This window comes from Cupressus sempervirens, chromosome 4 (genome assembly GCF_028749045.1).
Source record: "Cupressus sempervirens isolate cs-2001-9-10 chromosome 4, ASM2874904v1, whole genome shotgun sequence".
Lineage (NCBI taxonomy): Eukaryota > Viridiplantae > Streptophyta > Pinopsida > Cupressales > Cupressaceae > Cupressus > Cupressus sempervirens.
This window is the reverse complement of record NC_143121.1, coordinates 663540761-663684939: the sequence shown is the minus strand read 5'-3', so window position 1 is coordinate 663684939 and position 144179 is coordinate 663540761. Positions and strand designations below refer to the sequence as shown.

The 144179-nt window shown below is 35.1% G+C and overlaps 1 protein-coding gene across 4 annotated transcripts; it reads right to left on the bottom strand.

Moving 5' to 3' along the window:
* Window positions 1-43553: 43553 nt before the first annotated feature.
* Window positions 43554-122098, bottom strand: LOC149563007 (AT-rich interactive domain-containing protein 3-like). 4 transcript variants are annotated; one of them, XM_089826446.1, is made up of 14 exons: window positions 121817-122098; window positions 121538-121631; window positions 113427-114481; window positions 113261-113300; window positions 113013-113065; window positions 78586-78631; window positions 74494-74634; window positions 73759-73881; window positions 73572-73623; window positions 73421-73496; window positions 73225-73291; window positions 71408-71458; window positions 44283-44375; window positions 43554-44166 (listed from the first exon to the last, which is right to left on the bottom strand). In XM_089826446.1, exons 3-14 carry the CDS (start codon window positions 114383-114385, stop codon window positions 44065-44067), a joined length of 1803 nt encoding a protein of 600 aa, XP_089682572.1. In that variant the 5' UTR covers window positions 114386-114481; window positions 121538-121631; window positions 121817-122098; the 3' UTR covers window positions 43554-44064. The 4 variants fall into 4 exon arrangements, with proteins under 4 accessions (XP_089682572.1, XP_089682574.1, XP_089682571.1 ...); XM_089826448.1 differs by having other exon boundaries at window positions 73596-73623; window positions 121817-122056; XM_089826445.1 differs by having other exon boundaries at window positions 121538-122075.
* Between the last annotated feature and the right edge of the window lie 22081 nt (window positions 122099-144179).

Here is a 144179-nt window from a genome sequence, read left to right as displayed (position 1 = left end):
AGTAACCAAGAAATATACCTTCATCACTTTTTGCATCAAATTTTCCATTTCTAATATCTTTCAGGATAAAACATTTGCAAGAAAACACTTTGAAATGTTTTACATTGGGTGAGTAACCATACCATAATTCAAAAGGTGTTGTATTTGTACCTTTGTTGACTTGTACTCGGTTCAGTGTATGAATAGCTAGACTTACAGCTTCTCTCTAATATTTTAGAGAAGCATTCTTTTCCATCATTAATGTTCTGGCACAGTCAATCACAGATCTATTTCTTCTCTCGGCAATTCCATTCTGTGGAGGAGTTCTAGGAGCTGACGTTTGTCTTTTGATTCCATTGTCATTACAAAATATCTCGAATTCATTTGATGTAAATTCACCACCTCTATCTGATCTTAGGCATTTTAGGCTTTTTATAGTTTCCTTTTCAACTCTGGCCACATACCACTTAAACATTTGAAAAGCATCAGATTTTTCTTTTAAGAACATAACAGTCATCATCCTGGAATAGTCATCAACAAATAGCATTATGTATTTATCTCCTCTATAGCTTTGTATTTCCATTGGGCCACATAAGTCAGTGTGAACTAACTCAAGTATCTCTTTAGATGTATAGTTCTTGCTTTTGAAACTTGACTTTGTCATCTTTCCTAGCTGACATTGTTTGCACATGATATTATCAGGCTTTTTCAGTTTTGGTAGACCTCTAACTTTCTTCATTTTACTTATGTTGACTAGATTATCAAAATTGACATGACATAATCTTCTATGCCATAACCATTCATCATCAAATTTTGCAAATAGGCAAGAAACATCATCCATATCAAGGTAAAACAAATTACTCTTTGTTTGATCTCCTTTTCCTATTAGTTTACCATCAGTATCATAGATTTTTGCAGTTTTGTTTCCAAACTCCACTTTGCAACATATTGCCTAACTGTGAGACACTCAGTAAATTATAGTTTAATCCTTCAACATAGTATGCATTATCACATGAAATCTGTTCTATGAGCTTAATGGAACCTTTTCCTTTGATTTGACATGGAGCATCATTACCAAATCTAACACTATTTTCATCATACTGAGTAAAGTTAGCAAACTTACTTTTGTCTCCTATCATGTGATGTGAGCATCCACTGTCTATGATCCATCTGTCATTCTTTTTTATACATGTCACTAGTGTTGTGGCTTCTTCTTCATCAGATTGGTCCTTCATGGCTACATAAACAACTTCATCATCATTGTCATCAGAATTTTCTTCAACAATATAACACTTCTTACCTTTTTCTCTGTAATCTCGCTTGTCATCATCTCTTCTATTTTTGTATTTGTTGCCTTCCTTGGAATCTTTTTTTTGTGGAAACCTTGCAGCAATATGACCTACTTCATTGCAATTAAAACAAATGATAGGCATCTTACCTTTGAATTTTCCTTTGCCCCTGTGAAATCTTCGAGCGAGCAGTGCTTCCAATTGTTCCACATCTTCCTCATCAGTGCTACTGTCACTAGATACATACTTCATTTTTCTTCCTTTCTTTGATTTCACCTATTCGGCATCTTTCAGTGATAACTTTGCCTTAAAAGTAGATTCAAAATTTTCAGGTTTGCAGTTGTCAAAGTTAGACAACTCAAATGCAGTGAGTCTACCTATTATACCTTCAAAGCTTAGGTTATTTCCTGGTATACATCTTAGTTCTTGTATTGCTGATACTCTAATAGCATAGATTGGGAGCAAGGTTCTTAAGAACTTACTATTAACATTATCCTCATCCAGTTGACCATTCAAGCATCTTATTGCACTTACCACTTCCTTTATTCTTGCACCATACTGAGCAGCATTCTCATTTTCCTCCATTTTCATGTCATCAAACTTGCCTCTGAGACTTTCTCTTTTTTCTTTTTGTACATTCTGATCTCTGCCATAGATGTCTGATAGGGCTTTCCACATTTTGAATGCAGTGTCACATCCTTTGATATCATCAAAATCAGCATAGCTGAGTGCAGAGGCAATTTCCAGCATTGTCTGATTGTGTTCTTGTTTGTTTTTCATGTCTTCTGCAGTAGGAGCACCTGTTGGATCTACATGTTCAGTGACAATTGAGTTTTGGGCATAATCTCCTATGGATCCAAGATGTAGCTTCATCAAACTTTGCCATGCAACAAAGTTGTCTTTGTTGAGCTTGGGAACTTCTCTTTTTGGCATTTTGATCTTTTCTGCTAGTAGTCCCTTTAAACTGAATCAGCAGTCAGGCTCTGATACCAATTGTTAGAATTCTTTAGAATAACTGAGAGGGGGGGTGAATCATTTATTCAAGGTCCAAATGCCCTATTAATACCTTTTTTACTACTTTTAATGAATCCATACCCTTTTCACCTGTTCAAACTTAAATCAATCATATAAGCAAATTACTATAAATCAACATGCAAAGATAAAACATTCAAGATCAACACATGACACAATGATTTATGTGGAAACCCAATTTAGGAAAAACCACCAGTAACATGCTACTTGATTCTCACTCTTCTGAAGTGATGCCCTGTTAAAAGCCTACCCTGTTAAAGGCTTACAACACACTGTTAAATGTGACCCTGTTAAAGGATTTCACCAAACTGTTAGGAATGGGCCTGGTTAAAGGTCTTTAGAACATTCACTTGGAATGTCACCCTATTAAAGGATTTATCTAATGGTTGTTAAACCAACCTAAGTCCATAGGATTTAGACTTACAGTTACAATTACTAGAAAGTAACAATAATGGTCTTTTAATCTGATATAACTTACAACATACTTTGCAGATTTTAGATCACACTTTCAGTTCAATCCTTATGCTTGGCTTCAATCACTTTAGCTCTGACTGCTTGACTACCTCTCAAGCTTTTTCTCCTTGAGTCTTCCTACTCATCTTTCCAATGCAATCATCCTTGTGGTCGTCTTGTCTAAACAGAGTTCCTGTGTTATCTTCTCCTTAGCAAAATCTTCAGCACTTCATGCTTTATGCTTAACCACCGTCTCTCTTTTCTTCTATCCCCTCTTGCTCTATCTTTTCTCATTAACTTATATCTTCTTATATAGAAGTAAGATTTGCCTTTGCTGCTCAATTCTCCCTCTCCAATTTTAGGATTTTAAAATGGATTAGGTAGGATACAATGTATCTATCCCATATCTTGTTCTCTTCTAGAAACTTTGCCAATTGTATCTTAAAATCATTCTTCATGGTGTTCTGTGCCACCAACTCATCATTCTTATTCACAGATTTCTAGATAACAACCTTGTCAGCTTAGATCTGGCAAATCTTTGATTTCCAAAATAATGTAGCAACTCGGCATTATTGAGTTATTCGTGCTCGGCACCTCTGTGTTACTCGGCACCTATACCAACTCGGCACTTGAACTTATTCGGCACTTGAACTTACTCGGCACTTGAACTTGCTCGGCACTTGAACTTGCTTGGCATTTGAACTTTCTCGGCACTTGAACTTGCTCGGCACTTGATTCTACTCGACACCACTCGGCATCTGAAGTTTACTCGGCATTTGCTTGGCTCTTACTAGCTTGCTCGGCTCCTTCTCTCTAATGAACTTAGTTTGAGCTTTACAAAAGACTTAGCTAAAACCTTAAATCTTTGATGTATTTTAGTGTGCCCATTCTTTGTATTATGTCATTAAATACACTCTTTTCATCAATGGCTTAACTGATCCTTGTACTTCATTATAATATCATAACTTCAACCTTTCTCTAGGTCTTCTAGTTACATCTTATTGATTGCCTCCACCTTGACAATCAACTAATTGATAGTATTTGGATCACTAAAGCAATTGTCATTCTTGCAAGTAGCAAGTTTGACATCAATGACAAAACAATGATTGAGGATATTCTTTACTAGTTCCATATTTTATTCCAACAATCTCCCTCAACTTTCCTTATATTTATTTCAATCATTTCCAACATTAGAGAGGGAGAAGTCTTCCAAAGAAGAATTATGTTGAAAGAGAGAGGGTGTTCTGAATGAACTTGGTAATATTCATTGAAGATAGAATTCAGTGAAAGGAACAGCTCATACTAACAAAGGGAGTTCTTAAATCTAAAATCCAAAATTTCATTGTGCTATGACATGTTGCGTTGCTATCAATGCCAAAGAGGGAGATTGTTGGATAAAACTAATTAATTGTGTGTTTTCTTTGATGTTACACAAATTTCATAATCATTATCATTTAGTATATGCAGAGCTCACTTGGGCAGTGAAGACAGTTCTCAATGTCTATCGAGCATTCTTGTGTTTTCCTAGTTCAAAAGTCCACTGAGTTCACTCAAGTGTCAAAGGAAAAGTTGCAGAAAGCAAGTGTTAACTAAGCTCATTCAGGTAATGAAGGAAATTTGGATGGAACCAGTGCTAACCGAGCTCACTCAATTGCCAAAGGATTTTTGTAAGTTTGCAATATTAATCGGAATTCCATTGGTTATCAAAAAAAATTGTTTCAAAGTTCATTTCTATCGAGTAGGGTCAGCTAATGAAGGATTTTTTTTATTTTTTTGTATTAAGCTTAATTGATTTATCTATTGATTCTAGTTGACTAAGGTGATGAATATTGATTATTGTAAGTTGCATTTGAGCTGACTTGACAAAGTAGAAGATATAATTATAAGGTCAAGTTGTGATTTCAACGTGTGTGAAAAATTTTAAGAGAATGGGTGAATTGTGATGATGTGATTGAAGATCTATTGATGAGCAGAGGAAGCAAATTTGAAGGATAAGAAAAATATCCTTGTGGTGCAACAAAGCCATATTTGATCAGGAAGGATCAAGTACAAACCAAAACAAAGATCTAAAATTAGCAAATTAGTTGTAGTCAAATCAGGTCATCTCATTGTTACTCTCTAACCATTGTAGCAGTGATCTAAATCTCCTAACAGAGTTGGCTTAACAACTATTTGCAAATCCTCTAACAAGGTGGCAATTTCATTGAATTGTTCTCAAGACCTCTAACCAGGCCACTCCTAATAGAGTGATTAAATCCTTTAACAAGGTCACACCTAAGAGTGTGTTTTGTAACCTTTAATAGGTTTGGCTCCTAATAGGACTCACTTCAGAAGACTGAAAATTAGTAACTAGTTTCTATTGGTGGTTTTTCCCAAATCGGATTTCCACGTTAAATCCTAGTGTCAAATGTGTTCATGCTATTTTCTTTTATATGTTTGAAACTAAGTTAAAGTAATGGTAATCACAAATAAAATTTAAAAGTTTATATGTTAATCTTTTACTGAGCTAATCCAGTTACTACCAAGTTACAACATTTTGTGTGTTGATCGAGTTTCAACAGTTTTCAGTTATTTGTTTGCATTTTGTACTGACATCTAAGGGATCTAGGATTTATTTTTCTAGTAATTGATTCACCCCTCCCCTCTTATTTACTCCTCTTATATTTCCAATAGTTTCAATTCATATCTCCCAATGCTATGATAAGCAGTAGATTGTAGGATCTCAAGGGAAAGCTCAAAGCTTTACGAAACTACAAAGCAGTTTTAGATCGTGAGATCATAAAGATGAAAGTTGATGCTTCTGAGGATATGATAAAGAAAGCATAACCACCATCATGTGGAAGTAGGTTAGTGATAGCTACTAAAGGTAACCTCTGATTCTACAAAGATAGTTTATTGACTATGGCCAGGAGGTCATAACGAACAAGAAATGAAGACATGATGTTACGACAATACTATGCTCGTAACATTGTAAAAGTTTGAAGGGTAACTACCAAAGTTACAAAATGGTCTTCTAAATCACGATCGTGGGATTGTAAGGAAAATGAAATAAAGATAACATGCTACACCAACGTACATAAATTGTGTCTTGTGAGATCATAAGAGATTTAAAGGTAGGCTTTGATGTCATGGTAATTGATGTATCATAGGATCATGGAAGCCATTTTCAAGGCTTACAATGATGCAATAAAGGGTTTGATTTTGAATGGTCATAAGATCATAGAGCCAAAGTTCCCCACCTAAGATGATATGATGGACTTCTTCTTCAGTGTATCATAAGATTGTAAACCCTAGTTTGACATAAAAAGTGAACTTTTCTCTCCTAGGATGGAATAATGATAGAATGTTTACAGCCAATGAAATTTGAGTAAAGTAGAAAAGTCTTGAGCTGGAATACTTATGTGGACACTCCCTCTAAGATGACATGCTACACTAAATTTAATGCTTGAGAATGTAGAGTATCAATGCATAGAGAAGATTGATGAGTGTATGCTCAGCATAAAATATTTCACAATCCAATAATCCATTATCATTTGTAGAGATTGAAAATTTTAAAGCAGTTGCAAAGCTTCCAATATCAGCAGATCATCATTTTTAGAGTTATTTGCAAAAATTTCCAATATATTTACAAGATGTCTGACAAGGATGTAGAAGAAATTCAAGCTTTAAACATGGAAGTTTCTTTTCAGAATTCATCTTCAAACGAAGGAAAATCTAGGTAGAAAAAACCTAATAGGTTTGTGGAAGAATGGATTAAATTATTTCCTAAATACTCAAATGTCATTTCTGTGGATGACCATGGGGTCAAGGACCCTTATATGTTTTTTAGAGATGCTACATGTCCTAGAGTCACTGGTTATGAGTTTTTTAGATATTTCTATGGCAAGAGAGTAAAGAAGATCCCTATTTGCAATCCATGGAAGAAAAACTTGGCAAAGTTAATCTTTCTAGATGTCTTTGTGGACGTTGATTTGGTAAAGGCCCTAATCAAATCATATAATCCAGCCACTAAATCATTCCACAAAAGGGATGGAACTATTCTATGCACATTGGATCATGCCTCATTTATTGAAGTATTTGGATTAGACAGTGTCATGAGTGAACCAATAGACCTGGTTGACCTATAAAGAAAATTTGAGAGAAACACCAAAGCCTACACAGGGAAGTCAATGCTACAGCATATTCCTATGGACCTCAAGCAAGTAAATGATTACCCCAAGAATGTGGAAAAGATGATGCCTTTGCACAAGTTCAAGAATTATTTTGTGAAGATTGTATATGTTGTCCACAAGGTAGTTGGTAAATATGGAACTGACATGGTATATGGAGTAGAATTCATCATTGCCAAAGATGTGCAAGATTCCTACCATGCTACAAAATATGACTATGTTGAGTATATTCTGGCAAGGATGAAGGAGAACATTGGACTGGCCCAAGGTGGAGAAATGGGGAAGTTCAAATTTCACCATTACTCATTGTTGATGCACCTATTCTTTTACAAGAATGTGGGGTATATAAGCCTAGACTTTATTTATCACACATCTGATGTTGATGGAGAGCTTCCAGTTCAATTATAGACATGGGTATGGGATAGCTTCTATCACTACTCTGATTTTGTCTCATTTTTTAATATTTTTAGTACTATCATAATGAGAATGTTAGACCCAGGTTACTTTAGGGCACCTGAGATTTTGAAGAGTCTTTTAAGACTAACCCTACTCCCTGAGAGAAAAATATTATATCATAATTGGGGAGATATTTTCCTATTTCCAACTTTTTCCTTGATGAGGATTTATGGTTGTCCCAACCCCCGCATATATTGCCAGAATTCATTCCCCCAAGATTGGTGATCATTGAATTTATGTGGTATTTATTCGTGGTAAATAGAGAGTATCTAGGACCAAAAGTGCATAAAGGCACATTCTTATGTAGGTTTTTTAAGGTAGGAGACTTTTCAATTGGAAAAGAATCCCTAGATTAGATTCATTCTTTCCTACACCACTACAACTATCAACTAGCCCTTATAGGATGTATGATCCTGATAATTGGATAAGGAACACGCTTAACAAAATAAGAAACTATGTGTTGCCTAGTACCAAAGAGTTGCCCCATGAAGACCTCATCCCAATATTTTTGCTGAGGGGGAGACAACTGACAAATTATCAAAATTTGATGATGTGCTCAGAGTAGAGAGGGAGCTAAAGAGAGTTTATCCCAAATTTAAAGGTTTTTACTTAGATATCCCCCACCCTCAAAGGATAAGAAAGATGGTGGTTGACCATGTAGAGGAACCACTTGGGGAAGAAGACAGGGTGAATCCTAATAGCCTAGAACCTGATGTGACCTTAGAATTGGAAGAAGATGAGCCCCTAGAGGCATCATGGATCTTTAAGGTAAACAAGAGGCAAAAGATTGCCCACATCCCTAAAAAGGTTAAATAGAGGACACTGCAGATCATGCCTGGTAAAATTAAGTACTTTTCTAACTTAAGACAAAGTTATATCCAAGATAGAGTCATTACAACTTAGAACACACTTACTGACCTAGAACCAGCAGCAACAAGGTTGGATGATAGTATCATCCAAGCCCAACAATTCATGGAAGATGATGAGTTCATCAAATCTGTTGAGTTTTAGAGCTTCTTATATAAGGTCAAATAGAGTGAGTTAGTGTTGAAGATGAAACCAAGTGAGTCAGATGAGCAAAAGCAATAACTGGTTCAAAAATTGCATGCTTATGATCTAGAAAGTGAATTCATGACCCTTGATGAGGCAAGGGATCTAGTTTAGAGGAGGGGGATGTTACTTGTGCCTGGATGGGATTTGGAACAAGCATTTATGCTTGACCAGAGAGTGTCATTTCATATGAGGCATATGTTGATGATGGACTGTAGAGATGATCTAGATTCAACATTGACACCAAGTCTCTAGCAGTATGGAACATGGCTCCTACAATAAACAAGTCCAAATTAATGGATGTGTCAAACACTGATTAGGGAAACATGATAGTATGGACACTACGAGGTACCTCAAGTACAAAGATCTCCAAGGTTGTAAAATACTTATCATTTATGAATGAGGCCAAGGTAGAGGAGAAACAAGGCTATCCAAATCATTTCATGATTATATTGATGTTAGGAAGCTCTATGAGAATGAGCTTAGGAAGAGCCATGTATACAAGAAGAAAATTGATGAGCTTGAGGCTGAGGTCCAAGTATTAGAAACTAAAGTTGCATCTCTCAGAGATAAACTATCCAATGCAGAGCAGGTTGCCATTGTAGAATAGAAAATGGAATAGGACGGTTTGGAGCATCCATCCAAGGTCATAGCAGAGACTGCGACATAGATAGATGAGTTGGAGATAGATGATACAAAACCTAGAAGAGTGAGCATGGATGATCCCCACCAACACAATAAGGTGATGAGGCAAGGAAAATTGTCCTTAAGAGGTAAGATTGGCCATAGGGTTGAAAATCTAAAGAGCATATCACAACAGGCCCATATATTATATATTTCTTTACAAAAAGCTGAAAAATTTTGTGATGAGGCACTTTCATGGTTGTGGCCCACATCCAATCTTTGGGGGCCATGTATTCAATTCTTAGAGATCCTTATTATGTTGATGGCTAAAAAGCTAGATTTTTCTAATAAGATCATTACAGTGAAGGATTGCCTAGAAATCATTAAAAAATTAATTGGCTTCTTTACTAGAAAATTACAAATAATACAATAAAAAATGAAAGTTCCACCTCAAGGAATCGAGCCCTATATTCCACCCATTTTGGACACAAACAAAAAGTTAAGAGAATGGTAGGAATGGTCTAATTCATTCAATACATTGTTGACTCAAGAGGCCACTGTAGTAATTTTTTAAGATAATAATGATGTCTCATTCAACAATTTGTTTGACTCCTTATTTAGAGTTGAGATAGATTTAAATAAATTTTTAGTGGAGTCTAAAGCCATAATAGATGTCAGGTGGACTAAAGCCAAAAAGGACTTATAAGAATTTAAATCAACTAAGTGGCCCACCAAGCAAGAGATCTATGTATGGGAAGCAGTGAGAGAGGTTAAGGCCCTATCGGTGGGAGGTGGTTAAGGAGTTACTTGCTAAAGATAGTAGGAGACAAAAGATTAAAGTTAAAGCTCCAATTATAAATGGCCACCTGCTGACTTTTCAAGTACATCCTATTTTTGGATCAAGTGCAGAGAAATGTCTTAATTGTAAATTTTTGTACATGTATTGTCACCTTTCTCTTCCATTAAGGTTTTGACATGTGTCCTCCTCCCATCTATAGCTTGTTGCAATCCTTTATAAGGATTTCCATGATGTGGAGTAGAGGTCAAAAGTCTGTAGATTTCTCATTTGTAAGTTATTTACATTCTATCCAATTTTGTTTATTAAATGAATGCATTCAGTCTGGCAAACTTGAAAACGCAGTGAATATGAATGATCAAGTTGTCAAGTTTTGAGTTATATTTTGATTCTATCAGTATTGTATTCATTTTTCAAAGGAAATTAATAGAAAAGAAAATTCTACATATCTATGTATCTAAGTTTTGTCTCCATTCTTGTATACCTGTGATTTTGGGATTGAAGTGAACAATGTTCTTTTAGTTTAATGCAATTTAGATAAATTGTATGTCTCTTATTGATTGCTTTTGGTGTAAAGAATTAAGTAATTTCTTTTAGTTAGTAATAGGTTTCTAGGTATATTAGAGGGATATGATAAGAATGAAATTTAGAGTTCATTATTGACAAAATTAATTGCAAATCAATTAAATAGGTCTAAAGTTGTTGGTTTTGACTCTATATAACAATGGATAATGCATTGTTCAATTGATTCCAGTTGTAAGTCGATGATTCGTTTGGTTGCAAAATAAATATAACAATCAAAAAATCAATTTTCTATTTTATGTAATGAAGAACTAAAGTTGTTGTTCAGAACTTATTTGCAATAAGCTTCCCTTTTGGTTATAACTAGCTATTATAATCAAGAAAGGATATGCAAATTTAATAATAAATTATGAACATTATCTTCTATAAGGGATAGTTTTGAAAGAAGAAGTATTAGTGAGTAAATATCTGAAGCAAAAAAATCAAAATAACTAGTCACATTCATATCCCTGAGGTGCACTCATCTTGGCCTTGCATAGCCTAAAGTGTAGAGAGTCTAAGTATACTATGTTGAAGTTGGTTCAGAGCTAAAGATCAATCTTTCTCATTATGGGACCTGGCTACTCCTTAGGTTTGTTTTCATCTTTTGCATCCTAATATTGGGTTCAGAGCAACCTTGTAGTCCAAAAATACCAACACACCCAGTCCCTGGGCTACGTCCACCAAAGAGAAAGTTTAATATTATTACCCAATGATTTCAACCTTTTTACAATCTAGAATCCCTTGCAACTTTATATCACTATAAGAAGCTACTAAATCATCATACATCATAAAATCCCTAATCCTAATCCATTTTATACAATACTTATGTCTATTACAAAATTAGGGATAGAATATGTCATTGAATAGGAAGATAGCTCCTAACACCTTACATAATCATAAAGTCATTTTTGGCCTCATCGGATGCTACCTCTCGATCCCACCCTCTATCATGATATGAAGCACACCTGGTGCTCTACCCCAGGACCCCACAAGGGGTGTTTCCTTGATGCAGGAGAATCCTAGGTGTAAGAACAATCTTGCATCACCCAAAAGCATTTTCATTTTGTTTCTTGAATAAGGGTTATCTCAGTGTAGAGTTGTTGTTTCTGGAGGCTTGCTACTTAATAAGTCTATCATACGAGCTTAGAATGTCCTAATTTCAGAGGTGGATGTTCATTGTGGATACATCATCCTACCAGTTGAGGTTTAATTCCATATCATGAAGTTATTGCAGATTTTTGGTGTGTAATTTTTGTATAAAGAGTATAGGCTCAATTTTGAAGGCCATAGAGGCCTTGGATGGGCTCCAAAATGGGGTCGACTAGAGCTTCCACAAGTAAAGCCTCGTAGATCAAAAGATAAGGATTTTTAAAAGGGTTATAATAGCCAATCATAGAAATAGTTTGATAGTTATGGACTTCTGAAGATGGGCCAACCAAAATTTCCAAATTATGTGTCAAAGGTGTATCAGGCTCACTCTATATGAAGTTTTAGGGTTGGTTGGCCTCAAGGCTTAGGTTTTGAAGTCTAGAAACTTCTTAGGCAGTATAAAATTGCATATATAAGCAAGAACCATAGGTTTTCTAGGATAGACCTTGGATGATATTTCATAGCTTTGTGTTACAAATTATTGTAAGGAAGGGGCGCATGTGGATGTACATTTTGGATATATCATCCTACCAGTTGAGGCTCAATACCATATTATGAAGTTATTGCACATTTTTGGTGTGTAATTTTCATACAAAGAGTTTAGGCTCAGTTTTGAATGCCATAGAGGCCTTGGATGGGCTCCAAAAAGGGGTCGACTATTGCTTACGCAAGTAAAGCCTCACGAATAAAAAGATGAGGATTCTGAAAAGGGGTTATAATAGCCAATCATAGAAATAGTTTGATAGTCATGGCCTTCTAAAGATGGGCCAACCAAAATTTCCAAATTAAGTGTCAAAGGTGTATTAGGCTCACTCTATATGAAGTTTTAGGGTTGATCGTCCTTAAGGGTTAGGTTTTGATGTCTAGAAACTTCTTGGGCAATATAAAATTGCCTATATAAGCAAGAACCATAGATTGTCTGGGATAGACCTTGGATGATAGTTCATAGCTTTGTGTTACAAATTATTGTAAGGAAGGGGCCCATGTGGATTTGCATATCGTATTTCAAAATAATTTAGTTTTGTATTGCAGAAATAATAAGAACCCCATATTTTGTTCTTGCAAATTGTTGTTATTTCTTTGTTTATGTTATGTGTTTGTGGTATTAAGGCAAGAACCCTTCATCAAGTGGTATCAAAGTAGGAGCTCTTGAGTGTGTAAATAGATCAATGATTTTAAGGGAGTTGCACTAGGACTGTGGTTTGGGCTAAATATGTAGACAGATTGATCAATTGTGAGGCACTTTGCACTAGGGTTTTAGCATAAATGCACAAATTCCTCCATGAAGAGACCATGGTGGAAGAGTCATAGGTGTTACACCTAAGATTTTTAGAGCCCTCTAGAGAAAGATGCAATAATTGGAACAAAAAATACATAGAGGAATAAATCTTGTCAAAAGAGATGAAAGTGAGGATGAAGGAGAAAAAGTAAATGTTCAAGAAGAGGAGGTTCTAAACCCAGAAGAATAGAGGCTTTTTAGGGTGATTTCCAAGATTAGAAAAAGGCCTAATTTTGAGGTTCCCACATTTTTTATAAATCTTAACCCAGAGGAGTTGATTAATTGGGTCAATGAATTTGAGGAGTACTTTGAATATGAAGATATTGAGGATCCTAATAGGGTCAATTTTGTGAAGGTTGAACTAAAGGGTCATGCAAATATCTAGTGGTAGGAGATTCAATTGGAGAGAAATAGAAGAGGAAAAGAAAAAATTACAAGATGAGACCAAATGATAGCTAAATTGAAGTGATAATTCATTCTTGTGGATTATGAGATTGATCTACTAAAGAAAATACAAGGGTTAGAGCAAGCAAGAATATCTATTCAAGAGTGTATTGAGGAGTTCTACTGAGTTCTCATTAGAATTGGCCATATAGAAGTTGATAAGGAGAAAGTTGCTTGTTATTTAAATGGGTTGAGGTCAAGCATTCAGGAAGAGTTGAGTTTGGTCTAAATGAATAGTATTGAAGAGGCATACCAGTCTTCCCTAAGAGTTGAGGAGAATTTGAACAAGAAGTTTGATAACAAGAACAATGGAAGAGGTCGCGGTGGAAGATCTGGTAAACAGTCATATTGAGGTTGAAATGATGATTAAAATAAAAAGGATGAGACCAATAATAACATTCAAAACTAGAGGATAAATAATTCCAATTATTTCCATGATCAAAATAATAGAGATCACGAAGGAAGAGGAAGAGGACAAGGATCTGGAAGAGGAGGTTTCTATGAAAAATGTTTTCACTACAAAGAAGAAGGGCATAGAGAATTTGAATGTTCCTAGTGCCAAGAAAGGATTGATAGAAGAATACAAGGCTAGGCTAGAGTTGTGTATTTTTATGAACATGTCAAATCATCACATTCTAAAGATGCTAAAAGAGGAGAAATCCTAGCTAATAGAAGAATCACGTTGAGTGGTGAGAAAGAACCTGATCAAAGGTGGAGCTTGTTTCACACAAGGTGCAAATATGAAGATAAGTGTTGTGATGTAATCATTAATGGTGGAAGTACTAAAAATATGGTGTAAGAAAATATGGTCACAAAGTTAAAACTAAAGAAGCAAAAACACCCACATCCATACCATATTTCTTGGGTGTAGGATGACCACGATGTCATGGTCAATGAGAAATGCTTATTGAAGCTCAAGATTGAAAGCCACCTAGATGAGGTCTATGTGATATCATTCCTATGGACATATGTCATATGTTGTTGAGTAGGCCATGGAAAATTGACAGACATGATGTCTATAATGGGCATACAAATACCTACGCTCTGATAAAGAATGGAGTGAAACATAAGTTGAAGTAATTAAAGGATATAGATGAAAAGGTATGTTGTGTTGCTAGAGTATGTTTTGTTGATGAAAAGAAGTTCTTAGAGGGTATGAGGCATGAGAATATGAGTTTTTCTATAATTCCAAAAATATGGTAAATAAGAAGTACAGGAGGTACTTGCAAAAGCTATAGATCTGTTGGAAGAGTTTCTAAATATTGTCTTAGATAATGTCCTTGGATTACCACCAATACAGAAGATCAGTCACCAAATAGGATTTATTCCAGGAGCAAGTTTTCCAAACAAGACAGTGCACAAAATGACACTAGAGAAAAGTGAGAAGTTAAACAAACAAGTACATGAGTTGTTGTAGAAGGGGTTGATTTGAGAGAGTTTGAGTCCATGTGTTGTATGAGCAGTGTTAGCACCAAAGAAAAATGGAGGATGGAGGATGTGTGTAGACTTACAAAATATTAACAAGATCACTATAAATTATAGGTTTCCATTAGTTTATATGATGATATTAAGGATTGTTTGAACGGAGCTCAATATTTCACAAAGATAGATTTGAAGAGTGGGAAACATCATAGTCACATCGGAGAAGGAGATGAGTGGAATACTACCTTCAAGATAATGGAAGAATTGTGTGAGTGGTTATCCATGCCTTTTGAGCTAACCAATGCACAAAGAACTTTCATGAAGCGCATGAATTAGGTACTAAGGGAATTTCTAAGTAATTTTTTCATCATTTACCTAAATGATATTTTGATCTTTAGTAAGAAATTGGAGGAGCATTTGATGTATATTCATAAGGTGTTTGATAAGATAAGCAAAGAAAATTTGTTGATAAATCTAAAGAAGAGTAGTTTTGAGGAGAAGGAGTTGGTGTACCAGGGATTTGTAATTTTAGCAAAAGGTCTAAAAATGAACCCTGAGAAAGTGAAGGCTATCCTTGAATGGCCTACTCCAAGGAGTGTGACTGAGGTAAGATATTTTCATAGACTGGATAGTTTTTACAAAAAAAATTATCAAAGGTTTTAACACTATTTGTGGACCCTTTATTGAAACAATGAGAGAGGATAGGAAAGAATTTAAGTGGACTATAGGAGCAGATAAGAGTTTTAATATGTTGAAATAGAAAGTTACAAAACAACCTATTTTAGCACTTCCAGATTTTAATAAGGTGTTTCAAGTAGACTATGATGCTAGTGGTACTGCAATAGGGATTGTTTTGAGCCAAGAACTAGACATGTTGCTTATTTCAATGAGAAGTTGACTGATGCCAAAATAAAATATTATATTTATGATTAGAAATTTTATGCTATAGTTCAAGCATTGAAGAAGTGGAAACACTATCTTCTTCATTAGGATTTTATTTTATATAAGTTTTTCAATATTTGAATAATAAAGTAAAATTGAACCAAAGACATTTGAAATGGCTTGCAGAGTTATGCATTTGTATTGAAACATGGGAGTCGAAAGTCTAACAGAGTTGTAGATTGTCTTAGTAGAAGACAACTTTTTCTGACAGAAATGTACATTGAGATGGTTAGAGTTAAGAAACTTGAGAATTTGTATCTAGAGGATCCTAATTTTGGTAAAGCTTGAAAATCTTCTACAGAACCTATTACACTTGATAGAACAAAGTGGTTTGATTTCATAATCCAGAATAGAATGCTTTTCAAAAGAAGTCAATTGTACATTCCCAAAAGTTCTATGAGAGAGAATCTCATCAAGGAGAACCATAGTGGAGGATTGGTTAGACACTTTGGTAGAGATAAAACCATTGATTTGGTTGGTGAGAATAATTACTAGCCATAGTTGCAGAAAGATGTCAAAAAGTTTTTATAGATTTGTAGAGTACGTCAGATGGTGAAAGGAGTGAAGTAGAATACGGGATTGTATCAATCATTACCTATACTAGAGAAGTCATGGGAGGATGTCAGCATGGATTTTGTTCTTGGTTTACCAAAGACTCAACAAGGGCATGATTTGATATTTGTGGTGGTTGATAAATTTTTTAAGATGGCACATTTTATTCCCTACAGAAAGACTAGTGATGTTATTCATGTGGTGGAGTTTTTTTAGAGAAATGGTGAGACTACATGGTATGCTAAATAGCATAGTTTTAAATTGGGATACCAAGTTTTTTGGGTATTTCTAGCATGTACATTATAGAAAAAGTTTGGGGAGTTTTCTAAGATGTTTGGTTAGAGATAATCCAAAAGGTTGGGATCTGATTTTACCATAAGCAAATCTTGCATATAATAATTTTGTCAATAGGAGTACTAGTAAATCACCATTCCAGATTATACATAGGAACAGTCCCATAAATTCCTCTAAATTAAAACATTTCGATAAAGGAGAAATAAGTAGTGCTAAAGTGAAAAATTATGTTGAACATTTGAAGAACATCCATGAGGAGGTGAGGAAGCACATTATAAAGATGGGTACACACTACAAAGATAAGGCATATGTGAAAAGGAGGTATAAGGAATTTTAGATTGCAGATAAATTCATGGTTCGTTTGAGAAAGGAGCATTTTCTAGTGGATTCATATAATAAGCTAAAAATGAAGAAGTTTGGACCGTGCAAGATAGTGAAAAAAATATGATTCTAGAAATGCCTATGAAGTAGAGTAGTATGTTGAACCAAATATTTCACCAATGATTAACATTTAAGATTTGATAGAGTATCATGAAGGAGGTGATGGAGATGAAGTTGGAGAAATGTAGTGGATTATTCTAGTAGCTACTTCAACTATGAAGGAGATCGAGGAGATATTGGACAATCATGTTGCAAGGAGCATAAGGAACAAAATGTATGAAGAGTATCTAGTCAAGTAGAAAGGAAGACCAGTAGAAGATTCATCATTTTTATCAAGGGAGGAGGTTGAAAATATTGGTTTTCATCTAAACACTTGAGACGTGATGGGATCACTTCTCAAATTACCTCAAGTGTCTGATGCAAGAGCATCCTGGGTGTAAGAGAAATATTGCATTAGCCAAAACTATTTCCTCTTTTTCTCTTCAATAAGGGTTGTCTCAATGTAGATTTTTTGTTTATGGAGGCTTTCTACATAGTAACTATGTCATACGAGCTTAGAATTATTGGGATTAAAGATAGTGTAACTAAGAGGGGGGGTGGATCAGTTACTAACAAAAATTAATTCAAAAATCCCTTAGATGTCTTAAAGATCTAGTTACTCCTTGTACTTGATAAAAAAATGTTGCAACTTGGTAAATTAAACTATTACTTTCTTTTCAAGCATTCATGCATGTAATTGAAAATAATGTGAACACAAGAGACACTAGATTTAACGTGGAAATCCAATATGGGAAAAAACCACCAAGTAACTAGTCGCCAATTTTTCACTCTTCTAAAGTGAGCCCTGTTAGGAGCCAACCCTGTTAAAGGTTACAATACACACTGTTAGGTGTGACCATGTTAGAGGATTTAATCACCCTGTTAGGAGTGGCCTTGCTAGAGGTCTTTAGAACAATTCAACTGAACTGTCACCTTGTTAGAGGATTTACAAAATGGTTGTTAAACTAGCTCCGTTAAGAGATTTGAAATCACTACTACAATGGTTAGAAAGCAACAATGAATTGACTTGAACAAGATGCAACTAAATTTGCTGGTTACAGGTCTCTATTCAGCATCATTAGATCCTCCTTGATCAAATATGACTCTGCTACTCCTCAATGATCTCTGATCATCCTTCAAATTCGTTTCCATAGTAATCAGTCTTCATATCACATTGACTTCTCATACCTCCACATCATACAACTTTTGAATTCGCAACTTGACCTCTTACTTATACCATTTAGATTGTCAAGTCGACCCATTTACATGTTACATTTATCAGTCAACTACAAATATTACTCTTAAACAAATAAAAGTTATTTCATAAGACAATGAAATCCTTTACTGGCTGACCCTGCTCGGTAAATACTACTTCTAGGAATTTCCAGAGTTAACCTTCTTGACTCGATTAACATTATAATATCCTTAAAATCCTTTGGTTATGGAGTTCGCTCGGTAAGAACTGAATCTTCCAAATTACCTTTGATGACCGAGTGAACTCGGTAAGAATTGTTTCTTCCAAATTACCTTTGATGACCGAGTGAACTCGGTAAGAACTATTTCTGTCATATTTTCTTCGATTACTGAGTGAGCTCAATAAGAACTAAAATTCTTTGAAAGCTCGATAAACATTTTCCTTTTCCTTGCTGACCTTTTGAGCTTGGCAGACACTATCCTTTGCCTTGCTGACCTTCTAAGCTTAGTAGACACTATCCTTTGCCTTGCTGACCTTCTGAGCTCGGTAGACACTATCCTTTTCCTTGCTGACCTTCTGAGCTCGGTAGACACTATCTAATGACTGATATGACATTTGTGTGACATCAAAGACAACACACAATTGAACAATTGTATCCAATATAGAATATCCAATTTTAGTACAAAAACTTGAGATTTAGTTTTGAAGGCCTTAGAGGCCCCATATGGGCTCTGGGATAGGGTTGACTAGAGATTGCATGAGTCAAGCCCTGTAAATTAGAGCTAAGGATTCTGAAAATGGGTTATAATAACCAATCGCATAAATGGTTTGAAATTTATGGTCTTCTAGAGTTGGGCCAACCAAATTTTCCAAATTAAGTGGAAAAGATGTATTGGGCTATGTATTTTTAGGGTTGGTCAGCCTCAAGGGTTAGGTTTTTATGTTTAGAAACTTCTTGGATAGAATAAAATTTCTTATATAAGCAAGGTTCATAGATTGTCTAGGACAACTATGGGGTGATAGTTCGCATCTCTTTGTTACAAATTATTTTAAGGAAGGCATTCGTGTGGGTTTTCATATTTTACTTCAAAAAAATTTAATTCCACATCTGCGAAAATAATAAGAAGCCCATATTTTATTCTTGCAAATTTTATTTTATTTTTGTCACCGCTATGTGTTTGTGGTACTAAGGGGTGTACCTTTCATCATGTCCTTGATCTGAAAAGGGGAATTTCTTCTTTACCCCATCATGGGGGTGTTACCCCCAAACCCCTATAGAAAAAATTTGGGGAAAAATCATGCCAGATCAAGTGGAAAAAAAACTAACCTCTAAGATTAATTAGGCTCCACGTAACAACACCCTATTCCTCTGTAATGTTTGGTCTATTGTGTATCACAAGTTGTGATTTACCCATCATGGATTGGTAAAGTGCTTCATTCATTTTTGGACTTTTATCCTCGTTCAATAGTTTGCAACTGGTCACCATTGGGGTGCCCACCAATTTGGACTCTTCTAGACCAAAGGTTTTCATAATCACCCTCACATACTTTATCTGACTTATGAATATTCCTTCTTTCAGCTGATATACTCGTAGTACAATAAAGAAATTGATCTATCCAATAATGTACATCTCAAAATATTTTTTCATCTCTTCCAAAAAATCCTTGCTCATCTTATCATCACCTCTAAAGATGATATCATCCACAAATATTTTTGCAATCACTTACCCAACTCTAGTTTCTTTCTTGAAATAGATATTTCTATTGTCATTGGTTCTTAGAAACCCAATATTTATCAAATATGAATGAAATCTCCCATACCATGATCATGTTATCTCTTTGAGTCCATATAAGGATTTCTTCAATTTTGATACTTTGTCCTTACCATATTCAAATTAAAAACCCTTCTAGTTGTTCAATATATACTTCTTCAAGGACTCTATTAAAGAATGTAGAGTTCACATCCATTTGGTACATTGTAACTATTTTTTATGCTTCCAAACCTAGGAGTATCCTAACTCCTTCCAATCTCACCATTAATGCAATTTTTTCCCCATGGTCTATTCCTTCTTCTCATGTATATCCTTTGCAAATAAGTATTTATCATGTTCTCGATTCCATCTTCATCTTCATTTTTCTTATTTTCGAATACCCATTTGGTGCCAATAACATTCTTCTTTTTTATTGGGTAACTAAGGTCCATGTCTCATTCATTTCTATTTTTTTAATCTCTCCTTCCATGACCTTCATCAAATCTTTGTCCTTTGAGGCCTTTGTAGCCTTAGGCTTAACATGTGAGAGAAAACAAGTTTTCTTACTAACCTTTATCATTTTCATAACTCCAACATCCTTATGTCCAATAATTTGACTTACTGAGTTGTGTCTTCTTACATATTTATCTAGAATTGGTTCTTCTCTAGGTACTCCAATTGTTGTCTCTTTGGGCTTAGCTACTTCTTCCTGTACTTGTTCCTATGCATCTTCTATAGGTTCCTTAGCTACTAGTGTAATGGGTGGAGTATATACAAATTTCTTGTAGTCCTCTAGTTCTCAATTGATTGCTTCATAATTTTTCTGAGAACTCATCCATGCTTACATTGGTAGGCTTCACTATCTTAGATTTTCCTATTGTTCAAATACTTGTAAGCCTTTCTTTTCATAGAGTATCTCACAAAGATACCTTCATAACTCTTAGGCTTAAACTTCCCTTGGTACACATCCCTCTTTATGTAGCATTTTCTCCCAAATAATTTGAAGTAACTCAAATATGGTGAGTGTCCAAATGATAGTTCATAGGATTCCTTATGTGTACCTTTCCTCACTTGAACCATGTTCAAGGAAACTTCTCTATAGTAGACCTATGCAATATTCTTCTGAATAATTAAATTTCTAGCATAATTTGTTATTGTTTTGCTCCTCTCATTGACACCATTCTACTGAGGTGTCATGGGGGCTGAAATCTACTTTTAAATTTTGTGTTCTTCACAATAGCTCAAAAACTCTTGTGAGGTGAACTCACCTTCCCTATCTAATCTCAAAAATATCAACATATTTCATGTCTCCCTGTTCACTTTGGCTTTGGAAACTCTGAACATATGAAAGGATTTTGATTTTTCCTTCAGGTAAACAACCTACATCATCCTATAAAAATTATCTATGAATAGCATAAAATATAATTTGGCACTTGATACACTCTTAGTCCTCATAAGACCACATAGGTTAGAGTGCACTATTTATAATATGTGTTCAAAAGTAAATGACTTGCTAGAAAAACTAGGACAGACTAACTTTCCTAGCTGACAATCCTTATACATAGCATTATCTAGTTTTGTGATTGGAGGCAAGCCTCTCTATCTCTTTCTTCCTATCTTAACAAGGTTGTCAAAGTTTGCATGTCATATCCTTTTATGCAAAATCCAACTATTTTTAGACTTAGCTACAAAGAAACTATTTATAGTAGATTTGAGGTTAAATGGATTACATTTTCTTTGTCTTGTCTAGAATCTTGCAAGACCCTTAGTCAAACTCAAACCTATAACCCTTATTACTTAGTAGATATACACTCAATAGATTATATTTTAGTCATTTTACTACATATACATCCCCATAATATATGGTATTTTCTCCTTTATTTTTTCATTTGGTGAGAGAAGCCACTATCAATGTACCAATATTTGTTGTGGCTAGTACTCAATATTAGAGCTCTCTGCACTCATTATTCTTTTATTGCAAAAAAGTATATCTCCTCATAATCGTCATCAAAATAGGTTGAATCCTCATTGTTCACACCTTCTTCTACAAGAAAACAATTCTTCTTTCCTTTGTCTCTAAAACTTGTACACTTCTTGGTCTTCTCCCTTTTGTTTGGTTCAAGACATTTTACAACTATATGTCTTATATTTCTGCATTTGAATCATAGGGAATTTACCTTTATACTATTGAGAAAGAATATTGTTGAAGTATAGAAATGAAGGAGATTATAGAAACCTATCATGGAATAATTATTATTTTTTCACTGATGTCAAACTTGCTACTTGATGGTGAGACAATTATTAATTTGGTCTGAATGCTATCATTTTACTAATTGATGAAGTAGAATTGAAAAGGAAGGATAACAAGAGTACCTAGAGAAAGGTTGAGTTATATGGTGTATAAAAGGAGCAATAAGATCAAGTAAGACTTTGATGATATAGTATATTGTTTATCTACTTAAGGCTACAATGAAAGGATACTTAAGAAAAGACAAGTAGAAAACTAAGCAAATAAATGTGTCTACCAAGCTTGACCAAGCAAATAGAGGAACCTGACCAATTTAGTTTAGGCCGAACAGAAAGTTAGTTTTCATCGAGAAAAGAAAGTTTAGTATGTGTTGAGTGAAGGAAGTTTAGTGTGTGTTGAGCACCAATAAGACTTAGTTTATGTCTAGCAACATAGTGTTGATCGAGTATCAAAAGATAGTTATTTTTGAGCAAATAGCATGTTATTGCCAAGTGACATTATAAAGAGTTTGATTGATGACTTAATGAATCTGAGCTAAAAAAGTTGATTTCTTAAATTATGTGGAGTGTTTTGAAGATAAGGATGATGAATTGGTGGCACATAAGTTGAGAGAAACCATTTGAGGAGGATTGTAAGAAAATTTTCTAGAGGGAACAAAATGGAAAAGAGGGTAGATTCAATGAAGCCAACCTGATCCTAAGATGGATGATTGTGATGAAGCAAAAAAAGATCAAAATTCGCTATATAAAGTGATAACAAGCCAGATGCAAAGTGTTAGAGTGTGAACCAGAGATAGACAAGGATTCTAGAGGTGTTGCTTCATATGGTGGTTGAAGGAATGAACCTACAGTTAGCATACTAAGCATAAAGGCTAAAGGAGGTGAAGTCTTGAAGGGTGAACAAGCAATTAGAGACAAAGGGGAAAGAATGCCAAGCAGAATGGAGAGTTGAATGAGAGATATGTAATCTACAAGTGAGTTGTTTTGTTATCGGATCAAGTCCTACTATTACTTTCTAACAATTGTATCAGTCTGGATAAATCCTTTGTATTAAGGTTGACCTCATAATCATAAGTAAATTCTTTAATCGGGTGACATTTTGATGGAATGTTCTAAAGTCCTCTAACAAGGCTCACTCCTAATAGGGTGACTGAAATCATTTAATCAAGGTCACATTTAACAATGTGCATTGTAACCTTTAACAAGGTTGGCTCCTCATAGGGCTACCTTTAGAAAAGTGATAATTAGTAGCATGTTACTAGTGTTCTTTTCCCAAATTGGGTTCCATGTTAAATCCTTGTGTCAAATTGTGTGATTGAATTTTTGGTATTTCATGTTTACATTTCTACAAAGTTCATTGGACCTAGCACAGTAATATACTAAGGTTTGAGATATTGGATGATCTAATCAATGCATGCACATGTATTTGTTAAGTACAGAAAAGCTTAATATGTATGGAAAAGCTTAATATGTACTTTTGGACCTTGGATAATTAATTCACCCCTCTCTCAATTGTTCTAAAGAATTCCAACAGTTGGATAACTGATTCACCCCTCCTCTCAGTTATTCAAAATTATTTCAACATATATTGTTGGAATTCTTTAGAATAATTGAGAGAGGGGTGAATTAGTTATCCAAGGTCCAGATGTACAAATAAAACTTTTCAATGCTTAGTAGACTTATATCCATAAAACCTTATCATGCATGCATCCTTTAGACCATATGATACTTAAACTTTGTAGGTTATTGTCCTAGGTCAAAACAACTTTGCACAAATGTAAACATGAAACACCATAAGAACATTCACACAATTTGACACAAGGATTTTACTTGGAAACCCAATTTGGGAAAAACCACTAGTAACATGCTACTAATTCTTACTCTTTTGAAGTGATGCCTTGTGAAAGGCCAACCTTGCTAAAAGTTACAATAAACACTATTAAATGTGACCCACTTAAAGGATTTCAATCACCTTATTAGGAGTGAACCTTGTTAGAGGACTTTTGACCATTCCATTAGAATGTCACCTAGTTAAAGGATTTCCAAATGACTTTAGGTCAACCTTAATCCAAAGGATTTACCCTAGACAAATATAATGATTAGAAAGTAATAGTAAGGACTGATCTGATAAAGAATTACAACTCACTTGCAGATTACACATCTGTGTTTTACTCCTCCATTCTGCTTGGCTTTCACACACTTCAACTTTGATAGCTTGTTTAGCCTTCAAGAATTCATACTCTTAAACCTTCTTGCTTTGCATGTCAACTACAGTCACCTCTGTTTAGCCACTAAATGAAGCAATACCCTAGACTCCTTCTCTTCCTTAAGTTCTTGCACATGAAAACCTTTTCTTCTGACCAACTATCTCTATAAATAGAGAATGTAGATCTTTTACCGCTTAACTACAATCATCCATTTTAGGGTTAGTTAGGATTAGGTGGGATACAATGAATCTACCCACTTTTCCATTTGGTTCCTCTAGAAAAAAATTTTACAATCTTCCTTGAATTTGCCTCAAAATGGTTTACCTTGAATTCTATGCCACCAACTCATCATAGTTATCTTCCACATGCTTCACATAATTCAAGAAATCAAATTAGTTACTTAGATTCATCAAATCTTTTATTTAACATTGTTTGTTGTCACTCAAAATCTATATTGTTATGTCACTCATCCAACACTAGTTAACTCAAAAAACACTAAAGTTTACTAATACTCGGCACCAACCAAACTTTACTTGGCATATACTAACATTCATTTGAGTTGCACTATTTTTCATCTTTTCTCAACACCTCTTGATTTTCACTCAGCTTCTACTGATTTCTACTCGGCTTGCACTGACTTCTCAGTAAGGCTTTGCAGACACATTTCTTACTTGGTCTTCTTTCAGTCTTAACTTGAGTAATATTTCATTTCAGACTTAAAGTAGAAAAACAATACACTATAGTATCAATGTCTTACTTGGTCTTAGTGCTTTTTTTACATACCAAATAACTCAACCTTTCTCTAGGTGCTATTGTTATCTCCTCTTTTGAAATCCTCTTCATCAATCAACTAAATGATAGCTTTTAGACCAAAAAGCAATTGTCTCACCAGCAGATAGTAGGTTTGACATCATTGACAAAATAATGATTGTTCCATTATAGGTTTTTCACTTCAAAACAATCTTATATCAACATATACTCCCCTTTTCTTTGAGAGAGACTCTATCTCTTCCTATTCATCTTCTTCAGAAAAGAGACTTTCAAGATCTCTATTGAATCTAGAAGTGCTCTCCACTTATTTTCCTCCTTTAGGTGTAGTAGAAGCTTTGAATGTAGCCTTCCCCTTAGGAAGATTTTTATCTTAGTTAGCTCAAATTTTATCATCTTTCTTATTAAGGCATTGAGTGAAACTTCACCTTTCTCCAGTGATCTTAGCTCATGTAAGGTTGAGACCCTTATAACATACTAACCTTGCAGAGTCTTTAGTATTTTTTTCACTACATAATCTTCCACCAATTTATATCCAACTCCTCTTATGTTGACCACCATATCGTTTATCCTTTTACTATGTTTCTCAATATTTTCTCCTTCATGCATCCTCATGTCATCATATTTCCCTCTCAAACTATCACATTTTTCCTTTTGGACATTATTGTCTCCTCCTTAGATAGTTTTGATGTTTTCCCAAATTTCATGAGTAGTTTCAAGGTCTTCTACATCAGCATACTCAACATATGAGAGTGTAGCTACCAAAGCTTCCATAGTAGAAAGATGGATCTCCTCCTTTTTCTTTATCTAAATCAAGTATTGATGTAGGTTGGACGTAATTGTTTTCAGTGTGCCCTAGTATGCATCTCCTAATGTTATTAGATACAACTTCAAATTTCCACACCATAAGACATAATTTTCCTTAGAAAACTTTGGTGCTTCCATTTACATCATCTTGATATTTTCCTCAAGTTTTTAGACTTGTCTTTAGAAGTCTAATTTTTTGATACCGATTGTTGGTCCATAAGTTAATGATTATATTAAGAAGGGGGTGAATAAATATAATACTGATAACTTCAAATTTTGACACTTAACCTATCTACTGATATGCATGCCTTTTGCCTAACTAGTTAGTGGATAAGTGGAGACATTAAAAATAGAAAGGTAACATCACACAACACAAATTTATCTCATGGAAATCTAATTAGGGTGAAAACCATGATTGTGAGGTGATGGTCATGAAGCTTTCACCCTTCTAAATTATGTTTGGTCAAGAGCTTATCCCTATTAAAAGATTACAAAGACATTGTTAGGTACCACCCAAATAAGGGATTTACTAAAGACCTATAAGAGTCTTTACCCAATTGAAGATAGCATATTTAAAGATCTTAACTCACAAATGTGTCACCTTGTTAGGGGATTAAATACAAAAGACTTATTAGAGTCCACCTTAATAGGATTTCATGTTGTAATAATAAGAGAACAATAGAATGGTTGACTTATTAAAATAGCTACTTGATTTAGCTTGATTTAGATTTCCTTTGTGCTCATGGACCAGTCTACCACTTGTGATCTTCCTTGGCTCTACAGCTCATACTCAATCACTTTTTTGCTTGAATCCTCTTGGTGTTAGAACTTTTTTATTTTGTGTGTTTGGCTTACTGGCTCTACTCAACACACTTAAGTTTCATTCTCTCACTTCACCTTTTCTTCTGACCTTCACTCTGGAGATTTCTACCAACCTATCTCAATGGTGTTCTAGCTTCACACTATGCAATGCACACTTGTTTATACAAAAATAAATGACTATATACATTCATTTTTTTCTCATCCTCAAACCCCAATCTATATATGATTTCATAATTTGAATTTAAGTGTCTTTATCATGTGTGTTTTTCTTCCTTTGTCCTATGTCATTTTTACAAGTAATGTGTGTCAAGTGTACTTTCCATGAATAATCAATCATGGGTTTCTTTTGACACCTAGTCTATATAATTATAATTTGAATTCTCCACCTATCTTCTCATTGAAGATCGATGTGACAATTCTCTTTGCAGTCTCCAAGGTGTCAAATTAACTACATCTACTTAGTGTTGTGTCAAGTCATAGGTTATATTATGTTTCCTCTTGACAATTTCATTTCCTTAATCTCACCAATCATCTCTTAGGACTTCAATTCATTTTTTTTATATGACCATCAGTCATTTCTCCTTGTCTTCCTGTCTTGGCTCCTTTCTTGATATCAATTGTACTTAGCCCACATTGTCTAAGTAAGATTGTGAAGACTACTTCTCTTTGCCTATCTTGGTTTCACCATACTTCGATCTCCTTGTATATTGGAGTTGCACTTATGTTCATCCTTTACCTCATCAGTCATACCTTGTACTGGTTGATACTTTGTCTTGGTCTTGACATCAATTACAATATTCCTATAGCCCATCATATTGGTAACATCTACCGGTCTCATAACTTGACTATTTTTTACATTTATGCCAACACAATCTATATAAAGACATATCAGTTGTTTCTCCTTCAATCATAGTCTGAGAACTTTCAAAGGAGATAAATAGAAGAATATTTCAAGATAAGAAAATGACCACTTGTTCATTGGTAAACAAGATAGAAGTAACTATAGTGTAAACTACAAATAATAGACTCAAAAATACTAATCATGTAGAACCCCATTTTCTCTTAGCATGATAGGGAAAAAAAGGAAAAACTGGTTTGATTTAATCATTCCACCCCAATATGGAAAAGGAGGAAAACAAAGAAAAGAAGATAAGAGTTTCTTACTAATGGTATAATCCAAAATATGGATAGTATAAGTTAAAATTTGAAGAAGCCTCAAAAGAAAATTCGAGTTTAGTAGGTATTGGTTGCATAATACATTCTTGGGAAGGTATAATACAAGATAAACTAGAAAAATGTATTAACAAAACCACAAACAATATGGAAAAAGTTGAGACTCTGATAGCTAGTTTAATGTTAGGTAAAGAATTCATTTTCAAATATCTAGAAATTGAGGGTGACTGTCGAATAATCATTAATGCTATTATATCTTTAGTTCATCCAAACTAGAAACTCAACTCAAATTTAGAAAGGAATATTGATTTATTAAGCTTTTTTAATGAAACTAAATTCAAAAAATTGTTAGAGAAGGTAATAGATTGGCAGATGAATTGGCTAAAAAACAAGCAGGCATTCATTCAACTAAGGAAATACTCCAAAATCCTACACTTAGTATTATATGATGATCCTTGCCACATATGCATGTTTAGCAAGTAAAATCATAATACTATATATAGATATAGATATATCATAATCATAAACATATGTATATATTTTTGTGTATTTGTGATTATATAATTGACTTGGATATATATGTATACAAAAAGAATTAATCACATTAAATTCTTTTAAAATGCTTATTTCTTAATGATTAACTTGCTAATATGGTTCTCTTTTATAATCATAATATAGGACATCAAATTTCGTGGTCGTCATACTAAAAAGACCTCTTTAGAGCTTTTTACTTTAGGACATACCATCTCCTAGCCTTATGATTTTTTTCCCTTAATCTTCAGACATTTGCCCAACTTATTATCACGTTAGATCCAAATTCGTGCAAAATCTCATTAATGTACAAACCTTTTAAAAGATCTCAAATTTGAAGAATAATCTTTTCTTGAACAACAAGGTTCAAATGATTTTGATTAAACCAACTCATAACTGTAATCAATCATTATGATTTAGAGTGGTTTTTTTTAAAGACTGGTAAGATTAATGTTCTAAATGAAACCCTTTGTACATTCCTTTATCATTCAACTATTTTTTTAAATGACTATTTCCACAAAGATGAAGATATGGAAATGGAAAATGGTTCTTTGGAGAGAAATTAGTAAGAAGAGGTTAAAGAAAATCATGAATACTAAAAATGATTTGATTTTTAGGGTGGTGTTGAAAATTGTAGGTAAAGAAATTTGTGCTTTGATAGATAGGCCAAAAAAAAATATTGGAGTCATTGCAATGTGCATATCTATAATTCTTGATGTAAACATCGATAAGGAAATTGTTTATGACCTTTGCATGAGTTTTTTCAAGCATTTTCTTTTAGCAAATTTAGATGTAGTACTAGATAACATTGATGAGAGTCGATGTATTCCTAGGTGTAGTGACTATTAATCGTCCAATTCTTGTTTCCCTAGTTATTATTATTAATGATTACCCAATGTTTGCAAGGTGCTTCCCAACTATTTAGTGAAATTGGTAGTTTTTTTTAGCATAATATGTGTAAGGTTTAAAGATAAATGGAAAGGACTTGACTATTTTTTAAAGGTGGATAAGTTTGACCATAGCGATGAAGAGTCAAATGCAAAAAAATTTAGACCCTCTTTAGGTTGAACAATTTTTAAAATGCTATTTTTTATACACACCAAAACTTTTAATATGTCTTTTTGTGAAAAACTAAACTAACAATGAAATAGCATCGGGTTTATAAAGGAGAAATTAGAATATTTAAGACATCTTAACATATATATACACTCTATACAACTTTGAACAAATATATAGTATTACTCCTAAATTGATTACGAATGTAACTCATTATGGTAAGCATTGTCTTTGGTTTCTATTGTTGATGGATCATTTAGATTCATGCAACCTCATTGTTTAAATTTTTTTGTTATAATAATAAGGTTTATGAGAATGAAAGTTTCTTAAATAATTAAAGTGAGTCTGATTATGCTAGTTTTCTATAAATTAGGATTGTAAAGGAAAGGCATTTTATTTCCCCCTTTCTGAAAATGATTTTCACATTTTTCATTCTTGATTCCAGCTAATATTAGTGAAATATATTAAAATATAAGTGTTTGTATGTGCGTACACACATGTATATATATACATTTAGATATTTTTAATTAAAAACCAACAAATAAAAAGGTTGAGATAATATCAAAATAAATAGATACTCACATATATATATATATATATATATATATATATATATATTTTTTTTTTTTTTTTTTTTTTTTTTTTTTTTTTTTTTTTTTTTTATATGGCCCCTGTTACTTATATACTTCTCTAACTCTTGTATATATATTTTAATTTAATAGTGAGAAATTACCTAATTATAACTACTAGTAGTTTAATATTAAAGGACTTGCTAGTATTTTGTTATGAGTTTTTTTATTTATGACTTTAAATGGTACTTTTTACGTTTATCTGATAGTTGAACATATTCCCTTAGTCAATGAATGGTAATAAAGTACAATAAGGAAATTTATGAACATTTGCAGTAATGGATGATGAGAAGTTTAAGTCAAGCTTCAAGTGACTGGCATACATTAAGAACAAAGAAATAGAACACTAAGAATTGTATTCATAATACATTTAGAAACTATATTGAGGATATAAAGATGAAACTTGGATGGATCAACTTTATAGATAATCGTAAGCCAATAATTATTGGATGGTTGAGTTGATCTTGGGAACTAATGTTAATCAATGCAGCATCATAACTAGTTATTTCAGGAAAGACTTGTTGCCCATATTTGTCATTGAGAAGGTGATTATGTTCTGAGAGATGATATGTGTAAGTAACAAATATGATAATAAAATGAACGTAGTGAATCATAATTTTTTATATCTAATAATTTGAACTAGAATGATGAATCTTTATTTGTCTTCCTATTGTAGTCTTGATAATCTCTTACCCAAAATCCAACATAAGAAATATGTAGTTATAAATCAAGCAATTATAAAGACAAAATACAATAGAAAAAGAGGGTCTCCTTGGGGTGGTAAAATAACTCTCTAGATAAAAGATAATGGAAACATTCTTTGTTATGAAGAAGTTTGATTAACATAAATGTGTCATAATTAAATATTGATAATCTTAGAGATGATATATTTTGCTACATATACATTGTTTTGATCAGTTAAGGATGTTATATATATTGTGAATAGAGGGTAAGTTATTCTTTAATAAATTTAATTAAATATAATCAAACCCATTGAAAAAGTTTTTAGTATTATAATTTATTGTTATGAAAAGTTTAACAAAGATTTTACACAAATATGTTAAGTTTTCAAGGCACAGAACGAAGATCAAAGACCAAGGGCTAAAAAAAAAATTTTAATGGAAGGACAACATTATAATATTTGTTCTTCACCTTAATGAGGAGTAATGCCTTATACAACCCTCAAAATAAGAGGGCAATGTAAATATTAATACCACATATATGGTATCTCATTAAAAGAATTTTTAAATAATGTAAATAGAAGGTGTGCTTTCTTAAAATCTCCATGCAAAATGAGGTTCATATAATATCTAGATAACAAGACTTCGTGTCCCTAGCTACACCAAGGATTCCCTTCCCCGTTCTTCTTCCCTCGAGTGTCTGAGAAAAAAATGTAAAATTTCAAATCCAAATTAATGAAATTATATGGCAAATGCCTTTTATTGAGGAAAGATGAATGGAGATCTACATCATTTCAAATGTCTTTGCAAGTATATTGAACACTTCGAGGATCATAAATGTTGGTTAACAACACCCACACAACATTTCAAACACCTTGGAAATTTTCAAATGCTCTTTTACAGCAAGAATGACATCCATACAAATATGACTTAACTTTGATTTAAATAGTGGCTTCTCAAAATTTGTAGATTGTATAGATTGTCCATTCTTTCAATTTATCTTCAAGAAGAGAGAAAGATACCCAAAGGGTTCAAATCTTATTGCTCAAGTATAATTGTACGTTGTTTTCATTGTGACGCCACTGTAATGTCCTTGGAGATTAAAAATTTTGCACTCCACTAACTTATGTCAATCACTTGAGCTTCTCATGCATTGCAAATTTGAAAATCCAATAATGATGAAATCAACATCAATTTAAACAGTAGACATTGTTAAATTAAATTTTGTGGAGTTTTTGTTTGCACAGAATCATCCCAACGTGTTGTGGCATTCAACATAAGGAGTAAAATCATCATGTTTTTAAGATAGAACTTTAATAATAGTTAAATAATATAATATTATTAAATAAACAATGATAATAAAATTATATATTACAATTATTATTAATATATATAAAATAAAATATATTATTATAATATATATAAAATAAATAATAATATTGATATTTTGTAGCTTTAGTCAGATAAATCCTATGAGACAAAAACTATTAAGATAATAATGATTCAAATTTGAATTTGAAATATTATTATTATTATGAAATTTTGGAGAAATTAATATAATAATGATTCAAAGATATTATATAGATATAGATATAGATATATATATTATTATTATGAAATTTTGGTGAAATTAATATAATAATGACTCAAAGATATTATATATATATACACATATACATATACATATATGTATGTATGTATGTATGTATGTATGTATGTATGTATGTACATATATATATATATATATATATATATATATATATATATATATATATATATATATATATATATGTATGTATGTATGTATGTATGTATGTGTGTATGTATGTATGTATGTGTACATATATACATAAATATATATGTATGTATATGTATATGTACATATGTATATATATACATATGTGCGCGTGCGCGCGCAAGCGCGCGCGCGCACACACACACACACACACACACATATAATAGATATAGATATAAACTATTGTTATTATATTAACCTCATAATAATTACCAATCTCATATAAAAAAAAGTTGACCAACTAAATTTTGACAGAGTTGTCTAACTATCATTTTTGGCAGAGATATAAAATCATGATCCCTGAAAGATTGTCTCCACATTGAAGTCATGATCCTTCGTGGATGTGACTCCATGTTGGATTATACATATCAAAGCATGTGGTGAGAAAACAAAATAGCGAACACAAAAATTAAGTAGTCTTCAACGTATGTGACTCCTGCAAATAATGTTAGATGTCTTATGCAAATATAGAGATATATAATATTACAATCTCCAATCAAACTAATATACAAAATGTATTAAAGATCATCTTGATAAGGAGTATCACCTTTATATATAGAAAAATAAACATATGTCTATACTCAATCCAATCATCAAACTTAACATGGTATCAAAGTAGGTTTGAGAAAAAGATTAGATTAGATTTTATTGAGAAAAAATGACATAAATATCTTTGGAAAATCTCTTTACCTTTCAAGATGGTAAACAACATGAGACTTGAAGATAGACGTGAAGATGCTTCAAATTTTGAAGCTTGGAAATTGTGGATGATGCTAATACTAGAAAAGCATCAGTTATTAGCAATCGTGGAAAATTCTCTTAAATCTAATGAAGATAATGAAAAGAGTCAATGGGAAAAGGACAACACCAGATCAATGGAATTATTGGTGGACGGGATGAAAAATCATCCACTACCTATCATTAGAAAGTTAGACTCTACATATGATATGTTCAAAGCCATAGAAGACATGTTTGAGATCAACAACACTAGCAGGCTTCTTACTCCAAAGAATCGACTCTCTAATACAAAGATGAATAAAGTAGAGACTGCCACCTCATACTTAATGAGGATAACAAAATTAAGAAACCAACTTTAAACAATGGTCACATCTATTATAAAAAAGAGTTGTCTATGATAGCTTTAAATAGATTACCTACCTCATGGGAAAACCTTAGACAAGGAATAAGTGTCTGTTCCAAACTCCCCAAATTTGACCAACTAAAGTTGACTCCATTCAAGAAGATTACAATCTTATATCTTGAGGAATTGGAATAAATTCTACAAAAGATGATATTCATATTCTCATGACCCAAGCTAACAAAAGAGGGAAGAAATCTAATGAAAAGGAAAAAGGGCAAGGACTCAAATGATAAACAATCGTTCTAGAAATAGAGGGACTTTTCCGAAATACGAAGTTATAGATGCAACAACTATGGTCATCCTGCAGCAAAATATTATGATAGACTTAAGCATCAAGATTCCTTCACTAAAGTCGATAAATCAAATCGAGATTTAGAGAAACTTTTTTTCTACACCCCCTATCTAGACAAGTTTCAAATAGATCAAACACTTGGGTGATCGACAGTGGAGCATCTAAGCATATAAAAGGCTTCAAAGAACATCTAGATTTCATAAAAGAAGACTATGATGATGAAGTAACTATTGGAGATGATATAATCTATCCAATAAAGGGAATCGATACATGTACTATCAACCTTGAATCGGGCATCTTACTTGAATGTACCTAAGATAAAAATAAAATCAAAAAATTGGTTTCAATTTCAACACTTGAGGAGAAGGGATGCAGAATCACTTTTTGTGGAGGGAAAAGTCATGGCTTGGCCCAAGAACTCAAGCATCAAAATTTTCTATACTATTGGAACAAGACATGGATGAGCTACAAATTATGCGCTTCTCCACCTTTAGCATTAATTCATGAATCTACCAAAGAATATGAAATCTGGTACAGGAGATTAAGAAATGTCCATTTCTAAGGTTTATGTTCTTTATAGAAGATGGGAATAAGTTTACATAAACTCAAACTTGGTCATGAAGGGATGTGCAAAGGTTGTGCATTAGGGAAAAATACCAAAAACACATTTTACGGTAATGAAAGCAAATCTAAAAATATATTGGAAATTGTTCGTTCTAATTTATGTGGACTAATGTCAGTTCCCTCAGGAGGATTTTTGTACCACATTATATTTGTATATGACTATTCTAGGAATACATGGATATATTTTCTAAAATGCAAAGAATCTAAAGAAATTCTTATACGGTTTAAGGAATTTAAAGCACTAGTAGAAAACATATTAGGAAAGAAGATCAATACCCTAAGAACAAATAATGGGAGGAAGTATACACTAGAAATTTTTCAAAACTTTTGTAAAAATGTTGGGATTAAGAGGGAGTTATTTTTTTCCTTATAATCCCTAGTAAAATGGGGTTACAGAAAGGAAGAACAAAACTATTGTTGAAGTTGCAAAAGCAATGATGTGTCATCAAAACTTAGATACTCACATTTGGGATGAAGTCTCTAGTATTGTTGTATACATTTAGGATAGATGCCCTCACTCTCATCTTGAAAATAAACTCTTGATGCAACCTTCTCTGGAAAGAAACCTAACCTTGCACTTAAGAATATTTGGTTGCCATGTATACATTCATATCCCTAAAGAGAAGAGAACTCAACTAGAGCCTTCTAGAAAAAGCAGAATTCTTGTCAAGTATAGTAAAACATCTAAAACCTACATCCCTAGGAAAAGACACATTGAACTAAGTCGCGATGTGATATTTGATGAATACATTGCATTTAAAAGATCCAAGGATGAAAATGAGTTAAATAACGAAGATCTTCAAAGGGATTCATCTCCTAAGAGTTAGAGGGAGAATCAAATAGAAGAAAATAACTCCTTAGAACCTATGGATACAACAGATGCACCTATAGAAAATAAGAAAATACCTTTATGGGTCATAAAGATGATTGGAGAATCAAAAAAATATGCAACATCTCCAGGATAAAGAAAAAAAAATGTCAAATATATTCTCCAATTATATTGCACTCATGAGTGAACTTTCAAATTTGTAACCCTGGTATGATAGAAAAATATAGTTCTTGTTGAAATTTTGTAGCTTCAGTCAGATAAATTCTAGTGAAGATGTGTGTGTGTGTGTGTGTGTGTGTGTGTGTGTGTGTGTGTGTGTGTGTGTGTGTGTGTGTGTGTGTGTGTGATGTACACACACATACACACATTGTCATCATGTTAATGAATAGACATGTCTCATGAAGGGATTCTTGAATTTTTCTCCATATAAATATAAGAGCATTGCATTTGGAAATACATACTAAATAGGCAATGCAGATACATTTACAACGATCTAAAAACTAACATGGCATCAGAGCCAGAGTGCATATGTAATGAAAGATTGATTAATAAAATATTTTGTATGATGTGCATGAGTGCACTGTTAAAGCAAAATTCAGTTCTATTTAGACTATGTTGGTTATTGGGCGATAGTGTAGAGATGAAGGAGATCAGACTCGAGGAACTAAAGAATCGGTCAATACTGCAGAGAAAAATATAATAGACTGTGTGGGGAAGAATAAGATCATAATGCACTCTCAGTCCAGAGATATAAGTAGTGGGATGATGGAGTTAGGGAGCCAAAGGTTTAAAATGAATTTGGGCAACTAATCCACTCATCTGTTCCAACAATTCTCTATATGATATCATGAAGCCATTGCTCTTGCTATCATGAGATGATGTCTAAATGATGGATATCTTCTTATCAAAGATATCCTTAATCTTGCTAACTTGATTACATTGAGGTAATATCCAACCATGTGTTCATCCTCTCTAGCTACTCTCCAACTAAGAGGGAGTGTTGATGTTTTGTAGCTTCGGTTACATAAATTGTACCAAAGAGATATATATATATATATAATTAGTGACATGTCTATTCTTGACTTATTCTCCATATAAACATAAGAGATCGTTGCCTTTGGAAAGTACATACTAAACAGGCAATGCAAATACATTTGCAACAATTTGAAAACTAACAACCCATTCTCAAGAATGATGTCTAAGATATTATTCCTATACCAAAGATAAGTTAGTTGTATCCTCTAATTAGTTGTTTAAAATTAAGCATGCAACAAATGGAAGCATAGATAAACACAAGGCTAGATTTGTCACAAGGGGATTCTCTCAAAAGGAAGGCATTGACTATAAAGAAACATTTGCTCTTGTTACCAGATATACCTCTATCAGAACAGTATTTACCATTGTTGCATCTAAAGAATGGAAAATCCACCAAATGGTTGTAAAGACTACCTTCCTAAATAGAGTAAAAGAAGAAGTTTATTTAGAGTAGCCTAAAGGATTTGTAGTGCATGAAAAACATGCTCATGTTTGCAAATTGAAGAAATCTCTATATGGACTCAAACAAGCCCCTCGAGCTTGGTATGAATGGATAGATCATCGTCTATTTAGACTTGGTTTCTCCAAAAATGATGCAGATCCAAACTTATTCTTCAAAATACAAAAAGGGGATATGTCGATTTTGTTACTTAAGTTGATTTTTTTATTACAGGAGAAGATCGCCTCATAGATAAGTGTAAACAAGATCTTGCATTTGAATTTGATATGAAAGATTTGGGATAACTTCACTACTCCCTGGGTTTAAACGTATGGCAAAATACGAATGAAATTATTATGAATCAAGAAAAGTATACAATAAACATACTAAAAAGATTCAGAATGATGGACTACAAGCTTATGTAAACTCCAATGGAAGAAACTTTACACAAGTTAAAAGAGACAACTACAGAACCAAACAATGTTGACCCAACTCTCTACCGACAGATCATTGGTTCCCTAATGTATTTAGTGAACACTAGACCTAATATTTGTTACATAGTGAACGCGTTAAGCCAAATCATGTGTGAACCTAAGAAAGTACACCTAGTAGCAACCCAACACATCTATGGAAACAACTTTACACAAGTTAAAAGAGGTAATTGCAGAAGCAAAGAATGTTGACCCAACTCTCTACCTATAGATCATTGGTTCCTTAATGTATTTTGTGAACATCAGACCTGGTATTTGTTATGCAATGAACACATTGAACCAAATCATTTGTGAACCTAAGAAAGTACACCTAGTAGCAACCAAACACATCTTAAGGTATCTTTGTGGCACAATTTGATATGGCTTAAGATATAAAGATGTAGCTGATTCTGACTAGGCAAAAAATTCAATGGATCGAAAAAGCACTTCAGGATGTTGCTTCAGCCTGGGATCAGTGATGATATCTTGGTTCAGGAGAAAGCAATCATCAATAGCACAAAGCTCCACTAAAAAATATTATATTGCAAGATCCATGGGAGCACGAGAAGTTGTATGGTTAAGAAAACTTCTAGTTGGGCTATTTGGAAAACCACTAAAACCTATCATTATTCTTTGCTACACCAGAGCTATATCAAACTCTCCTTGAAACCAGTATTCCATAATAGATCACAATACATTTAAATACCATATCACTACATCTGAGGCATGGTTGAGAATAATGTAGTTGAGTTGAGTATATCAGTACAGATAACCAGATAGTAGACATACTCACCAAACCTCTTGCAAAAATGAAGGTAGAACACTTCTGAGGTAAACTCGGTATGGTTGTAGTTACTAAGAATATGTCTCAACACATTTGATTATTGTACTAATGAAACTATATTAATCATGAGTGTTATTTCATAACTATTTGGGCCCTATGTACATCATATAAAAGTGACGACTTCTAAATGATTATCACTTGTATTTATAGAAGTTATTGAAAGGTGACGATCTTGCAATAACTTAATCATCTATTATGATGGACATCAAAGGATCTCTAAGTAGATCGTGATAGATTATATCTTGTAAATCAACTAAGAGATAGATATTGCCACATAGATGTCTACGAATTGTATTGTATAGATATGTCGTTGTGGATTAACATCCTTAAACAAACCATAAATATAATGTTCCTATGGTAAGTATCATTGAGTCAATGTGGACATACCTTATGGGCATTTTAAGTATTTGGTGAACACCATGCAACATAATATTTGAAGGCCATTACTTAGATTACTTGGAGGATATTATGTGACTTGATATTCTGAGGCCATTACTCCTAATATCATGAGATGATATCTAATGGTGGGTATGTTCTTATCAAAGATATCCTTAATCATGTCATTTTCGATATTATGCTGAGATAATATCAAATAATGTGTTTATCCTCCCTAGCTAAGATAGTGTGTTGATGTTTTCTAGCTCTAGTCAAATAAATCCTATGAGATGTGTGTGTGTGTGTGTGTGTGTGTGTGTGTGTGTGTGTGTGTGTGTGTGTGTGTGTGTGTGTGTGTGTGTGTGTGTGTGTGTGTATATATATATATAATCATGCAAGGAGAAAGAAAAACAATGAACACAAAAATTAAACAGTCTTCAACCTCTGTGATATTCTGCAAATAATATTAGATAGCTTGTAAAAATTTAGAGATACATAATATTACAATCTACAATCAAACCAATATGCAAAACGTATTAAATATCATCTTAATAAGGAGTATCAACTTTATATATAGAAAAGTAAACATATATCTATACTCAATCTAATCATCAAATTTAACAAATAATATAATATACTATCAATGAAATAAGATCTAAAATTAAATTAAATAATATTACAATGGATAAATAAATAAACAAAATTGCCTACAAAATATAATATTGTAGAAATTGAATAAGTAAATTAAGTCAACTAAATCTAATGAAAAGTCTATGCAATAAAGAGATGTGACTCCTTCAAAATGAGATACTAAAGAGAGGAGAGTTCATTTCAAAAATGAAGGAAAGGGGAGGAAGAAAAGAAATGAGTAAAAGAAGGAATTGTGTAAAAGGAAAGTTCTTAAAGAAAATAAGGACTTGTTTAAAAGGTATATTGAAAAGGAAGTGACTCTTCAAAAGAGTCATAATTATGAATAGTTATGACTTCAAAAATGTTGTAATATAAAATGTCAATATTTTGAAACAATTGTGATTATGAAGGGTTGTGTCTTTTCCCCTCGGTTGTGATTATAAAGAAAAAAAATAAATCCAATGAAATTCTTTCAAAAGGAGAAAGAAATAAATAATCTTATGTGATTCTAAGAGATATATATATATATATATATATATATATATATATATATATATATATATATATATATATATATATATAGTATTACTATTGTGTATTAATATCATTTACAGTAATAAGATAAGATAGGATACTCTTATTAATGTCCAACAAAAGACCACAACTTGGGTATATGGGACTGGAAGCTTACACCAAGAAGATAGCTGACAAATGGAGCACCAAACGATGTCCACAAAAGAACAAGTAAAATAAATGAAGAAGGCTGGAGGCATCACAGAAAATATTAGGTATCCGTCCTCAAAGGGAAAAAGTCCAAGAGCAACTGATATGGTTGGCAGCTACCAGAGGCCATATGGTGAAGCTAAGTGCTACAAGAGGAGTGTCGTTGGCAAAGAGGTCCCCTACGAGGTCTCACAGATCTGGAATGGCCCGTGTTAGGGAAACTGCACAGTCGCTTCAAACCCCAAGCCAGAGCTAAGGGCGAGAAGGTCATAATAAGTTGTGCCTGGGTCTAACTCCTAGGAAATGATAGTTGTAAAGTATGGTCGCTAAGCTATAAGGACTCACGGAGATAGAGCGCAATGCAACGTTGACTTGTGTACCTGAAGAAATCCAAAAGGGATCTGCAATCTCTAAACAGACAATAAAATCTCCCTCTAATCTCGTAGTATATGGAGCATCTGAAAAGGAAATGTATCTCAAATTTTGCCTCTACTAAGGTACAAAGTGGAAGTGAAAATGGAGATGTGAGGTCTTCAAATTGTTGAAGACCATAACATGAGTCTTCTCAAAGTTTGCAACCAATTGTCTCATCTCACAAAAAGATGCCTCTAGAGAACCTTAGGAGAAGAAGCAAGAAGAACCTCATCGTCAACAAAGAGAAGGATGGAGATCAATACCTAGTATAGATGAAAACCATCACCCAGAAGCGAGGAGTCACTGACAAAAGCCTCAAGCTCATCAATGTAAATCCCGAACAAAGTGGGTGAGAGAGGGCAGCCCTGCTTCACCCCAATGGTGCTTTGGATAGAGTCGAAGAGGCCGTCTGTGGTCCTAAGTCTACCAACCACTGTCTCATATAACCTCATGATAGTCATCAGTAAGACATCAAAAACACCAATATCTCTAAGTCTCTGAAAAAGGGCCGCTCTGGGGATGGAATCAAAAGCCTTACGAAAATCCACAAAACAACAATAGACTTTCTTCGAGTGGTGTCAAACCTCCTCGATAATAGCTCGTAGTGTTAAGATATGAGCCATGGTCTAGTAGTCTACCCTGGATCCTGCTTGACCCTTAGCCCTACAATTCCTCTTGTCAATTTCACTGGATAAAATAGTATTCAATGTTGTAGCATAAAATTTGGCAAATGTATACCCAATCATGATGGTCCTATAGTTTCCAAGATCGGAGGCCAACCTAGACTTATGGATAGAGTGAATAACGTGTCTCGATCATGAGTCCGGAAGACCAAAACAAACCACTCCATTAAAGAGTGTAGAGAGATAAGGACCCAAGATCGTGGTAGCAAGCTTGAAGAGCTCAGCTTGAAAACCCTCCCCATCAACCGCCCTACTACATTTTATGAGTCTAATGGCCTCGTAAATGTTGGAGGTGGAGAACAAGTGACAATGGTGGGTGGGTTGGGAAGGGGAGCGAGTTGGCCCAGAATGTCATACAATGTGGAGACATGGGAGGCAAGGAGGCGAAGGTCAAGGGTGGACTGGTGTTGGCTACGCCGGGTAAACATGATGTGCCAAAACATCTTGGGACACCGAAAAAGTCTGTCACGGAGGGATCTGCCCTGTGAAGCAATAAATAACCACTTCTTATGGCGAAGAAAGTGTTTGTAAGAGAGTCACAAATTGGTGAAAGTGGGGGAATGAGTATCAAAAGCCATGCGCAATGAGCAGTGGAAAGTTTTATAGGTATTATCAAACCACTGGTTCATGGGGCAAGTATTTCGTCAAGCAGATTTGGGGGTGTTGGGAATGGAGCGGTGAGGAATTAAGAGGAGAGTTGACTTCCAAATCGTGGTAGCTAGTGAGTGAAACATGGTGGACACCTAACTATGATCTGTGAAGCTAGAGAGACAAAGGAATCTTCTCAAATGAAAAATGAAGAGGTCTTGATCACTATCCTCAAAACATAAACAGGTATGGGGGCAAATTTGAGCAGGGTGACTAGAGATGGGTGGTAGAGGGTGGGAAGAAACATGAACCGAAAGGCTAAGGAGGACATGATCAACCAAGGGAAGACGAGAGATAGTAAAGTTGTGGATGTAAGGGAGGAAAGAAGCAACGAGGATATAATCAACCACACTCGCACCCCCACCATAAGGCCAACACATAAAAAGCTCATAACCTAATAAGCACAAGAGGCCATTCAGAATCACCATGTCAAAAGACTCATAGAGCTAGAGAAGGTGGCAACTATAGCCAGAGAGAGGCCCACTATGATCCTCGGACAATCGTTGAAGCCCCATACTAGTAGGATCCCTCTCTGGGGTCTGGAGATCTCTAGTTTGTGCATTAAAATCTCCTAAGATGATGTTGTCACCCATAGCCCCAAACTTGAAGATTGTGATATCAACTATAATAGAAAAAACAAGAACATAATTGACATTTCAATCGTTCTATTTGGCTAAAAAGAGGACTAAGTCACTACCAAGGAAGAGCTTGTATAAATCCAATCTAATAGATCTTTATCCCATCAAAGGGAAGGGGTCAATGTTTTGTAAATCTCCGTGAATTGGATTTGGACCTGAAAAGTTTGAAGGAATCCATATATGGTGTCTATGCAACTTGGATAACGTCTATATCCTTCGTTTGTGAATCTAAATAATAATCTCATTTGATAACTGAAATCACTATTATAAACATCAGGAGTGATTATATAAGTGTCGAACACGATTGTCCAGAAGAGGACATTACAAAAATGTAAAATAGAATCTTAACAATGAGATTGAAGAGACGTTAATTTACTGATGACATAATATCATGTAATTATGTCCATTTATCTTTAGTTTGCAGGCAAAAACCAATGATAAAGATAGAAATATGCCAATGGGATCAAATATGCCTGGAGTTATGTGGGAGTACGTTAATTTCAAAAATCATTTCCAGTTTCAAATTTCCGGAATAATGATTTCGGACCTTCACTTCAGGAGAACACAGATTTTCTTATTTCATGTATAGTATGATTCTGTTAACATGTATTCATAGCTTTCTAACTACTTGTAGTGGAGACTAATCTTTCAAGTCATTCTATATCAAAATCAATGCACTGGGCGACTTTAAACCCATAGATATTTAATCTTTGTGGGATTTGACCGATGTAATTTTATAGTCATCTTAAGATTAACAAAAGCTTTTCATATTATCATTGGTAATCATTACAAGGCCACGGCACTCACTTAAAGTGGAATCGCCTTAAAACATATGTTATAGGGTGCGGATGAACCACAAATATAATTCCCACATGGGGCTTTTCACCCTCTACCACTTTCCTCATTGACAAAGCTTTAGGAGCATGCAGTGTCTTATTGTCTTCCCACATGTAAGCAGAGAGGTGGGCATCGTCATCTTAAAGAGTTCTTCGAAGTTCAAACAATCTATATGCTAAATTCAACTAAATATCAATTGTAGCCCACGAAGATGTCAGTGTATCTTTTTTTGTGGTACATGGTCATTTCATTTCCTTTCTTACATTGGTCATCAATTAATGCATCAAAGAAACAACATTAGCAGTGTAAAATCACTCAGATAGCTCATCTCACTGCCTTCCTCTATGACAGTAATGTTCTACAACTAAATAAGGACTGCCATATTCACTCACAAATGTCAAGGTAGGGGCGCTCACTCCCTACATTAAGCTGTTTTGCACATCATTACATTACCCTGTCTATACAGCAGATTATGATACATGACATTAAAGAAGTAGATGAAACAAGCCAGCGAGTAGTTGAGCCACTGTGATGACCTGCATCAAAGCTTGCTTTACAATGCAATGCGGGGGAGTCCGCATTAAACTATCTCATGCTCTTCATTATAGCATTCAATAGTTTCACTAAAGACTACCAAAACTCAAATGGTAGTCCCAATGTTTCATAGGAAATTCGAAACCAAAGATGAGCAAAATCCCTCAGATGCAGTGATTTTTTTCTGATATTCCTGATTTTGCTTTGCTTGAAATAAACCCAATTTGCTTCATTTGATAAGTTTGCATCAAATGATCCGTTTTCATAAGTCTCTTCCTTTGAGCTTAACATCAAACAACTTATGAAGAAGCTGAGATGATACATCACACACTACTAGTCGGACTGTTCAAAAGGAACACGAACAAATAGCTGACCATGAAGAGTAACCACAGCTGATGTTTGATGGGAATCAATCCTTGATGGCAAGCTAATTACCTGAAAGAATATATTTTAAGAAATTAATTGCTTGCAAAGAAAGAGAGGTTCAGGAAGGTAATGCTAGAGATCAATGTGTTATAATAAAAAACTGTATGTCAAAAACAAAATTTCACCTTTTTGAAGGAGGTTACTCCCCATGGATTGTCAGGTTGCTCAGGGTCACCAGAAATAACCAAGCGGCCTGCTGGATCACACTGAACGCGGACCTGCATAGGCAAATATGAAGATGACTTAAATTCTTTGTTTAACACTGTTCAAACAAGCAATTATACAAGTGTTACATAGTGTGTACAAATCTTCTATGGGGCTTCAACAAACACAGGAGTACTCCCCAATGTACCATACTACTTGTGCATACAGACTCACCATACTAAAAAAATGCTTCTTGCTTTATAATAAAATTATATAAGTTATCATATTTCGAATCATATCGAGTATGTTGCATATGCCAAAATATTTCCAATAATATCAATAATAATGTTTGGAGTATTCCCCAATGTACCATACTTGTGTATACGGACTCAGCATACTCAAAATGCTTTTCGAATTAAAAGATTTTTTTTATAAGTTACCATATTTCCAATCATAACAAGTATGTCTGATATGCCAAAAACCATTCAAGTACATCAATAATAACGTTTTTGCATCAATTATTATAATAACATTTTTAAGTTGCCATATTTCTAATTATATCAATAATAATGTTGAAAAGTTGCTTGACAACAACTAATTGTCCAGTACTAGTCAAAATTAGTATTGCTCACCTTCATTTCAATAATTTATATAGCATCTTCCTGTGGCATGAGACAGTATTTTAAATGGTAAATGGTGTTTAATCAGAAAAAATCAATTTGCTGATAAATGTTTAATGGTAATGTGAAGTCACCATTCAAAAAAATCACAGAAGTTAACGAGGTAATTCCTTGTGAATTAATAACAAATATCAATATAGAACAATACATATTGCAGAAAGAGGTCTCATTATCTTAAAGCTACATCAGATTATTCGTACTCTGCTATGCCAGAGGAAGAAGCTGCAAAGCTCGTCTGTGAGCCCCTGACTTGGGCAGTATATGATTAATGCAGTAAATTTGCATCAATCACTAAGCTATGGCTAGTGCAAGATACAGGGAATAGCCCAGAAAACAGTGTGTTACAAGTTCAATCAACTGCAATACAGTATAAATTATCTTTCAATTATTTCATAAAATTAATTTCAATAATAGATTCACATGATTTTCTACTCCTGACCAGGGATTTCGTACTTGATGAAGATAAATGCACAGGCAAGAAGAAAAAAGAAAATATATATATATATAGATAGATAGATAGATAGATAGCATGTAATATTTACTACACTTCCAAAATAAAACAGAATTAGATGTGATTATTCCAACAAAATCTCGGTTCTATTTTTTAAGTGTTGCCCATGTCAGAAAAGGGGGGGAAAACAAAAATTTTGTGTTATTGATCTCAGGTCTGCTTGCAAAATAGTGAAGCATAACATTGATATTTGAGTAGAACATTGAAAAAAAGAATGCAAATACTTTTTATAGAATATGAAAATGGGATGATAAAAGATGCAAGGCTGGATGAATTATCTACTAATAGGCCATAATGGTCACAAAGCTATAGGTTGACTACAGTTTGCTATAGGCACTAGCAAACTCTACCGTTTTGAAAACATGAAAGAAAGAACATAGGTTGACTACAATACTTTCATGAAGAACAAGCATGGGATCTTCTTGGTTGTCCACTGGAAAGGAGACAACTGTGTACTGATGGAACTCTACCTTTTCCAAAAGATTAAGAGTCTCCATTTGAGTAATAGGGTTGGAGACTTATCACCCACATCAAACAAGAGCATGGAATCATACATTGTAGGTACAAGGGTAGAAGTGTGAGTGATGTCAAAACTTGAGATATAAGATGTTCATATAAGTAGATGAAGAGGCAATGAGATTTTGATTTTTGAGAACAAATGTATATGCATATATACTATGGAGATGAATAAAAGATGTATACATATTACACACAGAGGCATAATATTAAGTAACAATGATCATCCGTAAGGAGTGTCTCCAGTGTAATTTTATTTTTGGCATGATCAGTAAGAAATATTTATTTTATCTTATTTGCATAAAGCTTTAGAGTTAAAATATTATATAGTTTCATCCTTTATAATTCTTGTTTTAATTTTATAGATAATTTATATGATAGATATGTGGATAGGCTCATTTATAGCATTTTAAATCATACATCATAGATATTGTGAAATATTTAATTGCTTCTGAATCTATGTCTGGTTTGTCTTCGAACCACAGCAGTTAAAATCAAAGTAACAAGACTCGGACTCGGCAAGGGTAACTTGACTTGTGACCCAACTTGAAGTCACCTGTGACTCGACAGTGACTCGGCAAAGTGATAAAACCTTTGAAATTTAGAAAAAAAATTGGATTTAAACTAATTCCATGCACCAATTATTGAGTAAAGATTAAAGACACAATAACATCATAAAATAGAAGGTAAATTGATCACATACATAACATACATCGATTACGTAACTACAAAGGCAAAAAAATAAAAGATCAGCCGAGTCAGATGAGTCAGCCGAGTCACCCTGGTCGAGTCAGGTGAATCAAGCGAGTCAGCTCAGTTGACCCGCCGAGCCAAGGTCACAGGTCATTTTGACCCCAGTGAGGTAACTTGACTCGTTGACTCGGACGACTCGCCCAACTTGCGACGAGTCTCCTTACTATGGTTAAAATACATTCTAGACTATTTTAAAATTGTGTTTGTATATTTGATTCGTCGCATCTTGTTTAATAAATTGTTTATAATTGATGTGCGTAGAATTTTATAAAGTTGTATGTTTTAAACTTATAATATTGACTCTATCGCCCTTCGGCACTAGTCTTTGTATTATTCAAAATTCGCAATCTATACACTAGCAATTATTTCATATCTTTCCTTTGAAGAATTAATATATTCTTTTGTTGCATTAATCCATACTTATCCTTATTTCAAAAATATTCATATGTTCATTTGTTATTCTTAACTCATAATTTGCAAATTTGAAGTTTTCTATAATTCTTGTCATTTGGAAAACTTCCATTGTATTCATGTTCTAACCAATCTACTTTAAGCATCTTGGATTTAAGGTTGTTGTCTAGGATCAGGTACACCCGCCTTGGTTTTGCAGAGCCAGAAGCACAGGGGATTTCGATCACATTGATCAGTCCCGTCAAGTTGGCCATAATCGGTTGGATATCCCAACATCGAGTTGGTAAGACTTGTAGAATTCCAATTTGCGGTTTTGGGAACCAGCAAATTGACGTTGCAAAATAAACCCTAAGAGTTCCTAATTGTAGACTAGTAAGAGTTAGAATTCTATTTTATTTATTTAAGTATTTTGATATACTTAAAATTCTAAATTGATAAGCTTTTTACAATGCATTTAATTTCCTTGAAGATTTTGATCTCTCTTAAATTTTTTATAAATCTTAAATTGTTTTATAAAGATTTGATCTTGTAGAAGCATTGTATGTTTTTGTTAAAGCTTTTTTTGTAGATTCGATCTTTGGTGAGGTATAGTCTATTGGAAGGAAGAACTCTTTTTTTTTTTAAGATTATTCATCTCCTCCATTTGGAGGTGGCGACTCTATTGTATCTTGATTGGTACTTTAACAAAAGGAGTGCCCAAATCATTAGTGACTCTGTTGAGGTAAGTGACTCAGAGAGATGTACTTTTCTTATTCTTGAAAGAGCAGACAATGTTATTACAAAATGTTCCAACCAAAGAAAAGGAAACAATATTTTCCAAGTGAAGATAGACCATTAGACCTAGGAAGATTCATATTCAATGATCCTAATGGCTTATATTTAAGACTCACTTATTGCACCAAAATTCTATGGAGATGGCAATGAATGTGCTCTCAATCACTTGAATGCTTTCTATAGATTCTTACATGCATACAAGGTGGATTTGGAAAGTCATGCAATGAGGCTTTTTGTAAGAACCTTGAAAGATTTTGCAAAGGAAGCATTTGACCTATTGCCGACACAAAGTATTTCATCATGGCGGGAATTGAAGGAGTGGTTCCTTGCTGTATTTCATGATGTGGGCCATTAAGAAGAGATGTGTTATGAATAATATGAAGATCAGAAATGCAGCATGGAAGAGGATCCTGACATTTCTCCACTTGATGCCTTTTTCAATTTGGAAAGATACAAAGGCGAGACTTCAGCACATTTGTTTTTGAGGATGCTAATGCTTATCATGAGATTCCATCAGACCTCAAGCCTCCTTACAAGGAATTTCTTAAAAAAATTGTCGAGAATCTCGCCAAAGGACCCTGATGTGAAGCTCCTTCTTCAACTATGGGAAGAAGCTGTTAAAGATGAAGAAAAAGATACCAAAGTAATACAAGAATGTGCTGCTTGTGATTCAATGTATGTGCAATTCATTCCTCTATTTTACTTCTTATGTTATAACTTGTAAGCTGAGAAACTATAAATACTTAATGGCATGGAGCATCAAGAAAGAACAATCACACAAAATTGGAAGATTCGTTGTACTTTCACAACTATCAAAAAGATTATAATGTAACAAAAATACAGTATTCTATAATTCCAGTATTCGATAGTATGTCCAAGGGACATTCCCCAATGGGTGTTATGCTATTCACATAGATGGGCATTGAGGGGCAGGTGGAATAGGACAGAACGCCCCTACCCTGACCCCTTCTCTTCTGAATATTTGTGAACGACTCTACTCAATCCTTTTTTTCTGAAAATATGGAAATATCCCAACACTTGCAGCGACCCCAGGGATACCTCCTCACTACAGAAGACATCCCTTGAAGAAGGATGCAAATCCTAACAAATAGCACTTGCTAAACATGAATAAGATCATTTAATTTTAAAAACCCTAAAATCACCATAACAACAGCAATGCACAGAAATGCAGCTGAAATGATGTGTATGATGATTTTCTTAATGATCCTTATCTTCAGATGCTCGCTGCTACAGCAATTACTGTTATTTTGAGGCAAATGGCAGTGGATTACAATACCCAAATCTATGATATAATGTCTTTTTATCCATTTAACAACTGTGGTAATAATTCAACTACTGCTATTGCTGGACATTTGGATGCTGCAATCTGTCTTATACAAAGCAACCACAGTGAAAGAAGTATAACAATAGCTTACGATAAAAATACAGGAAGGGCTAAGGTGGATAAATATGTCGTAGTTGGTTAAGATGACAGGTATAAAGCTGTAATCCCAAAAGAAATGGGAGGAAAATACAAAGAATGAGCACATATAGTGGAAAGGCACACAAGATGAAATGACGTGAAAAGATAATGGAAATAACGATGGTAGACACGCTATCAATATTTAAGTCAATATGAGAGGTGGGTGTAAAGTGCTCGTACCTTGCACCCTCCTTGATATTAGTCAGAGAGGGATGGGATGGAGCAGGGCACTATAGGTGCTGATAAGCCTCATATAGGCAAAAAAAAAGAGTGATTTTTGAGGAATTTTGCTGAGTTTTAGTTTATTAGTATTTTGTAAGGTTATTTTAGACCATTTCCAATTATTTTCCAAAGTTGCATGTCTTAAGGCTTTAAATTGCAGAAGTTGCTGAAATTGGCAAAGTTGTTAAAAACAATATTTTTGCAAAAAAAAGGGAAAACCCATGCATAATAAGTTGAAAGATCACCCCATGAGTGTGGGTTAGTTACATTAAAACCATTGACTTAGAAAAGCCTGTAGGGCTCCATTTGTACAGATTGATCAAGGTTTGAAGTGGGTTTTCAATAATAATTCTCTAGTTTTCCTGCTTTTTCTGAGTGTCAACAGTCTGATAATGGCTCATTTTGATTAATTTTTCTTCATACTCATGATTTCACATTGATTGGGGTTGATAATACTCTTAGTCTACATTATTTTGGCATTGGTCTCACATAATTTCATTTAGTTTTTTGACTTAGATATCGTAACTTCTGTATTGAAGGATTAAAAACCCTACCAGGGTAGCCTGTGAGCTTGTAAAATATAAAACTTTCATTTGGCACGGAGGAATATGTCAAAATCTTGTATATAAGTCTGTTTTTATATATTTTTCATTGTCCCACAGATGCAGGGTTTGAGGAGCAGGTTCACAATGGTTTTGAGATGAAAGAGGACTGATATTTCATATGTATCAATCAAAATAGTGAAGGTTTTCAGCTTGCATGTGTGAATGGTGGATGAATATTAAAGGATATGAGTTTGGGGATATTGAGGAGATTGAGTGGGAAACTAACTTCATGATCTTACCTTGACAGAAGCTTTGGTGTGTGATAAACAATTCTCTTTTTATGACCGTCACTGTGAAGGTGACTCTGACAGTTATAACAGCAGCATATAAAACTTTTGTAAAACACTATAAATTGTTTTTATTCAAGGTTACATGCATATAGAAGATGTTCCTAGATGTGTAAGGACCTAAAAGCTTAAAGACTGCAAAAAGATATCATTCTTCCATTGGGTTCATGCTAAAAGTTGTGGCTGTCCTAATTATGTCTCAGATTAGTAGAACTCTGATTACTGTATATTTCAGAGCTTTTTACTCGTGTACAGAAGGATTGGGGTAAAAATGTTATATGGTTGGAAAGAATATTGAGTTTAGTTTCTTTGGCTTCAAGTTTTATTGATTTTCATTGAGAAACGAGTAAGTTATACCTGCTTTTGTAGGGACAGCCTGTTCAGATTATGGTTTCCCAAAATCTGCAGTCTGAACAATGTGTTGTTAGAGCTATGTATGGTTGACTAAGGATCTGCCAATTGGTTTGTGGGCAATTTATTATGTTGTGAACATTAATCTTATCAGGTTTCCACAATCCATTTGAAATTTTTTTTTAAATTTGGATTTGATGGGTTTGAGTAGCATTATTAGAATATTATAATGTTTCTATAATGGTCATCTTAGTTTAGTCTTCAGTTTTTTAAGTAATTTCTATTTACGTCTTTAGTTCACAATTGTTTCTTTTAGAAACATCGTCTTTGTAAATCTATAAAGTATTTGCATCTCCTTTGTTTAATACAACTATAACAACGTCGATTTACCATAACATGGTATCAAAGCAGGTCAATGGGTTTCATAAAATTTGGCAGATTTTCCGAGCCACTTTTCATCTTAATTTTTTTCCAAACATTTCTTTTTCAATTTTTTGAAATAAAAAACGTTGGTATTTTATGAAACTTTTGTGGTTCATCATCGAAGATTTTTGCTGAAAATCACAAGCCTCCTTGAAGGGTTTGATCACGTGGTTTCTGCAAGAGTTTGATTTTCGAAGGTTGCATGTACTTGCATATTTGTTTCATGTACTTGCATGTTGCTTGCATGTGCTGGTTTACCATGCAAAGTCTCGTGTGTTGCCACCATTAAATAATTTCTTATGAGTTTTCATAATTTTTTCCTTAAAAATTCTCATGGGTTTCTATAATTCTTCCCTTAAAATTTTCTAATTTTGTAGTTCACAAAGTGGTGTGGGATTCCTTTGTGGGTTTATAATTTTTCCTAAAAAATTATCTCGTAGATTTTGTTGTTTTTCCTCAAAAATGAAGCTTTGTATTCTCTTATCTGTTTCTCGGATTCTATTTGGTTTTGATTGATTTTCACCTCAAGGATCATGTTGAGTTTTGATCAATTTTTCACCTCAAAAATTGTGTTTGGTTTTTGTCGATTTGTCTCCTCAATAATCGTGGTTTTTTGCAATTTGTTTTGGAGCATCATGCTCACCAACAAAATTTGGAGGGTTTACTGATTTTTCCTCAAAATCGTGCTAAATGTTCTCAATGTGTCTCAGTCTCTAGAGAAGAGCAGCTCTGTTATCCAACATCAAGTTGGATATTTTGTGATGATTTCTAGTTAGATGTTTTGTTGATTCTAAGAGGGTTAGTGGCAAACTTATCTCGATGGCAAAGTCAGTGGTAGGCTCTTGTCTCTTGTTGCAAAGTATTATAAAGGAGACACCCTTCTTTGTTCTTGTATGGACGAATTTTGGCTTCTTGTGATGAACATTTTGCAGATCTAGGGAGGGTCTCAGCAGTAGCAAAATGTTTTGAAGAATTTGTGACCAAAAGACATCAATTGGACAGAGAAAATTAAGGAATGTTATTAGAATATTATAATGTTTCTTTAATGGCCATCTTAGTTAAGTCTTTAGTTTATTAAGTAGTTTCTATTTCAATCTTTAGTTCACAAACATTGTCTTCATTTTAGTTGTAAATTGATGTTATATGAGGCTTATCAGCACATATAGTGCCCTGCAGAATTATGGGATTGGACGACCATGAAAACTCTTTTTGGTTTGTTGGTCACTTCGGTTATTCTATATGGATGTGAAGTGTGGGGCGGTAGTATGTCCAAACAAAAATGGCAATAGGTAGAAAGAATTTAAAAACACTTCATCACATGCAATCTTAAAGTCAAGACCACGATGCCATATGAGATCTTACTGGCAAAAGTGGGTTCCTTTCCATTAGAAGTCGTCGCATTGGTCCGGATGCTAAGCTATTTAAAGAAAACCCAAGGTCTAGAAACACATCCCTAGCCCAAGCTAGTTGTAGATGAAAAACTTGTTAGGCGAAAAAGCACATGGATGAAGCAAAATGACAAATGGATGTGAAAATGGGATATCAACATCCATACTTAGCCCGGATAGCATTAAAGAAATAAAGTAGTTTATCATGGAAAATTTTCGCAATATTTTATGGACAAGGCACATAGTGTAGAAAAAATCTTATTACATTAAAGAATTTAACCCCACTTCTAGCTATGATGAAAAGGCCTATATAAGAGCACCTATTAATTGGAAAGCAAGAATGTTGATGGCTCAACTCAAAACTAGTTCACACCGGCTGCGATGTGAAACTAGTAGATGGCAAGTTCCAAAGGAAGAGTGGGTAGACAAAACGTGTTTATTCTGTAATATGGGAGCAGTAGAGACTGAGCAGCACTTTGTCAAGGATTGCCTGGCATACAGTGAGATCAGATCTGGTTATACAAAGATATTACAGAACAAGGACTTCAACTACTTATTTGAGGAAGATCAAGTGAAGAGAACAACGGCTCTGATTATCAAACTTCAAAGAAGGAGAGACAAGTTAACCAAAACTTTGCAGCTAGATTAGTTCCGCTCCTACCTTGGGGGGGTGATCGCATAGGTCCCATAGGCTATTTTAGCCTTGTGGACGTCATTATAATCTATCATATCATCCGTCTCTGACTAATATCGAGAAGGGTGCAAGGTACTTTAATCAGTAAAAAGAGGAATGGTCACAAGAGATGAGAAGGACCAAGAGGAGGAAAAGAAAGAAAGGAAGGGGGAGAAGAAACCATAGAGTAGTTGGATTTAGAAGAGGAAAGAATGGTCAGAATGTTGAAGATTGTCGAGGAAGATGGTTCTAAGGTGAATGTGGATTTGCCTTTGTATGGAGGAAGTATAAGTGGTGAAGAACTCCTCGATGAATAGGAGCCATGGATAACTACTTTAAGTTTTAAGAGATACTTGATGTACAAAAGGTGAAACTCACCAAGACTAAATTAAAGACCATGCCTCCCTGTGGTAGAATTATACATAATATGAAATAAGGACATGCGGAAAGTCCATAATAAGTTCATGGGACAAAAAGATTGCCAAACTCAAAGTCAAATTCTTGCCTAGTGACTATTCCATTCAGCGATACAAGAAGCTTTAGAAATTGAGACAAAATGAGATGGATGTTAAAATTTACAAAGAGGAGTTCTACAGATTATGTGAGCCAACCATGAGGAAGATACTTAAATGGATTGCAGTTCAATATACAAGATGTGCTTAGCCTGCCACTCCAAAAATAGTGGAAGAATGCTTCCAACTACCACTAAGGGCTGAAGATAAGTTGAAGAGGAGACAAGAGAATGAAGGTAGAGAGCGAGCAGATCAAACTTCAAAGGAAGAGGTACATTTGCAGATAGAGGACAAAACAAAGATCTCAGTGTGAATCAAGTGAGGCACAAAAATCACTTGGGCCTGAAACAAGAGGAAATTTCAGAGGAAGAAAACCCAATTTCAAGGGCAGATTTGGAGGTCAAAGAGGTGGATCAACTGCAATAAGTTTGCTATCCATCAAGCTTGGTGATGTTATGAAAACAAGGCTACAACATCATGCAATGGAGAAAGAAGAAATTAAATAGTCAAAGTGAAGGAAAGTGAGAGTCTAGCTTCAAATAGTCAAGAAGTTTCTCCTGAGGTTGGAGAGTCACTTCTAGTGAGAACATTGATTAAAGTACCAATAGAGAAGGAGTCACCCCAAAGGAAATCACTTTTTAGAACCACATTTAAGAATCAAGGAAAATGTTTCGAAGTAGTGATTGATTATGGTAGTAAAGATAATTTAGCCTCTATGGAAATGGTAGAAAAGCTTAAACTGAAAAGAATACCTCATACAACTCCATTTTAGTTTACATGGTTGACTAAGGAGCAGCTGGTGAATGAAGAATGTTGGGTGGATTTTTACATTAGAGGGTACAAGGACAAACTAATATGTGATATCATCCATATGGATGTTTGTCGTATTTTACTTGGTAGACCATAGTAGTATGACAGGTATGCTTATCATGATGCAAGGAAAAACACAGATGTGATTGAAAAAGATGGAGTCACCTTTACTCTCACACCACTCATGGATGAAAAACCTATTTCAAAAGCTAGAAACAATGTGATGTTGGCAGAAGAAAAAGAATTTTTGAAATCCATAATCCATTTGGATCGTGGATTTTAGCGAGAATTGGAGTTCAAAATTCTCAAAAATTCCTAATCCACTATTTGGGTCTGCAAAATGGGAATTGGAATTTGGAGAAATGTGGATTTGGTATCCTCATTTGACCCCCAAAACAAGAATTCCATCTCCCCTCAAAATACTTGTTATTTGGAATTCTGGTTTAAATTCTCATTTTAAATCCCATTTTTTGAAAATGAGGATTTCAACTAAAGTGAAATTTAATTGTATTTGACATCCAGATGCCCATTTGGGAGCACCTATTTTTGCACATATTTCTGAAATTTAATTGACTTGTAACCGAGAGAGTGAGGCGTTTCAATAAATGATACCCTTTGCATCTACTTTGGGCACCCTTTGAACGCCATTTTGTAAAAATTAGCAGGTGTCGCTTGAAGAAATTAGAAAGATTATTGCAAAAATTTCTATGAATACAATTTTTATAAATTGGGTGAAAATTTTTGGCTATTGTTGCACTTGCTCATATGTTTGGATTAAATAAAATAACTAGTACTGCACATATCTAATTTCTTTCGTCTTTTTTTTAACTTTTTCTTGAATTTTTATTTTGCAATGAACATCGACATTTTTGGCATGTGTGGAGTTCAAAGCACCATGAACAGGTCCTTGAAAAAATTGGAGACATGAATCTCCTTTTTCACTATAACTTTTATATTCATATTTTGAACCAAACAAGCTTGGAATACCAAATTCCGAATATCAAATATTTTTGGGCTTGAACCAAACAATCCCTAAATAAATTCCAAACACCGTAATATGAATTTCAAATTCCAGAATCCCAAATCAAGGATTTTAGATTCCAATTCCTATATCATATTCCAACAACCAAACGGCCCATAAAGGAGGATAAAGTGGGGTTTCCTATCCTCATCAGACCCAAGACTGTAGCAGCACCAAAGAAGGTAAAAAAAGTGTCACAATGAACTTCCACGTTCACTCCCACCTATGAGAAACAAGTCATTTTATTGACTTCATTCCTGGAGCTAGTCTACCCATCAAGGCAGTGTACAATGTCACCACAACAGATTGAGATCAACAAACAAATGAAGGAATTGCCTGAGAAGGGGTTGAACAAAGAAAGCCTAAGCCCTTGTGTAGTACCAATTGTTTTAGCACCCAAGAAAGATGGTGGATGGAGAATGTGTATCGACTCCAAGGCTATCAACAAAATCAAAATTAGATATAGATTCCCAATACCAGGGATTAGAGATCTCATGGATTGTTTGAGTGAAGCCACTTACTTCAGCAAGATGGATTTAAAGTGTAGATATCACCTAATCAGGATCAGAAGTGGAGATGAATGGAAAACTGCTTTCAAAACCAATGAAGGACTCTACAAACAAACAATAATGCCTTTTGACCTTTCAAATGTTCCTAGCACTTTTATGAGACTTATGAATGATGTTTTGAAGCCAATTATTGGTAAATTTGTAGTAATTTACCTTGACGATATATTGATTTATAGTTCTAGTAAGGAAGAGAATTTACACCATTTGAATTTGGTTTTGAAAAGATTGAATGAAGAATAACTAATGATCAATTTGAAAAAGTGAGTTTACAAAAACAGAGCTGGTTTCCCTTGGATTTGTGCTCACTAATGGTTCATTGAAGATGGATCTTAACAAGGTGGAAGTTATTTTAAATTAGCCAACTCCTAAATCAGTTTTTGAGGAGATAAGTTTTCATGGTTTAACAAGTTTTTACAGGAAGTTTATAAGAGATTTCAGCCATGTGTGCACTCATATTTTGGATACTATAAAAGCTGAGAATAGAAGGAAGTTTGTTTGTCCTCCTGAAGCTGAAAAAGCTTCCAACATTTTTAAAAAGGAGTTACAGATAAGATTGTTCTTGCTTTACCTGATTTTAATAAGGTCTTTGCCATTCAGTGTGATGCAAGTGGTTATGCTGTAAGGGCTGTCCTTAGCCAAGAAAACAGACCGGTTGCCTTGTCTAGCAAAAAGCAGAAGAATTATTCATCATATGATATAGAAATGTATGCTATGGTTCAAGATTTTTAAAAATGAGACACTATCTTCATCCTAGAGAGTTTGTTGTTTATATTGGCAATCATGCACTTCAATTTTTGAATAGCCAAGATAAGTTCAGCCATAGGTACATGAAATGGGTGGAGTATCTTCAAATCTTTACATTCATTATCAAACACAAGAAGGGGCAGTCCAACAAGCTGGCAGATGCATTGAGTAGAAGGGCCATAATGATTCAAGAGATCGAACTGGACAGTGTGGCTATTGAATCTCTCAAGGGTATGTATGATAATGATGTTGATTTCAATTATATCTACAAGTCTTGTAAATAGTTTGATGGTGTCTATCATAACGATAATTCTGATTTTCAGATTCAAGAAGGTTTACTGTTTAAAGGAGCTCAATTATGTGTGCCCATGTGTTCTATGAGTAACAATCTAATCAAGGAAAAGCAAAGTGGTAGTCTTGCAGGTAACTTTGGTTTAGATAAGACTTTGGAACAGCTGAGAAGGAAATATCATTGGCCTAAAATGCAAAGTGATGTAAGGAAGTTTATAGAAAGGTGTGTTATTTGTCAAAAGGCAAAAGGAACTAACACAAATGCATGTCTTTATCAGCCTTTACTGATCCCAAGTAAGCCATGAGAATCTATAATCATGGTCTTTGTACTAGGTTTACCTGCAACACCTAGACGATTTGATTCAATTTATGTTGCTGTAGACAGGTTTTCTAAAATGGCACACTTTATATCATTCAAGAGCACTAATAACGCTTCCTATACTGCTGGTTCGTTCTTCAAGTTGGTCGTAAGAATTCATGTTTTGCCTTTGCATATAATTTCAGATAGAGAAAATTTGTTGGTCATTTTTGGAGAACTTTATGGAAGAAGCTTGGTACTAAGTTGAGTTTCAGCTCAGCTTATCACCCTCAAATAGATGGCCAACAGAAGTGGTCAATAAAGAGCCTTGGTAATATCCTAACATGCTTGACAAAGGAGCATTCAACACAATGAGATCTGATTTTACCTCAAGCTGTGTTTGCTTACAATGAATCGATAAACAAAGCATTGGTAAGACTCTTTTTGAAGTAGTTTATGGTTTACAACCTAAATGAATGTTTGAATTAAGAGGTATCACTGGTATGGATAAGAGGAGTGTTGAAGGAGAATAATTTGTTGTGTCAATGCAAGAAATGTTATGGTAGATTCATGTTGTTGTAGTTGTATTAAACAAAGGAGATGAAAGCCCCTTATATAGATTTACAAATACGATGTTTCTAAAAGAAACAATCATAGACTAAAGAGGGTAATAGAAATTACGTAATAAACTAAAGACTAAGTAAGATAACTATTATAGGAAAAATTATAATATTCTAATACCCTTTCTTAATGGTCATTGTCTTTTAGTCATAAATTCTTCAAAACATTTTGTTGTTGCTAAGACCCTCCCCGGATCTGCAAAATGTACATGACCAACAATAGCCAAAATCCATCTAGACAACAACATAAAAGAGTGTCCCCTTCTTCAAAATGCTTTGCAACAAGAGACAAGAGCATGCCACTAACTTTGCCAATGAGATGAGTCTACCACTAACTCTGCCATGAGATGAGTTTGCTACTAACCCTCCCAAAATCAGCAAAACATCTAACCAGAAATCATCACAAAAACATCCAACCTAATGTTGGATAATTGGAGCTGCTCTTCCCTAAAGATAGAGACAAACATTAAGATTAGCTAACACGATTTTGAGGAAAAATCAGCGAACCCTCCAAACTTTGCAGATGAGCATTATGCCCCAAAATAAATTGCAATAACCCATCATTTTTTAGGAGAAAAATCAAAAAAAACCAATAATTTTGTAGGTCAAAAAATGAACAAAACCCAACAACAGAATTTGAAACATAGATCAACATACAAAGCATCAATTTTGAGGAAAAAATGGTGAAACCCAATAAATAATTTTTAAGGGAACGTCTAAACCCACAAAGGAATCCTACACAACTTTGCAAATTACAAAATCCAAAAAAAAAGAGGGAAAGTTTTAAGAAAAGCCATCAGAGAAACCTTGATGCAACAAAACATGAGCCTTTGTGTGGTAAAACAACATATGCAAGTAACAAAATGCACATGCAACTCATTGACAAATACACACAACATTGGAAAATTAGAGACTTTTGCTCAAACCAAGAAATCACACAATCATAACCCTCAACCAGCCTAGCAATTTTCAGCAAAAAATGTTCGACGGCTACCTATAAAATTTTCATAAAATACCTCCAACAATATTTTTTTCCAATTTATGGAAAGAAGTCCACATCAAGAGGCTCGAATTTTTCTTTAAAAATATTGCCAAATTTTATGAAATCTCATCGACCTACTCTGATACCATGTTATGGTAAATCGGAGTTGTTATAGTTGTACTAAACAAAGGGAGGAAAGTTCCTTGTATAGACTTACAAAAACAACATTGAGAAACATTATAATGTTCTAATAAAAACTACATTGAGAAGTATAAAAAAAAAGCTGATAAGCAAATGAGAGAGGTCTATTTTAAGGTTGGAGATTTCGTCTTGGCTCAATTAAGAAAGCAAAGGCTTCTTAAAGGGAGGTATACTAAGCTACAAATGAAGAAGATAGAGCTAATGCCTATGAGATAGAGCTCCCTCCCAGGTTTACTAGCTCGCCTATTTTTAATGTTTCTGACATTTTCCATTTAAAAGGGTATGTGATTGTAGGCGAAGATACAAGTACAACAGCACCATTAGAGGAATATTGGATTAGAGACCTACCACCCAGCCAACCAATGGAGTTAGAGTGCATTTTGGACAAGAAAGGGCTCAATAAGACAAGAACAACCTACTACCAATACCTAATCAATAGGAAAGTGTTACCAATGGAGGGTGCTACTTGGATGAATGAAGATTACATCATCAAACATGGTTATACTATTGCGGGTCTTACCTCAATGGAAACTTGAGTTCTTTTCCTAGGGGAGTATTGTGCAGGGCATTATAGGTGTTGATTAGCCTTATATAGGCAAAAAAAAAAAAATTGAGAAACTTTGCTCAGATTTATTTTAATAATATTTTGTAAGGTCGTTTTAGACCATTTCCAATCATTTTCCAAAGTTGTCAGTCTTTAGGGGTTTTAATACAAAAGTTGCTCAAATTGGCAAAGTTGTAAAAATCAATGTTTTTGCAGAAAAGAGGGAAAAACCATGCAAAAGAAGTTGAAAAGTCACCCCATGCATGTGGATCAGTTGCATTAAATAATCATTGACTTAAATAAGCCTTTTGGGTTCCATTTGTACGGGTTGATCAAATATTTGAAGCGAGTTTTCAATAAAATTTATCTAGTTCCCTTGCTTTTCCCAACTGTAAACAGTCTTTTATGGCTCATTTTGATTCATTTTTCTTTATCCCCATTATTTCATAGTGATTGGGATTGATAGTACTCTAGGTCTACTTTATTTTGGCATTGATCTCACGTAATTTCATTAAGTTTTGACTTAGATATCGTATTTTTGTGTTGAAGGCTTAAAAACCCTACCTAGGGTAACCTGTGAGCTTTTAAAATGTAAAACTTTCATTTGGGCCAGAGAAAATGCCCAAATCTTGTATATTAGTTTGTTTTTATATGTTTTTCATTGTCCCACAAGTGCAAGGCATGAGGAGGTTTCTGTGAATGGTGGATGAATACTGAAGGGTATGAGTTTAGAAATGTCAAGGAGGTTGAGTGGAGACCTTAACTTCACAATACTTACCTTCAAAGAAACTTTGGTGTGTGATAAATAAATCTCTTTTTATGACTGTCCCTGTGAAGGTAACTGAGACAGTCATAACAGCAGCAAATAAAACTATTGTAAAACACTATAGATTATTTTTATTCAAGGATGCATGCATATAAGATGTTCCTCAATGTGTTAGGGTTCTAAAATCTTAAAGACATCAAAAACATACCATTGTTGTGACTGTCCTAATTGTGTCTCATACTGGTAGAATTCTGATTATTGTATATTTCAATGCTTTTTACTCTTGTACGGAAGGATTGGGATACAAATATCATATGGTTGGAAAGAATATTGAGTCTACTTTCTTTTGATTCAAGTTATATTTATTTTCATTGAGAAATGAGTAAGTTATGCCTACTTTTGTAAGTACAGCCTGTTTAGATTATGGTTTCCCCAAATCTCTAGTCTGAAGAATGAGTTGCTGAAGTTGTGTATGGTTGACCAAGAACCTACCAATTGGTGTGTTGATAGTCTTGGTTCCCAAAACCACAGATTGGAAATCCAAAAGCTTGGCCAATTCTCCAGTAGGATTATCCATTCAGTTATGACCAACGAACAAGAATGACTTTGATTCCCCTGCACTCTAGGCGTCACTACACCTAGGCGGGTGAACCTTTAAGGTCCGTTTGGTTTGTGGAATTGTAGAAATCAAGATTTCTACAAATCTCGAATTAGCCAAACCAAGAAAATGCAAATCTTCAAAATGATTTTTGGAATTTTAGTAGGTCAATTTGGGTGACATGGAAGATGAATGAGTGTAGAACCCTTACGTCCTAACCCAGAACAAAGCACAATATGTTACACGGCCAGTGAATAGAGAAGAATGTAATCTATGATTTCACATACCCAAACTGTATAATTTGGAGACCGACTGTCAAACATGCAACAAAAGAACCAGACCTCAAGCGTAACATGGTGAATAGGCCTGCACAGGAGCGAATTAAAGCATAACAGTTTGAAATAGTGTCCACCTGAAGTTAATATTATAGCCCACTAAATGGGACTGCAGATATTCTGGAAGCAATTATGTGAAATGGTAAGGATGATCGATTCCAATCCTCTGCATTGCCTAGTTCTACTCATCATCTAAACCAAGGTTTCTGGATAAAACATCATATTTGATAGAAATGTGTATGCCAATTATGCTTATAGGTTGAAAACACAGAAAGTGCTTCTATGCAATGCAAAGAGGGGTACTGCAGTTAGCTCATGAAATGAGTTTCAAGATTCATGAAGGCAATTATAATATAACGAGAGTTAGTAGGTTTGGAATGAAATTTGGACTAGTATTAAAAAAAGGCTTTTGTATTAGATAAGTAATTTGATAAAATCTGCAGCGGATTAATTAAAGTTGTGTATGCATATATAAATCAGTCGATTCATATACCAAGATTGTCAGACTTCAAATAAGCCGTAAGGGCATGGAGGTCACGCACAAAATGGGGGAGTCACTGAGCGCCAATCCAGTTCAAGCGGTCAAAATAATGTTTTCAATTTTCAAACTTTTCATCCATACATGCCATTTCAGACATGACAGTATCTTGGAAACTTATTCTCTACACAAAGATTCATCCATACTAGTCTGCCTTTTTCTGATCTGACATCCAACTTTCAAAATGCAGTGATCCTCTGCTTAGATCTATCTGGCCAACGGTGACATGGCCGAAATTGCCTTTCAGACAGTGGGCATTTTATGCTCTTCAAAAAAGTGTAACCAGGTTTTGATTTTTAAATCCAGGTAGCTAGTGGGAAATCTGATAACCTGATTTTGAGGTAAAATTACATTTCTGCAATTCTAATTCCATTTTGAAATTTTGACACAAACGCAAAATTTTCCAAATCTAGTTTATGCAAATGTCAGTCTAATTCCACGAACCAAACGGACTCTTACTTCAAACCTGATCACCTTTCAAAGCTCTTCTATAGCGAATTTACGCTTTATGGGTTCTTAGGCTGGCAAGGTCCCTGAACTCGATTGAAACAAAGCTATGCGATTGCTTGAAATGGTTGAATGATTATGTAGGGTTATCAATTATTGATTACATGCTTGCAAAAAGGAAGTATATAAATTTCTAACTTCAACTATAAATCCGATAATTATATTCCAATGATTTAAATGATCAATGTGTTTGCTCATTCGGGCAACAGAGTCAATCACAATGAAGACTATTCTGTACAACTTTATGAGACAATATTTATCCAAAATATCATCAATTATTCCTGATCTTTGCAAAAGGTTATCTTTATATGCAATTCTATGTCAGCCAAAAGGAATTTCACTTCTTAGCTGAGAAGTCCAAGTAGCTAGAAAAGAGGAAACACATGTATATTTCATGCCATCCTTGTTTGTTGAACACAAAATGCGGAAAAAGCCCAATGCAAAAGAAAAGCTTTTTCGTAATAATTCAATAATCTCTTTATTGATCATAAAGGACGAATCTCAACTGTAAAAAATAAACAAACGATTTTTTATTTATTATTAAAATATAATGTTTAAATTTCTATTACAAAGCCATGCCTTATAATTCATTTTCCTCCATACAATACAAAGTATTTTTTGTAATGCTTCTTCTTATCAAATATGTCTTGTTACATTTGAAAATAGAAATAACTTTCTATTTTATATCTTTATTCGTTTTAAGTTGTGACCTTTCAAAATGAAAAGTCGTCTCTAAAAATATATAACACCTCTTTTGAATTTAACAAATCACTATTTAGTTGCATATTTCTTAACTGCACATTTTTTAATATAGCTTCTATATCATTTTAATATGCCAATTAATAATGGTATTGCCATCTTATATTCAATTTTAATGAATCACTAGATATTGATGAATTCCCGACAATGATTTTCTTTTCTAACCCCTCGATTCTTGATGGTGTATCAAGCTCTATGAACTAATGATCACCCTTAAATATTACTTGATAATATTTTGCATTTATGCATCCATAGACTTATTGTGTGATCAATACAAGGCCTCTATAGATAATGGTTGCCAGGTTGGGTATCATAACTCCCTATCTTCTTCACCTTATTCCCTGTCATGCTACTTGTCAACTTAGAGGTTCCCAAAAATACCATTTCTGTAGAATGTAGAAGCCCCTTTGACTTTCCAAACTCCTTATGCCACAAACACCTCTTATATTATAAAGGATATCATAGTTTTTGTCTTTATGGCTGTCGTGTTTGTCCTTTTTGGTGATACCGCTTCGTGGGTATATGTACATTGGCTCATTTTAATAGGCTCTCATTGAATCATTAGAAGACTTGTGGGATTTCTACCACTTACAAATCAAGAATATATCATTTTGAGAAAGAGTTATATTTCCATGCTGGACTTCAAACCAATTATGTTGCATATGATTCTGCGCTATAGTCAATGCCCTACGCAATGAATCTACTTCTTCTTGGATTTCTCTATTCTGCATTAGAACTTGACTCATCAAGAAGGTTGTGTATATCAGCTAAACACAAGAGTATGGTGATTGATAGTGGAGTGTTCTTTCCAAGGATGCATTCTTGGATTTCAAGACTTTTTGTACGAATAGGCAGTGCTTCCTCTGGCTTCTCAAGGACTATATACATATGCCAGCCTGCATTTTCCAAAATCCTTTCAACCAATGGCTATTGATTCCCAATCATTGGCCATTATTTCTTTTATTTGCTCAAGCAAATTCTCTGCCAATGTAAATTCACAAAGAATCATATTCAACTGGGCTAGAATAAGAATCATGGCAGCCTATTCTATGCCTTTCACGCTCATTCTCTAATTCCTCTGTGACAACTTCATAGTTCACTTCAATTAATTCCCTGACAGTTCCTTTATCTCCAGTCAGTGATGACATGTAGCTCTTTTGTGCATCCTATAGGTACAATTATGTCTCGAAAACTCATTATATGATTTGCATCTGATCACTTTTCTTTCAAGCTATATATATACCACTTTCAATAATCCAGATTGCAGAACTTTGACATCTTTGACAATAATTCTATCAAGTTTTCTAACATTATTTCTGAAATGGAGGCCCTAATTTTCACAAAAATTTAGAGCTCCATCAGGTAGCTTATCATCTTGTGAACAACTTTCCTTTTTTCCAAAAAAGATCATTTTGGAATCAATACCTTGCCCTAGCAAGATTACGATACAGAGAAATGTTAAGTCTTACGAAATAGGACAATTCTCTAAATTCATTTCCTAACTTTTTTGAAGGTAGACACCCATCAATTGCTGACAATCAGACCTCATTTAGTCGATAGACTTATGACCAAGTCAAGAAATCTTCCTTTATTATAAAAGTTGCTTATCTAAGGTGACAGTACATGTGATGACAATTCAAATAGTCCGAACATTTTGATTAAGCCGTCTACTTTATTTTGATGACAATTCTCTAAATTTATTTTGTGAGACTGTTGGTGTGAATACGTATTTACTATTTACACTTAAATTTACTTAGGTTAATGCATTTTATCTTATTATTTATTAGTGAGACACTTAGGAGTTTGCATACTTTTATGTGTTGTCATGTTGACAACACAAAAGTACGCAACTCTAATTCAGCATATGGTGTCTACAACACAGGAGTTTGCATAATTAACTAAGTTGTCATGTAGACAACACAATTATTCGCACTCCTATTTTAGCACATGGTGTCTACAACATTATTTTGCGTGCTACACCGTTGTAGGCTTATCCTCTCATCATCGCACTTACTCCTGTGCTTAATGGAGGATAATCCACTTCTAGCGGACATGTGCCTGGTTGTAGGACTTATCAGTATGCTGATTTCTGGGCATTCTAGAAGCATTCCAGAGGCCTTTATATACAGGCACTCCTAGTGTACTTTCACAATTAATTGAATACATATCGATATTCTGATCATACTCTTTTGGTCTACTGTTGTGCTTGTGCTTGAGTTCCTTAATCTTGGGTGAATTTTGCCCTAAGGCAAATTCTTACATGGTATCAGAGCTATACAAAATTCTTACATGGTATCAGAGCTTGAGGAATTTCTCTTCACATAGCCGTTTGAGACCATCTTGTTGCTTTTGCACCTCGACCCAAACCTAAAGTATCGCAATCATTGGGAGCGTCTAGAGCCAAAGCAAACCTCGCCATTGTGTCCGGAACGTCGATTCGATGAAAATTGACTATAATTTCGCCTATGCTGGGCCAAAGTCAATTTTGAGGAAAAAAAATTTGCAAACTGGCACTCTAAGGCACGATTTGCAACTCTGGTATCGGGCAATGACACCCCAACCCCCGCAAGGAATATTCACTGCGGATCAAAATATTCCTCATATAGCGGCATCAGCTCACAAATCCGGCATGCACACATTAGCAGTTTAACATTTCTGGCCGCCCAACTTATTATCCGACTTGTCTTTGTTATTCTACATCCCACCAACCCTAGCTTTTAAGCACTGCAACAAGTGCGCCCACAACCAATGTGGGATCATTCTCCTGCACCCTACCGGCAGTTACAATCCGACCCCCGTCACTATGCCTTTTCAGCCCGTTGCTCACAAGTTCCCGACCGACGAAAAATCTCGGCATTGTCAACGATTTCCGGTACCTGCCCAAATAACTCCAACAGCCGCTACTTCCATTCTGTCACCGGCAGTATTTTGATCGTCTCCAGTGCCGATTGAGGTCTCAAGTCACCGCGAAATTTCCACCGGCATTTTTTCAAACGGCAACATTGCTCCAACGGCATCCTTTCTTTCTGGCGGCTTCAAATCGCGACCTCCATGTCCGCTATCTTAAAGATTTCTAGCTTGGACAACTGTACAGCACCCTGCCGGCTCAGCCAAAGGCCAAGTCAATACCAACACGTTAGCAGAGGCCTTGACAGTTGTCACACCACGTGTCTGCCCCAATACGCAGACCATACACTCCGTCAAGGGCCGCGCAGCCTTGTCATACAACACATCATCAAAAAGCCATACTATTTTGTACATGCCACGTCAGCAACCGTACCTGCCACATCATCAGGGTGATTTTTTGCTGACATCATCCTTTTACTATCTTAAATTTGACGATCGTCTGACCGTCATTTATAGGCCAAATAGAACTACTAGGACGATCGTTTGATCGTCAAATTTAACCTCGCAGTTTGCTGCCCAAACCCCTCTCCAGATTCAGTTTTAATTTGACAGTCCGACTTTGGGAGGCCATAACTCAGTCATCCAGACTCCAAATCAGATGCGATTTTTTTGATTTTGGGTAGAATTTTCTAAACTTTTTAGTGGTGTTGTTCTCTTTTGGTTTTGGTGCACGGATTTGTTAGAAATTGCGTATTTTGGCGACTATACCTGTCCAATCCTGCATTTTGGAACTTGAAACACTCCATACAAGCTCATCTAGACTCAAAAACAGGTTCCTTTTTTTGAAAGTGCCTAATTTTTCATCTACTTTCTAGATCTGCAATCAGATTATAGGGTTCTGTGGACAAAAATATCACTTTCAATCTCAGGGTCTTTTCTGCATTGTTTTGCTTTGATTACTTTTCAAAATTGTTGTACATCTGAGCTACAGTGCTTAGTGACAGATTTGACTCTCAAAAGGCAGTTGTAACTAGAAAAATCAAAAAGTCCACTTTGTACATTTTGACAAGTGGCCTCTTGTACATGCACTACATATAAAGCACTAAATCATACATTAGGAGGGGGTTGATTGTTTTTTGCATTTTCAGGGGGTACATTGATTAGTACATCATGGATGAGGAAGATTGAATTACCTTGACAACACAAAACTACAAGGAGTGGAGTCAACTGGCTATCCCTTATCTTAGTCAGCATAATGCATTACCATATGCGAAAGGACTTTCCTACAATTAAGACACTAGTTCCATCTTTTGCCGTACACTCTTTCTATTTATGGATATGGAGGTTATGGATTCACTTGATGACATGAAGTCAACCGATCCATATGATATTTGGATCCATCTTTGGGAGTTGTATGGAGACCCACACATTCCTCCATTCCCAAAAGATCTTTTACCTCTAGTTGTAGCTGCGTCCTCTCCAGATGAGATCTCACCTCCTGTTGCTTCTACTGATCCAGTTCCAGCCATAAATGCTTCGGATTTAGTGCAGTAGGAAACTCCATGTCTTCCTACTTCAGCTTAATGGGACGACTTCCTTCCAAACATAGCAAAGTTGTTTGTGGAGTCTCACAATGAAGATGTGGGAGACATCATCGATGATATTCGTCTTCTCTTTGTTAAGGCGAATACTTCATCCATTGTCATAGTAATAGGTTCTTGTACTTCAGCACAGCAGGTTACACTTAGTCTTCTAGCTCCAGCATCAGTGGATGACTTCTTGATAGATATTTCAAGTTTGTTCTTGGAGTCGCACATAACAGATTTGGGAGACATCTTTGATGATCTACATCTTTTTGATGAAGCAGAATCTTCTTCAATTATCACGAGGGCTCACTCTAACCCTCCTCTCCATTCTCTACATGATCAGTCTTCACAGGTTGATATGATTGTGGATCCTTATGTATAGCAGTTGCAGGTCTCTTTATCATTTGAGGAGACACTTTGTTCTTTGGAATAGGTTCTACATCCATCCTTGCTAGATCTGCACTTCTTCTTTTCAGCAATGTTGGAAGGAGCGACTATCAGTATCTACACATAGGGGAAGCATCTCACCTATACCTCTTCCATTGTTTCTTCCAAAGGGGAGGAACATTATTCAACAGCACTGGATCAGCTTCTACATTGGAGCAGCTATCACTGAACGACACTCTATATTTGGTGGGGGACTACCTTGTCTCCTTCTTCTCTTTTATGGGGCGGGGGGGAATTTTTTCCTCTTATGGGGTTTTGTTCTTCTCATACTTCTCTACTGTATATACTTGGTGTATGTCGTAATGGGAGGGTCTTATTACTCCATCCATCCATGCATCTTGTTTTTTTCATCTCTCTTTTTGGGGGAGGATTTTTCCCATGAGGTTTTCCCTCTTTCTCTACTTTATGAGAGATTGCATTCATTATGTACATGGGTACATTATGTACATGGGTACCTAACATGGCCTAGTAGTCGGGACCCATTATGCATTTCATCCTAGTTTTCATAAGCTTATGTGCATTTCCCTAAGTTGCACTTAAGGGGGTGGGTATTGGTGTAAATACGTATTTACTATTTACACTTTACATAAGTTTACTTAGGTTAATGCATTATTTTATTATTATACATTATTTTATTATTTATTAGTGAGACACTTAAGAGTTTGCGTACTTTTATGAGCTGTCATATTGACAACACAGAAGTAAGCAACTCTAATACAGCACATGGTGTCTACAACATTGGAGTTTGCATAATTTACTAAATTGTCATGTAGACAACACAATTATTCACACTCCTATTTTAGCGCATGGTGTCTACAATATTATTTTGCATGCTACACCTTTGTAGGCTTATCCTCTCATCATCGCACTTACTCCTATGCTTAATGGAGGATAGTCCACTTCTGGTGGACATGTGTCTGGTTGTAGGACTTATCAGTATGCTGATTTCTAAGCATTCTAGAAGCATTCCAGAGGCTTTTATATACAAGCACTCCTAGTGTGCTTTCACAATAAATTGAATACATATCGATATTCTGATCATACTCTTTTGGTCTACTATTGTGCTTGTGCTTGAGTTCCTTGATCTTGGGTGAATTTTGCCCTAAGGCAAATTCTTACAGAGACAATATCTCATGTATCTTTTTGCGAGATCATATCTCATGTATCTTTTTGCAAACTTGAATCATTTCCCAAGAGTGCTATTGTGCTATACATTATTTTTCTCCCGATGGGGCCTTGAGTATTATTGTAACTTGGTTATCCTAAGTATACGTATTGCTTTCCATGGTTGCAGTACTAGCTGGCATGATACGCTTATGTCTGCAGTAAATATCTTTCATCAAGCATCTTTAAATGTATTGTTTCTACCAATGAGAAGTTAAGCCTTTACTCTTTGAGAAGATAAAACAATGAAACTGTGATGCTGCTTTGGCCTTTAATCTTTGGCCTTATTATAGATAAGACTTCTGTCTTAATGCCAATTGCCTCAATTGCACATTTCACATATATTTAGGGATGTCTTTTTGTTTCTTTGATTGATAGGCCAAAAAAAAATTTGTGAACAAGTTTTTTAGCCTCCCAACAAAAGGTGGAAGCTCAATTAAATAAATTTCAATGCTTAATTAAACTTATTTAATTGTGTATCTTTAGGTCTTGGATAGGGAAGTTACATCATCTAGGTGTTTAATGGCAGGCAGGGGCATAATATTATAGAAAACAAAGCCATCTACAAGGACACCCATGTCATGTTTTTAATAAACTGGTATTGCCCTCCTACTTGACCATTCATGTCTGAGTGATTACAGTTTAGAATAGCTTTTACATAACAGTGATGACTATTTAAAAAGACATTTGCTTTCATTGGCATCTATTTCAAAACTTTAAAATGTTATTTTTAATTGTCCTTCTAGGCATTTTAGTATTTTGCATGCTTTAAAGTTGCATAATCATTATTATACTATTAACACTTTCCTAAATCATAAAAAAATACTTTCTTATCTTCAAGTACCCCTCTCAAACGTTTTTTGAATATGGTGTACTAATACCATACCTTTCTCCCATACTAGTGCCAATCTCCAACTCCTAGTAGCTATGGACTTTTTTGTCATCTCCAGATGATCTCAATCTATAGTCATTCATTTATTTTGAAATCAATTAAATTTGTTATAATTTTATTCATTTTTGTGGGATTTAGCCATGCACATTTGTTTGCATATAACAATAGGGGTATCTTTGAATTCTGCAATTGAAGAAATCATGAACAATAACTCAAGTACACAAAAGAAAGGATGCTAAAACCAAGATAAACTGAAAGAAATTTCCACAAAGCACTATTGCTGAAACTCACTATGTAATAGATGCGTATTGACAATTTTCATGTTATATAAACCTATGTTATAATTTTACTAATTTTGATTAAGAGCAAACCTCTCCCATGGGGCTATAGTTTTCCAGAATGTGACCAATTGTTGTATTAGCATGCATAATTTACATTTCTTGGCACTAGTACATTATTTCTTCAAGCAATAAAGCCTAAAATGTTTATAATAAAAAAGTCTTCCATGTATTCACCAATCTTCAATTTCTCCCTCCCCGCAAAAGATATTCAACTCAATTAAGTTAAATCCATATGCCACATAGATTCAATGCAAATAAATACCAGTATAAATATGATTAAGTTGACTAGGAATACAGAAGCAACTTGAAACATATAAATAATTTATTTATGTTAAAGAGAAAATATAGATAGCTATACCAGTTAGCATATATTTTTAGAGCAGAATTTTTTTGCAGAATATGCCTTGTGTAATTACTCAAAAAGGATAGATGCCCAAAGAGAACCACTCATAAAAGAAGCAAATATAATAAAAATGCATCTTTCCATAGTCTTCGCTGGTTCAAGAATGTTGAGTGTTGATATCATTGCATATATTTGTATTTGAATGCATTCCACAAGCACTACTCCACATTGATTTGCGGGCATTTCCAGCTACAGTGTACAATACATGTGATCAAAAGTTATAAGAAAATGTGCAGGCAAGAATGTAACTGTACCTCTTCGCGGAGCAAGCCTGGCACTAGAGCATAGACCTCAAAGCAGTCTCTCTGTTCAAAATTAAAGTAAACCACATTCTCAATACAACCACTATAGTGTTACAAATAAAAACTGAACAGTATCAAACATATTTCCTTTTTGTATCCATCAGTCACAATCACCACACATACATGTAATGCATGTCACTATATTTAAGTGTGCACACAAGTGCAGGTTACAAACATACAAACACCCCCACAAACATGCAGGATATTACTAATTTGACACCTTTAATTTTCAAATAAATCTTCCCAACCATTAGTTTTTAAGACCAGATTAGGAATCATTCTATTATTAGCAAGATACATTGTACTAAGATGGTAAAAAAGTTGCTAAATTTTGTAATCTTAATCTAACATGCTCGTTAACCACTCACCTTTCAGTTAAAAGACTCAAAAAGAAACCAGCATGTTTTGATACAAGAAGAAAAGCATCAGATTCTAGGAGGAAACGAGGACACCAATCAAAAAGCAAATGGGAGAACTTCCCACAATAACAAATATGATTAACACCAGATGAAGATGATGATAATTTTGATGCAGCCACTAGGATAGCAGCTGCAAAGCCCCTAGTGCCTGCAGCTTTTATTTTTGCATCAGCATAGTGCCATTTTAATTTCGACTGGAATACCTGAATCAATGCAATTAGGCAATATTACCAGGTTCTTCAGTATTGCCCCTTCATTGGTGATGGTCCAGTTTTTGTAGTAATTTGGTCTGGCAAGGCCTTGGGAGATTTGGCCAAAGCACCTTGGGCACCCTGTGGATTGGAGGACCCACAAGGTACCCACAGTGCCTGGGTAGAACCTGGGCGGTCATTATCTATTTTGATGCTTTCATCGTAAGCCATCATTTTTTAATCCATGTTTTCTTAATATTTAATGAACTTTTAATTCTTATTCCCTTACTTGTGATTCTCAGTCATATTTCAAAGCGAAATTTCATTTTTGTTTCATTCTGAGTTACTTCCTGAAGAAATTATCTAATCTTTGAAGAAAATTTCCTTATTCCAATCTACATTTCTTTGGAAATGTGCAGAGCACTGCATAACAAGTTCATTATTGATTTCAGTTTTCTGATCTCATCTTTACTCTCAACTAGCACTAAAATTTAATGTCAATATGCTTTATTTTGAACGGAACTTCTAGGAAAAAGTGTAATATGTTTCACATCCTTCTCATTTTTGCCTTTCCTCATAAATCAATTTAGGAGGCATGACCAGTCCAGAAGAGGGTTCCCAGACAATAATGGATAAGTCCTTTCAATGCGAAAAGTGTTTTCAGAGATCAATACAATGTTGGATGTTTAAATAATAGAATTTTTTGTCATTTTGATCTTATCACATTTATATCATAGTGGACTGTGAAAATTCAAGCCTGCATGTGATTTACAGTTGTATTGAGTATACCATATTACTGTTTCTTTATGTGTGTGTGAGTATATATCAACCCATACATGTACATGAACCCAACAACAGTAACTGTATCCATACCAGGGCCAGTAACTTCGGGAAAAAAAAATAAGAATGCAATGTATACAATGTTTGATCTTTCGATAAAAGATAATTTTGGTTCAACTTTCATGTGAATTGATCTTCGCTTTTATCATATCTTCTTACAGTTTCCTTCAATTTTTCATGCCAAGTTTTAGCCAATTGCAGTTCCCTCTTCCCATTTTTTAAAATTATGCTCTACACACAAGCATTTATGTCAGTCCGCACATAGATATACATAAAGACACCCATCTATGTGTCACTTCCATCTTTAAATAATACTCACAGTTTTGTGCACATTGACCTTCACCCAATCTGCTTGAGGTCCAACATCCACAACCATTGCATCCATTCTGCCAACAATGCAAACCAACCATAAACGTTCAGTTTGTATTAAATGCTTTAAAATGTCATCAATTGATGAACTAATACAAAACTCAATTTTACAGCATTATTCAGATTTAGGAAAAGCATTTGCTAACTGAGGATTTGCTCCTTTTGTACGCGCAACTTTTACAGCTCGCTCTAAAGATGATGTTTTCTTTCTTTTCAGCATTCCTGCCACAGCAACAGAATGTTGAGCTTGCATAAGAAATTAGTTTTAATAGAAGGCAAATTACTTATAAATCATACCAATACTCTTCAGTTGCTTCTCACGTTTTGTCAGAGAAACTGAGTTTTTATCCTGCAATTCATCATTCTGTAGTATTAGCACTAACACCTAGTAAAACAAATAAATATTTTTTTTTTTAAACATTGCAAACAGTTCCAGCACCATTTCTTTAACATGCACCATACAACATTATAGAATCTCCATTACCTTAACAATAGGATCACCGACCTCACCATTACTCAAGAGTCGCTGTGAATGCCACCCCTGCATAGCACGAGCTGCTGCATCCCTTCTGGCTCTTCCTGAGCCTGAAGCTTGTGTAGCACAAGGCTGCACAGCCAGGTCAAAACCAAGAAGAGGCAAATCAGAATAAAACAAAAGCATATTTGAAGATATATTGTGTTCTTTAGTTAAACAAGTACTTTAGCTAGCAAATTTTCTATACGTAAGCTTATCCTAAGCATATGTCGATCAACATCAACTTTTACTATTGAAGACATTGCTACCATTTTCTTCAGTTTATATTTTCCTTAATATGTAATAAATATTGCATTGACATTGCAATAGCCTAATTAGCATACATGACTTTCATGTTAGTTTTTTGGGGAAAAAGGGATAAAAACCAAAGAGAAATAATTTTATTTGAAGAAACCACCCACCTGCATGCAATATTTCGCCATTCTTAATCCTAATCAAGTTTGCACCTATTTCTCGGATATATGCAAAATTTAGAATCGAGTATTTTATATTAACCAGTGGTTTCTAAGAGACCTTTGAACCTTATAAGGTCTTAAATCTGGGTCATTGCATTAGCAGTGAGCACATGGACCCATCAAACTATCCCCATTTGAAGCTCATCTCAATTTCTTATTATAGTATTACAATGCTGCTCAAAAATTTATGATGGCTAAAACGAAAAAATTAGTTTATAAGATCATTAACCTGGCTTTCACCCCCTACAGTAAGTAGAACATCTGTTTGGGCATTGTTATCCATGGAAATCCCTCCATTGCTATTGCTATTGCCGTTGCCATTGCCACCAATACTATTACCAAACTTGAACCTTTCATACTCAAGAAGAGCCTGCAATAAAAGAACCCATTTTAGTAACCACTGCTTAAGAATTTCCCCACAAAAGACGGTTGATATGCAACCCCATAATTAATTAAACTTTGGATGCTCCGATCAAGTCCACAAATTTACATCACATTAAGTTTTGCCTTCAAATGGAAAAAAATGACAAAGTGCCTCAGCACAATAAAATCAAAATCAAAATCTGACAGGACATCAAGGGATGGTTACTAAAAATATATATTGCAGCATTTAAAAGATAAGTTGTGATTGAAATAAAAAACATACTCTGAAAAATCATCACTATAACAATGTACATAATTTTAGCCAATGAATGGGCAGGTCTGGGATCATCGTTCTGTTGGTGTGTTTGTTGACATTGTTTTGGGAAAAACCTATTGAAGGGAGGTCAAAATGTAATTTTGATTGTATTTCAAAAGGGTAACCGTGAACCTTGAAGAGCAGGATTTACCATCCGAGATTCAAAATGGTGATCTTATTTGCTTGCGGGGGAAACTATTATTGGATGGAAATAACAATGTTGCTGAAAGAGATGCGGCTTTACTAGCAATACAAACAGCAAAAAAGCTAGGTGTTAAGACACTACATATGGAAGGGGATTCACAAATCATTGCTAATGCAATTACCACAGGTGAAATGGATGCATGGCACCTTTACAATTACATTAACCAAATTATTGCAGAATTAACCTTGTTGGAGGAATTCAAATTGAAACATGTAAGAAGGCAAGGAAATAAAGCAGCCATCAAACTGTGAAATTGGGCTTCAACTCTCGACATGCATGAATTTGTACTTGAGGATTTCCAAGACATAAGGATGGATGTAGGAAATCATCTGTAATAACTCAAATCTCTTTTTGGCTACAAACAACTGCAACCAATTAATGTGGCATGTAGGCGATGGCAAAGATGTGATTGGAGTACAAAGTGGAGTTTGTTGTGAGTGCCAAGTAATCACTGACGATCAGATTGATAATTATGGGAAATGTTTGGTTTGTGTGTCTGCAAGAACAAATTTGGTAAGAGTTTTTTTTGGGCATTTCATTCTCATTGCTAAAGTTCTCTGCTATTGTAAGAGATGGAAACCTCATGCACTCTCACTTGCACCAAGCACTAGAACCCATTTTCTAGACATAGCAAGAAATTAAAGTTGGACAAAATCTTTGATTTTATAGATAACAAGCTTACAGAGAGTGTTTCAATTATACTGGGGGAAATGGTCAACCGAGTTGAGAATCCCCAAAGGACTAACACTGATGTCTACTCCATGATCATGGCCTGTGCAATGCAGCTGGGCGAACACAAAGCCATCATCAAGCTAATTATGGAAACAATTGTTCCCCGGGAGGCAATAGGAGGTCTTGAGAAGATTTGGCAAAATCTATTCCAGGATTAGATATAAATTTGGTAGACAAACAGAGCGGCCTTCCAAAAAATTGAGGGCATGAAGTACATGCCCTTTGTGTGGTTTTTTGATGAAAGGCTCGGAACCAAAAGGTTTAGAGAGGCCAGGAAAGGTTGGTTTGCTTTGGAATTGGTGGTTATGATCCATTTCCTTGATGCATTTGAAAGAATGAAATGTAATGTCGAATGGACTGAAGAGGATGAACTCAAATGCCACAAGAAACTCAAACAAAGTACGGAGGTCATAATGGTGAGGACTTCCCAGAAGCAAGAATCAATGCTTTGTTGCGGAAACTAGTTAATGGAACGAGCACAGGGTTGGCACTAATGATGGTCGACAATTTCCACTGGTATCCTGCTTCTCTTTCTTCTTCTAATCCAGGGTTTTTGGTTGGTTTGATGTTTCTGCATACATGTTTCTAGCTCTTTAGACCAAACAGAGATTGACCACCTTGCATTTCTGGTTGGGCATGGCAAATGCCAATTTTTTTGTGATTTGAAATTTGAAATTATGCTTTGGCTGTCATTGGTGCACTGGACCAAGTTTGGTCCCCGAAAAATGGCTCTTTCGGTTTGTTTCAATGGTGGGTGGCCACTGACCTGCATTTTGGTTTGGTTAAGTGTTTTATGGAAGGTGTAACTGGTGGGTTAGCATTTTTAGGAAGTGTTTGGCTGCATTTACTGCAGATTTGAAGCAGACTTTCCAGTTTTGTGTTGATAAACTTTGTCAAATTATGACTGTTATTATGTAATGTAAATGCAATGTGGGCAATCTGTGGGGTTTGGGCATTCACCCTGCATATTTGTTGTGAAGAACAAATTGCAACCTCTGCAAATTTTGACAAACGTGGATATGAGGTTAGGGTTTTCCAGAAAATTCTGCTCGTGTAATTTGAAGTTATAATGGGTGATTTGGTGACAGGTCTTGGGGGTTTTTTGAGGGATTACAGCACTTGAACTATTTTGTAAAAGCTCTTTATTTTATTAATAAAACTAAAAAATTGTTACTGAGAAACAAAACAATAAGTATAATCTTTAATAGATTAAGTAATAATATAATGATTTAATTAAGGTTAGTCTTAACAAAAAGGTAAGAGGCATCATGAAGAGTTATGACTATTAGAGAAAAAGAGTATAGTCTAACAGTTTGAGAATAAAACCCCTCTAGAACTGAAATTGAAGGATAAAAGTTATTGATTTCCCTTGCCAAGCTAGTGGACAAAAACCCCTACCTTGGACAAAAATTAAAAACATTTCAAAGATATTTGTATAAAAGGAGACAACTGCAAATTTGAAAGAAGAATTACAGAAGAGGCTAAAAGATAAGTTTTCTATTTACAGAGATAAATTAAAAACCTTAAATCCAAACTATATAATCAAAAATTATAATTTTTAAGATAAAATTATGTTTGTAATTAATAATTGGAAATTTATAATTAACCATGAAATCTATATTGTGATTTATTATTTATTTTAGGAAAAGGAAGGAATTTTAAATGAGATTTTCCATACAGGCACGCAGCAACTACCAAGAGAGCCACTACTCATGGTGTTTTATTCAACCCATTGGCCCACATCAATATAAAATGGGGAAAAATTTGATGTCTTTGGCTCCTTTGTAGAGGCGCATCTGCAATCCTCTTTTCACACCAATACACTGTCTCAGTAACCATCCTTTGCTTTGCAATCTGCACTCAGCTAATGTGCTCGGGTATTCTTCAGGTGTTGGAATGGATGAGCTTCCAGGTTAATAAGAACAACCAACCAAACAATGTGACAAAGATGGTCTTTGGAAGACATTAAATGTAGATAAATGAAGTTTTTGCTTGATGAAGTTGGAAAAATACAAAATTTCCATATCGGTAAAGCATATTCCAAACAAAATTGACAAGAAAGACACTACTACATTTACAAGAATGCAAGCCTATGAGGAAAAAAAAATCAATAGAGGTTGACATAAATAATCAAATGAAAGGCAACGATGTGCCATATCGAAATAATAAAACCTTGCATAGTAATTTTCTACTAAAGAAAAAATATAATTCTACATGCAAAAGTCACGACCTTTTCTTAGGTGAGTCTAGAAGATTCTATGCTGTTTGTGTTATTCACAAATTAGTACTTAGCTTCTAAAAATAGAGTATTAAAACCTAAGGCACATTGATACACTTAGAAACATGTAACCACAGTACACTTGACATATTAAAAGTTAAAACATACAGCTAACATGGCATAAAATGAATGTCTTGCCATATATGAACAGGAAACTGAAATTAAATAGCACGTATTTTTGTTTCTTTTCTCTTTTTTTGTTGTCTGATGAGGACATGGGTTGGGGGAGCACAGGTCAGTTTGTAGGAAAGGGATGATACTGGGAGAGAAAAAGACACACAGAGATATGAAATATTCCAACACAACCCACCTGGAAAACAATTCAATATAGCCATTTAAATGTTAGTCTATTTGAATATAGTCCACTAACAAATCCAGAGAAACCTTCTTACATTAAGAATAGATAATATTTGAATGCCAACATCACCTTCTCATAGAAACCTCGAAATGACCAGGAAACTGTTGTGCAAGTTCTGTCCAAAAGAAAATGCAACTCAATTATTTGTCTGAAATTACTATTCTCATAAATTTTACATATCCAAGGATTTTTACAACTTCATCAAGTAAGAAACTTCATAACTCATAAATTTTGTTTACAATTTCAAAAAATTCTACAAAAAAGAAACAAAATAAACATCTTTTTACATTAAGCTATAAGAATTTCTCATTCGTAGAATCTTAATTGTAATGAAGACCAGGCAATCAATAGCCAACTAATGACCTACAATAAGATTTTAACTGCTATCACACGAAATCAAAGAGACATTCCAAAGATCAAAGAAACATAAAATGCCTTAGGAATATTTTAGTGTTACCAGAGAGCATGTCCCCAGCATACTTTGACCCATCCTCGAAGCAGGGTAGTCCTCAAAACTGGGGAAAATGTCCCTTAGTTGTCACATACTATTAATGTTTAAGTTTTGATAATTTGTTTGACTTCAACTCTCATGTAAACTCTCAATTTAAATTATGAATTGTAAGGTTTCACTAAGGACGTCTCGAACAATTTGATAAAATATTATGCATGGTGAATGGGTGACCCCAGAGCATGGCTGGTTTAAGTTAAATTTTGATGGTGCCTCTAGAGGCAACCCAGGAAGTGCTGGTATAGGATGCTGTATCCATAACTGGGATGATAAAATCAGTACTAGGTTGGCAAAGCCAATAGGGATAATGACCAAAAATATAGTAGAATTCTCAGCCCTGCTGGAAGGGCTTAAAGAATGTTGCCTACTAGGTATCACTATTGAGAACCTGGAAATAGAAGCGAATTCTTCCATAGTTATAAATGCTACTAGAAAAGGGTCACCCCCCGATTGGAAGTTGGATGAATTTATGCAAGACGCTAATTATCTTCTAAGTCGGTTTAAACACTTATCAGCTAACCATGTTTACAGAGAAGGGAATAGAATTGCGGATCAATTAGCAAATTGAGGTGTGTAGAAGGGGAAAGAATTGGGGTTGGTTAGCTCAGTAGGCCATTTGATCATTATTAGGTTTTTCTAAAAAGTTTAGGTTATAGGCCGATTCTTAGACAAGATCCTTCTTTCCTATGTGCAATCCTCTTTAGGGATGGTATATGGAGTATATTTAGTAATTCGTTCTTCCAGTAGATATAAGGTTTTATATTCATACTAGCAGCTCCCTAGGTTTGTTTATATATTCCACGAAAAGATTATATCTGTTTAGTTAGATTTTGCTTTTATTATAGGACTCCTTTTTAAGAAGGAAGGATGGGTTTAGACAAAGTTTTTATATCTGAAGCATTAGAAGATTAGTATTTCTCTGGTAGGTTCATGTGGGAAGCCTCTTCTCTTATATATGAGTGCTTTAAGGTTGGATTTGTACAGTTCGGGTCAGAAAGGATCCCCACAGCCTAGAAATCCTCTGTTCCTAAATACTATTTTATTCTTCTTTCGGATAGATAACTAGTGGGAAGTGTTATGGGTTTTAACTACCCAGGTATTAGTAGTCCTGTGCAGCAGAAGCTTTGTATTTACCTAACAAACTAGATTATGTGTAGCAAGGATGAGCTGTAGTACATTATTTTCATTAGGTCTCTTCATCTTTTAGTTATTTGTCTGGAGTCTTGACAGCTCATTAATAGGTCCACCTAGCATATGCTAAGGTTCTTTGTTTCTTTAGAATTTTTAAGGTCCCACTTACTCATCCGTGTCACCCTGCCCTTTCACATTTCCCTGATTGAATCTTTTCACTTCCTCTTCCTGTTTGTTTCAGTTCCCCCTTCTTCTTAGATTGTGGTATTTATATGGCCCTTTCATCTCCTTATTTGATCAGATTGCCTTCCTTTTTTCAGGTTTTCCCTGTGCTTTGTTTATCTATCTATGTCTACCCCAATTAAGCTCAGGGGACCAAAAATACCAAGTGGTCTTTGACAAGACAATTACTGGGCAAAGGTTGAGAAGCACTATGTTAGCTTCCCATTTCCTGGTTGTAAGATAACAACTATGATAAATACAGGGTTAATTCCTACATTCCAGTCATGTTTTTAGCCTCAACTCTACAAGTAGACCCGGACAAGGTAGCAATTGAACTTTTATGCAGAATTGTGTTTAAGGGAATTTATTTTAAATATCTAGAAATGGTTATCAACAACATCAGAAGTGATTTGATGATCTCCAAGCCAAAATTCTATAACCAGCAATTAGTAGGTGGAAGGCTAATGCCCACTTTTACAAATATGGAGGTGGAGGATCTCAACTCTTTTCTCAGCTGGATGCCAACTATTAGAAGAAACTTGAATTTTCTCTTCTTTTTTCAACATATTCAAGCTCCTCCAGTGCCTAACTGGATAGACACATTCATCATAGAAAACCGTATCGGAGCATGGGAATGGGAATCGGACTACTTCATTAATGATGAAACTATGGAACTCTCTATTATTAGCACTGCTGTAGAATCGGATTCAATATAATTATCATGTATTCATTCCTGTCCATTGTATTTCAATAAGATGCTCTTACGTAATAAAGCAAAAGTTTGGATTGTGCCTCTTTGATTGTTTTATAATCAATAAAATATGACAGTAAGAAAAAGTTATTGCTATGGAATCTGTGGAATTACAGCCTATGAAATCTGTTCGATTTAATCATCTCATTTAACTATCTTTTTGAATCGGAGGTGTCCTGTCTATCTCATTATTTGTGCGGGACATGTGATTGTTATTCAAATTATTTAATCGGCTTATTCCCATCAAGTGAGAAAAAAATCTTGCACTTAGTCCTCAGTTAGATAGGTTTCTTATGTTATCGGTCAAGTTGGGTGTGGCAGTCTCAAAGTTTCTTATTTATGTTCACCACCTTTTATGTATCTCAATTTTTTTCTTTTCTATACCATATATCTTCCTTTGGGGTACATAGTTTTTAGAGATCCATCCTATGTTAGTTTTTAGAGATCCATCCTATGTTAGCAATGTCCAGGTTACGAGCCCTTCTTTCTATCTCTCACCACTTTGTTCCTTATTAATAAAAGGAGGTGACGATATCATTACCTACTGTCAACAATGTACTCATTTTAGTTTAAGCCCTTTGTGTCCTTTGGTTGCACCAAATAAATCTCTGAAGGTGGGTTATTTAATATCATGCAGTTCTTTAGTAGATGTCTCTGATATAGGTCTTGGTTAGCATCTCTAGTTTAAGTCTGTTAATAGCTCCAATGAACACCCCAATAAGAAAGAAGTTTGGCAAGAGGGAAATGTCTTTCTGGGGAGAAATCACAGTTCTCAGGCTAAGAAAAATGATGAAGGTTCACAATGGGGCAGTTCTTATGGTGGTTGGTGAGGAATTCTTCAAGCTGGAGGATAGACCGAAAAGGAACACCAATATAGTGGCTAAGTTTGCAGCCACAATTCAGCATGTAGATGTAGACAAGGCGGCATTTTCAGAGCTTTGCAAAAAAATCTTCAAAGGTTTTCTGTTAACAGAGCTAGATTTAGTGCTGGAAAATACTGATGGAATGAGTATGGGATTGTTGACAGAGCCCCAATGGTCTACCCTATCCTTTCCATTAAGAATCTTAGGGCTTTCTGGGAAAGGAAGAGATCAAATGTAACTCGATGTTTGAGCTGGCTCTCACAAAGACGCACTTCTGTGTCGAATGGAAGGGTATGGACTGGTTCTTAGAAAAAGAGGGTATTATGGCCAAGGAGGAAATTTGGCTAGGTATAGTAAAGCTTTTTGGGCTTGTCCATAGTATAAGTCCTGCTGTTTAATTGTTATAGTATGATATTTTAGCTAGAAGTCCTAGGTAAGTTTTTGGCTTTCTACGCCTGTTTACAACTATTCTATTATTAAGGCTCTCTTATGTAATTATATACTCTGTTCAGAAGACCTACTGTTAACTCTGAATAGTAAATATGGTAATTTAGTGATACGATGTTCTTTGTTTTCTCCGTTAATAACTTCATCTCTCTATGGATAAAGATAAGGAATGCAATATAGATGGTATGGTTACTAATTTTATGTAAAAGAACCCTAAGTAGGCACTTATTGTTTATGGATTATGGAGATCTCAGATTTATTTGTTAGTAATTATCTCTTCCGACTCCACATTAAGTTGGCCATGTTAGTATAAAATTATAAATATTATGGTCTCTTGGCTTGTTATGTTTAATATCTATGACCAGCAAAATCTATTTTCATAGGTAGATGAATAGCTTGGGGCTCCCCATTCTTTATATTTTCTGAAAGAAGAGAAAAGTTTTTGTTTTTTGAGATTCTTGACTCACTATGTTTATTTGGTTATAGCTTTTAAAATCGCTCTGATGGTCTTATTTTCTCTGTATTAGTATTCAAACATGCTCAGATACACTATGGAAGAATCAAACTCATGAATTTCTTCGAAGCAACCCACTTTTCCGAAATAGATAAATTTGAAGGCTTTAAGATGGTTTTGCTCGGCCTCTGGTTTTATTTGGCAGAGAGATATAGGGTTTCTTAAATGGCTCTTTTTGAAATTTTTGGAATGCTGATTCAATAATTCTTTTACTTTTCTTTCCTTTTATAGTGATTTCTACAGGGCATTAGGATCTTTCTTCTTTAGAAAGTTTTGGACCCTAATCTAGTTTAGAATAGATCTAATTGCCTTTCTTAGCATAATTTTAAGACCAGAATTCTTCGAGGATTATAGGTCTCTTTCCTTTCTCTTTTCGATCTATTTGTTGATTTTGTTCTCTCTCCTTCATCTCTGTAGTTTTCAGCAATCTTTAAGTCTCTTAAGGTTAGCTATTCTTTTCTTCAGTTTAGATATGCAGAGGAGCTGTTAATGTGGAGTATCGTATTTCCTGCGCTTTTTAGGAGTTGGCTTTTGATGGTAGGATATTTGTTAGTCTTTTCTTTATGTCAATCCTCTTCCCCACTTTTGCTTTTCTTCTCTGTTTATAAATATTTATTTATTCACACATACACACATACACAGATTAATTTTTTCTTTTCAAGTCTTTCGGTTGTTCTTAGATCCTTTTTTTTCCCTCTTAATGGCTCTGGTTTGGTTGCCCCTCCTATTTAGTTTGCCCCCATAGCTGTGAAGCTCTAGGTAGCCTCGTGTACTCGTAGTACCCTCATCTTATTAGATTTAGGGTTCATTGTTTTAAGGTTTAGAACTTTTTGTTATATTTAGTCCCAAGAGAATCTTTTTTTATTCCAGGAAAACTTTTTTGCAATTTTTTCGTTATCTTTTATAGCTCTATTTTTTTGCAGCCAGTATATCTCTTCAGTAGGCATTTAGGGCTTTCATTGTAACTCCATTTAGGAATAAGTTTGGAATTTATCATCTCGCAAATGCACAATATATTTGGGTTTTGTGCCCTCGGTGGGGATGGTTTAGCTCTGGATGGACCAAGTAGCTTTTATGTACTACTATCTAAGTGGTTTTTGGTTCTCAATATCTATGTAGAGTAGTAATATCACTCAAGTTCACAGATACAAAATAACACAATTGATATACACATGCATCAAACATAAGAATGTACCAATAATACCACAATCCAGTAGGCAAGGAAATGATTTCTTTGTTAATACTAGAAAACCCACACCCATACATTGACAATCATCCAAGTTCTTATAGAAGGGTCGGTTGGTTGGAAACCAATCGACACATTTCCTTAACACCTAACTACCCAACCCAATAACAAGTACTAACATAATAGTTACTATACTCCGACTACATCTATCCCCCCAAAAAAGAAGTCGTCTTCCAGACAACTGCTGAACATCCTTGTGGTTGGATCAGCTTCCTTTATCTTGTAAGCTTCCTCCATGGCCACTTTTTCTACTTTCCATTGATGAGAGGTGGCAGCTACAACCTACCAATGCTTTTTCTACCCTTTGTCTTCTTGCCCTTTCCCTTTGCCATCTCCCTTATTGCTTCTTCTTTAACTACCTATATGTGCCACCTATACCAATCGTTCCTATGATGTGAATACTTGTAACCAACTTCCATAGGATGTCCGGGTTGCCGTACAGATTTTTCAGGTACTAGGAATGTCTGTGTTTGTTGTACCTCTGTCTACCATTGCAGTCGTACCTCCGTCTAGGGTCTTCCAGACTGTTGTCGTATTGGTGTCTTCCCTTGCCGTACGAAACTCCCTCATACACACTCTTGTCATACGGCTGAAAGTCTTGGACTGTGATGCTGTACAAATGTGAATGATTGTAGTACGGACACTAAACGTCCTCGTATACACCTTTGTCGTACGTGTACAAATGAGAAGCTTTCACCTTGACACTGTACAAATGTAAGTTGTGGCTGTCGTACTTCCTCTGATTTCTGTACGTGGTAATGTTGTACTCCTTGTTCCCGTCCGTGGTGACACCATACTCCTCTCCCCATACAAAATTTATGCGTTGATGTCATACTTTCAATGGCCCCCGTACAAAATTGCTTTGGTGTCCAACTGCCGTACTGCTTACTTTGGCACCCCTCTATTTTGTTCATATGGCTATTTGTACATCTAATCTTTCCTCTCGTCCAGCCGTCATAGCAATCTCTACAACTTCTTCCTCTCGGCCACATTGCAATTTCCTGGATGTCTTCTCTGGCACTCCCTTCTCTGTCACTCCGGGTACTATTTTGGAAAGTGTTTTGCAACTTCGTTTTTTTATAAGGACTTGGTTCGATTTTTTCTCTTATTGCCACTTTATTCAAAGTAGATAACTTTACAGCCCCATTCTCTTTATATTTCATGTACTCCTGGGGGTACCTTCCTTCCAGCTGAGAGTCTTGTATTTATAACATATTACATTCTGTGTGAAAAACTTCATAGTCTCCCATTTGCTAGTGGAATAATCCATTAAGGGAATTTGTGTCGTCGTCTGAGCATTCCCCTAGTCTGAGCACCCCTTCCTCATCAAGTTCCATCCCTTCATAGTTTTCTCCTTTAGAGTCTAATGCCAAGTCCTAACTTACTGACTAGTTCCTGAGATCTATGATGTACTTCCTTCCCTCCGATTCAATAGAGAGGGTATTCCATTTCCAATTGTGATTGCCCTTTGCCACTACTAGCCATCCTCTCCCTAATAAAGCATCATATCCTTTCTTTTCCAGGGTAATAACCACAAAGTCTAGAACAAATTGTTGGGTTCCTATTATTACCTTTTTCCCTATCAAAGTGCCAATCGGTTTGATGCCATGCGGGTCTGCTCCTACAAGCTGGAACGTCGGCGGCCACAAGGTAGGTTTCCCAATCGCCTTCCAAGTATCTTCTGATAGGACATTCATCCCGAAACCTCCATCAATTATCATGTTTGAGAGTTTGTACCCCATGATCTCCATTTCTACCACTGTTGGCGCTCTCCCTAGTCCTATTGTAAATAAGGTATTTTCTTCCTTTTCCACGGAAGATTCTTCTTTTTCTACCTGTTCTACTGCTTCTGGTTTCGCTTGTTCCACTGTTTCTAGTTCCACTTGAGGATCCTGTTGAATTAGCACTGTTCCCTGTGTCAATGCAACTTGTAACTGGGGTAGAGTGTCCAGTAACTCCCCAGTGGAGACCAGAATGGTAGTTTCTAATACTTTCCTTATGATGTTGGGTACCCCCTTGCTCATAAGGGTCTTGGCAGGCTTAGCTATTGTTTCCCCTATCGACTCATTTTGGATGTTCCACTTTGCCTCCTCAAATCTTGCTTTTTCCATAGTCACCTTCGGGTACACGACTTTCTTAGCTTGCATCCTTGTTATTGCAAGTATCTCACTTTCTGATCCTGCAATATCCAGTGTGTTCACACCTTTTTGCCTTGGGCAATTCGCATCCTCATGATTGCCAGGCCCACACATTTGCAGAGCATTCCTCCATTTTGTCCCCCTCTATTTTGACATTCTCAAGCAAAATAGCCCCATTCATTGCATCTTCGGCATTGGATCATGGGTTGTCCTCGACAATCATATTGGATTGCCTATTGAGGTGTGTTCGTGTTGCTATTGTTATTACTACTATTGGCACTACCTCTTCGGTTATTCTTGTACCCCCTGGTGAAGCTTCTGTATTATTGTTCTTTGGGGGAGTTGCTGGTGGTGTAGACTGTTCTCCAGTAAACAGTATCTGGGCGTTCCTTGTTTTTAGGTTATAAGGGCAGTCTTTGATTGCATGACCCCCTATCTAGCAAATCTCACAAAACATCTTTCTCGAGCATGCTCCTTTGGTATGACCCTCTTTTTTGTAGTCTATACAACATAGGTCTTTACCTTCCTTCTTCTCATCCTTAGTTCTGGCTACTTCCTTCATTAGCTGTTTGAGGTCCTTCCTCAAGGCTTGGATCGTTTTCAACTCTTCCTCACTCTCCTCCGAACTCTCACTAAAGCTTCCATGTTGTCTCCTCTTGGAGGTTTTATTTTCACTTTGAATGTCCATGGCACGCATACAAGCATCTCCAAAAGTGGATGGTGGGACTATCTTCATTTTTTTCTTAAGGACAGGGTGAGGCCTTCAATAAACCATCTTTTCTTTAACCCGTCTGCAAGCTTATTGTCCAATTTGTTGATGAGCTCCTTCAGTCGCCTAGTATAAGCCTTCACCAATTCCTTCTTGTCTTGCCTGGTGTTATAGATTTCTGTGACAATTTCATCATCATCTCTTAACAATTTGAATTCCTCCTCAAATGCTCCACGTAGCTTATCCCAAGTGTTCTTGCTAGCATCCAAGTCTGCATACCAATCTATGGCAATCCCTCTTAATGTGGCAAGAATTGCCTTCAACCATTCATTACTATCATTCTCCTCGTTCGTTTGCCATATAGTTATACAGGATTTGCAATGCGAGCAGGGTCCTCTAATCCATCCCCCGTAAATTTAGGCAATTTTTGTTTATCTAATGCCATTCTCTTTCCTTGTTGCCTCCTTCCCAATAGAACCCCTCCTCCCAAGGGAACACCACCACCGGATGGAACCCCACTTCTCGATGGAACACCCCTTCACCCCTTCCTAATGGAATGCCACTTCCCGCTAGAACTCCACTTCCTGATGGAACTTTACTTCCGAATGGAAACCCACTTCCCGATGGAACACCACTTCCCATTGGAACTCTACTTCCTGATGGAACTTTACTTCCCGATGGAACACCACTTCCTGATGGGACACCACTTCCCAATGGACTAGACTCTTGACTATTTATCTCCTCCTGATGGAATTCTTGTTGTGTAGGGGTTTCTGGGTTTCTGCACCCGAACTGTCTTCCTAGTGTTTCTAAAATAACCAAATTGGCTAGTTCCTCAATGGTATGTTCAATCCACCCTTCCTAACTTCAGTGGGAATCCTCTTGTGTTCTCAAGTTACGGCGTCTCTCTTCTTGCTGCTGGAGACGTAAGGTTCTTAGGGCGACTTCCTCCTCGATTTCGTCCTCTGGTGCTATCCTCCGGTATTTATTTGGAATCAGGGGCATGAAATAATTCAGTGCATATCTCCCTTTCTTGGCTTATTGGGTTCCTTTAATTTGTGATGCCACATCCTCCTCCCGATAAACTGTTGAAGAACTTGTTGCCTTCTTCGTTCCCTCTCCATCTGTGCTCTTTCGTCCTCAATATATACTAAGTTCCTTGCTAAAAGCCGAGGAATCTGTCCTAGGAGATCATGCACCGCCGCTAGCACGGAGAGTTCGTCACGTACCGTGCTCTCAAGAACCATCCTCTCACAGGCTTCCCTTTGCACGTACTATTTTACCGCAACTTCCCACGCTGTCACCAGGTCGCGTGTCAACTGATCCTCCATAGTTATTTCCTCCTCTCTGTCGCTGTTAGTAATTTGGATGCAAGGTATGAATGGTCTTCCCATTAGCCCATCTTGTCTGGTAAAATACCTCCAGATCCGAACTTAGGCAACGGCGCCAAAAATGTAGAGTGGTAATATTACTCAAGTTCACAGATACAAAATAACACAATTGATATACACATGCATAAAACATAGAATGTACTAGTAATACCACAATCCAATAGGCAAGGAAATGATTTCTTTATTAATACTAGAAAACCCACACCCGTACATTGACAATCATCCAAGTTCTTATAGAAGGGTCAATTGGTTGGAAACCAACTGACGCAATTCCTTACCACCTAACTACCCAACCCGATAACAAGTTCTAACATAATAGTTACTATACTCCGACTACAATCTCTTTTCGTTAGCACAGGTTTCCTCTAGATTTAATCACTCTACTATTTTCTTCTTGCTCTTTCTTTTTTCGTGGTTTCTAGCCTTTGTACTTTTTCTCCTTTGCCCCTTTTATTTTCTTAAGCTTTGTAGTGACCTTAGAAGAGATCATTTTCTCCTCCCAGCTCTTTCCTACCGCCGCCCATTCAAGCTGGGATATGTATGAAAATTGAGATCTTAATATAAGCTTGGCCATTTGGTCATTTACCAATCAAAATAAATAAAATAAAAAAGCCAAATAATGAATAAGATTTTAAATGCTATCACCAGAAATTAAAGACAAATTCCAAAGATCAAAGAAACATAAAATGCCTTCAAAAAATTTTAGTGTTACCAGAGAGCATGTCACCAGAATAATTTGACCCATCTTGGAAACAAGGTCGACCTGAGACCCAAGAAAAATGCTCCTTAGTTGTCCAATACTATTAATGTTTAAGTTTTGATATAAAAAATTGACTTCAACTCTCATGTGAATTCTCAATTTAAAGTATTCGACACAAACATTGTATTGTGATATTGTTATAAGGATCTAATTGTGTGGTTTTTTGAGTCAAACTCATTGATTCATGTTTCAAGAGAAGTGATTCATACGAATCCATCTCTCATGACAATAAATGGAACACTTAGTACTCATTGGATCTAGAAGATGGTCACAGAGGTGAAGCATCGAGACTTCCTAGGAGGTCATCCATCCCAATACTACTCCAGCTTGAACACGCTCAACTAAGGAGTTTTCTCCATTGTTAAACCCACTCTGCTTGCAACCCCATTTGCAAAACCTTCACTAAGTGTTGTGCCTTATGAACCATTCATTAGAAAGTCCCTTGAGCTCATCAATTGATAAGTTAGAGATATTTTTCCTACTTAAGGTTCTATAATATAAGCACACTTCATCCATGTTTTAAAATGAATATTTAAATTCCATGTATATTTAAAATAAGTTATATGACCAACCCCTTTGTCATCCCCATAAAACAGTAGAAAATTTTTTTAAAATCCATCCAAAAAATGTAGCATTAGTAGCATGTACACACTACTATGGTTTACAGAGCCTTCTCCTTTGAAAAGAAAGACCAATAAATCTATTGAACTAGTAAGTATGTAATGAATGTGTGTATTTGGTACTAAATCATAAAATCTATCACACAAATCTGAACCAAGCAACTTGATTTTTCATTTTAAGATCAAATAATCAGGGTATAAGGGAGATACATTCCCATAAAAGACATGCATCTTCATCCCCTATAGCATCCCCATGACCCATGTCTAGCAAGGGGAATGCAACAACTATTCCCTTGCCCCATTAATTTTGCCGTATGTGTTCCCAAACTGCCTCCTGATTAGGCTCTGCATTCTGGGCACATATGGGCAGTTCCCAAGACGTGTGACATCCCTTGAGCATCCTAGGGATTCCAGACTTTGAACTATACCTCTTTCTGCACTAAAAAGATTGTTAAGTGTTTTTCTTTTCAAAAATATGTTTAAAAAGGTGTGGCAGTAACAGCCAACCCAAACCAACCACCCATTTGCATCTCCTATTTACCAGAATCCATTTGCAATTATGCAATTTACCAATTTGCAATTGCTGCTGTGAATATGAACAAAACACCAGTCATTGTAAACATTTCTCATCATTAAGTGCAATCAATCATTGCCAAGTAAGCTACTTCACCATTGTTGAAATAGCTATCTTTTTTTTGAGTTAAATGTCTTGGGAATTCTTTTTCTTTTTTACATTTTTTCCAGTTTGCTCTTACATTTTTATTTATAGATCAAAGAGATAAGCAAGAGTGAGAGTCAATGAAGTGTACTTGCTTTTAGGAGTACCTTGGAGCTGAAGTAAGCTACAATCAGCATGGCTAAAATAGCTAACGTTTTATTTTGTCAAATGTCTTCGGAAATCTTTTTGTTTTTCCTTTTTCAGTTTGCTCTTATATTTCTATTTATAAATCAAAGTGATAGGCATGAAGTGATTGTCAATGAAGTGTATATGATTTCAAAATCTACAGACTCTAGCCACAAATTGATGTGGGGAATGTGCAGCGAGGACAAGTTAAAGTTTATCCAATGACCTCAACTATAAACCTCCTAATTAGGCTCTGCATTCTGAATCATATGGCAATTCCCAAGGCGTGTGACATCCCTTGACCATCCTAGAGAAATCCAGACTTAGAACTCTACCTCTTTCTGCACTATAAAACATTTTGCTTTTAAAAATATGTTTGAAAAAGTGTCAGGGACAACCAACCCAACCAACCACTCATTTGCAAATCCTATTGACCAGAAACAATTGCAATTATGCAATTTGCACTCACTGCTGTGAATGAGAAGGACAAACCAACCATTGTAAACAATTCTCTTCATTGATTGTAATTGTTACATCCCATATTTTATTTTAATGGATAAAGTTCTATATGGCCGTTGAGGTTTCATGTGAATTGGAAATGGTTGGTTAAATTGGTTATTTGTTATGATTTCATGTAAATTGGAAATGATTGGTTAAGATGTTTATTTGTTATGATTATATAAACTGCATTAGAATGTATTGGAAGTGTACTTTCACCATGTTATTTTTCCTTGCAGGTGCACAACAAAACGGGGGAATATTGACAGCAAGGAAATAGGGCACAAGCACCAACCTGCACCGAGTTTGTTAGGTATTCGTCTAAACCACTTTGGCAAGGCAAAAAGCAAACTAGGGCAGACTAAATAATACCAAGTGACCTCTATGAGCTGCCTAGGTCATCTAATCTAAAAAGATATATAGTCATATGAATGATAAATGAAAGTTAAAATTGTTACCTTTAAATTGGAAACCAAATGTTCTGCATTATCTGATGTCAGATGTATTGCACTATTTAAGTAATACCCATAGTATTTATGCGTATTTGTACATTTGGAATATACATATATAATATACATACTTATAATTTTAATAAACGTATATGTAATAGACAAATAATACGTACAAGTATACATAAGTATTATAAGTATTAATTATATAATAATATGGGTAAATTTCAATTTCCATATCAATTTAATTTTAAAATTCAAGAAAGTCCATCAGCGTTTTATAAATCTTTTATTATTTAGGCCATTCAATTTTTTTCCAATATTGCATTGCCATCAGCCAAGATTGTAACGGAAGTTGCATGTCTCCACCACCCTTAATTGATGCAAAACATAACTCCACCTTGCTCTTTTCATTTTCCAATGATGGCAGAGCAAAAAGCATGTATCATTCTCACAAGTCGCAAGCTCTTCTTCTCACCCCCGCAAGAAGTATTCTACTCACCAATTGCAATTGAATCAAAAGGATCGGCCATTGTTCATTAGCTAGTCACACCTCCATCTTTTAAAAGCTGTGTCTGCACTTTTTGTTCATTACAATTTATCTTGCCAATACAGAAACTGCATGTTGGCGATCATTGCTCTTTGACTGAGTTGATTTGGAAGCATGAGATTTACAAATCAAGATTTCTTTATTTATTTTATTTAACTTCCTTGTTAATGATCAATAGCTTATCATCCTAGTATAAGACAGTCCAGTCGGACCTTAGTTGAAATATGTAAAATATGTGTGTACCAGGTTGGAATTGATATATTGGTCGTGTCATGAGCACTCATAGGCTGATAATAAGCCTCCATTATACAACATTATTCCGAAGTTTATTATCATGACAAGAGGAATCAATTGAACATGTCATTTGTGCTTCCAAATATAGTGACATCAAATGCATGTCCCTGAGATTGTGTATGCCTATCCTTGGCTGAAAATGTAGCTGGCACATAAAAATCATAATCTTTCTTTCCCTCTCTCTCAATTTTGAAGGCAAAAGATATTATTTTAATAATTAAACAATATATAATGTAAGCTGGAAAGTTACACCGGAGATCATCAAGGATAGCCAAGAATGGTTGAGATGAGTGGTATAGTCCATATGAATTGGACAAGTTGATAAACCTGTAGAAAATAGAAAGATGTTTCATAATTATAAAGAATTACAAAAAAAAATGAAATTAGTAAATCTAGTCATGTCATAGTGTGGATCGGGTATTAGATATGTCTATCAAGTCGAGCGGTGGGTGATCGGGCACATAGTGTCCTTTGGAAATCCCTAGCTAGGGTAGGTTAAGTGGCGCATGATGACCAGAGATCTAAGAGAGAACTCATAGTCGGATGGATAGTTTGTTGGGAGTTACCCGTAATCTAGCCAGCTACGTAGTTGACAACTCTAACACTAGGATGCTCAGGTGGCAAGATGAGATGGTGTACATGTGCCTTGTGCAGGATTGGGCCATTCTCAGTAGAGACAGAGTGGGGATTACACTAGGTCCATAGTTCGGAGGTTAAGCCTCTACCAATGCTATCCTCTCTTCCAAATGCCTAGACTTGCACAAAACAGATCTGTTCCTACTTCTTTTGACATGGTGTAATCTAAACCTTGATATTAATCTATTATTTCATTCAGTAGCATCTTTATTTGAGTTCAACTATATAACTTGTGCAATTACTTTCCTGTTCATATGCAATGGTAGTTAGAATTTGAAGTTAGATTTATCTTACTTATCATGTGTAAAATAATTAGTTAATCTAATCTGATCGTTCTTATTAGGTTATCAAAAGATACTTAAATGTTTCAATTAGTAGTTAAGATCCTATCATGAGAATGCAGTTAAACAGTTAATTTTTGTTAATCTTTTCATGTGAATGGGCAGCTAGCTTTACTTCTATTCAATAAAAGAAAGAGTATTTAAGGATTTAAGTCTTTAGAAATTTTAGTTGTTATATATGGTATCAAAGCTCTGGGTTTGACACTGAACCTTGGGTTCACCATTGACTTAAAACTAAAACAGAAATGTTTGAATGAGAGCAAGATGACAACCCAAATAATGCCTCGAAAGAAACCTCGTCACCAGGTTTATATCTTTATAATTAACAACATGCCTAAATTAGATTACTCATTCTACACCATGCCTAGAGATGATGAAACATTAGCCCATGCCTTAATCAGAATCAAAAAGGAAAGAGTCGAATGGACTCCTGCCAAGGAGACGATCATGAGAAATAAAATTATCCAAGTTTGGAATTCAAAGCAAACTGATCCAATTATGATGTATCATGCACCTTGTATCGAGCAGAACAAGCCCAAGGAAGGGAACGGACACAATACCCAAGGATAAGGTATCCAATTTCCTTGAAGAGCAATGTTTGAAATTTTGTACACACAGTACTGGGTAAATTTTCTAATGAATGTAGTTGCAATTACAACAGAAATCCATTGTTTTATTTTGAATTGAAAATGGAAATCAATAAAGAAAGTGTTGAGCACAAATGATACTGTTTATTTACTTATTCTTATTTTTACTTCTTTAGCAACCAACTTAAAAGGGAAAGCGATGGGTGAAACCAACTCTATTTCAGGAAAACTTATTCAAAAGCAATGGCAAACAATGAAAACAACAACCGAGCACATAATGAGATATCTGAGGAGGGTAACTCACGAGGTTCTATGGACCAACTTGTACAAGTACTACTTGATACCCAAGCTAGAATGAAGCAAATGGAAAAAAGAATGAATGATCTAGTAAATCAACTAGGGCAAGGGCATGAAGACACCCAATCCTCACCCCTTTCCAAAACTATACCAGAACCATCTGCTCATAGTGAGCAAGAGAATAGGCCAAATCCAACTCAGCTGAAAATTCAAAAGAGGAATCAGATAGCCTCCAAAGTTTTCAAGATCTGAGCCTGGAGAAGTCGTTGAGGCATGGTTAACTGAGATGGTTTTCAAATTAGGAGTTTTTGTGAAACCTTGAAAGTCGTTTGGGGAATTTACCAACTTACTAGAGAAGCTTCTACCTAATGGGAGAATAGTAAAATGAAGTTGAATCTTAAGACCACCAACGTTACTTGGGACAAGTTTGTCACAACCTTTAAGAACAGATGGTTACACCAATCCTTCTACGACCAAAAAGTGTTGGATTTTCAAAACCTTAAACAAGGTGGCTTTCTGGGGAATGGATACTGAGAAAAGTTCACTCAACTTCAAAAGTAAGTTCGTGCTTGCCAGGAAGACAAAAACCCAAGGTTAGGAAGATCATCATGGGGTTGAATAACAGAATTGGGGGAGCCATAGATGAACTAGCACCCTGAACCATGGAGGAGGCTCATGAAAAGGCTATTATGCCGAGACAACAAAAGGAAGGCGAATTGGTGTTCCTCTAGTTCTGCTCAAGGAATTCACCAAAAAAAACAAAAAAGAATTTCACGATCAACAAGCTTCAGTACAAGGGGAACAACAACAAGAGTTTTAAAGGCACTTTCAACAATAATAACAGCAACAAGGGAGATGAAAGGAAAGGAACGACAAGAGGTTGCTTGATCTATGGCAAATATCATTATGCCAATCAATGTCCTAGTATAGGCACATCTAATCAACAAGCACGTCCTCCATTACCACCTCGGCAAATCGTTTTTCAGTAGAGGATCCATGCAACAATGGATAATCATTAGGCGAAGCATCCGATGGCTCCTATAGAAACTCCGAGTAAGATAAATGGGAACCCTATTTCTATATTAATTGATACTAAAGAGACTAAGTGTTTTATATCTCCAAAATTGTTAAGTAGGTTTCCAAAAAGAATTGGATATAAGGAAAACCCTTGGACAGTTGAGTATGCAAACCAGTCAAAGGCTTGGGTTAACCTAGATTTCCCAACCTTTTCAACCGAGGTTAACCTATACGTAGCACCTCTAGGATCTTATGATATTATTATGGGAATCAATTTGCTTAGCGAACATATGGCCAAGGTGGATTGTCTTGCAATTACAGTGGAATGCCTAGATGATAGCGAAAACCCTATGATTATTCAAGGAATACCATATGAAGTAAAAACTCATCAAATATCAGCCATGCAACTTAAGAGATGTTGTAGAAAAGAGTGTGAGATTTATGCAGTAAAAATAGAAGATATAAATGATATCCAAGAAAAGGTTTATCAAGATGATTACATTTTAGAGGATGGGGAAATCAGAGAGGGAAGAAAGGAATCTTTAGCTGAATGGTATCCTTACCTTCGGAATTATCAAGTTTTGTCTCCGACGGAGTTACCTAGATTACCTCCTTCTAGGATATTTGATTTTACCATAGATGTGGTGCCAATGGAATTGCAAGTTCAGTTACGAGAACTACTAGATAAGAAACTCATGCCCTAGCATCTCCCCCTGGGAAGCACCAATATTATTTGTTAAAAAGAAGGATGGAACCATGAGGTTGTGTTTAGATTATAAAATGCTTCAAAAGGTCACTATCAAGAATAGATATCCAATTCCCTGAATTGATGATCTATTTGAACAAATGAAAGGAGCATCGTTATTTTCTAAGATTGAAGTTAGATCGAGTTATCACCAACTCGGGTTATTCATGCTCTACAAATGTGGAGACACTATTTGATAGGGAAACCATTCGATTTAAGGTCAGATCATCATGGTAAAGTATGTATTCACGCAACCTAATCTTAATGCTCCTCAAAGGAAATGGTTGGAACTCTTAGCAACTATGAATTTGAAATCAGCTATATCAAGGGAAAAGAGAACCAAGTAGCCGAAGCCTTGACTAACCGAAGACACATCTGCCATCATAACAGTAAACACTAGACTTAAGGAACAAATGCTTGAGAAATTATTGAGTGATGATTTCTATAAACAAGTGTGTCTAGCCCTCCAAAATGATCCATGTGATGTTAGATACGAAGGCTACTAGCTAGATGCAAATGGACTCTTAAGGTATAAGGGGAGAATGTATATACCTATGGATTCTGACATCCACAAAATGATGTTGAGGGAAATGCACGTCGCTCCTTATTCAAGAGATCCTGGGGTGACAAAATGTTAGCTGATATAAAACCACTATATTTTTGGAAGGTATGAAGTAGGAAGCAACCGAATTTGGTGCAAGTTTCTTCAATGTCAAAGGGTCAAATTTGAGCACCGGTATCCAGCAAGGTTGCTACATCCAAATGAAGTTCCTAAATGGAAATGGCGAATAATTAGCATGGATATCATACAAGGGTTACCCATCACTACAAACAAGCATAATACTATTCTTGTGGTAGTGGACCGACTTACAAAGGTAGCTCATTTTATTCCAAGAAATTTAACATATGGAGCACCAAATATTGCTCATAAATTTGTAAGAGAAATTTTCAGAGTTCATGGGGTTCCAAAGATGATTATATCAAATAGAGATGTTAGAATAACATCCAAATTTTGGCAAGCTTTGCTTTTTGCATTGGGAACAAAATTGAATATCGGTTCAGCCTATCATCCAGAAACGGACAAACAAATAGTAAGGGTAAACCAGGTGTTAGAAGATATATTAAGGGTATACTATATGGATCAGCAATATTGCTGGAAAATGTATCTTCCCTTAGTAGTGTTTGCCTATAATAACTCATATCAATCTGCTATTAAGATGGCACCCTTTGAAGCGCTGTACGGACAACACTGTAGAACTTTTGTAAGTTGGAACACGATTGAGGATTGATTAATCATTGGTCCTGAAATGCTCATAGGAATAAAAGAGTCGGTAGTTCAAATCCATCAAAGATTGAAAGAGGCGAATGATCGCCAAACGAGCTTTACAGATGCTAAACAAACGCCTAGAGAATTTGATGTGGGGGAAAAGGTTCTCCTAAAAGTAAAGCCACTAAAAGTGATATCAAATTTGGTAGAAATGCCAAGTTGGCCCGAAGACATGCGTGACACTTTGAAATGTTGCAAGTGTAAAGCCTGTAGCCAACAAAATTGCTCTACCTCTAGCCCTTTCCTAGATGCATAATATGTTTCATATGTCTTATCTTAAGAAATATATAGCCAATGTTGAGCATATCACTGACTAGAATACAAGATCCAAGGGTGGTGGTAATAGAACCACTCAAAATACTCGAGTTGCATAAGTTGCACATACAAAATCGGGGTATAATCCAGTACAAGGTCCAATGGGACCAATATCCTGAGCAAAATGCTACTTGGGAAGATTATGATGAAATCTTCCAAAAATTTCACCATCTTTTTCCAAAAATATGAACTTTATAATGATACTATTGTGTTATGTTCTAAATTGAGAGTTTGACACCTTATGGCAGCTCTTATGTAATTGTTATGATTGTTATTTCTATGTAATTGTTTGTAATTGTTCATCGGGCCAATGAAACACAAAGAGGCAATGTGTATGTTATATCCCATATTTTATTTTAATTTAAAAAGTTCTATATAGTTGTTGAGGTTTATGTAAATTGGAAATGGTTGGTTGAATTGGTTATTCATTATGATTTCACGTAAATTGGAAATCACTGGTTAAGATGGTTATTTGTTATGATTATATTAACTACATTAGAATGTATTGGAAGTGTACTTTCACCATGTTATTTTTCCTTGCAGGTGCACAACAAAACGGAGGAGCATTGATAGCAAGGAAATAGGGAACGAGCACCAACCTGCACCGAGTTTGTCAAGTATTTGTCTAAACCACTTTGGCAAGGGAAAAAGCAAACTAGGGCAGAATAAATAATACCAAGTGTCCTCTATGAGCTAACTAGGTCATCTAATCTAAAAAGATATGTATTGATATCAATGATAAATGAAAGTTAACATTGTTACCTTTAAATTGGAATTTGAATGTTTTGCATTATCTGATGTCAAATGTATTACACTATATAAGTAATACCCATAGTATTTATGCGTATTTGAATGTTTGGAATATACATATATACATTCTTATATTTTTAATAAACGTATATATATAATGACTAGGCACATACCCTTATCCCTTATGCACATTGTGATGGTTGTGGGAGACAACATCGGATCATGTTAAAGCATTCGCAAATAATTTGAGTGTCAATACACCGATTTCCTCCACAAAAAGATAGGGAAGCAACACACGCGTTCATGATTTTACTCTGCGTAATATCTGCAGTGAGTGTTCATCGTCTTCTTTTCCTTAATCGCACAACCATCAGAAAGGAAACAATAATCTGTATATTATCAATTGCTAATTAAGTGGATACTGGGTTGCCTCAAAGAATTCTTCTTTCTATTTGAGACATCGTGACTTCCTTCCCTATGCTGACTGTATAATTGTTTCTATTATTTATGCTCGAACTTTGCGTCTATTATCTATGTTACATATTCAATTTACAAAATATTGTGCCATCTTCTATTTTGCCAAGTCATCCTGCTCCATCGTTGAGTCAGAAGACTTCACAATATTTGGCAAACTCCAACTAAACCATGGACTTTATATATTTCATGGCTGAAATTATTTATGATCGCTAACAGGGGTGTTGTTTATATAGATGATGTCTCTAATGCTCCGCTCATCCATTCTTCTTTGTCTCTGAAGAATTAATTCTCTTCCATCGAATGAATAAGATGTGTTATAACTGTTGTTGGCTGGTACGCCTACTAAGCACCGCTTTTTTTAGTATCAATTGTTCCTTATCGCTGAATACCCTCTATTGTGTATAAAGGATTTTGTTTGATTATCATCTCCTTTCCCTAAATTGCTCGTTAATCCTCTATATCAAATATGAATAATATATGTATATCGTTTTCTGATATGTTCCACCCTGTATCCCTTTGAATACATTGTGTCCCAATATACTTGCACGTTTAGGACTTGATCTTTGAGTATATTTCCTGCACTCTGCTCCATCCAATTGCCATGTTAATACCTTTCCCATGATTGGAGTCCACATGGAAGTGTTCAATATGAGAGTTTAATTGCTTTTTCCTTTCCTATTATTTTCCTTAGGCGATCATTATATTTTCAAAACTCCTTATTCATTGATATGCTTTCGAGGTTGAGATCAAGATTTTCTCGCTCGGGTGTGTGTGTTAGATCAATGTCAATCAATCTCACTTAACAAACGATGCCACCAATGCTCGTATGCCCAATCTTCGATATCTTTTTGAGAAATGTATTATAGTGCCGCATGCCAACAACTGTCAAAGGTGATAAGTCAAATCACACTCAAAGGTAGAACCCATGTGCTGGTTAGATAAGATCACTGACACAAATCTTATTAGAGTGTTGTGGAGATGGAGGCACCAAAGAGCTTGCAACTCACATAGAGGCAGCGAGCTCGAAGGGTCAGAGTCAAATCTAAGAGCAGTCTAAGGATTCAATTATTGCAATTTGTAAGTATTCAATTTGTCTTTTCATTTTCTCCTTCACATTGTTCCTCTATATTCCTTTTGACTGGATAGTCAAATCGTTCTTAAATTCGATGCTACGTAACTATAAGCACATTTGCAGCCTGGCTTTGATACCATGTTAGTGTATTTCGGATCTACTGCAAATGTAATAGCGCTATCATTGTATTTGGTATGTACTTTCTAAATGGCAGCCATCTCTCTAATATAGGATAAAGTATGGATAAACATATCTCTTCACGAGACATGTCTATTCATTAGAATGTAATTAATATAATGACAAATAAATATATCATATATTTAATATATTAATATATATATTATATCTCACACTTATATAATATATATATATATATATATATATATATTTGCACTATAGTTTATCCTAACTAAAGCTACCAATAATTAATAAGACGCACACCAAATTAGGGTTCCCTTACTGAAAGAAACAATAAAAAACAATTGCAAAAAATGAATTTTTTTTAACTTTTTAGCGAACATGTCGATCGCACCCCACACGCACCCAAGCGCGCACCCCGTCACCCGTGTCCCACTCAGGTGCTCCGACCAGTGAGGCCGCGTTTTTTGCGTGGTGGGTTTACTCAGGTGCGCGACCCGCACTAGGGACGTAGGCGCACTCGGTGCGCTGGGTTAACATTGCAATTTTCATAATTAAACAATATATAATGTAAGCTGGAAAGTTACACCAGAGATCATCAAGGATAGCCAAGTATAGCTGAAATGAGTGGTGTAGTCCATATGAATAGGACAAGTGGATAAACCTGCAAAAAATAGAAACCTGTTTCATAATTATGAAGAATTACAAATAAAATTGAAATGCTACCATAAGAAGATATACATACACAATAACACCAAATATGTTAACTAGGGAAACCCTTGATCAGAAGGAAAACCCCAGTAGGGATGGTAACCACAAAATTATGTACTAATATATAAGTTTCTTGTAAGAGGATGGACCCTATTAGGAGTCAATGAAATACATTCAGTACATATCAGTCCCTGTTAGGAGACTTTGAATCCCTATTAGGATATTCCAAGCCTATTAGAAATTGTATACGGCAGATGGACCAACTATCCAAACAGCTTCAAGGGCAACACCATTGAACTCACTATCCAATTGGCCTCTGTATTATTCCTTTCAAAATAATAGAAATGCAACTAATCTCAGCAACTTCAACTCTTGCTCTGTTCTCTTACTGTGCCAATACCGCACCAAATACTTCTTAGATCTGAATACCAAATCTTCAACTTCGCATCACATTGATCCCTTTGATCGCTTACTCGCATTTACCAACTTCGCATATCCAATACAATTCGCTTACTTCTAATTCATTCACTTCTCATCACAAGGAAAATAACTTTCCTTTATACCATGTCCTCAAAATAATTCATTGGGTCGGCCTTGAGGCTTTCCCAATTAATTAGAATAGGACCTCATTAAGATAATATAATTCATTACATCTTTTCATAATTACAAATAACTGTCGGCTCACAGTAATTGCAACTTTTCACACGTGTAACCTCGGACTTCGCGCACACACTAATGTCATCATCAGGCTATCTATTGTCATTATCTAACTTTGCTCATCACGATTCTATCCTTGTTAGGAGATATAATCCGAACACCAAAAACCACTTCTCAAGTACTCTGCCTGCACACTGTCTTCTGTAAATCACAAATAACTCACATATCTTCGACTTCCTGCACACGCACTTGTCTACGTCATCAGGACACACTATAGAACGTATCCTCAACTGCGCTTGACCTCATCATCACTACTCAATCCATACAACCTCGTTGTCTATCTGCTACTCTCACAGTCTTTACAGACTCTAGCCACAAATTGATCTGGCGAGGGTGCAGCAAGGAGAAGTTGGGGTCATTGGATAAGCCACAATTTGCTATCAGGAGTGACTTGGAGCTGAATTAAGCTACAGTCGCCATGGCTGATACAGCTGATGTTTTTTTTGTCAAATGTCTTGGGCATCCTTTTTGTTTTCATTTTTCAGTTTGCAGTTGTATTTTTATTTATATAACTTCAGAATCTACATTCTTTAGCCACAAATTGATGTTGGAAGGTGCAACAGGGAGAAGTTGAGGCCGTTGGATAAACCTCAACTTCCAAACGGCATCACTATGCATTGCAAAGTAAACAGATAATAGAATTATACAAGGAATTTCTACTTTAGCACCAAAATTGGCTTTATTCATTTAGGGTATTGCTTGTACAAAATTGTAGACTATCAAGATCAGACTATCTTTCCCTGACTGGGAGGTCTATTAAATCTTCTGTAAATCACAAATAACTCACATATCTTTGACTTCCTGCACGCACACTTGTCTACGTCATCAGGACACACTGTAGAACGTATCCTCAACTGCACTTGACCTCATCATCAATACTCAATCCGTATGACCTCGTTGTCTATCTGCTACTCTCACAGTCTTTACAGACTCTAGCCACAATTTGATGTGGAGAAGCTGCAGCAAGGAGAAGTTGGGGTCATTGGATAAGCCACAATTTGCTATCAGGAGTAACTTGGAGCTGAAGTAAGTTACAATCACCATGGCTGATACAGCTAAGGTTTTTTTTTGTCAAATGTCTTGAGCATCCTTTTCGTTTTCGTTTTTCAGTTTGCAGTTACATTTTTATTTATAGATCAAAGTGATAAGCATGGAGTGATTGTCAATGAAGTGTATATAACTTCAGAATCTACAAACTTTAGCCACAAATTGATGTTGGAAGGTGCAGAAGGGAGAAGTTGAGGCCGTTTAATAAACCTCAACTTCCAAACAGCATCACTATGTATTGCAAAGTAAACAGATAATAGAATTATACAAGGAATTTCTACTTCAGCACCAAAATTGGCTTTATTCATTTAGGGTATTGCTTGTACAAAATTGTAGACTATCAAGAACAGTCTATCTTTCCCTGACTGGGAGGTATATTAAAACCATCTAACAGTTGTCAAAGAAACACAACTGTCCAAAACCACTAACAACAACTTGTAACAACTCCTTGAAAGCCAAAAAACAAAATATTACATAAACCAGAACAACCAAATCCATAAAACATAACAAATGCATGTTATGCCAACTGCATCATTCCTACATAAGGGCATTTTTTCCATTTTGCAGTCTTGGGGTCTTTTGTCATAATGAAAACAAAAGAATTATTCTTTCAATTGCTACAATACCTGAATCTTGAATTTGATAAATTATGTCCTATGTTACACAGGGAAATGTCGCCTGGATCTTTCCACCCATTCCCACACCGGGGAAGAATAAGGTAAGGCAGGGGGACAGGTAGGAAATATCCCCAGAGCGATTCCCTAAAAAATAGTTTTAGAAGACATTTCCCGTGTGCCTCCAAATGGCAAGTGATGACTAGACTTCTCCTGACCACAGAAAGGACCATTAGACTACCCCAAACCATCCCAGGCATAGCTAACTATCCTCTTGTAAACAGGCTATATAACACAATTGTTTTGACCGATAAAGGTGTATAACTTTTGTGTAATTCAGACTGAATTGAGTAACCATATCACAATGAAGCAAGAAAACGATGCAAGTTCTCATCACTTCACCCATGCTGATATAGTTATGTATTATAGATGTTTTGGGCAGTTTCCCTTTCAATGAAAGGAAATGTGAAGTTTATCACAATGGAAGTGTTCGGCAACATTCTTACTCTAAATAATTTATTCAAGCTAGATAACAAATGACTCTATGTTCTAAATTCTTAGAAACAAAAGAAACTATATTAATGTCCAGAGATGACCAAAAAACATCCATGGGACTGCAGGTTACAACAATTACTAACAGAAAGTTCTAAAAAGTAAACCCTTGAATCAAAATAATAAAAATATATAAGACAAAACAAAGCATTGTGCCAATAACTAACAGCAATGAACGGCAAAGAAGAGCCCAAAAGTGAAATGATTATTTTGGATTCCCCTACCAATAAGAAAGTTTCTTTAAAATTTGGTTGAACTATCCTTGATTCCCAGCATTACCATTCAATCATATGCTACTACTAATATTGAACTTGCAATGTACAAGCAAATATTTATGAATTGAAAACTTGGTTCTCTAGGAATTGGATTTATTTCGAACTTGACATGTACCATCATTATTTTTTCTCGTGGCTATGCTGAATGGACCCCAACTACAATTCCTTTTGTATGCTCTGATCTCCTGTTGAATGTGAAATTGCTGTCCTCTGAGATATTAAGACAGATCAATAACTGCTGAGAAGAACACCAAAATCCTGCGTATGAACAGATCAAGAACTGTCATCAGATTGCAGATGACACTGTTTTCCTGTGAATGGCTGAATAGAGACTTCATGAGTGCCCAGAGTTGTGTCCCACCTGTAGTCACCTATGAGTTTCGTCCTGAAAACACTAAGATATTTCTTGTGGAGAAGAAAATATAAAATATGAAGATGCATAATAATACCCTTCCAATTGCCATTGCCCCCCTTTAAAAAGACTCTCCATACATTAAGCAGTAAATTCATCCACAAATCCTGGCTTTTAAGTGACTTGTCTTAAGCATTAAGATCACTATTTAATAGAAATACTTCCATGAATAATTTGCCAAATAAAAACACTTATTAAAGTGGCCCTAAGTCTGTGACTAATAAATAGGAACTTAAGGTGTGTCCCCATAATGAATAATTATAATAATATTTGTTAGGACTTTAGCTTTCTGGCCTCTTATTTAATTAATCATTTTATACCCTTATTCCTATTTTGCCTACTGTTCCACATCCTAGATACTAGTATGCTCAAGTCTCCAAGCTCCTCAACTTCATGGGTATCGATATTGATCGTTTTCCTCCCTTTCAGTACTCCATAGATGCTGCCGCTCACCTCCTCCCCAACAGAAAAAGCTGAATGAGAATACCAGGATGGACATCTACAGGAGGTTTCTTCACGTGACTTGGCTAGGACCCGTCAGGGGGGCTCTGCCCTCATATGGCTTTTTATGTGGAGCACTATATTGACATTCAGAATGGCATCATTGTTCGAACTTACTACTATTCCTAGCGGTGCCCCCATGCCTTACGTAACCAATTAGGCTCTTTCAAAGTTGACTCTCGCCCACTCTGTATCCAAATAGATCACCGAACCAACAAAGATGAGCAGATTTGTCAGTGTTGTGACTTGGGTGTGGCCGAGGCTGAGATCCATTTTCTATTCTATAGCCTGATTTACTACAAGATTCATGGAAGGTTTCATTGCTTATTCAGAATGCAAGTCTCTCTCCTCCTTTGGGTACGATGATCAACGATGCCTTGCACTCCATCTCCAAAAGGCCTTCTGTCTTCGAGATCTCACTCTTTGGGAGTTATCCCCCTCTAGGTCTATGTCCCTTCACTAGCTTATCACTTCCTTGTTCACTCTGGTTACCTCTCCCAGAGAAACCAAACGAGTTGGGGGCCCGTCCATTGTTACTAACACCAGATCGGTGAGGTCGCACAGAGATCATATGCACATGCCAATGGGCTCAGACTTCTCCGCACACGAATGATTATCCTTTGGTTCTAGGCTACTTTTTGAGGACTACGAACTGCTAGTTGTTGTGCAGTCTCGTAGTCTCTCTTGTGTAGTGATGTTTCTCTTTGTTTGCTTCTTGCTTTGTTTGTTTCCTTTTTCTCAGACACCGTTTGGTGGTTTTGCTGCCTTTTGGCCTTTGTTTGTATCTTCAGTGCCTTAGGCCCGTTTGTGGTCTCTTATTGGACATTAATAATTTATCTTATCTCATCATCGCTTAGCTCTATACTAGGGATATCACAATTGTCAAGTCTTCCCATCTCGGGATTGCTTGTCCTAAGCAATCACTAAAATCAAATTTGATTAGGACCACGTACACCATTTAATTCCTAGACCCCCAAGAAATTTTCGTGTGTCATCGAAATTGCATTGCTCTAAAGTTCTAAACAGATGGAAGCATGGTAGGACCCAAGACTAGGAAGCACACTACCATAGTCCCAATGTTGAACTTGCATCATTAGGGGAAGTTGTATGGTTTCTAAATGACTCTAAACCAAAAAAAACACCACAAAAATCTGTCATACAAGGTGAAGAAATAGTAGATCATCAAGTAACCCAAATTAAGCCAAACATTTGTTGTATCACCAAATGAATGGTGAACATCACAAACAATTCAAAGATTGATCTTGGCTTGTTAAGCCATAACTTGGCTTCCGCTACTCCAAGATGTCTAAGCCTAGTCCTTGGTGGAAATTCTTCAGTTGAGACAAGCATCTTTTTCTTGTAAACTTCATGCTCAATCTTTATATCTTGAATGCAAATGCTAGGGGGCTCTTCTTTATACCTTGAATATTACTAAAGAAATGCACCGCACATGTCAACACTTGGATCGCAAACCTTTGCGCTGTCATATTTATCCATCGTGTCAATACTTATTATGTTGTTGTTGTGAACCTCCACATCATCTAACTACAGCTGTCCAAATCTTGAATTTCGGGCTTCTCTTCCATGCTTTCTTCAAAATCATTAAACTCCACCCCATGATCATGCAATTCTTTCCACACCAATGGCTTTTTTTCCCAACCTTGCATGCCAACTAATTATTCAACATGTATAGGAGTGGTGTCAATATAAGAAGCAATAATCACACTAGTAGATGCATTAATACTCCAATTTATCACTATCCATGTCAATTTCATGTTTTTCATCAATCTTTGAGTAATCTAAATACTTATCTAACCTCTCATGAATGACCTACCCCCAACAAGGTTCATGTGATGACAAAGAATTGTCAATCAAACTCAGAAAAACAAAATCATTTTCATCAATAATCACTCCAAGGGTTGTCATACCTTGCATATTGCTTGAAGCTACAAACTCTTCTTTCATATCTTCTAACATGCATGATGGGAAAATGTTGTGCCTAACCAAAGAGGTGCCAATCGAATTTATACCTTCATCTAACCGGTGAATACTTATCTAACCTCTCTTGAATGACCTACCTCACTGCAAGGTTCATGCGATCACAAAGAACTGTTGGTCAACCTCAAAAAACCAAAATTATTTTCATCAATAATTGCTCCATGGATTGTCATACCTTGCATATTGCTTGAAGCTACAGACTCTTCTTTCACATCTTCTAACATGAATGATGGGACAACATTGTGACTAAACAAAGATGTACTAATAGGGTTTATACCTTCATCCGGTGTCCCACCTATTACAAGATCATGGGTAGGTTTCACTAAGTGTTTAGATAATGCAGGTCTCTTTCATCTTTCTTTAGTACATCAATTAGCGGTGTCTTGTTGTCTAGCTCCAAGAGGCCATGCGGCTTTGCGATCATACCTTGCAAAATCTATTCCCTTTGAGACAAAATTCTAATCACTTTATCACTTCCTTTTCCTCGTCAATATCTCTTTCTTGAAGCACAAAGCGGCCACTCGATCCTCCTGCTTCCAGTCACACCAGGCTTCTAAGACCTCACAACGAGTTCACTCAACAACATCGCTCCTCTTCCAATGGTATTTTGCGACGGTCCAAGGATTGACCCCTTCCCTAGACCTCATCCTTCAGTGTTGGACTTTTTTCCGCCTAGGAAGGACCTTTTGTCTTCCTTTGTGGGTCTTTTTCTTTATTTTTTGTTCCCTTTTTGGTCACTATTTAGTGTTCTTGCAGCTGGTTGTTGCCTTCGTTGTATAGTTTCAGTCCCCTAGACCATTCTGTGGTCTCTTGTTGGACATTAATAAATTCACCTTATCTAACCTCAATTGACCTTCCACAGTGTAATTTTTTTAAAAATATTTTGATCGGTTTATAGCTTCTTTGTCAACACTATTCCCCTCCAACTCATATACCAACAAGCTATCATCAGCATAATTGTGGATTAGATTATTTACCTCCTCATCTTCTTTAATTGTTGTCATGAAATCCAATGGTGGCCAAACAACATTTTCAACTTCTATCATGTGTTTATCGACCCATACTTGGCTTTCTTGAGTGCATTGCTCATGCATTAATAGTGGACTAGCATTGCTCATGCATTAATAGTTGACTGGCATTGCTCATGCATTTATAGTGGACTAATAATTGCAATAAAGAAATCTAAATTATGATCCCTTAAAGTGTTGTTATTTTCAACAAGCTCAAAGCTACGGTGTTCAAAATCATATGACGCCTTACCACTCTAAACCTGCATTTACAATGTGCTCTTTGCCTCCAACCAAAACCATGTTGAATTCATCAAAACAAACCAGACATTATCATATTGTAAAACCCTACAGTTAGGCGATCTTCTAGTCCCTACAATCAGCTTTCTAAAGTGAAATGCTTAATAAGACTTCAACAAGCAATTCTCCATTGCAAGCATATGAATGAAACAAGTGAATCGATCTCACTACATGACAGTACATTATCGAACAGTGATTTCTTACCAATGAAATGTAGAGTTGTCTCATGTAAAGGAGTATAGAAGGAATCCACATTCCCATGTCATTGATCAATCAACAAACTTCGTGGAAGCATCTTCCTCCACCTTGTGGCTTCCATGAAGACCCATGCATTCCTTACTTGGTGTTGTAATTGTTGTTTCTTGCTTGTTCATATCCTCTTGTGGCTAGAGTGAACATGGCTAGAAGTCCAAACTTCTAGACATCATGATTGCATTTTGTCTTTTCCGTGATTGTTTGTAGGCTGCAAACTCTAAGTACAAGCTTCCTACTTCTGCTTTATCCTTTGTTCAATGGCGACTTCTAAGTTTTTTTTCCTTTTGAAAATGTTCGTCCTAGCTAAGCTTCTTACTCTTCTCATTCATTTCAATTTATGACTCGTTTCCAATACATGATTCACATGCTTAGAATCAAATCCCACCTGACCTTGCCCTTTTAGAGCTTTTGATTCAAAATTAATTTCTTCTTTTCTTTTATGCTACTGTTTTGAACTTACAGATGGTTGTTCTTCACTTTTCAATATTGAAGTAGTTTGAAGCAGTTTATCTAAAACTATTGCAACACCTCTACTAGTTCTACTATGCCTTATGTTACTCACTTATTGACCTTCTTGATCCATCCCATCTGACCCATGGTTGTAATCAACAATCATGTAATTGCAGTTGCATTTGTTGTTATTGTTGCATTTGTAGTTGATGTTGTTGGGCAAAAACTATTAGATAACTGTTAAGTTGATTAATTAGTTCCCTTGGTAGGCTTCAATCTCTTCTTTCACCCATCTCCATTTTAGTTGGTTTACTTTCACTCCTTCCTATTAACAAGACCAGCTTACAAGTTCGCACCAACACTAAATCAAAACTGGTGGATATAGACAATCCACGTCCAAGTTATCCCACTACAATTAAATGGGTGGCCTACCCACCTGACTACATAACTTATAGATCCAATTATTGCAACATGCAAACCCACTATCACAATAGTGCAATGTAAAATTGAGATCAAAGAGACAATCATGTAGACAACATGACTCGTACAGAGAATCAAGAACATATCCAATTCGCCAATTATGTCCACATCAATAACCATAGTCCAAGAATCCAAAAAAGCATCACCATAGAAATATTGAGTGAGTGATCACATACCAAACTACCCATGCAGAGAAAGAATCGCACCTCTCGCCATGCACAAGGCATGCATACATGTAGAAATACAACTATCTCATCCAGTAACACCAAGAAAACATCTCTTCAATAGATCCAAAAAAAAACACAAGTTTTTATTTGAGCATGCGAAAGCATTGTGTTCAAGAACACCGGAAGACTCAAAAGTATGAAAATACTAGACGATCAAACCATAGATGACTATCACCGTAGATTTTTTTGAAAAATCTACAAACCCCTTAGATCCAACAAACAAGAATCCAAGCTACAAGCATCCAAAAGGAAAAAACAACGCATGAAATCTAGACCCACTTATAGACCAACTCCACAACCACTACTAGCACATGCATCTAAGAGAGATAGGTTATCCAGAAGCTTCCAAATCATCCAACGATCAACTCCATAACCTCTATGCATTCCAAGTAACAAAAAAGACACCTTCCAATACCCATGCATCAGGAATTATTCTACTATCAACCAAGAACTCTAGATCAATATCATTTCAACATGACCAACTCTATTTTCTTTGTCTTCATCATCCTTCAAGAAATGTTTGTTGTCTCTTGAAAAACTAAATCAACTGCAAGACTTCCACTCAAGAGGATTAATTTTTAGCAAATTTCTTCAACCTCTACATGCTAAGAAATCTTAATAAAGGAAATACCTAATCCAGAAACACTGTGAATCCTCACATGCAAGCAATATACAATTCACAAAACTGAGCTTTGATACCAATTGATTGGAAATGAGAACATCTCAGAAATCAATCTGAGATCAGCATGCACATCTTGTATCCAAAGATTTCTTGAATAGCTTATAATAAGCAAATACAAGTACATACTACTAAGTCATAAAAGGAGAAACAAACATAGTTGATTTCCCACAGTTAAAATTTAAAACCTTAAAGGAAAGTGATTACAATTTTCAAATCTAACAAATTTCAGTGGCATTACGACATTAAGATTTAATATTCTATAATCATAAAACTAGAAGAATGGGAGAGATATACGTGGGGAAAACCTTTCCACCTAAAAAACCCCACCCTCCAAAACATCAAGCTAATGTATTATTCACAAACCAGTTGCAATACATTTTCAGCCTTCACATGGAGATTTACATCTTGTTCCATCCTAGAGAAAAACCTAGCAGCATAACCCTATGAAATGAACTTCTCTTCTTTCTCACTTACATCTCTTCAGTGGCTCATTATATTTATAAAGTTTTCATATAAAAGTCAAGACAATTTCTAAAGCATCTACATTCAATGTATTTACAACTTATTTAGAAACTTCCTTTGTGCACAAGTCTTACATAAAAAACAAAGCAAAGAGAAAAAGGCAAAAAAACAGACTTCCTGTTTTTTCGCTCCAAGTCTACCCTTGTGACAGATTTCGTCTCATTTAGCATCCTCCAAAAATGCATAAATAAAAAACCAATAAAGCATTCCTAAGGTTGAGTCCCCTTATCCCAACAAATGGGAATGCAGGTTACAGCAATTAACAGCAGAAAGTTATAAAAGGTAAACCCTTGAATCAAAACAATAAAAGCACATAAGACAAAACAAAGCACTGTATCAATCACAAACAGCAATGAACAGCACAGAAGAGCCCAAAAGCATGTGACTGTAAAGACGAGAGGAAAATCTCATTTAATATCCCTGCCTGCATCTGAAATGGAGTAGCAATCTGAGCCATCAGTAACTTTGAGAGATAATGCTTGCCAGGGAGGATCCAAGTTAAGCAGGCCACATTGGATACTTTAGGAGGGAACAAATCACTTTATCTAGAAACTCTCCTAACATCCAAGGCCTGTGAAACTCACTGTAGAAAAGATGCTTGTAACTAGAGTCAGTCTAATCCTTTTCATAGGATTCTAGGAACGAATGATTATGTTGTCAACAAATTTAAGAATGTATGCCACCAATGCAGGTGTTGCTTACTCAATCTCATAATTTTCTATTTCTCACTTTTTCCCATCATTTTGCAGTAGTGTTTAGACATTATGTTGTGATTTTTATACAATATTTATGCACATTAACAATCAACGCAATGAAATATTTATAATTTGTCTGTAAACTCTCACATGAATTCTCAATTCACTCTAAAGAACTGCAATGTGGTTCTACAATCTATATGATAAATAAATAAATATATATATATATATATATATAAAATTTAAGTTCCGTGGATTTTTAAAGTTTTCCGCAATCTATTAATTGCTGTCGCCTGCTGTCCCCATCCCAGGACATGAACCTTGATCTAAAGTATAGTTAAATCTGTTATAAACTGAATTTCGATCAACTCTATGCCATCATTGCCAACAAACACCCTCCTGTAAAGACCATATAGAAGGCTCAACAGAGCCACACATTTAGTGAATAATAGTCAAGCATATACAGCAACGGATGTCAGTTCAAAAAAAACAGATATGTATAAATATAGTAGATTCAGTTAGAGCATAAACATTCATGCTAAATGAATGTTTGACAAGTGTTATTAATAAGTATTGAATCATTGTACTCCCATGCCAACATAAAAGGAACTGTCATAAATAATTTATAATGCAATAAGGTATATCGTACATATGTTACATAGCAAATGCCTAGTTATGCATATTTAAGTTAAATTTGAACCAAAATGTAGTGTGAGCTGTAAAGACCAGGAAAAAGTGATCCTTGTTTTTTCTTTCACATTTGGTTTTTTCTTTCACATTTGGTCAGCTAAGCATTGCATATAGAGAGAGAGCTAGACAAGATAGAGATGAATTATCTACATAAACTTCACACATCCAAGAGCAAGCAATACCAAATTTATAATAATTTGTAAAAACTAAGAAGAAAATAACCATTGACAACATAGCTTTTGGAGAAACACACAAAAAGAAAAATCCACCTGTCTCTATCATTGTGCTTTAAGAAACTAAAGCTGAAAAAGCAAATAAAAGTTATATTTAGCAGGGCATTTTCAGGTGTTATTTTAATCAAAGAGAACCTTTTAAGTAAACATGGAATTTAGAGAGAATTTTGATAAGGTTAATCCAGCTGTCTGATCAAAATAATCTAAAAACAGGATAAGTACTGTGTGATGACACCTAACATTACACATGTAAAAATTATATTTTCCTCAATTCATCATTAAGTTTGAATGTATAAACAAAGTACCCTGGAATATAACCTGATCATATATTACAATGCTTTATTAGAAAGAAACAAAATAAAAAGAGCCACCCAATATATTAATGACCAAAATATTGCAGTGATGCAACCCATAGGTTAAGAAGATAACATTAATGAAAATTACCCAACACACAGAAAAGTCAAACAGAACTATGCAAATGTATTTCTTACTTTGGAGGCTTGAACGATTCGCCCACTTGACGCCATAATTTGCATGATGTCACCTAAAAAATAAGAGCAATTGTTCAATATTTGCTCCCTTCTAAATTCAAAGAATTCATTGTTAAATCTTAACCTTCATATTTAACTTTCTCTGGAAAGAACAAAATTTGAAACAAAGAATTCAAGAAAACGGAGCACTAAAAATATTTAAAACAAGAAAAATAGTATCAGGCATGCTAATAAGATGCCTGAAATACCTGTTCATACCCTCCAAGCTTTGTTACTGCCCTCCAGAGCCTACAATATGATAACAAAATGTAGCAAGTTCAGTTTTGTCTTCTTATTCAGTAAAACTAATTTGTCTGTTGTAGAAACATTCTAATAAAAATCACAAATAAAAATAATTTAAGTAGATAAACTCACTTGAGACAATTCAGATTTTCCCCATAAAATTTAGGGGGCTTGAACTCCATACTCCTTTCCTTGAAGAAGTTTTCCAGTTCTCTGACAAATGCTGCTTGTTCTTCATCTGTGCCATCACCATCTTCCATTGAATATGGGGGTAAAGAACGTGAGGTTCCATTTGTGAAGTCAGAGTTTAGTCGATAAAATGCTTCAGCACCATCACCTGTGTCTTGGCTCAGTGCCAAATCTGAAGCACAATTTTCCTCTGTTTGGCCTGGACTCAAGTTCTGTTCTTCATTCTTAATCATTCTCAATTCATCCATGTTTTCTGAATGAATTTCTCTCGTGTCTTCCCTGCTTTCTTGCAAAACTGTCTTGCGGCCTCCCTCATACTCTAGCTTGACAAGCCTTGAACTATCCCGTTGTTCCTGTTGATTAACCCGTGAATCAACCACAACTCCTGTTGCAGTTATCCTTGAATCATTCACAAGATGCAACATAGCTAATCTTGAAGCATCCCTGCGGCCTGACTGGATTATTTTTAAATCCTTTGCACTTGTGGACTTAATATCTTTCAAACAATCAATATTTCCAACATCCTCTGACCTCTCATGAACACCAGCATTGAGCTGCTGCATTGTGTGGCTGTCATTATCCGTTGTCACAGTCCATTTGTTAAACGAGTGCATTAGAGGACCTGTCTGTGCGTCATGCAAACCAACAGCTTCATTGTCTTCTTCTCTTATATTATTGATCATGCTTCCACTGCTTTGTTCTACAATAATATTCCTTGAATTATCAATGAGGTGAATTTCTTCCTGTCCCTGGGAAGCTTCAATCTCCATTTCTGCTCCTCCAACCAGGTCTTTCCCGGTCCATTCATCCTGAACTTGGGGTAACACCTGCTCAACTTCAGTAATAAAATGTGTTTCATCCAATTCAGTTTGCACATCAACAGCCCTGTCAGGCTCCACCATTGTTTACCGTATGGTTAAGATCATTAAATGTTTCTGATTTTATCGTGCTGTACTTAAAAGTTTTTAACAATCCCTGGTGCTGTCCTCCTTCAAACCCTAGCACACCAAAAAATGAGAATTTAGAATCTAAAAGGGGAAAAATTAAGATCATCTTATAAATGCTTCATGTGACCGGATAGGATATATGAGAAGCCCAGAAACACAGGAAAGCAAAAGGTAAATTTATATATATACATACAGCAAAAAAACTTTTGCAAACATACTCTGAAGTTATAGATAAGGCTCTAAAGTAAAAGGCAAGGCCAATAATCTTCACTAGAACTAAAAATTCATGTTCAAAAATACAAAACTCAATTGTATGTTTTCTTATTAACTCATCGTACTCGGAAAATAAAATTCAAAGGTCTGTCCCAATCTTTTTTTGGGGCACACTCGTTATCTTTAAAAAGTCTGTATTCCTTCTTTCAGTTGCATCTGACTATTAATATAAAAAAGTTAAAGATTAAACTTATTATTTATTAAGATGTAGAATGCCTACCAAATTACTTACAAACTCAGCTTCCTATTTATCTTCCCAACCATCCTATAAAAGGCAAACCCAATTCAAGCTGAAAATAGTTATAACAAAATCATAAAAATAGATAAATAACTGACCTGTGCCTTTTCCATAAACATAATCCAAGCTGACAGTAGAAAATCATAGATAAAATCTTCAATATCTTTCCAAAAACTATTTATTTATAATAATCAAAGGTCCACTGTCTATAAAAGTTTTGTCTTCTTCTTCTTTCTTGTTCACCACCTCCAATTCCTATAACAACGAGAAAAATGCAGAATCCTAATATATATCACTGATCTGTTAATTGATAGTGATATTCTTCCGAAAACTCCCAAAATACAGATATCCAGACTGGCATGCTAAACATTTTTTCTTCAACTATGATGCAAACTAAGAAACTAACTCCTCCAAGCATGTTAAAATGGAAAGAGAAACCGGAACAAGCAATACCCCAATCAATAAAATTCAATCTCCGCATGATATCATGCCCCAGATACACACACACACACACGAAATACAGATATCCAGACTGGCATGCTAAACATTTTTTCTTCAACTATGACGCGAACTAAGAAACTAACTCCTCCAAGCATGTTAAAATGGAAAGAGAAACCGGAACAAGCAATACCCCAATCAATAAAATTCAATCTCCGCATGACATTATGCCCAGACACACACACACACAGATATATCTCATTGATCTGTTAACTGCTGGTGATATTCTTCCAAGAACTCCCTAAGTACAGATATCCACACTGGCATGCTAAACAATCTTCAACTACAATGAGAACTAAGAAACGAACTTCTACAAGCATCCGAAAATGGAAAGATATCAGAATTGATCTGTTAATTGCTGGTAATATTCTTCCGAGAACTCCCCAATTACAGCTATCCACACCGGCATGCTAAACAATTCTTCAACCATGACGTGAACTAAGAAACTAACTCCTACAAGTATGCTAAAATGGAAAGTAATACCAGAAATGGAGCTATTCCAGCTCCCCAAATCAATAAAACTCAGTCTCTGCATGTATATCATGTCCCAGCTAAGTTACCGATACAGACTCCAGGAGCCTGAAGCCTGGAGGCAGAGACGGGATGTGTTTGGAAGCTTTGTGGATGCCGGCAAGATGTGTTTATTGAGTGCTCACTGCTGTTTTATATATATATATATATATATATATATATAAACAATTATTACTGTCCAGATCTTAGCTACAAACGAAATCACTGCCCAGAACTCAGCTACAGGCCTGGTAGCCTCAATCAGTTTGTACGACACCCTTAATGGAGTATTTCAGACTTAAATGGAACTGCTGTAGCAGTCCCTAACATAGACGGCTCCTTCTGTGGCAGTACGACCCTCCAGCAGGCATGTATATAGCACTAAGCAAAGGAAGCCTTTGAATGTGTAAAGCCCTACTCCAACCATGGATGGCTCTCACAAAACTCCCAACATTGCCCAGATAGGTATAGCCAGCTGATAGACAATTTGTAACAGCAGTTAGCACTCAATAAACTCCCAGCAGATCGACAATTTTATATATATATAGCAATATTATATTATATAGATAATAATTATATATATGTGTGTGTGTGTAATGTGTGTGTGTGTGTATAGACACACACACACAGACACATCCATACACATCCGCATCCCTCCCCAAAAAAGTCAAAATAGAAAAGCAAGTCAAAATCACTAGAGTAAGAATTGAAATTAACAATGGCTGAAAATCAGCAGTTTTGCCGCCCACTCCAGAAACCTTTATTTTTTCATCTGCTCTCCAAATTTCCAAATTACCAGAGATGTTCCAGACCATCCCAAGGTCTTCTCCAACATGAAGAATAACTGTTGAATATGAAATCGACTGTGACAAGGAAACAAGTCTCTATGCTTCTTGACTATTTAACAACTTTTCTTGTTCTTGGAAACATTTTTCTAGCTCTTGTAAAATCACAATCTATTTTGCAGATCATATCTTCCAAATACAAATTATTTTGGTCCTAGAAAGCTTGGGAACTCGTCCGACGTCAACTTCTTGATTATTTAACAACTTTTCTTGTTCTTACAAACATTTTTCTTGCTCTTGTAAAATCACAATCTATTTTGCAGATCATATCTTCCCAATACAAATTATTTTGGTCCCAGAAAGCTTGGAAACTCGTTAACTGGGTAAATTCATCCTTGCATCCTCTACAAGGTATTCATCCTTGCATTACTTAGCAGTTGCCCCTTGAGCTCAAACCAAGTATAATGCACTCACCTATGCATCTTCGGCTCTTTCTTATGAGGCAGATGCATTTGTCTTCAACTCGAGGTAGTAAAACAAGATTTTCATCTCATCTTCACATATTGCTAATTATAGCCCTTCAACAATTGTGCATGTTTTTGATTCATCCTTTTGGTTTGAGGATGGAAAGCAACTTTTCAAGTGGGAATACATTATTTCCAAAGCACACACCAAAAATCCCTAGACAACAATAATTCTAGGTGATGGTTCCTGATTAACCCATATGCACCCACACATCTAAGAAACCAACTCATTTGCAACTGCCATATTTCTTTGCCAGTGTTTTCTTTCATCAAATATATCCACCAACAAGGGATGATATTAATGACCGTGATTTTTTAATAGATGGAACTTTCTAATAAACCAATATGCACCTGCATGTAAAAAACCAACCCAATTGCATATTTCTCTGTCGGAGTGTTTTTGCATGGAATAAGAATGCGTGTCATAGTAAATATATCCAACATAGAATGATAGATGTCCATGTTTCGTTGCAGGTGATCACATGACAAAGTCTATAGAAAAGTTCTCTCATGGGCGTGATAGAACCATTAATGGCTGGTCCAACACCACCTTGTGGTTCTTGGACTTATGCACACAACACAACTTACAGCCCCAGATGAACTTAGAGACACCATTTTGCACGTACAGCCAACAAATATGATGTAGAAGGTTAGTAACAGTCTTAGAAACCCCAACATAATTTGCCAATCGGGGGGTAGAAGACTCCCTTAAAAACAAATTTTACTCCTGTAGCACACATGACTCCACCAAATGCAACAACAATCCATCTTGAGGATAAAATTCCAACTTTTGAGTGTCATTGGCACTCTTAATATTTTGTATTTACTGGGTATTTATGAGTATATATCCTTAAAAAAATCATGTCACTTGTAGCCCTCCATACAACCCTCATTGGAGAAGGGTTCCAAATGAGAAAGAGCAACCCTCCTTGGTGAAGGGTTCCAAATGAGAAAGACCATATGTCAGTTAAAGTAAGAAGCGCTAACTTTCCTCCACAAAAAATGAATGCAAGAGTATCTCATAGCTCACTCAAAACAGTATCTCATAGCTCACTCAAAAGTCAAAACTGAAACCAGGGAAGCATTATCACAAACAGTATAATACCCCCTGTAGTGCTCACTACAGAGAGGGATGTTAGTTCCACGGTAACTATGTGTCACCGTGTAGTGCATGAAGGTGAAGCTACAACATTTTAGATGTCTACCATTCTTCTCCCTATTATGAAGAAAACGGGAACATTAATTCATGGTTGAAAAACCTATCAATTGGAAAGATTGTTGTGAGCATCTTTCTAAATGCTTTCTTGATTATGGGGTGGGAATTGAACATGTTAAAAACAAATAGTAATCTTATATTCTCCCCTCTATCATAGTATCTTTTGGATGGAATGGAATGGAATGAGAGTAATCACATAAATTGCAATTTCTCTCCTCTTCATGTTTGATACATAAAAGGAATGCGAACATATTGAATGGTTAGTTTCTCCCATTTTCTGTTCGCATTGATGTAATCATAGGTGTACGAAAATGGATTAACATAGTCCTGTTTTATAAATCAAGTAACCAATTAAATGAACCTGGGAGAAGAAGGCCATATTCATTGTTTATTGAATCAGCTCATCTCACAGTAGGAATTGGTGCTATTTTAAGTAAAGAAAATTGTTCTTTCTTAGTTGTCTTTATCTCCACTAGAAAGCAAATTAGCATAGTGTAGACCCTATCTCCCCTATGTTTTTACCTTCAGGTTAAGTCTACATGAATCACTATCCCTATGCATACTCTTGGTAAGTTTTTCATTGATGTATGCAGTAGTGTTGCCTTGAGATATGTGCTACCCTTCATAGATGAGGTAATGTATGGTGTTTGTTTCAATGTAGTTGTGTGCAGCAACTACACATGCATGTTTATGTCGCAATTTTGCAACAATATTAGTGCATTTGTAAATGCTTTTACTCGTTAGTGTCGATAAAATCTAAGCATTACAAATGCTATCTTGTGCTCAATTGCGCTTGTAGATGGCAGCCCCTCTGCTTATAAAACAACTTCACAAATTGTTTTACCAAAACATACCCTCCTTTTTCATGGTATAAATGCAGCCCTATAACTGTTTCATTTCAGCCACCTTGTATTCCTCTATTTCTCTCAACATAAACAATGAAAACTTGTCAATTTTGTCACTACCTAGCTAGTTAAGAACTTACCATGAAGACCTTGTTTTTGTATTGCATTCCATTTCAGTAAGCTTGTTTGATTTAAATTATATTGTTCCATGCATTCAGTGGATGCTTAGTCTAATTTCTGAGTTCGCATCATCACAGAAGAAGAATTTGTTGTGCTAGGGTGAATATTGAAAGTGAGCAATCTGTTTGACAACCACATCCAGCAGTTCTCAGATCAAATGGCAAGATTGAAGTCCATGCAAACCTAAGAGGAGTGAAAACTCCAGCAAAAATGAGCTGTTCTTCCAAAAGGTCACAACAAAAGATAGACAAAACATTTGTGAGCATTACCTAACTGACACACACCAAAATGTCAAAATTGCTGCAAATCACCAGCAAGCAAACTAGAAACCAAATGGCAAAATCAAAATCACTGCCTGCTGAAACTGGCACTTTCACCATCAACTCTAAAATCCTTTATTTTGCCATCTACTCTCTAAATTTCCAACTTCCCAGAAATGTTCCAGACCATCCCAAGGTCATATCCAGCATGCACAACAACTGCTTGGCTATGAAATACACTATGGCAAGGAAAAAGAATTGACGCTTCTTGTCCAGATGTACTAACTTATGTTGCTCATTCAACATTACAGATTGCCCTGCAAATCAAAAACAGGAACACTAAAATATCTTGCATTTTGTTTATAAAAGAATCAGCTTATCCTACATAAAATGGCTTAACTCAAAATCCCAGTTAGTGGTTATACATCTTGGAGGTGATAATTAAAGTGGTTATACATCTTGGAGGTGATAATTAAACTGACCAACAACTCATCTCACTGGTTCAATCCCACTGCTTCATCCATCTGACAATCACCTGATGCAATGAGTATCACATACAAAAAAGTTCACGCTAATGGAAGCTGGATTCTGGCAAATTGTTATTCACCAAAGATGGGTCATATAGAATTACTCAAAACTAATTAGTAATTCCAAATTAAATTCTGCAAGAAAATGATATCTAATGGAAATGATATATTTTATGCAAATTATATGCATTGAAATTAAAGTAGTCTAGTGTTTGTGACTTAGTAGTAAAATGGAGCATTACAACCATGAGGACATGTGTTTAGTCTCCCCTGTCAATTGCTGGGCGGGCTCCTGTGCATTGAACAACTAGAAAAGAGTAGGCATTCATGAGCCTATATTTGTATCTTATGGGCTGTGATGTGCATAATAAGAAATCATAAACATTAATATCAAGTTAAATAAGCCCAGTGGTTGTGACTTAACGGTGAGCTGGAACATCACCACTAGGAGGAACCAGCTTTAGTTTGCTGCTAAGCAAGGTCCTGTGCATCAAACAATTAGAAAAATGCAGACATTCCTGGATCCTTATCAGCATCTCGTGTCCTAGGTAAAGTGGAGGCATTCCTGGGCCTAAATGAGGTGTATTGTAATGCTAATGGGCACACTAGCAAACAACTTAACCCAAGTTTCGAACCCCTGCCGACATGTGAAGCAGAGGAGCGGGGTGAGCTGTTATGGGATACGCAGTCCATAACCTCAACCACAGGATCTACCAAGGCAAACGATGCTAGTAATACTTATAAAAATCAATTTCTCAATGCAGCTTCCTACACTTAACTTGAGCTATTAATAAAAAAAATATGTAACCATATCGAAACTCAACCCAATTACTTTCCCGCCAGAACAGTATAAATAGCTCTCTCTCTCTCTCTCCGCTTTGCTTTGGCAATTTCTGATTCCAAAACACATTTAGAAATCTTACTAGCTAATTATCCCGAAGCATTAGGTTCTCACAATACAGATTCATGTAATTTTAAACTTTTCGAGAAAACTGTACCAAAAATTAAGTCACATATTTTATTACGAAAACCCAAGCCTTATTATTTTCTTGCAAATACCATCCCATATAAATCTCTATGTAAAGCAAGCTGAGAAAATGAACTTCAAGAACAGACTTTCCATTTGTATAGACTCTTTCCTACAACCCCAACTCTAACGCACTTATAATGATCGTGGCATACACCCTTTACAATTTTCTTTAAAAATAAATATCAAAACCGAAATAACAGCTTAAAATTTATGTTGAGTACCTCAAATCGAGCTAGCTGTATTATCAGTTCTGTACTCGAACATATCCACTGAAAATGTGCGTATACCCTAGCAGGAACAATTTCGTCACAAACCCTAGCATGACAATTAGTTCAGCCTGGCGTTCGTTGAAAGGATGAAGCAAAATGAATGAATAAAACTTAGAAACAAGAACAAAACGAAAATTTAACTTCTGACGGCTTAGCTGCAGCAAATGTGAATGAATTTTCATGGCATTTTCCAGCCATTGCTGCTTGTGTTCTTCTTCTAAAGCCCTGTACCTGTGCAGTAGCCTGATCAGAGATCTGCTGCAGGATCAACTTCCATTGTAAATTCACATTTGATTCAAGAAAAACGGTAATTATTTAAATCCCAAAACGAAGATAGCGTCAAATGCATGGCATTATAAGCAGCTTATTGACGACTACACAGAGGGGCCGTCAATTTTTTGTGTTGACTCCCACGAAGCTTAAATTTCCGAGGAAAAGGATACAAATAAATTGTTTTAGTTTATTGACGATAGCCTTGCACGATATCGACTGCAATTTATTATTATTATTATTATTATATTGGCCTTCCCTAGCAGCTCCTATTTCAAGACGTGTAAAGTTGAGATCCAATACGGAGTATTCGGAGTTCATTCCAATGAACTTGGAGGGCATCTTAACCGTCGATCCTGGGAAATAATTTAGGCTGCTCTAGAGGTTTTTAAGCCGGGCTTCCTTTCTCTCGGATGAAAGTAGGGTATCGAAGAATGAGACGGAGGATAGTGGCAGCTCCCAAAAATAATAATAATAATTTCTTAATATAATAATAATAATAATAATAAGAGAATTATTGATTTAGTACAAAATTGGTGAATCACTTAATTTTAGATTTTAACTATTTTTATTAATTAAAATACATACTATCTTTTATTGGCATATTTTTGTGCATTTACAAGTATGGTCCAAATATAGGGCCCGTTTGGTCGTGAGCATAGGAATGGAGAATAGGTATGTAATATTGGGAATAGGAATGAGTATTCCAATAACAACTATTTTTTGGAATGGGTATAAGCTCATTTTAGAGGCAAAATGGGAATACATATTCCTATTCCCTATTCCAAGTGACGAACCAAACAGAAAATGGAAAACGTATTCCAACTTTTCTATTCCTATTCCAGCAACCAAACAGGGCCTAAATTCCAAAAAGTGTTTGAATAAGGAAGATAATCAAACTTTGTTAGGAGACATAGATGATATATTAATAGAAATAGGAAATTATATAAGTTGGAAAAAAGCTCCTTTGAAAGTCTAAAAGTTTTTATAGTCCCTAACTTCTATCTACCTTAAAACTTTTTAATTATGTCATATTTGGCATATATCTTCATAAAACATCCTTCACAATTTGTTAATATAATAGCATTTTATAAAATCTAACATTGTTTTGAAGTCCCAAAATATTTAGAAATGCAACACATGAACCACTCTTGTTATAGTAAATGATCTATGTCAAATAATTTTTTACCATTTCTGACCAATCCTTGAACATTGTTATTCCTCTGTGCGGTCTTATTGGTTATTATTGACATCCCCCTTATCACCTTCATCTTGACAGTCTCTTTGATCTGCATTCAACATTACATCAACACTAAGGATGTCATTATTCGGATTTGGTAATAGATCATATACAGGTACAAACATTGGGTATGAGTGTAGAAGGGCCCTTGACAAATTCCCCCCGTAAATCCCTCACCATTATATAAATCATACCTTTGCATGACTCTAAGTAGTTATTATCAAGATAAAACTCTTAGCTTTATACGGATATCAACTAGAGTTTATAGAGATGACGACAATTGAGTTAGATCCAATGAATTTGAAAGAAAAATATGTAACAACTGACTTGGAAACAAAATTGTACAAGCTATGGGAGAAAGAACTTCTTCCTCAATGATCCATTGCATATACATTAAGCATGCATCACAATCAACTTTGAAGACCATCGCTAGTTCATTATTGGCATGTGTGCATTAAATGACAGTCCTCCTCATCTAGTTGAATACTTGCCCTTGAATCAAACGATTTGCACTCCATTTGACATCTCTCACAAACTTAAAAGCCTTCACACTCTTTGTGGTAGCTTTACACAACTGAGGCAGAGGATGAAGACAACATCCTGTTCATACAATTGTATCATCTTAAAATGAGCACCCATTGACTTGGGGGCTCTTACGACATTTTACCTCCTCTTTAGTGATCTCTTAAAATATGGATGCATTCATGCTCAAATTCTTCACTTTTATGTCTAATTAGATCTTTTTAATATTATGCAACATCTTTTCTTAATTTAAGATTAATAATATGAGTTTTCCTTTATTTATTTAAATTGAAAATAAATATTGACTTAGTTGAGTAGAGCTTATTTCTAAGAGTGTTCCTTTATTTTCTCCTCTAATTAACTAATTCATTTCATCTCGTTGAATTTTTTATTTATTTATATTAATATAAAATGGGTTGGACCTTTATTTCTCTTAAATATTATGTGGTCTTTTATTAATTTAAATTAATTAATTGGGTCTTATCTTGACCTATATTTTATCTCCCCTCCAAATCTTTTTTTATAGATAATAGGTCAAAGCCTAGATTATTTATTAATTATTATTATTTGTTGAGATTAATTATTATAATATATTAAGCTCAAATAGATTCAAACCCAAGACCTTTGAGATGAGAGGATCACATTTTGTCAGTGTTGTAGGCTCTTGCCTAATCTCCCCTCTAAATTTTTATTTCTAAAGTGAGATAGACCTCTATTATTTTAAATTAATATTTCTTTATTTTTTTAATTAGTGAACTACCTAGGCCTTGCAATTAGTTTATTATTAAATAAATTGATCAATTTACACCCCATTCAACTATAGGCATTGGGGGGAAAAGAATGGGGTCGGAAAACCCTTAGTGTAGTCCGAGACTTTTTTAGTCCTGTCTTCAAAATTGCACTGGATTCTCATCCCAGTTTAATGGGAGAATTATTAGTTAAAATGGTTGGTTTACATTTAATACCAAGTTTATAAGATAAATGATTTACATATAAGGGTACTAATAAGTGATTTGCACATTATGAAGACTTGTAGCTCTCCTTCTGCCTCTTTGATCTAGGAATTGTGACACATTTGAAGTTTGTGATTGGGAATTATAGATCTTTATTTTTCTTATTTGAAGTGATCCTACAATCTAAACATCCTTATCTAGCTAAGATCAGTTTGTTAGTTTAGTTCATTTAGAATAATCTTATGTTAATAAATGAAAAATAACTAAGATCATATTTGTAGGAGTTGATGAAATCCAACTCTGCAGTCGCCAAGATCACCTGCAGTGCAAATAGCTTGCCGAAGAGAAACCTAAGGAGCAAGAGCTTGAAGGAAACAAAGCAAGAGAAAATATTTCACAATAGGAAAAATGAAATTGTTATGTGAATGGATGAATTTACAATGAGAGAGAGACCGCTTATAAAGGCCTCAAGGAAGCTTGTAGAACAAGTTGGAAGGAGGTAGAAGATAAGGTTGACAACCAAGCACTCTTTTGCAAAAAAGTGGAACATGCTAGAAAGGAACAAACTCCCGTGTTGTCAACAACACATTACTACAACTAATAACTACTAAATATTAAATAAATGCATTAACCTAAGTAAACTTAAGTAAATAGAATAAATAATTAATAATTAATTAATTAATTACTCTAACACCCCCACTTAAGTGCAACTTAGGGGAATGACTTAAGCTCCCAAAACTAAGATGAAAATACAGAATGGGTCCTGCCAATAAGGCCATGTTAGGTACCCATGTACAATGTAAAAAAATGCAACCTCTGTAAACGGGGAAAGAGAGAAAACCATGTGAGAAAAAACCTCCCCCAAAAAGAGGTAAAAACAACATGCAGAAAAAAAAAACATGAAGTGAAGGAAGGAAGGCCTCAACCAATCCCCCCAAGGACAACTTCCACCAAAAAATAGTCAAGAGACCCGCTCACAACCATAAGTACAACCAAACCCCCCATGAGAGATACTAAAGCCTCCCCAGAATAAAGGAGCCCCTGAAGGAGGGATCGAACCAATGCAACTCCAATGTGGAAGAAACAAGGGTACATAACAAGGGAATCCCTGAATGAGAGGCAAAACTGGAAAGCCTAGCTAATGCCCAGAGGAGAATGTATGAGGAACCAAAAAGGGAATCCCCAAGGCAGGTGTGATGACAGTGTCATGAATGTCCACTGTAGTATCTGCAACAAGTGCTCCTGAAGTGTCAATGAATGAAATTGGAGGATCAGGTAGAGTGAAAGAACAATCCTATAGAGGAGAAAAGGCCTCAACTAGATGTGGTGTGGTAGTCAAAACAAGAATCTCAGGAACAATACAAAGGTTCGAGTATCCTGACTGCACCACATGATGCTCTTGCGAGAGAGAAGAGTTGTGCTCCAACAATGGAGATGGTGGACCAAAGTGCGAGAAGGTGTAGAGATGAGTGGAAGGATCAACTACCCCTATAGCAATAAGACCTCCTATTACACGATCCCAAATGAAGATTGAATCAACAGTGAACTCAACTATCTTCCTTGATCCACTGCGTGTAATCTGAGAAATCGAGAGAAGTTTGGCAGACAAAGATGGAACATACAATACATCATTGAATATACCATCCTGGATGTGAACTGAACCTTTCCCATAGACTAGTAGTGCAGTGTTATTCCCCATCAGAATATGAGGAATAGGAGAAGCCTCAAGAGTAGAGAAGACACCTTGAGAAGATGTCATATGGTGAGAAGCACCTAAATCCAATATCCAAGGGACCTGTGAAGGAGACGTAATGGTAGCCTGTAATGCATGACCCTTTCCAAGATCTAATGTAGATGGTGAAGATGTGGAAGAAGACTGAAAGGCAGACCCCTGTGAGGTAGAAGAGGATGGAGAAGAAACGGTGTTCTTCTGAAGAAGAGCTTGAAAATCTATAATTTGTTTCTCATAGCCATCAAACCTCTTCTGAAAACAATGAGCCTCATCATGAGATCATTTCCCATAATAGGAACAGGTAGGAGTCTCAGTCTTCTTTTTCTCGTTCTTCTTAGAAGATGATGAACCAGTAGAAGAGGGATTCGATATCTATTTCAACTTCTGCTCCTGTGTATCCTTGACAAGCAATGCCTGCGATTGTGAACCTGAAAGTGAATCCATTTGATTGATCTTGGATTGTTCACGAGTTAATCGATTACAAAATATCTCAAATGAAGGCATCCTATGTCTGTCACCCAATGCATCCATAGTGGAGTAGAAAGTGGAAGAGAAGGTCTGATACTGTCCCCTCAACTTTGAGAGTATCAAAAAGATACACTCATAATCTGTCTTGGTTTTCCCACATCCCTGCAAAAGTGTATGCAAAGATTTGAATTTCATCAAGAAGTCCTCAATGGTGGGAAAGTTGGCAGGTGTTAAAGAAGTCAACTCTACATCAAGCTACAATGCTCGAAATTCATTCACTATGCCAAACAAAGTCTGAAATTTGAGCCAATAAGCCCGAGGAGTGGTCAAACCATCCAAGTGAAATTGCAAATTGTCTAAAATGTTCAGTGCAATCAATCCCATGGCCTCATCCATTTTGTTCCTATGCTAAAGAACCTCAAAAGCTCGTGTAAGAATAGGTTGATTCTCATCCAGACATGACCATAAGCCCCTTGACATGAGAAGCCATGTCATTTGTGCCTTCTAGGTGTGATAGTTGTGTGGTGTGAGACGGGTCACAGATGGATCCACCATTGAGAGAAAGAAGAAGACAAAAGTAGAAGGGTCTTATTCTAAAGTAAATTACAAAAAAGAAAATGCTCCCCCCCCCCCCCCCCCCCCACAATGTATAAATTGGGCACTCTTTGGGCAAGGGCCCTAGCTCGATTGGCTAAATCTTTCCTGTTGCAGGGGGTTGGTCACAGGTTCTAGTCTCCCTCGTCCCTGTGGTACTGATGGACTTGTCGCACCAGCACTACCGATCACATTAAAAAGTTTACTTGGTGCACTACAGTTTATAGGGGGGGCCGTGCTGCACCCGATTCCTGCAGTCTAATCAAAAAATAAAAAAAAAAAATTGGGCACTCTTTACTTAATATGATTACAATAGCCAATTTAGGGCCTATTTCTAAAAGTAATATTTATGTCCACATAACCTATAATCTAATTGCAGATCTGGAAAGTAGACAAAAAAAATGCACTTTCAAAAAAAATGGAACTTGATTATGTGTCTAGATGAGCCCGTACAAAGTATTTAAAGTGGCAAAAATTGGAATTTGCGAGTTGCTGAAAAATTCAAGAATAGAGATGTCAAAGCACCTGCAGCAATGTGTAGATCACGAAATTCTACTCCAAAACAAAAAAAATTGCTCGAAAAAACGAGTCCGTATGAGGGAGATATCATTGTTTGAAAATCACCTCTGTAGTTATTTTTTCTAAATCGCTGTCGTCGCACCTCCAAAAAATAAAGAAAAAAGCCCAAAAAAATCAGATATGTTATGCCAAACCCTCTTTCTCCTTTTTCTCCAAATACTGAAAAAAATGCTCTTCCTCCCGATTGAAGAAAAAATCACAAATAAACTAGGGTTTGTGTCTCCAAATCACGGCTTCAAAAAAATCCTTCGAATAAGAAGCAGTAGGGAGGCTCTGATACCATGTAGGAGTTGATGAAATCCAACTCTGTAGTCACCAAAATCACTTGCAATGCAAATAGCTTGCCGAAGAGAAACCTAAGGAGTAAGAGCTTGAAGGAAACAAAGCGAGAGAAAATATTTCACAATAAGAAAAATGAAATTGCTATGTGAATGGATGAATTTACAATGAGAGAGAGACCGCTTATAAAGGCCTCAAGGAAGCTTGTAGAACAAGCTGGAAGGAGGTAGAAGATAAGGTTGACAACTAAGCACTCTTCTACAAAAAAGTGGAACATGCTAGAAAGGAACAAACTCCCGTTTTGTCAACAACTCATCACTACAACTAATAACTACCAAATATTAAATAAATGCATAAACCTAAGTAAGCTTAAGTAAATAAAATAAATAATTAATAATTAATAATGTATTTACTCTAACAAAATTTACCTTGAAAACATAGTAGTAGTCATAAATATAAAAGGAAAGCTAAAATATATGATATTGTTTCTAGATAATATTATCCTCCAATTATACAAGATTATACAGGGTACAATAATAGTATAATAGAATTAACCATCAGTGGAGGAAACTCTATTGTACCTTGTTATCCAAGCTAAGTAGAAAGAGAAAAAATCAAACATAAAGGAAAGCAAGAACACTAATACATGTCTTATATCGTTATAATCTTGATATTAAAGCAAGATTATCAAGGGTATAACATATGCATTGGAGAACCTAAGATAGGCCAAGAATACTAAAATCTACGATCATGTAGATTGATAATCTTAGCACTTGTTATGCTTGTGATTATGCAACCTACACAATGATAGAAAAAAAGTTGAAACTATTAGAGAAGACAGGCATACCTAAGCACAAAAGATAAGAAAAAAAAGGGAAAGTCAAAAGGACAAAGAAAAAAAAAGGATAGGAAGTGAACAATAGGAAAATAATGAACAGGGGAGCCTTGTCGAAAGAAGCTTGGCCACAAGCCACAACATCTGAAGCACATATGAGTATCTTTAGTGAAGAGTTGAAGAGGGCTAGAAACTAGGGAAGAAGACTAAAGGGAACTTGAAACAGAACAAGAAGGAAGGATAGGGAAAGAGGGAGGCAAGAGAAGGATGAATGATATCAAATTTGAGGGATATTGTTGCATTTGAATCTAATTTTTTTTTTAGAGTCTCAAAAGCACAATACCCACCAACCAGTATGACAAGAAAGGAGAAGATTGAATGAAGCATAACTGAAGAAGGAGCACTTAAAAAAGCGGAGAAGACATAGATAAGAGGATGCAAGTCTAAAGCCTTTTGACGAGATGATAGGAATAAACAGATGGAAAAGGAATATGCCAATAACAATAAGGAAAATGACAAAGGGGGATATGTAGCAGGAAACCAAAAACAAAATAACAAATCATGAAAAAGAGGGACAATTGGAAGATAATAAACAAAGTAAGAGAAAGAAATGGAGCTAAAAGAGGAAAGGCAATGAGACACCTCAGAGGATTATTTTAAAAGTTTTGGCATAACTTGGCGAGATTAAAATAACATGGTGGAAATGAGTTTATTAGTTGTATATCTAGACTATATATTGAGATACATTTATATTAAAATTTGAAGATAGGGAGGGAAATATCTTGATATATGATCACTTAAGCCTAATTGGGAAGGATTCTAAATGAAACTTTAACTAAAAGTAAACACTTATTTTGATCTAAAGAAGTTTAATTATGTTATTTCTAAATTGAAAAGTCTATAACTACACATATATTTCTGATGAACATCATAACTTTACAACCCAATTTTATAGTTCTAAAATAGTTGATGTAAATATTGGAAATTACTTCTGAAAATTTGCAAGATTTACTTATTTATATTGTCAGTTAATGTCACATTAAAGGGGGGAATTATTTAAAATATCCATGAATGTTAAAATTTAATGCACATGGAAAGCCAAGTTGTCTTCTACGTATGATTGAATCTATTGGTGACTTTTTTTAGGGTAGTGAACAAGCAAGGGTAAACTAAATTCTAGTTTGATAATATGCAAAAATGTGGAGTATAAAGATTCATGTTTAGTTTGGGATTTAAATGTATATTTAAACAAACATGAGAGAAACACAAAAATATCAAAATTTATTAATCAAATATTCTATTTACCCGTTAAAATATGAAATACTTATCTCTAAAATGCCTTCAATAGTGTATATTTTGAATAGTTTAAAGAAATTTAAGGGTGCCTAAATCCTTATTCAAAAACCATCCCAGTGCCTGCCCTAGTTGGCATTTTGCTATTGTTGCCGAACTCTTTTAGGACAATTTTATGTTGATGATTATTAGTGATATTATTTTGAGATTATCAAATATTGTTTCAAATTCAGTTGATCATATGATGAGATTACTTGATACTCCTTACTTCATGTATGTATGATGATTATTATAGGGTTTGTAGTTATTATGATGATTAGTTAGATGGTTTATTATCACATGTGTTTTTATAGATACTTACCCCATACTTGCATGTGTGGTGTGCGTGTTTGTTTTCTTTATGTATGGCATTTTTGATGTGGTTAAGGAAGGGAGTCGTAGTCACCTACTAGTTGGGATCTACACGATGCACCACTTACTGCCATTGCCTGTTTTGCTTAGTGTATATTGTGTTTGTACATGCATGGATTTTATGTAGGTTGCAGGTATCGGGTATCGACTTCCTTGAATTGCTAGGATGAGAGTACCCTATCGCATTATCTCAATGGTAAGAGAGGGGAGATAAATTCTTGAGTCCAAATCCCAACCCTTTAAGCCAAAGTATCTTAGTTGAGTACCCTCTGAATGCGTCAGATGATGTAATTCATGATATTAACCCTTGGTTTAATTTTGTATGTGTTTTCTATGTTGGGTTTTCATATTTTACTTTGGAGGTCTTCGGTGAATTTTCTATTAATTAAGTCTAATTAAAAAAATTTAATTAATGATTTAATTCAATGGAGAATTAATATAATATTTTAATATTTAATTAATTGAAAAATTAATTAAATAAAAGAATTAAATTTGAAGATAAAAGTTATAAGTTTAGATTTGGAATGTGATAATATTTATTTAATTTAATAACAATACATTTAGAGTTCATTTTTAAATAAATACTAAATAATATTATTATTATTTAAGTTAATAAAAAATTTATCGATTAAGTTTCAAAAATAAATTTAAAAGTGGAAAAGAAATTAATTTATTAAAATTTCATGACCACATGATAAGTGCATGAGATTTAAAATTAATAAATTAATTTAAAAAGGAGTCAAGTGAATATTAAATAAAGAAATTTAATTAAATAAATTAATGTGCATTATTTTAATACTTATTCACATAGGAGTATGCGAACCCTTGTGAGTTGTCATGTTGACAACACAGGAGTTTGCACTCTAATTATGCACATGTTGTCTACACTTGGGAGTTAGCACATTATTTGAGCACATGGTGTCTACAACATTCTAAACACCTCATCATGTTTATCTTCTTATCGTGGAAGATATGTGCTTAGCTGTCATGCTTATCTCCTAGTTCTTTCTAGACACATTCTAGATGCATCTTAGAGGCCTTTATATACAGGCTCTCCTAGTGCGTATGGACAAGCTCATATGCTTCTACAAGCACTCCTAGTCACTTGGGGGGGGGGGGGGGTTTCAGTTCTTGGAGGAATTGCGAATGTTGGAGAAGGAAGGAATTTTCAGAAAGGAGAAGGCTCTAAGAGGAGGAGCTTCTCTACAATTTTTTGAGGCGTAGCGAATTAGCATCAATGTCTAGATAGGCAGTTGTGATTATTTCACATATTTTATTACGCTCTTTCTCTTCTTGTCTTCATCGTGTCTGTTATGTGTGTTTGAATAATTCTCTATGAATGAACCTTCAATTTAGTAATTCGGGCATGCATATTGTTTCATCCAATTATGGGAATTAAAAATATCATTGCAACCTTCCCTTAGTAGAATCAAGATTTGGAAATTGATTCGGGTTTAGGTTCGAATTAAAATAGAATCTTATTATTATACATTAGTTTTATATGATTTATTAACTAATCTAATTTAATTTAATTTAATTAAGATTAGTTAATAATAGAAGAAGTGTAATTAATTATTAGTCAATTTAAGTAAATGGATTTTTAAATGAGGGCAAATTAAAAGAAAAGAGATATTAATAAGTGTTTAGTGGAATTAAATAATTGAATTATTAATGAGATTGATTTCACTTAAAATCAATGAAGATTATTTTAATAAATGTTTGTCCTTGAAGTGTTTTAAGAAAATTGTAAACTAATTGTTTGAAAGTTGATAAGTATTATTCTAATGTTTTGAATAATGCAAATGATTTTATCTAAAAGTCAATGGGAACTAGTTCAATGATTTAAATAAGTAAATAATTATCTTTTGATTAATTTAGAAAATTGTTTTAAAATAATGGAGGGATAATTCTATGTTTAATTTGAAGAGATAAATGGGTTGACTTGGAGATTAAACGAAGAATCTTATACACTTGAAATATACTTGATACAAAAATCTGAAACCTCATATTTGGCTTAACCATGTGATTGCAAAAGCAAATGAAGACACGTGTTTGTATCTTGTTTCTCTTTGTTATATGTGTTTTGGGGTTTTGGGGTTTGTCCTAGCTTTGACCAGTCTTAGGTTGTTACCAGAGATTCGGGGGTTATGTGTTTATGATGTCATGTTGATGTTAATCTTGATCTTTTTAAAACCCAACCATGGTAATGTGATGGTATGCTCTATGAGATGTTTGTATTTATTGATTGTTATTGCTTTCCAGTCTTCTTGTGTGAAGCTGAGGTGTATGTATTTGAGATACTTGACTTAACCATTTTTGAGTCATCGATCAGTTATACTTGGGTTACTTTCCAGTCGCCTTGATGGGACTGAAGTGTTTAATTTAATTCTTGATGATGTCATGTTGTGACATGGTTTGACTTGACCATTTTGGAGTCTTCGATCAATATTACTTTGAGATACTTTTTGGTTGCTCGTTGAGAACCGATGGATATTATGATTATCATTGGATGCTTTTTAGTTGCTCGTGGAGAACTGATGTGATTATTTTGATTATCTTTTGATGCTTTCCAATCGCTTGTATAAGACTGAAGTGATTTTATGATTTGTGATTTCATGAGCCTAGGGTCTCCCCTAAGTGGCTACCAAGGTAACTCATTGTAAGTTGTTTAATAAGTGAAAACATTACACTAAATACTAACTTAAATGAACCTAATAAGATAATTGTATGTTCTCGCCCATGCCTCGAGTGCTAGTACAGACTAGGATGGGAGTAGAGAGAATACTTGGTTGCGACCTTACATTCCATAGTATGCCTCGTCAGTACAAGAGGATACTAGAGGCCACATAGAGATCACTAGGGGGCCGGGGTCTATTGAGAGACTACCGGGGTAACTCTAGCATGATTCTTGTGATGACACTTTCTCACTTACATAGTAGGTTTCCTACGTGTCTTTGTGTGCCTCTGGGAATTAGATGTCATTCTGTGTTAGAACCTTTAGTTAGTGTACTTTTAGGATTTCTCAACTTAGAGAGTACTTGTGTTATGTGGTTTGATATCCTGTTTGGGACTTGAGACTATCTCCTCGGTGCGGTGGGAGTGGGCCATTTAGGTTCCACGCGGTTGGGTGGTAGTGCTTTTTCACTCTTACCATTTGAGATCCGTTCGTAGACACCGTAGCTAGAGCATTCTTTGTTGGCATTTATTGTCATTCTATTCTTGGATCTTATGATGGATGTTATTTACTGGTATGTTTCTTTATATTGATGATTAACATGTGATAGATGATGTTATCTAATTTGTAGGATCATCTTATGCTTTATTCTTCTATGTTATATCTCTTTATGCATATGTTGTAGCATGTTTTAGGAGTGACATCCCTATTACTATAGTACCGATGATCTCTCCGGTGGCTTGGGATGTTACGCGCGAGAGATGGCTAGGGCCCACGATGGTCTAATGATGTTATTGATGATTGAGAGGAACTGTGCACTTAGTTAGTTGTGTTTTATGATGGATGGATATCTTTTATGATGGTTGTTATATTTTTATTGATGGATGGATGTATCATGTATGTTATTGGTTTCATTTACTTTATTGCACTTGCATCATGGATTAGAATAGGATGATGTACTTTATTTTTGCATATGTATATTCATTTAAGCCTTTCATACCCTGTGACATGTACAATGGATGATTGAGCATTCTAAAAATTAATTTACTAAGGGACATTTGGAACAAATGTATATTGCTTAAGAACATTGGACTTTTTAATTATTCTTTCATATGGATGTGGTAATTGTTAGACTTAGTATTAATTAAATTAAATGTGACTCAACGTCTTTGGATCCTTAAAGAATGTAACCCATTATGTATGCTTATGTACGCTTTAGTTGTATGTATGTTATTACTTCTGCTACTATGTGTTTGATATGAATGGCTTATCTTTCATGATTAAAAAAAAATTTGGTTGGCAAACTTAGTAAAAATTTAGGTTAATTCTTTTGGATCCCTTGGCGGGGCGTTACATTTCCATAGATTACACACAGAGTGAGTTAGTGATGTTTTGCAAAGGATATATATAAGCCAACTTAAAAAATTTATTAGAATCTAGCATTATGGTTAGCTTATTTCTTATATTAACATTCCTAGAAAAGTTTAATCGGATTTTTAATAAAGCTCTCAAGTTACGAGAGTGTGTAGGAGCAACAAAGCTATACTAGAAGCTATCAATCGAAATGCCACCAATATAATATGGCTAACAAAGGGACCGTGATGAAACTAAATAAAAGTTGTTGACAAATTAGAGGAATCGTATTTGAACTAACTACCCATTTATGCCACATAACCAAAGAAAAAACTTGACATATGTTGTAACAGCCCGCCAGGGAACTCAAAAGAAATTAACCTAAAGTTTCAATAAGTTTGTCAAACATTTTTTTTTGAAAGATAATAACAATAATAGTTATAAAATAGTGGAAGCAATAACAACGAGAGATAAAATAATAATGGAAGCATTAACTGACATACATAACAACCATCATAAAAAAATCACATCTCTTAGGGTTCCATGATGTTGAATCACGTTTAAGTTTAATTAATATTAAATCTAACATATAAAACCTCCATATTAAAGAATAATTGCAAGTACAAATTCCATTTAAACAATATATAATTACAAGATGACACTTGGCAATAAATAGAATGCACAATCATCCACTATACAAGTCACAGGGTATGAGAGGCTAAAATAATATACATCATGAAATAAATTACATCATCTCATAAAATCTATGAAATCAAATAAAACACACTTAAGAGTATAACCATCCATCATAGAAATACAAGATCAGATAAAAAGGAACATATGCACAAACACATCCAATGGTTGAATCTCAATGGTATAAGAAAATGCACTACCACTGGACCTCGTGGAACCTAAATGGCCCACTCCCATTGCACTAAGGAGATAGACTCAAGTCCCAAATAGGATAACAAAACATAAGTCAAAACCAACATCTAGGTTCAAGGAATTGCCTGAAAGAAAACTATCTCAAAGGGTACCAAGACACAAGTATCAACTAATCCCAGAAGCAACACAGACACATAGGAAATCTACTATGCAAGTGGGTAAGTGTCATCGCATGAGCCACCTCTAAGGTTACCTCAGTAACCACTATGGACTCTAGACCCCTAATGTCTCTATGCAGCATCAATATCCTTTTGTACAAACAAGGCATACTAACAAGTTAGCTCTAAGAATACCCTGGTAGTCTTTTAATACTCTAGACCCCCTAGTGACTTTTTGTGGTACCAATATCTTATTAATTTATTTTAACCCATTTAATGAAATGTTATCACTTATTAAAATAACCTACAATGGGTTACCCACTAGCCCCTTTAGGGCCTCAGCCTCCATTGCAAGCCACTTCCCAACATGAAATATAGATAACCTACCCTAATCTCAACAAAAACAAAAGATCTCAAATGATTATAAACCACACATCAGTTCTTAGAAAATCTACTGGAAAGATATAGAAAACATCACTTATCCAAATCACAGATTCCACCAATACGATCATCCTAAAAGGACTGATCCAAAATCAAGTAAATATAAACTAGACCATGTCATAACATTACATCACCAAAAACAAATCATTTAATCACCTCGGTCCTATACAAGCAACTGGGAAGCAATCCAAAGATAACTGATTGAAGACTCGAAGGTTATATCAAGAAAGACACAACGACCACCTCAGTTCTACACAAGAATTGGAAAGCACATCAAAATATCTATTCAAACTCATCATAGCACACAAATGACACATTACCACAGTTGGGTATAAAATATCATATACAAAATTATTAGAAAAAATAGTCCACTGAGATAACTTAGGGGGAGGGCAAGAGGGGGGTGTGGGGGGTGAATCTGTTAGCCAATAATTAAAACATTTATCCACCTTAAATAATATTAACCATTAAACCAAAATAAACAACGACCATACAAAGATGCATGTACACAATTACACCATACATGTTAACTAGGGAAACCCATGATCAGAGGAAAACCCTAGTGGGAATGATGCCCACAAAATGATGTACAAATATAAATATTTCTTGTTAGAGGATGGACCCTGTTAGGAGTCTATTACAATTTTTAGTACATATGAGTCCCTGTTAGGAGACTTTGAATTCTTGTTAAAAGATTCTGACACTGTTAGGAGTTGTAGAAGACAAAAGAACCCACTATCTAAACAGCTTATGGGGAAAGATCACCGAACTCACTGTCCAACTAATCTCTCAACTATTCCTTGTAGAATAATTGTATATACTAAACCTTAACTTCTTTCCTCTATCATGTCAATTGGACCAATCACTGTCAGACCTTATAGACCAAGTCACGAACCTTAGATCCAAGTATCAAACTTTGGATCACACAATAAAACCTCGACAACGAAGTTTTCTTCACCTTCACTCTACTCTACTTATCTTTGCATTCCACTCTTCGTGTTGCATACAATCAGTCACTTACATCCATGTATGATAAAGGAAAATGTCCTTCCTTTATACCTAAACCATACAACAATTCCATGAGTTGGCTATTACACCTTCTTAGTTAATTATTATAAGACCACATTAAGAACACGTTACACTTAGCGATAATATTAATCTTTCACCTTGTAACTTGAATATCTTTATGTACATGTAATATTATGACGAGTGAGCTTAGCTACGTCATCTCCAGGATGTCTTCTTCAATCTTTAACTTTGGCTTCTCATAATAATAGTTGTGGTAAGAGATATAACAAGTTTACTAGAACATGCCTCTATAAACTCTATCTCATAATAGTATTCACTAAAACTTGCATAAATTCTTCTAGACTTAATATCTTGTGCTTTTGAGGTTAGTTGCATATACTAAACACTTTGTAGTATCTCCCTTTAACCTTGCTAAGTGAAAGTACTCAACTGTCTATCCATACCAACTTGATCTTTCCGTTGTTCTTCTGTAAGATACCACAAAAAATTGCTATGTTGACATCAATGACAAACACAGTCATGAATGTAACATATCATCATGATAATGATCTAATCATGTTTCTACAATACTCCCCCATAGGAATATAATCAATATTCGTGCTTTTAACAATCTCCCCCTTTGGTACTGATGGCAACATAGATGAAAAACATCTAGTTCCAAAAATACCAACTACAAAAGACGGTTAACCTGTCTTTTGAAATCCTCTTCATGAATCATTCTTCCATGTTGTACTTCTCTCAAACTATTTTCCTATACTTCTCCTGTTGTGCTTCTCCCTAAGTATTTTTCTTTTGCCAAACTATTTTTCATGTTGTACTTCTCCCTCATTGACATCAATGTTAAAGGTTTCAACAACCATCAATCTTTGTAACAACTATCTTTGACTTGCTTAAGTGTCGAAAGACACTATTAAAAACAACATGTAATAAGAGTCCTAGATGACTTTGTCCGTCATAGATACTCCCCCATATAGGAAGCATCAACATTCAGTCCAAACAAACAATAGTGTTCTGTTACACTAGACTGATGCACTCTTGCATCATCTACTCTAATGTAGGAAGGGGCATAACCCCTAACATACCTTGTAAATACTCAAAAGTCTCTTTGGGAAGAGGTTTAGTAAAAATATCTACAATCTTCTCTTTAGTGCTTACATGCTCCAATCTAATTTCCTTTTCTACAACTTTCTCTCTCAACATGTGATACTTGATAGAAATGTGCTTAGTCTCATAATGCAACACTAGATTCTTAGATATATTTACTATGCTCGTGTTATCACAATGTATAAAAATAGGTTCACTAAACTCTATCCTTATATCCTTCAACATCTACTTCATCCAAATACTTGATTACAATTTTTTGTTGCTACAACATATTTTGCTTCTACTATACTTTGTGAGGTATAGTCCTGCTTCTTACTTAGCCAAGAGACCAATCTTCCTCCAAGAAAGAAGGCTCCACCACTGGTGCTCTTTTTGTCATCCATATTGCCTGCCCAATCAACATCAATATAAGCATATACAGTAAAATCGTTAGATTTGTCATACCGCAATCTGAATTCTGGTGTTCCTTTCAGATATCTAAATATCCTTTTAACCATTGCATAACGTGCTTCTTTGGGGTCAGCTTTAAATCTCACAACAAATCCAACTACATTTTCTATATCTGGCCTTGTGTGAGTTAGATATTGCAATCCTTTGATCATAGATCTATACTTCTTTTGTTCAACAGTAGGAGTATCATCCTTTGTAGATAACTTGTGTTTAATTACCATGGGTGTTCCAATGGATTTGCATGTTTCCAAACCAAACCTTTTTAGTAGATCTTTCAAATACTTAGTTTGAGAAATAAAGATTCCTTCTTTGTCTTGCACAATCTATGATCCTAGAAAATATTTCATTTCTCCCATCATGCTCATTTCAAATTCCTTCTTCATTTCTTCTGCAAACTTGTTACTTTCATCATCATTTCCTCCAAATATGATATCATTAACAATATTACCAAAATCATCAATCCATCATCAATTTCTTTCCAATATAGATTACTATATGTCATATCTTTGCTATATCCAAGCTTTGTCAAATGCTTGTCCAACCTTGCATACCAAGTTTTGGGTGCTTGCTTCAAGCCATACAATGCTTTCTTCAATTTGCATACTTGTCCTTGTCATCTGTTAAAGGACAACCTTTAGGCTGTTTTATGTATACCTCTTCTTCAAGTTCTCCATTCAGAAATACTAACTTGACATCCATCTGATATACTTTGAATTTCTTATATGTTGCATATGTTAAGAATAATCTTATTGCTTCTATTCTTGCCACAGGAGCATAGGTTCCATCATAGTCTATTTCTTCTTGTTGTGAGTAACCTTTACATACCAATCTTGCTTTGTTCCCTACAACTTCACCTTGTTCAATCATCTTGTTCCTGAATATCCATTTTGTTCCTATCACATTATTATTTGCTAGTCTGGGGACCAATTCCCATGTCTTGTTCTTCACTATCTAATCTAATTCCTCTTTCATAGCTTGCTTCTAATAGCCATCTTTACATGCTTCATCTGCATTCTTTGGTTCGACTTGAGATATCAAACATAGTTCTACTTGATTTTTCTTCTTGTCATCACACATTTATCTTTGCTTCCAATGACCTGCTCGGGTGGATGATTCTTTGTCATATTCTTACCCAAAGTAGGAGCTGTTATCTCAACTCTTAGCTCTGTTGAAGGTTTTGAGCTTTGTTCCTGCCTTAGCTCTCCTTCATTCTGCAAATCATTGTTAGTCTCAAAGAATACTTCATCATTCCTCGGTTTAGTAACAACATTCTCATCATCTCTTCCTTGTATCCTAAATTTCTCATCGACTCTTACATTTGCACATTCCAAAATAGTCTTAGTTCTCAGATTATAACATCTCTAAGCCTTACTTTTCAATGAATAACCAATAAACATACCTACATCACTTCTAGAATCAAACTTACCAATATCATCATCTCTTTTGATATAATATTTACTATAAAAAAATTTGAAATACTTAACTGTAGGTGAGTGACCAAACCACAATTCATAAGGGGTCTTGTTTGTGTCTATCTTAACTTACACTTTATTCATGGTGTAGATTGTTGTATTCACATCTTCTCTCCAAAAAAATTTGGATACATCATTTTCAACTAACATAACTCTTGTTGCTTATGTTACTAACCTGTTTCTTCTCTCTGCAATGCCATTTTGTTCAAGGGTTCTCGGAGTTGACAACTATCTTTTGATTCCGTTAGCTTCACAAAAGATGTTAAACTCATTTGAAGTAAATTCACATCCTCTATCTAATCTTAAACATTTAATTTTCATACCTGATTCATTCTCAACTCTATTATTGAATATCTTGAACTTATCAAATGCCTTAGATTATTCTTTAAGAAATGCAACCCACATCATTCTAGAAAAGTCATCAACTAAAATCATAAATACCTTTCACCATAGAATCCTTTAGTCTTCATAAGATGACTAAGATCTATATGTATAATCTCCACTTTTGATGTAGTAGTAAACTTCTTGCTGGGAAAATAAGTTATGTTATGCTTTGCCAATACACACTCTTGCAAATTGTGTTAGTAGGCTTTATAATCTCAGGCAAATCTCTAACTGCAGACGTACTACTAGTTTTCACAAAGTTCTCAAAGTTTGTATGATGAAATCTCTTATGCCATAACCAACTGTCATCTACCTTTGCAACCAAACATATAATTTCAATAGGATTCAACTGAAATACATTGCCTCTAGATCTAGTTCTTGTTCCAATTATCTTCCCATCTTTGTCTCTAATCATGAATGTCTTCTCTGTGAACTATAATTGATAATCTTTATCCACTAGTTGTCCAACACTCAGAAGATTGTGTTTCAAACCATTAAAAAAATATATATCCTTAGTGTTAGTCTTACCATCAAGAGTTATAGATCTAATACCTTTGACATGGCATGTTGCATTGTTTCCAACTTTGACAATCCTCCATCATGACTTTTGAAGTCAACAAACTTGTTCATATCACCAGTCATTTGATGTGAAGAACTACCATCAATTATCCAATCAGATTTCTTTTCAACTTGTGGTACCAAAGCCATTTTCTCTAGATTTTCTTCTTTAATAGCTACAAATCCTATTTCATCATCACTATTACTTATTGTTTGCTCATCAAGATCATCTTCTTCATTTGCAAACAAACACTCTCTATCTCTTCTAGGTTTGAAATTTCCTATATACTTTTTCTCTCTTTTAGGACACCTAGATGCATAATGACCAAATTCATTACAAGTCCAACATTTAAAGATTTTCTTACCATCCTTTTCTTTTCTTACCAGAAGGGCTACTCCTTCTTCTATATTTCTATCCTCATCAGATCTACTACTACTAGTAAAGTCTCCTCTAGCACTTGTGCTCCTTGATAAACTAGGTTGAGTATTCTTATAGATACTAGTAAAGTCTCCTCTAGCACTTGTGCTCCTTGATAGATTCTGATATCCTGCCTACAATTATTCTTATAGATTCGTCTTCCATCATCTTAGCATCTTGAAATGCACAAATCTAACTTTGTAACCTCAATTTCTTAGAATGTTCATCTCCTTCAAAATTGTTTTTTCCAAAGTTTTCTAGATCATATGAGAAGTAATAAGTGACTTTACTTGGTTGTACTCAATTTCAAGAAGTGCAGGCAATAGAGCTTCCTTAGCTCTCATGTTACACATGAAAAGTTCCCTTTCTTCCTTAGTATAAGTTTCCAAATCTTTCTTGACAATGATTGTCTTTTCTGATTTTGTCAAGATCCAATATCCTAGACTCACACACAACACATGTGTCTTCATCTTTTCCTTCCAGCTATCATAATTTGTTCCATCAAACTTCAAAATATCCTTTCTAAATATGTTCACCATGGATCTCCCAAAGTTGTTAAACTTTATCTTCAAGGACCTGATACTCTAATACCAATTATTAGAAATAATAGTCTAGCAAGATAACTGAGCAAAGGGGGGGGGGGGGGGGGGGGGCAGGGGGGTGAATCAGTTATCCAATAATTAAAATATTTATCCACCTTAAATAATCTAAACCATTCAACCAAAGTAAACAACAACCATACAAAGATGCACATATATGTTAACTAGGGGAACCCTTGATCAAAGGGGAAAACCCCAGTGGGAATGATGCCCACAAGATGATGTAATAATATAAATATTCCTTGTTAGAGGATGGACCCTGTTAGAAGTCTATTACAACATTTATTACATATGAGTCCCTGTTAGGAGACTTTGAATCCTTATTAGAAGATTCCAACCCTATTAGGAGTTGTAGAAGACAGAATGACCCACTATCCAAACAACTTCTAGGGCACGATCACCGAACTCACTATCCAATTGATCTCTCAACCATTCCTTGCAGAATAATTGTTTGTACTGAACTTTAACTTCTTTCCTTTGTCATAGCAATCATACCAATTATTGTCAAACCTTGTAGACTAGGTCACAAACCTTGGATCCAAGTATCAAACTTTGGATCACACAATACAACCTCGGCAATGAAGTTTCCTTCACCTTCACTCTGCTTTGCTTATCTTCGCATTCCACTCTCCATACTTCTCACAACATTCACTTACATTAATGTTGATAAAGGAAAATATCCTTCCTTTATACCAAATCCATACAAAAACTCCCTGAGCCAGCTATTACACCTTCTCAATTAATTATTATAAGACCAGATTAAGAACATGTTATACTTAGCAATAACATTAATCTTTCACCTTCTAACTTGAATAACTTTTTGTACATGTAATATTACGACAAGTGAGCTTAGCTACATCATCTCCAAAATGTCTTCTTCACATCTTTAACTTTGGCTTCTCAGAATAACAATCTACTAAGAGATATAACGAGTTTACCAAAACATGCCTCTGTAAACTCTGTCTTAGAACAATCTTCACCGAAAACTTGCATAACTTCTTCCAGACTTAATATCTTGTGCTTCCATGGTTAGCTACATATACTAGATACTTGGTAGTATCTCCCTTTAACCTCGCTTAGTGAAAGTACTCAATTGTCTATCCATACCAAATTGATCTTTTTGTTGTTCTTCTGTCAGATACCACAAAAAAATTGCTATGTTGATATTAATGACAAACACGACCATGAATGTAACACATCATAATGATAATGATCTAATCATGTCTCTACAATACTCCCCCATAGAAATATCATTAGCATTCATGCTTCCAACAAAAACATCATCATGACATCACAAAACAAACCCCTAAGACTCTAGTAAACATCTTGATTGGCCGAAGCTAAGTCAAACCCAAAAACCAACATCATTAAATCACACATCGCATACAATACATACAATGTAACTTTCACAATTCATTAGGTTTTGGAAACACAAAGGTTTAATTTTTACTTATAAGTTTTCAAGTTCTCATTTTCATTTTAAAGTATTACTGTTGATAGGTTTTTTGATTAAAACCCAAGGTTCACGTTTTTCGTTCTTTCATAAATAATCATAATTGATAAGTTTTTCTTTTATGTTCTTAAAAGAAATAAACATCAAATTTGTATAACTAAATCCATCTTTTTAGAAGTAACATCTCTACAACTCAAATAGGAAGTTCTAACAAATTGAAAACATGTATTCTCTAATTATTTTAATGTTAAAAATAAATAATTACATTAAAAAATACCTTATAATTTAATACTATTTAAAATATATTAAATATTATTAAATTATTAATACTAATAATTATTAAATTACTAATAAAATAATATATATTATATTATTTATTAACAGTAATAATTATTAAATTAACTATTATATAATATTAATTAAATAATAATAATAATCTT

What these genes read in the sequence shown, in the direction of transcription:
- LOC149563007 (XM_089826446.1), bottom strand. Translation starts at nt 114,385, where the DNA reads ATGGTGGAGCCTGACAGGGCTGTTGATGTGCAAACTGAATTGGATGAA. An exon ending in CTGTAGGGGGTGAAAGCCAG is followed by an intron (nt 73,882 to 74,493) that starts GTTAATGATCTT and finishes CTGGCTGTGCAG; the next exon opens with CCTTGTGCTACACAAGCTTC. An exon ending in GAAGCAACTGAAGAGTATTG is followed by an intron (nt 73,497 to 73,571) that starts GTATGATTTATA and finishes TTGCTGTGGCAG; the next exon opens with GAATGCTGAAAAGAAAGAAA.